Below are 106,967 nucleotides of genomic sequence, written 5' to 3'. Positions count from 1 at the left end.
CTTCTCCACCTGGACCCCATACTGGGACTGTCACCATCTGAGGTGGCCTACAAAAATCCCCTCACACCAGCATCTGGGGCCATGGCAGCTGGCTGCACAGTCAGCATCTTGAGTTCGCTGTCCTGAAAATCCTCTTGGTGATTTTTGTGAGCTGGGCTCAGAGGACCTCAATCTATCTTTTAACTATGCAATGCGAAAAAAAACATTACTTTGTAAATAGGATTAGTAATAGAATCATAGAATGCTTTGGGTTGGAAGGGACCTTTAAAGGTCATCTAGTCCAACCCCCCTGCAAGGAGCAGGGACATTTCCAACCAGACCAGGTTGCTCAGAGCCCCCTCCAACCTGGCCTTGAATGTTTCCAGGGATGGGGCATCCACTACCTCTCTGGGAAACCTGTTCCAGTGTTCCACCACCCTCAGTGTAAAAAATTTCTTCCAGACGTCCAGTCTGAATCTACCTCCTTCTGTTTTAAAACCATTACCCCTTGTCCTGTCACAACAGGCCCTACTGAAGAGTTTCTCCCCATCTTTCCTGTAAGCCCCCTTTAGGTACTGGAACGCTGCTATCAGGTCTCCCCGAAGCCTTCTCTTCTACAGGCTGAACAGCCCCAACTCTCTCAGCCTGTCCTCACAGGAGAGGTGCTCCAGTCCTCTCAGCATCTTTGTGGCCCTCCTTCGGACTCCCTTCAACAGGTCCATGTCCTTCTTACGTTGGGGGCTGCAGAGCTGGACATGGTACCCCAGGTGGAGTGTCACAAGAGCCTAGTAGCGGGACAGAATAATCTCCTTCGACTTGCTGGCCACACTCCTCTTGATGCAGCCCAGGATGCAGTTGGCTTTCTGGTCTGCCAGGGTGCATTGCCAGCTCATGTTGAGCTTCTTGTCCACCAGCACTCCCAAGTCCTTCTCCTCAGGGCTGCTCTCAATCCATTCTCCACCCAGCCTGTATTTGTGCCTGGGATTGCCACGACCCGTGTACAGGACCTTGCACTTGGCCTGGTTGAACTTCATGAGGTTTGCATGGGCCCACCTCTCCATCCCGTCAATGTCCCTCTGGATGGCATCCCTCCCCTCCAGCGTGTCGAACACAGAAGTTCCGAATGGTCCCATCAATTCATGGGACTGGTCAGAGAACAGCGAACTGCAGCCGTTACTAGTGAACAGATGTATTTTGTGCTCTATATACTACCTATTAAACCCCCGTATTACCTAGGAGTAGCCATTTCTAACTATGTAGCACATTGTGTTAGCTGTAATAAGGAGAGGCTGAAAAATAAATATCGGGAAAGTCAAGTGGCTTCAAGGACACCAGGGACACCAGGAATAAGAGGTACTCATGCAACTGGGGCTATGGGCAGTGCTAGGAACAGGTATTGCCTGAACATAAGCCTGGTCATATTGAAGGGTTCCAGTTAAATTGCACTGAGCCTTTTGAGGTCAATCAATAGATATGATTAAAGATAGCATCCTGCTGACATTTTCGCCAAAATTTTTTACATTGTGAAACATGACAGAAAAGCTAATGTGGTTTGAGTAGACATCAGAAAGCCACAATGGAATTACAGCTCCACAGCACAAATTTATCCAGGCATGTGTGTGTGAGGGTTGTGGGGGAACAGGGTGATACAATATAACATCCCAAATACCTCTGTTTCCCACTTTGTCCCAAAATATCTTAAAATACCAGCAGCTTTCCCATTGCTGTCTTGCTTTTTCTACAGGAGACTTCTCGATAGATGAGTGGCAGAAGAGATGCTGTTATTTATAAATCACTGTAAACATTTATAAAGTGCCAATCGCACATCCTAACTCAGCATGACTTGAGATTTTATACCCGTAATGCTGTCTATTTTTAACTTGCGCACTTAAGACATCACACCGTAAATGTGTGGATGCACCACCGGGTTCTCACGCGTCTGCCCACAGTTGCTGCTGCCAGCAAAGAGGTGGTGGGACAAGGTGGGCCTGTCCTCTCGCCCCTCTGGTGTACAGCCCTCTGTGCTGGCTCCAGGCCATCTTCGTTGGCAGGGTGAATTAAAATGCCAGTTCTGCTAGTGGAGCGATCCGAACTGGTGGAGGATACCAGCAGAGCCGCTGCCCAGGTTTATCAGTCAGCTCCTAAATCTTTATTTTGATCATAGCTTCAAGTTAAACAGGCATAAACTACTTGTGAAATGACTGAATTGCATTTAGATTTGTCTAGGGCCAGTTTTAACCTCACCATTTTGAAAAAGTCTAGCTAAATAGAATACTTGTGTATGTACATTACTAGAGTTGGACACACTACAGATTATACAGCAGGGAACACTTTTTTTTTTTTTTCCAAACAGTTGTATTTCTGATCATGTAGCATGTCGGTGTAGCTTTTTTATTACAACAGCTGAATATATGCTGGTGTTACCTGTGATTTGCCAAACCTACTGAACCACGTATCTTCTCAGAAGCAGGGCTCATACATCCCACCTCTCCTTTCCTCTCTCTCCACATACACTTTCAGACCCATCCCTAAGTCCAAATCTTCCTCCACGTGGCTTTCAAAGCCCATGTTCTGGTTTTAAGGCTCCACTCTCCCCTTGTCCTGCCGGCATGACTCATCACCTGTCACTCCTGTGCACCGCCTGGGCTCTGCTAATTCCACTTCTCATTTGCCGTTAATCCCTCTCCAGCGACTCATTGCCCATCCTGCCCCCTGCAAGTGCAAACGCCCTCCCTCAGCCTGCGCACAGCGTAACTTTCCTGCTCAATTCCTATCCCATAAAACATAAACCAACCTTCTTTACTCATAAACCAAAACTTAATCTGAGAGTATTCTCCTTTTTTTTTTCTTTTTTTTTTTTTTTGGTCTGTATTTTGTCTTTTTATGCTGGATAGCTCTGTAAAGAAAATCATCAGTAAAGGGATATGTAAAAAACAGAAAAAAAAATGGATGTAGCTGTAAAAGGGAAGGAAGGCTTCTATTTCTTTTAGCACTGAAACTGTGTAGAACACATAGAGTAACATTAATTTTCCACTTGGAGGGAACTGCAAATTCCTCAGAGCTGTAAATACATCGACTCTGTACATACTGCTCCAGGGCTCCAGTGGAGTACTGGCGCTGTCCACCACAGCACAAGAAATAGCTGTCACAGCAGCAGTGTCGTGTGCTGGGTGATGGAGGTACCTCAAACTGCTCCGAGGGTGCTGGCATGGGCACCGTATCACGGATTTACTGTGTGAGTTACGTTTTTGTCATGGGCTTTCTCTAGGCACAGACACAGCAGGCACTTGCCCCTAGCAGCGGTTTCTTGGGAGCAGCGACGCAGCTGCGGTTCTGCTGCCCACTTTGCCTGTGCCGGAGCCCTGGGGAGCGAGGGCTGCTCTGCATCACAGGGTGGAGTCAGATGTGCAGGACAGTGTTGCTGAGAAGGAGAAGCTGACTGTTCAAGCAGTAGCGATCACCATCCCACTCCCTCAGTGGGTGCGTGAACAACCAGCCCAAACCCTGCCGGGTTGCCCAGCTCTACTTTTGCTCTCCTTCCCAGGGTAGAACCGGGCCAGCCCCAACCTCTCACCCTTGGGTCTGGCTAAGTTTGATGTTGTTTGTGCTGTCTAGAAGCTTGGAGTTTACCCTCAGTTTACCCTGCTTCTCATTCACAGGCAGTTTGGCTATCTCAATATCCCAACTGAGACTAGTTTGGACACCTCTGTATCAGGTTTAACAACAAACACTTGAACCATCAGGGAATCTTCTGTCACACATCTTTTCCAGCACAAGCAGGGTAAAACATTTGCTCCATACAAACATGTTTCATCCCATTCACATCAATTTCCCGCATGTTTGTGGCTTAAGGCGCTAATTCTCAGAAGGAAAAGCAGGTGGAAAAAGCAGCTGCTATCTTGTGCAACATGTTGGTGAATGTGGCATTGCAGAGACTGTGCTGGGCAGCTGGGTTCTCTTGTTCCCTCACAGAAAAGGCATTAGGATTGCTCATATCACCGCTCTCTGCTTCAGACTCTGAAGCTGAAGCTTAAGTTCAGAGAGGCAGAAGATGGAGGCAGGCAGGGAGGTCTGGAGATGCATGCCTAAAGGGAGAGAAGGAAAACAGAATCAGTAGTAGAGTGGACATGCAAAAAGGAGCACCTGAGAAGACTGTAAAGCAATAATTTTGAAATACTGGGAGACACAGAGGTGAGCAGACTGAGTGTCTTCATGTACTGCTACCAGAATGTGAATTCTGTCCCTTTTGGGTCAGACTACGAGTAAGATCTAAAATTTATCACTTGGCTTCATGGCACTTCTCATCCAGAGCTGAAAGAGGTGTCAAGAAGTGAGTGAGCACACTGTGATACAGACAAATGAAGTTAAAATGTTCTTGGTAACTTTCAATGACCAACCAAAAAACACTCAGGAAAACATTTGAACGGGCCAGGTTGCTACAGTTTGTAGAACTGGAAAGGTTAATTTTCTACCCAAAGATTTTTGTTGTTGTGTGTGTAAGTGCCTGCTGAAGCAGCTGCACAAGAATGAAGTCATATTATTTGTGATTAAAGATTTTGGGGGCAAATTCTGCTCTGAGCTACAAGAACATAAATTTTAAGTAATTCCAGTGAAATTTGTCATCATCTTATTATACCAAAACTCCATAGGCTCCCTTAGTTGTTTCCTTTTCTTTGATCTGCATACAGAGGCTTGACTTTAATGCACCAAAAATTTCAATGCATTGAGATCCAGCTACCTGTCTTGTTATTTGTGTTGAGTTTGTTCCCTGCTGCAGAGAATAAGACTCTGAGATGCTCAGAACAATGTGACTGTTGGGATGTCTTTTTACTCCAAGAGATGTGGGTTGACCCCAGGCTAGCTGAGATTAGTCTAAACTACAAGATCTTCCAGTTGACAGAGTCTATTGCTTCCTCCTCAAAACAGTGGGACCACGTGGAGGAAGAGGACAGAGGCAACCTACTTTTGCACTTGTTCCTTTAGTAATGTTGCCAACTTAGTAAACCTTAGAAGGTAAACTCTAGAAGGATTCTGTTCCCATTCTTTTTAGCCAGCACTGGCTGAAATGTGTAATAAGAAATCACTTCCCTGCTGTTTTCTTGACCTGGCTGAAATACTTTTGTGCCTCAGTCTCAGCTGACATTGGTTCAAGAACCGCTGTCATCCCCTGCCGTCACTTCATCTTCTGAACTTCACACCTGATGTTGGGAAGAATCAGATGAACTCTTAGACATTTCATCTGAGTCCACTCTTTATCCTACCAACCTGAACAATTTTCTTATTTCTAAGGATTTGCTTAGATGAAAAGAATCAGTTTGTAAAGTTTCATAAATGGTAAGAATGAACCACTGTCCTCTGACTTCACCCATACACAGAGGTCTCAGGATTTCCCTGAACTTTGACATCAAAGCCAATAGCTGTGTTTGAGCTAGAGCAAATCTTCTGGAAAAACATAGATTTTGAAACTTTTAGTGATGGGAAATCCGTTACAAGTCTTGCTGTGTTGTTCCATGGTTATGTTTACCCTTGCTGTAAAAAAAAAAAAAAGGCTTTTATGGCTCTGAATTTTTCTAGCTTCATCTTCTAGCAACTCGATCTTATAGCTTTATACACAATGCTAAAAGGTCATTATTACTACATGTCTGTTCCTTTACAGTCTGTGCTTATGCTATCACACACTTGAGAGTGGCCCTTAAGTATCAGGTGATTAAATCATCTTAAGAGTTGCTGGGCTCTTCTTTGAGCCCTTTCCAAATTCTCAATATCTTTTTGAATTGTGGACAAGAAGAACCCAGGGTTCTCCAGCTCTACCAGACATCAGGAGACATACACGGAGCTCAGCCAACTTTGTTAGCCTTGTTTATTATGTCTATATTTCAACCTGTAGAGATCACGTTAGCATTTTAATAATTTTGGCTCTTGCTGAGATGATGCCTGAGATCTCTTTAGGTTCCAGATTAGACTCCACATCTTCTCATACCGCTGCCTGCAAATATTCTTCACTCCCGCATGTCATCTTATTTTTGAATGTGCAGAAACATGCACTATTTTCTTGCACCAGGCTTACAGGCAGGTACTGGAGTAACTTCCCTATGGATGGTGGAGGAATCTTTCCCCCTGAAGAGCAGATTAGGCAAAAATTGGTCAGAACAGCTGGTCCTACCTTGGAAATGGGGAGGGATGGAGTGACCTTGAGGTCCTCACCTGCCCCATTGACAATCTAACTAAATCAACCCCTTGATTTTTTTCTCTCCCCTTTTCATCAATGCCATATTTTGTGTCATTGGCAAAATTCTCAGTAACAAGTTCATAGTTTATTCTGCGTCACTGTTAAAAACATAGTTAAATACTGCAAGGCCAAGAAATGATCTCTTTGGGCCCTCATTAAAAACCCATCTGGCTGATAAAATTTTCCTCATTTATGGTGACATTTTCAGACCTAGGAACTAGTCAGTTTTTAATCAATTTAGAATAATACAAATTCAATACAGCTTACATTAATTTCCTAATTAAAATGTCAGGTAGCGTGTAGCTGAATACCTCTGAGAAGTCTGTAATATCAAATCCATTTCCTTTACCAGCTAAACTTTTAATTCAGTTTTAATTTCAACAGATATTTTTGTGGACTGGTGGTACTTACATTATCCTTCCTTAATTCTTTAGCGACGATGACCTGTGTAAACTTTTCCACTGGTTTACCTGAAATTGCTTTTAGCTATGAAAGATCTCTACTTATACTGCCCATTCCATGTATCTCTTTACAAATGCTAGTATAATATTAGCCGTCTTCCCCTTTAATGTTCCCAGCCTTCCAAAAGTTGTTGAAACAATGTACGAGGGTCAGAGAGCTCCTTGATGCTCACATTTAAAATTCTTGAAAGGTGTCAGGATGTGATGATTAAAAAATGTCTTCAGTTCAAATTTGCTTTTTAATATCATCTTCGGTTATTGTTAAATTAGAAAATATATTATTATCTTACAGTACAAGTAATGTATCATTTCACTTTTTTTTTTGAGATACTTTTTGAAGTATCTGCTTTTGCTTTATTATTCACAATTCTCTCATTTCCACCTGGTAGTGATACAAATCATTGTTTGAATTACTTTAATTTCTGGGATGCTCAACTCTTTCTTACTGTTAATTCTGCTGGCTATGGATTTGTTCTCCTTTTGTTTCCATTATGATTTTTTTTTCCTAAAATCTCTATTTCTTTTTTGTGTCTTGTGTTTTATAAAATATCTTTTCATTCATACCCTTTCTGAGTCTGTCTGTTCTCTGTTAACCAGAATAACCGCTGTTCTCAGTTGGATAGTGGTTTTTTAAGCATTTCCTAGAATGTTTTGAGAAGTTCCTAATTATTATTCCATTTTCTATTTATTTTCTTTCTTTTCAGCTGATTTAACTTTTAACAATTTTCAGCTTTGAGAGACTGGATCACTTAGGGTTTTTTTTTTAAATTACCAAGCACAAGTTTAGCTATCTGAACTATATTCTGGTCACACATCACAAATGCAATCAAATCACAATACCTTGCACTTAGCAATCTCTCTAATTTAGTGATAGATTTCTCTACCAGTCAAGACTGAATCTAACACATATTCTTTTCATGTTAGATGCTGAAATTTTGGGACTAGGGAAGCCATCCTTGGTAAGCTGAACTTTTCACGAGAAATCATTGACCTGACAGGATATCCTTCCTGACACTTCCTGAAAGTACATTTAAACACCAGTCTGTAGAGAGGTTTTTCACTTGGCCATGTTATCAATGAAGAACAGGTATGAAGAGATCAGCATGTTTTGGAAATATAAGAGTGGAGTCATCTTAATATGCTAAATTCAGTTCTTGTGGGCCTTTTTCCATTTGAAACTCAGCTTAACAGTTCCATCTACAGAAGTTTGGTGCAAAATAGAAACAAAAAACTTTTGTCATTATAATGTTAAGGGGTGGTCATATGGAATCATTACCTTAGTCACCTGTGAACTCCTGAATACTTCTCACCATGTTTTATCTTCATAAACCAGCCACAGTGCAGCAGTGATCCCTAAAAAGCCCTTGTGTGTTGTGTTTATTTAGAAGGTATGGTTATTTGGATCCTCACACGCTTATGTGGTTTCTTCATATTCTTGCTGTAGAAAGGGGAAAATAATGGCCACAATAGGCCAGTTCACATTTTGGGTTTTTTTTTCCCCCTTTTTTCATGGACTTACTACCTCGTTAACACATCTCAAAAAAGAGACTGTAAAGATGTGTTTCACTTTCTGAAAAAGTCTTGGAATGTCATTTGAAACTCTCTTCACTAAATGGTGTCCTTGGCCTTCCCTCAGACGAAAACATGAAAAGATGTTCACAATTAATGTTGATGGCAAACATCTTAATAATGTTTTATTTTAAAACACTCCCGTGGTTTAAATAAAGACTGTATATATGCCTTCCAAGGGAAAAAAAAAGAGACATCTTTATAAACTAGACTATTTAAAAATCAAAATATAATGAGAAGAGAAAAAACCTCAGTGATGTTTGACAGACATGAACATTGTACTGATAAGCACAGCTTATTTGTTCAGTGTTGGCACTAAAGCAAGATGCAGTGAGTAGAAGGGAAAATGCCATTTGTATTAGAAAACTCACAGTATTTTAATTAAAAACTTGATTTATATGGATCAGATTTATCTGTATGTTCACTGTCTGGCAGAAGTAAAAAGACCCTTATAAACTTATAGTTGCTTCAAGCAATAGGGGTCAAGCAATACATCATTTTACCATGTGTTTGCTTTAAAACACGTTGGGGACCGACTGAGTATTTTGCCTAGGGGTTCCAAGGAGAAAACCATTGCGCTCCAATCCCCTCCTTACAAATACGCTAATAGCAGTTGTCTTGGAGATCATGAAGTTATTACTACTCCGTAGGACCAGCAGTGATGGTCTGTTTGGAGGGCTGTGCCTTTCGAAGGGAGATGCTTTTGGTAATTTATGCCCTGATCTAAAGTTGACTGCAGTTCATGGGAACTACCACCATTTTCAATAAGTTATAGATCAAGCAGTTACCGAGCAAGGACTGCAAGACGAAGCATGTGATAAATTCACTCCCCTGGGAATCACCTGGCACCAAACACCAGGCCTCACATTTAATCAAGTTATCAGAGAAGCTGAATTACATGAAAATCTGTTTTACTGAGTATCAGTTCAGTGATTATTTGTTAGACATCCAAAATATACAGATCTTAAAGAATATTTTTATACCTACAAACATTTTTAACCCACTCAGTGCCTAAGACAAAATACTTTGAAATAGGGCATTAGTCTTACAGCTTCTAGTCTTACCATTAAAAAATCCCAACTAAATAGGGGGACAAGAAGCTGTTATTCTATGGAGGAAAAGAGATAAACATTTAAAGGTGAGCCCCTAAAATATACCTCTAGGTATATCACTTAGGACAAAAACATATTTATTCCTTAAAGTCATAAAGCAGCTACTTATTTTCTAGAATCTTACCACATTTGCATTACAGGGATATAGAGGGGTGCATATACTGTTGCCTTTTTATGATATCTCTCCATCTTTTTCCTCCTTCCAGTCCATATTCCAGAAAAATGTCCTTATTCCTTCCACAGGGACATCTGCCCAACTGAGTGTAAAATTAACCTTTTTTGTTGTTGTTTTGTGGCTTCCGAAGTTCTGCTTCCCTCCATCACAAGACTTAAAGGCACCATATTCTACAAACTAACACATTTAGATTCAGTGAAACCCTATGTTACTGCACACTAATGTAATAATGAGAAATGTAATTAAAGTCCCTACTATAATAACATCTTATCGGAATGCACAATGAAGATAAACTTGCTTATTCCAGAGACAGAGGGCTTATTGCATAGGAAGTAGTTTGTTCTGATGGATTCTTTGATCTACAACCGGTATCTTTGTTAACTGGAGGGGTGGGGAAGGGCTTGGTATATATTGCCACATTTTCCTTCAGCTGCCAAGGGAAGAATAATTAAAAATAAAGGGGACTTCAGGATCAAAGGAACGGAAGAAGTTACACTGCCTAGTGAACAGGCTGAGGGAAAAAGTTTTTGAAAAGATCTTCATTAGTAAATATTTAGAAGGCACAGATGCTGAATAAACACCTCATTTAGCTACAGACTTCAGCAGAACAATTACTGTACAAAAAAAAAAAAATCAAAAGACTCAAAAGGAAAATAAAACTAGGTTGGTGGCAAGTATGTAAACTGTATATAGAAATACCACAACTATGCAGAAGGTATCAGGTTTTCTTCAGAAAGGGCAAGAAATTACTCTGACTCATCTCTCCATATTTTGTACACAAATGAGACTGGATGGCAACTGAAAGCCTCAGAGACATTTCAGATGTCAGTCCCTGGGAAACGGGTGAGATCGTTTCAGCATACTGGGCCTTGGCACTGTGTATCTCAAACTGGGACGTTCAGCTAGCCCCAGTCTCTTCCAAAGGAGACACTAACAAGCACAGGGAAATAAAGAAGAAAAGGAGTGAGTTCTTTTTTTTTTTCTGTTTAAGGCTTGCCAAAGCTAGAGCACAGCATTAACAGTTTATTCCAAATACTTAAACACTCAGTGCATGGGTCCGTGTTTGCAGAGTCCAAGTGGAAATGACTCAGCATGCAAAAAAGAAAAAGAGCAGGCTGCCCTGTTGTAATTCCCATAATTAAAATATTCTGCCTAAATGTATTACATCTCCCCACACACATCAAAGGCTTGTGTTTCCTCAAACTCTCAATTTACATTTAGGGAAGCCATAGTTCTTCAGCTCTTATGGGAGAGAAAATATGATGTGGCCTGGGCATCTCAGTCTTGGTGTGGATAACAAATCACAACGCTGTGTAAAATACCAGGTCCCAGGCAAAGATGCCTTATATTTAGAATATACTGCAGCAGTGCCACAACTCAGTTACCCTTTGCTGTGCTAAGGGCTGTGTGTCTAACTGGGTTTGCATGTTAGCCTGTATCGACACGTGCCTGCAACACGGCATCTAGGTCCGCTAATGGCCTGGACCACTGGCAGTGCAGCTGTGTAGGAAAACTAGATTGCAGGCGTTAAGGAATCAGCACAGGAGTTTATGTCCTAGCCGGCAGATTTTAAAGGCTTCCTGGGGGTGAGTGTTTTTTGGTTTACTTGGTTTTTGGAAGTTGTATGGACAAGTCCTGGGAAGTGGAGAGCTGCCTAGAAGGGTGGCACTTCTGATATGAATGGGGCGAGGGCATGCAGTGCTGCTCTTGGTATTTGGGTAGGGCTACCCTCTTCTCCTGCAAAGTTAGATAAAATCAGTGAAGACTTTTTTCACCACCATGTGTGAGGTATTTGTTGTCTTGCCTAGCAGCCTGCAAATGGTGGAGAATCATAGAATCATAGAATCATAGAATGGTTAGGGTTGGAAGGGACATTCAAAGGTCATCTAGTCCAACCCCCCTGCAAGGAGCAGGGACATCCCCAACTAGATCAGGTTGCTCAGAGCCTCATCCAACCTGGCCTTGAACGTTTCCAGGGATGGGGCCTCCACCACCTTTCTGGGCAACCTGTTCCAGTGTTCTATAACTCGCATCGTAAAAATTTTTTTCCTAATTTCCAATCTAAATCTACCCCCCACTATTTTAAAATCATTACTCCTTGTCTTATTGCAACAGGCCCTACTAAACAGCGTCTGCAGGTTGAGAGGTTGCAGTTTAGGGAAGTAAGGCCTCAGAGATCCTGATGTGGGAAGAGCAGCAGCAGCTGTGGGTTTTGGTCCAGTAATGAGAGTTATAGTCATTGCAGAGATCCACCAAAAGCTATGAGAGGCCAGCAGTAATTCTTGTCTGGGCTGCTTGCACTATGACTACCAGGTAGTGCGGTGGGTGCAGGCTTGTGGGGGTTTGCTGGGAGGAGAGATGTATGGGGAAGATGAGGGGCAGGCAATTAGTGCTTGTTGTACCCTCTTGTATTAAATCTGGGAGGCCAACTGATGTGAGCAAAGAGACCGACCAAAAGACTTAGAAGAAAATCTGGATGCTACTTTCCCCTTTATGGCCCAGTTAGGCCTAGACTGGGGTGGCACCAGGTTGAGGAAAAGAGTGAGGGTAGGGGCCAGGATGTGGTGGTGATAAGCCCCATCTCCAGATGTCAGGTCTTCACCTTGACTTAGGGGGCTGTGTTCTGGCTGACTATGTGATGGGCAGTGTCAGGAGTATTCTGGGGGTGGAAGCCACTCCGTGAGCTGGAGCCTGTCACCTGCCCCAAAATTAATTAATTAATTAATTAATTAATTAATTAAAATTAATTAATTTCAAAATTAATTATGCCTTAATGAAGAGCTGGGGAATGGATCTCATTTCCACAACATGGCTGTATAATCCTCTCCTGGTAAAGCTTTGATGGCGGTTGTAACAGTTCTCCCTGCCTGCCTCAGCCCCTCAGCTGAAAGTTGTTGAGCCTAAGAGTCAGTGCTTGGTCACAGCAGGGTGATTCTCACAGTGTAAGGTAGGCAGTTACGCTCTTTGTAATGGACAGGACTGTGTGCTCCCACAGTGGGGTCAGTGTGTGTGCAGCTCCGTGATGGTCTTCAGCTGATCAAGGCAGGGCTGCTATCAGTAGGGACTATCCCACCTTCCCTGGCTGTGTCTTGTCCCTTCTCTTGTACAGGCATTTATAATTGGGTCTCCATGTGGGGAGTTTGATGGATTAAAGGTCCAGCTGAAAACGAAGCATGCTGCAGATGTGTTACCATTCAGCTGGACAACATGCTGGCATAGGTGTGATTGTGTAGTAGTGACATGAAGGGAGAGATGAGCATGACTCATGGCTCATCATATGGCACTTCAGGACATGGTTTAGTAGGCACGGTGGCATTAGGTTGACAGTTGGACTTTATGATCTTGGAGGTCTCTTCCAACCTTAAGATTCTATGATTCTATGACAGAAAAGAAGGTCAAGACCACACCTTACAGCAGTAGAGGAACCTTATATCAGCTTAGTGACATGGCTATCTCTCCATGGTATGGGGGCTACATATGCATGTATGTATGGCAATTCCTGGTTTTGTTTCTACATGTGTGGGAGCAAAGCCATTCACAGTCAGCCGCTAGAAAAAAACATGATATATTTGAAATGTGCGCTTCAAGAGGCACTTGACTCAGGGCTTCACAAGAGACTTAGAATCATAGAATCATAGAATGGTTTGAGTTGGAAGGGAACTTCAAAGGTCATCTAGTACAACCCCCCTGCAAGGAGCAGGGACATCCCTGACTAGATCAGGTTGCTCAGAGCCTCATCCAGCCTGGCCTTGAACGTTTCCAGGGATAGGGCTTCCATCACCTCTCTGGGCAACCTGTTCCAGTGTTCTACAACCCTCACTGTAAAAAACATTTTCCTAATATCCAATCTAAATCTACCCCCCTCTATTTTAAAACCATTACTCCTTGTCCTATTGCAACAGGCCCTACTAAACAGCCTCTCTCCATCTTTCTTATAGGCCCCCTTGAGGTACTGGAAGACCACTATCAGGTCTCCCCAGAGCCTTCTCTTCTCCAGGCTGAACAGCCCCAACTCTCTCAGCCTGTCCTCATAGGAGAGGTGCTCCAGCCCTTTTATCATCTTTGTGGCCCTCCTCTGGACCCTCTCCAACTGGTCCATGTCCTTCTTGTGTTGGGGGCTCCAGAACTGGACACAGTACTCCAGGTGAGGTCTCACCAGGGCAGAGTAGAGGGGGAGAATCACCTCCCTCGACCTGCTGGCCACGCTTCTCTTGCTGCAACCCAGGATGCGGTTGGCCTTCTGAGCCGCAAGGGCGCATTGCCGGCTCATGTTGAGCTTCTCGTCCACCAGCACTCCCAAGTCCAAAGTCCCAAGACTTCTTTGTAGGAGAGCAAGCACCAGAACATCTTCTGACGAAGGTAGGAAGTAGAGAATATGTTATCACAGCAACATAATGGTTACAGCAAAATGGAGCAGAGGGGGCCTGAGTGCTCCTTAGCTTAAAGGAATTTAATCTGTGGTACCTCCTTTCTGAAATAGCCGCTGAGCTATGGAAAGGTCTAGCATGAGGTCACTGAACTCTTGTTGAAATTGGGCTGCTGTTCAGCAAACAGTGCAAGACTCTTCAGGAGGCAGACTAAGTGGAGAGGTACACAGCCTCCTTTTTCACAGAGGAATGTGTCTGAGAATGGGAAGTCTTGGTTCTTGTCCATGTGCTGGGAAATGTTTCACAACAGTTGCCTGACGAGCCATAGAATAAAATGCCTCCACAGCACTGGAAACAAGATAGAGGACTCCTTTCCCAAGGGGATATTAAAACTTCTAATTGGAAAAGATTTAAACTTTTCTTTGGACATATTTTGTCAGCAATGATTTTATTACTCAGTGGCTATTAATCATGTGCCTTACTGTGGCATTCATATTTCAAGCCATTAGCCTTTTATTTTCTGGCAAAAATGTAGTAGATCTGAAAGAGTGACTGTTCCCTGCTGTTGAGAAAGCCATGGCATCATAAAACTTGAGAAGCCTTGCACTAATGTAATCAATCTACTAAAATGACATCTATATTTGAAATACTGTGTGCATGTATAATGCCTCACAATAGAAAACAAAAAACTGGTAGCACTACCATGTCGTGGCTCTGTTCTGGCATTTGATGAGTTTCTTGTGTGAAACTTCTATGCTGCAAACCCTTCTTCTACATGAAGATTTGTTCCCTCTGACTCAGTGGTGCTTATCAAGCACAACTGGTGTGTTGCCACATAACATCTTGATGTCAGGTTTGTATCTTAGCAAAATGACAAATGTATCTTCTTTTTTTTTTTTTTAAAAAAAAAAAGCATTATCTCTCAGATATGAAAGATAATGTTTGCCACTGACTTTATATCCAGTGAATGTTTCCTGTAAGCTTTTTTTCTGTGTTAAGCAAAGCTCTGGGAAATGTGAGCCAATTTATTTTGAAGTTCTTTAGTGTCTTACTGTCTTCGAAGGCAACAGCCATCCTAGGTGCACTGCTCACTTTGATCTGTCCTCTTATTTGAGAATGAAGAATTGATCTATACAGGACACAGTCCCATTTAGAATGACTGTATGGGATTCAACTGTGAGTTAATATAAAAACAGATTAAATTTGGGGAGAAATGTTGACAAGTCTGCAGCAGAAACATGGAAAAAATGAACCTTTTGCAGAGCTAGGAATGTGAGTTTCTTAAGAAACTTTTAGGGTCCTTGGAAATTATCATCTAGGCACTGTTGAGAATAGCAGTCTACATGATTGCTGACTTTTCCTAATTCTTAAATATCTGACTGAGCGCAGTAGTGGCTTTACGAATGATGATTCTCCAGATGTTTTCCCCAAACATCTTGCTTGGTGTAAAAATAAAAGCTCTTGCACAGTGCTCAAACTTGTGCAACTATATTATGCGTTAGATTTGCACTTAGTAGTAAAGGTACTATTCTCCCCAAAGCAATCACTGTGCATAATAACACTTCTTTAAAGCAGTTGTGTTGACTGCACACCTACAGAGCTGCATGCATAATGCATAGGAGGAAAGGAGCTAAAGCCTCAGGATTTGTAGTGCAGCCTGCAGGCAGGGTAGTTGGGGTCCTAGAAAAATCAATAAAATAACTTCATACTCCCCCGTCAATGTTTTTTTTTTTATTCACAGTGAGGAGCTTTTATTCTAACATATTAACATCTTTTGCCCTACCAGTGGAAAATTCAGTAGGGGTTTTTTGAGGGTAAATAAATTATCATGCCCATCTTCCAGATTAGGGCTAAACTGATGTACTGTATAATCTTGAGTAAATGAGAAGTAGCCTGGAATAGAAAGAATACTTCATTATTTTACAACCCAGAGAAATCAGTACATGTAAAATTAGATTCCCTTCAACATGCAGGTCTGTTCAAGCCACTCCTGAAATTCCTTCGTGATGGGGGAGGGTACATGCAGCAGGATCAACCTTCCCTCACCACTTTCTCCAAAACTGTTTCAGTATCGGAGGCAGAGCATCCATGGTTGCAGGGAATGGAGTGCGCCTTGCACAGGATTTTCCTTCCTTCAGTTTTCTCAGTGTAAGATGCGACCACATCCTCTCTCCTTTGAATGACTGTTCAGGTGTAACTAATTTCTAGGGTACCTAAGCAGTGATCCTGTATTTGGGCTTTTATCATATCCTCTTCTATTGTCAGGAGAAGGCAATGCCCAGGATATGAAGTTAGCTCTTCCTTGGTTAGCATCAGGCTTAGGAAGGCACTGATCACACATGTAGGTAAAAGGGTGAGTTAAATCTCCACTCTGCAGTATTTCTGTAGTGTCTGACAAATCACAGCATTCCTTACTCCTTGTTTACAATCAAAGATGAATGGCTCTTGTAAGTTGTCTAGCTCTATGTATTACTTTTGGTAAACAGTCTTTCCCAATAGGTAATTCATTTGATAAGTGCACTGTAAAGGTCCAGATTTTTTTTTTTTGCCCTGGGATGACTTGCACTATATGCAGATATGGGTGTGGGTGTAAAAATTTCAGAAGTATCATGGAAGTTGAGGCAATACATGAAAACATCAATAGTGCACATAGAAGTTGCTTAATTCTAATATATTCTTGTGCAGTCAACCGTTCTTTTTTTTTTCTAGCTTTCTAGCAAATACTGGAATTAAATTGTTTGCTGTCTCATTTATGAGAATAATTGGTCCTTTTTGTAGTCCCATTGTGGTACTCCTGCAGAAAACTGGTTATTTCTCTTCTGTTTCTGTTCCTATGAAGCGTTTTATTGAGAAAATAAATTGTCAAGAATAGTAAAATTCGACATAACATCAGAAAACATTTTTGTGAGACCAGAATTTTATTATTTGATTAAAAACCAGTAAAGGTTGCTCTAACCTCATCTGTGCTTAAGCTCCCATTGTCACGAAACCTACCAGGCAGAATCTAGCCAGACTTGTAGAACTACCAAAGAGCTGATACAGTTGACAGCTGAGCTGACACCATTTCCAAAACTTACGACTTAGCTTAAAGACTGGAAGATGGCCATGGATATGGTTTTGGTTTTTTGATTTTTGACAACAAGACACGAATGTTATCAGCAGTTCTGTTGTTGAGCCCTTGAATGGCATCAGGCCTAGTGAGGCAAAAAGATTTAGAAATTCCTTGTGGTTTTGACCCAGTTCCTGGTTTGACAGCAGATGATGGAGGGTATGCAGCAGGGTAGTTTACGACAGCCTGTGCAACTGTCATGTGGCTACAGGGTGAAGCCTGTCCTTGATATAATTAACTTTCTCTACTCTACTCTACAAAGATAGGAAGATGAAGATTTGTCCCACATGTGGAAGGCTGCTTTCCAGAGACCATGCAAAGTGAATTTGCCAAAACTGTTTGCAGAACTCAATGATTCTTCATCATCCTGTGGTTCAAACAGCTCTTCTGATCTCCAGTCCAAAAGCTGAGACTCAGTATTTCCCTCTGTTTTGTAACAGGATCTTTATACAGCTTCAGAATAACCCCAGATGAAACATTAGAACATGGCAAAAAACAAATGGGAGTTCCAGAGTTAATGTCACCTCATTCTTAAAGAATATTGTATAGAACATGCTAGCAACAAAGGTTTGGATTCAGCCTGGATATTGAAGTTCACTCTGCCAAAACAACAAGCTGCTGAAATTTCAAAGGAGGACAGTGATCTCAACAGCAGAACACAAAGACCTAAGGAAGGCAGAGCCTGACTGATGCAAAGGCACGTGCCTCAGAGGGAGTTAAGGTCATGTAGGTAAGAAGGATCACCTGTGGCTAAGCCATTTTGGGAGGATGTTTGTCTGGTCTGCAGCTGTTCCTTGAATACTAAGTGTACCTGTAGAAAGAGATTGTGAGTATGAGTAAGTTATTTATATAATTTGCTGCTTGCATGGGAGTGCTGGGAAGTGTGATAGAGTAAATGTAGACAAAGGATAACTGCCCACAAGAAAGCTTGTGTCTGAATACTGCTCACAGATGATAGACTGTGTCCTTAGAAAAGGTATGAGAATTAGGCGGCCTTAATGCAATACCTGGGAGCTGCAGGAAGTCCGAAGAGGAGTACTCCCTGCTAGTGTGGCTCTCCTCAAAAGAAGCTGGAAGCATTTCCCCTGGGCCTGCTGAACTGCTGTAACAGTGCTGACTTCGCAGTTGGCCAGCACGCCCAGCTGATCCACGCCCTGTGCCGCTGCAGCTTGCTTGCTGCCGTTTGCCTTGAGTAAGTCGGCTTATTTTTAATAACTGCAGTCATGCATTGACAGTGCATTGAAAAGCTACTGCTGAGCAGGCTGCTGGTCTGAAATGGGCTAGAGAGTTTAATTTCTTTCTTTTAAAATGAGTGTCCTACATTTGTCAGGTATGGAGTGCTATTACCAGTGGATTCCACCTCTAGTAAGAGCTCATCTCCTTCTGCAGAAACAGAGACATGGAGCACGTTGCTTTAGCAAAACATGATCTACCCTTTGCACTAATATGCATGTAACTAAGGCTGTGCGTGTGCATGTGTGTAGCACAAGAATCTGGCAGATATATGGACAACTTACAGACTGATTCACTGTTACCTGCAAAAGTGTACTGGTACTTGGAAGACTGCACCAAGCAACCGGGACTGCAAAAGTTTGGGGTTTTTTTTTGTTTTATTTTTTTTACATCAGGGAATTATCTAATTATGCAGTTAGGGCAGTTGAACAGATCTATGGACAGTATAAAGAAAAATGGATTAAAAAATATCCAGGAAAATGGAGGCTAGTTAGCTCTTTAATTTCTGATGGATCTATTAAATGAAATAATATTCTAGTGCACCACTCTCAGCTATGATCTCACAACTATTACTTAAGCTTGGTCATCTAAAAATACCATCTTTTTTTTTCCAGTAAGAAACGAAGATTTGTCTGTAGCTTCTCCCCTGAGCCTAGATGACCCCTTGGGCTAGCGTGCTCGAGACTCCCTTATGTGTTGTTGGCTAACGCAATAGGCACGACATAGTAGCATCTAATTCTTAACCTCTGAATCCCTATCCCAAAGAGGTAGATAACTTATGGTTGAGCTGGCAGGGTGCAGCCTTCACCAACGCTGGAGCACTGCTTTAATTCATGCCCCTTGAGCTGTAACAGACGTGCCATTCCATCCCTAAGAAACATACATGGCTCATAAATAAGGTTAGATATTATTTTAAGTAATAAACATTGAGATGCAGAAACTTCATTGCAGCCTTCTGTCTTTGCCTGTCTCTTCATTTTGACTATTTTTAGTTTGCAGTCAGCATTATGACTCTGAACCCAAGGAACACTTGGACAATAGGTACATAAATAATTATGGATTGGTCTCCAGAGCCTTCAACATTAACAGCGAATTCAAGTTAAATACTGGCTGGGACTGTTCAATGGCTTGGAGATGTTGCTGTGCTTATACATATTAATCTAATTTCATTTTCTGTGGTGAAAAACTAACCTGGACTCTTCTGCATTGGGAGTGGTGGAAGGGTCTGCACAGCAGCTTGGAGAGCTGTAAATTGATGTATTACTGAATACAACTCCGCAGAATGAACTGCAGCTGTCTTCCATAGTCTTGGGCTGCTTACGCTTCATAGTAGAGATCTCTGAGTGCTTTATCTAGGGCCTCAGGTCTTGTCTAGGCTTAAAAAAGGAGGAATTTAAATTCACATTTCCTACCTTAGAGAAGTGTCCTAGCCTCCAGGTGACAAGTCATTCTTTAAGCTTGTGGGGAGTTCACAGCTGTCAAAAGGGGAAGTCCTTTTTTTTTTTTTGTTACGGTACCCTGTGCCTGCTGAACAACTCTGAGTCATTTTAAATCACTGAAATGGCAGAAAACTACCTCAGAAGAAAAGAAAGGAAAAACCCCAAACAAGTGGAAGATGGCATCCTGCCATTCTAGCGAGCTGAACTGGCTTGAGGGAGACTCCAAGCATATAGTAGAGTCCAAGAGGGAGACTCCAGTATAGGTGTAGAAGGAGCAGGAACGCTCTTCTTCATGGCTTTGCGCAACTAAACCAGCACAGCTGCTTCTGAAATGGTACCCAGGAGAATCTTCCACCGATTCTGAGATTGCTGTGCAACAGTTGAGATATGTTGGGCCTGAAGGACCACAGAGGAGATTAGGGCTCTCAAGAAATCTATCAGTTGATATTCTAAGTAAGTATAGTAAATATATAGTAAATAGACAGTAAATAGCCCAAAAAGAAGGGCTGAAACGCAGGTCTTTCTCACTCTTAGTTAAGTGCCATGATAAACGAGGCAGAGTTATGTTTCACTACTGGGCTTTAAGTGGAACAGCTTAAATAGAAAGCAGTTAGAGAACACCTCATGGGACACGGGCTTAATTTCCCTCCGGTGTGGGAATCTACTCTTGGTCTCCTATTTCTTAGATATAGATTTGAATTGGTAGACTAGTAAGCAGGCTCCTGCTCTGATTAGGGAAAGCTTAGACCTGTTTTCTGAAAGGCTTCTACTCCTTCCTATCCTAAGAAAAGGGTTCTGGGCTGTGCAATGAGCAGACAGAGATTTCCCTGCATGCTGAACAGGCTGATGTTAGACAGCTCTGACTAAAGCCAGCAGGTTGGCCTAGTGTAGTATCTCATGCAGGTAAAATGTGCCTCGTTCAGGATTCCAATAGCCTTAATGTAGACACCTGGGAACCTGATGCTTAACTTCTGAAGTCACATATTGGGTCTGATCCAAAGCCTCTGTCACCTGATGTGATCTTCATGGGAAAATCAAGATACATGATTCCAAACTTCCCATTGGTTCAGATAGCTACACAGAAAAATAAGGGTAATAAATTAAATAAACTTGGAAATAAACTAAACTGAGTAATGAGCAAGTATCTATGAATTTATGGATTTAACAAGAACAGCTAACGCTTCCTTTTAAAGTAAAAGCTTGTGGAAGATCAAGATGTGAATGACTGTTAGGATATATATTTCATACAAAGACAGGGCATCTCTGATCTCTGACAGCTACAGATTTCTATTAGATGTGTTCTTAACTTTTAAAGGATCTGATTTCTAGCAATTCTAAATGAGTTATGTTTCCCATCACTCTTGTCTCTGACATTTCCATAAATCTTTTAAGTTAGTGTAAAATGTTTTGGTGTCAGATACTGCTGCTTGTACAATTAATGCTGTAATTTGGGGTCTCTGCTGTGTGGTCATCTCTTATTTAAGTAATTCATAGCTGCTTTTCAGAATATCTCATTATCCTTCACATTTGCCTAATAGTTTTCAGGGCATACTTGTCATTGTGCTTCCTTTTTTCTGCATTCAGTAAATATTTGGATGGAGTGAATGTTTACCTACACATTCATATAGGGCTTAAGACACAACTGGACTTAAGACCTCTGACCCAAAACCGAAATTTGTCAGTGTTCAAAATCTTTGCTCTGCTGTGGCCTGACCTGAAAACATGTAAAAGCCATGGACTTGAAAATCTTTCTCAGGTGTACTAAATTTCACCAGGGACAGGCTCTTACACACTTTAATTTTGATAGTGAAAAGCCACTTTTTGCTAATCTTTTATTTGCTCCTTGGTGGGATCCACAAAGCAGGCACACCTTTGCTTAAGACCATGATGTTTACATGTACCTATTCTTGTGGAGGACGTGGCTTAGTGAGCCCCTTCAGCTTCCCCTTCCCCCATTAGCAACAGTTCTTTTTTCCATCCTTAACTGATCTGTCTCCTTCCCCATTCCCTTGTTCCAGTCTCTTTGCCAAGTCCATTGCTGTTCCATCCTCATTCCTCATACAGTCTCAGTACTTCCCATTTTCCATTTCACTCTCTGGCTTTCCAACTCAGCCCCAGATCAAGTTTCTTTCCTGTTTTGCCCCATTCTCCTTCTCTCCCAGTTTACTCCTTTTGTTTTTTCATCCCAGTTCAGCTTTAATCCCCACTGCAATGGAACATGTCAGGCTCACCTACATAAGTAAACTATACTGTGCCAGGTGTTCCACAGCTGCCTGTCCCTGCTCTCAAAATGTTTTTGGGCACAGTGTGGCAGCCTGTGCAGGTCAAGGACTACCTCCAACAGACAGTTTAGATGTAGCAAGCCTGCTTTGAAAGGAAGGTGAGAAGGGAGATGTAGGCATATGGATGTGCCCAGTGCCATGTCTATCAACGTTAGAGCTAGAGAGCAGACTCTGGACTAAGAAAACATGTAGTGACCTTTACCCACGGTTCAAATCCACTGAAAGTATAACAGAATTCCCTGCCAACAAGTTCTGGCATCCAGCCCCATAAAGCTCAAAACCAGTAAATCTTGCCTTACTTCTGCATCTCTGAGGTGGAAGATACCAAATATTTTGTTGGACTGACATATGCACAGTTGCTAACAGAGACTGCTCAATAAACAGAGTTACTGGAGAGTTTATCTCCAAAGTTTTGAATAACTTTTGTAGAAAATGCACACACTAATTAAAAAATAAATTGTATATTTAGCACTCCCCTTCCAAGCTTTGGCATCCAATTCAAAAGCAGATTTTTTTTTTTAAAGATGTCACCAGATGTTTACTTATCATGTAGAAAATAATGCATGACCTAAGTGTCCTCATTTGAAAAAGGCGAACTATTTTGGTTAAAATTTAAAGGAAGTTCAATTTTAAGGTAAGATAGAAGGAAAATTTTAGGAATCTGCTTTTGACAACTGGTTGGCAACTTTAATTAATTATAGGCAGAGCTATTATTGTCCAGGTTTGATCAGGGAAATTCACTTTACAAAGCTGAAAAGCTGGTATTTTCTTCAAGCAATGGCAACAAGGAGTCATGTGATTGATTCTGCAGAAGTGATAGAGATGTATGTGGACTAGGCAAGAGAATAAAGCCTACAAAATCAAACTGAAGACACTTTTTGATAATTTATTCCAACACTTCAATTTATAGAAAACTGAGGTAACCCTAACAGAAGCAGAACTCAATATTGCGGAAGGAAAAAGAAAAATCACCAGTGAAATAAAATTTGAAAGTACAATCATATACCATTCATTCTTTAAATCTGTTCAAATTTGTACATGTTTCCAAAAGAAAGATTGGCGTAGTCTGTCAGCAATCCACAACTCTTTTGAAAGCACTATTGAAACCTGTGTACTGTAACAGAGTATGACATTGCTAAGGAAGACTCAAGACCCCTCCCTCCCTCTCTGATCTCATTTGAAGCATGAGAACTTCAAATCAGATTGCTAATGCACAAGCCCCCAATGTACATTTGGTCTCATTTTTATATGCTCTGAATTAGCTTTCCATACCCTTTTCACTACAGACCTGTAGATGCCCAGGACTCCAGGCCTTGAGCATGCAGTATTAATTAGTACATATGAACAAAACACATTTATAAAAGACAATGTTTTAAAACTAAATGTGCCTTCTCTTGGACCTTCTACAGTCTGGAGACGATCTGCAGTTTGGTCTCAGACAAATTATTTCAGCTTCAGACAAAAACATCTGGAATGTCAAGAGACTACTCAAAGTTCCTAGAACAGCCTTATGAACATTACTGTTATAACTCAGTAAAACCCATTAATGTTTCCCATAACACTGAACCTAAATATGCACCAGCGTGAACCATGATTGATAATTCCAAGTTGCAATATGGCCACGTGTTTCCAGATACTACAGAAACAAATGGTTGTCGTCATTCACAACACAATATTGCACAACGCAGAACAGAGTGCCTCTTTTTAATATGTATAAGGAACTCTCAAATGTATGATGAGACAAAAGCAGATATATTTATTTGAGTGAATTTATAAGACATGTTAAAGCTACTATTTTATAAAATAAAAACCTGATTGCCAGGTAAGAAAACCTTTTTGGAAATGCTTTCTCTTTTCAAAATGTTGTACAAATTCCCTGCTGACAATCTTATAAAATACATACATGCTGCAAAAATGAAACACAGACAGGAGCAATGGAGAATTACCTCAGCTTTCATCACCACTTCACTTGATTGAAACCGTTCTCATGTTCCATTAAGTATAATAATATACTTGGGAAATGTAAATAACCTAATTACATTTTCTTGTTTCAAGTTGCCAGGCACCAGTCATATATCGCAGTCGTATAAAAAGGAGATCCCTGCCCATCTGCAGCCAGCTCCAAAAGGGAACTAACTTAGAACCTGTGATTAATGAAGAAGGAAATCAGAAGGACACTGTTAGAAAAAATGAGCATTGGCAAGACACGCATTTAAGTAGCCATGAACCTCCGCATTCTCAGCACATTCAGCCCTACGACTTAGACTTTAACATTAATAAAAATTTATATTGCAAAAGTTATTGCTATATAGTAATTACATTATACTATAGGTGGGAGATTCTAGTTTGCAAGCAGCACAGTAATTCCATGTGTGCCACAGAATCAAACCTTCAAACCTCGTGGTTTGAAGCAGCTCTCCTCCGCCTCCTCACCATTGTGAGGTCCCACCATCTTGCTGTGGTCCCAAAATGGCAGCACCGCCCGTGGTGGGCACAGTGATGGAACCAGCACTAATTAAACACCCCAAAAAGCTCCAAACTTGCTGAAGCAGCCATATAGCGATGAGGTGATGGGATAGCTCAGCCAACTCCAGCCTGATTCCCTGCAAGTATGCCGGCAATTTTCTAATGGTCTGAGACTCACAAGTTTTACAAGGTATTTGAGACAGGAGTTGGTGGCCGTTTTACTTTAATATGAAAGGACAGGGAAGTGGCACGAGGTTTGTCTTCTCTGCAACAAGGCTTTGTTCAAGTAAATAGGAACCTGAACACCAATAATTAAGCAAATGATTTCTTAGCAACTTTGGAGAAGAGGACCACCACATTGTCTTACAGCAATAATGTGAATGTGCCAATCTTCAGGCAAGGTAAGGAACACACACTACGAAACTAAGCCCTCTTCTATCTCTGCTAACATTTCTGTTAGGTGCAATATACACGTGGAACCGTATTGAAAGAAAACATTTATTTTCTAGTAAAGCTGGCTTCGGATGTTCTCTACCTGCACCCTTCATCACCATTGCAGTTCATTATACTTTCTGTTGTTGTGTGAGGAGAAGAGATTCAGATTAAAAAAAAGAAAAAAAAACATGAAAAGGAAAAGAAAAAGGAACTGCATTTGATGGGAGGAAGGAAGTGAGCAGAAGCAAGCAGTACCTTTTAAGCTGGCTTTGCTATGAAGAAGTATGTATGGAGCTATACTTTCCAGTAACCCAGTAACAGAGACCTCCCTACAGGTCTGAAAGAACCTTGTATCTTAAGAAGAGAGGGTGGCCTTAATAGGTGGGCTGAGAATTTTGTAAGGCAAGACACAGTGAAATGCAGTTGAATCAATAGATGATGATGGTCAGACTTCCTGTATAGTGTTTTACAACTGCAATATTTTTATTAACACATTATGGCAAGAGGATGTGCCGAAGCAGTGCTTTGTCCTGGGAGTATAACTACCTACTTTTGTCTCCAGTCGGAGTTTCTCTCCCTTGCTACCCCTTCACCTACTTGTCCTGCACCATACCATGGCAGAAGGCTGGCAAGGACATGACATTCAGAATTTCTATGGAAAGAAGATTGTGTGTTATCAAAACTAGGCAAAACATGGAAAGACCCTCAGCCATTTTATTCTGGATTGACATGTAAGGAATCTTACAGGAACATAAACAATTTCCCTACCTTCAATTTCAGTCCAGTTGACAGCAACTTCTGCTACAGGTATTCTCAAGCGCTGAGCTATATAAAGAAGTTCCACATCAAACGCCCTGAAGAAGAACAGAAAATAGCAAATACAGTCACGCTTATTTCCAGAAGAAAGATGATGCCACTGTTAATTAAATCCCTAGCCTGATTTAAGGAGATTGGTGTTCAGTTACGAAGCTGATACCAATTCTCTACAGGTCAGATGCACATGAAAGGCAAATTGATTTCCCTGACTGAACAGCTCAGAACATAGCCAAATATACAGACAATACTTCACTGCATCCTGTTTTTGAAGGTACAGGTCATGCGGTGTTCAAGTCACTGCTCACTTTTCATTCTGCCACAATCATGAGTTAAACATTTTTAAAGACCAAGCAGTCAAACGTTGCAGTGTCAATCTACATCTCTAGTAGTTTTCATCAAAGGGGACAATTATCTGCTATGGCTTTACGTCGATCTGATGGTTTCTCCTTGTACTTTCTAAGTTAAGAATAAAGGCAGCAGCACAGAAGTGAGAAATTATTTATGTTGCTGTGCATAACAGAACCTGAACAAGAGTTGTACTTTACCTGGTGATCATTTAATGTATAACACAAAAACTCTCTCTAGAGACCTGTCTTTTTGGCTGGCAGAATTGTTTGCCGGTTGTGCAGCAAAATGAATTGGGGAAGTGATCCTGCTCTAAGTCAGTTGCCCCTCCCTGCCCCATTTGTCCAAAATATGCTTTAGTCCTCTCAGTTCTGTGCAGAGAATTGTTTGTGGGTTTCACTCTTGCAACTGCATGCTCAAGTAGACCTTCTGGATCTGAGGCAGTGAGGCTTTTGATACTAGAAAAATGTTTTGGCAACTACAGCTTGTAATGCTCGGATAGAAATCAGCATACAAAACTACCAGTAGCTACTATTGACAAGGGCGAATGCAAATCACAATTATGAAGACTCTGGTGATTTTGGTTAAATTTCTTAGATTTGTTGGTTGCTGGGTCTCTTTCTCCCTTTGTAGTCTTCAAATGCCAGTAAGGGCGTTCTTGTTCCTTACATGAGTTCTAGTAATGGTAATTTAAGCTAAACAGCCCCTCCCAGTAAAAAGCTTTTTAAAAATACTAGTCTCTATTGGAAAAAACTGTCAGTGGCCATCCACATCTGATTTCTACTAGGTTCAATATGTATTCAAACACAGAGGGGTTTTTTTTGCAGAGAACTAAACCTCGAAGGTTAAGGAATTGGAAATGTTTTAGCCGAGCTGTTGGCAAGGTTTCTGGTTTGAAGTCATTGGAACAGATCTCCCAAACCAGCTTACAGAGGTCTTGAAAATGTGGCTGTGAGCCAGTCAAGTACAATTCAACACTAGTCCACATTTTGTCTCAATAACTTCGTAAGTTTAGAATCTCCTTAAATCCTCATTGCTAAGTTCAAGAAAATTTTCTTCTGAAATGAAAAGAAAAATCTTTTGCCACTGGAGAACATGTATGCAATAAACAAATAACATTATTTGTTCATGCTTCAAGGGTTACTTGAATCTGAGTCATTGGTAATCCCATTTAACACTACAGAAAGGGTAGAAAGGGACAGACAGGTGATCAAGAGCAGGCAAAAAGACATACTTTAGCAGGCTGCTAGCCAAATTCAGATGTTACTTCCTTCTAATTCAAGCCACTCTCTCCTTTTAAGCAGTGCAGTGCATTTCTGCAAAACCGTTAATGACTGCAACAACAGAAGTCCACTTTGAAATGTGCACTTAGGTATGACACATAGATGTAGGTTCCCACTGAAGTGCAGACCACAGCACGCTGGCTTGCTGCTGAAATCATTACCAAACATGCACCAACCTGAACTTGCACTGTACGCCTATGTTACGGGAGAGCTACTGATATCGCTCTGGACAGCATTAAAACATACAATGGCAGCACAAACAGAGGTTATCTACAGAGACTACAGTTACTGTGTATAAAGAATTTAGAGCCACTTGCTAAATCTGATTTTGATTAAGACACAGACTTTTTGTCACAAAAAAAGTTACTGGAATAAGTAGAGCTTTTTTTTTACCTCAGTGAACTGAATCTGCTCCAAGCAGCCTTGCCATTTCACTGTTTTCTTTAAATGAGGGTTGAATATTATTTTATTAATTAAGCCATGATATTTTCTACCGAAGTGGTATTATTTAATTTTTTTGCTGACATTTTACATTTGTAAGCCAAAAAACCCATGTATCCACCTTTGAATGTTTATGAGTCATGTGCATTAAGACTAAATCTAATTTTGTAATACTTACTACTTAACTGACTAAAAATCTTAAGAGACACAGAATAATTGTCTGATGAATTATACTATATGAGCTGCTCTAAAAATACTAGTACATAAAGTATTAGCCTAGTGAACTAATAGTTATTTGCAACAATTCCTATGGACAACCCATTAGTGGAATTTCAGCGTATACATCACAGTACAACAACCTTAAATAGTTTGGTGAACTACAGCACTCAAGAAAAAGATTAAAAGCCCAGGAATTAGTCAGGTTGAACACTAATACTGTTACATGTGGTTGCCATTTGTATAACAGTGAAAATATCCTGAAATTAAAAAAACCCTATTCAAAGTTGGAAGGAGAATGACTTCTGTAGTATATTGCTGGGATACCCTTTTTTCTTCCCCTGTTCCCCACCACCTTTCAGTACACCTCATACGCATACCAGAACAGTCAATTGGGGAATACAGATCACAGTGTATTCAATACACTGACAGTATTACAGCCATACTGCTGATCACCAGATCCAGACGGTACAGAAGAACCATACAGAGGTTTCCACAGTCAGGATTTAAGCGTGGGTAGGTTAACTGGAGCCTACCCTAGAGAAGATCAAAGCAACACCAGTGGATGAGTTGGTGAGTGCAATACATGTGTTTTTACACAAAGACATTTGTGACTAGTTAACACGTGACAGAACCGCTCTTAGAAATAGCAGTGAATTATTCACACCACGTACTTCACTGGATCCTGCTGCAGAGTGAAAGTAGGTGCCTCTGGGGAGGTGGGACACAGCTCAGAATATCTAAGTTTGGCTCTAGCCTGATGAATTCAGGCTCCAACCTAAGTACCCAAATTTAGACACCCAAAAATATATGGTACAAACAATTTCCCCATCTATTTCTAATAGTAGCTCCATTATGTGTTAATTAACACAAAGTATAAAATACAAAAATAGAAAAACTTCTCCATGTGGCTGTGTTTATACTAAGGAGTTAAGTTTGGTTAAGGAGTTAACTTTTGGTTAAGTTACAATTTAAGATGATGCTGGCTAAAATTCAGTTGAACACCAAAGTTGGTAGGTGTTTAATTGCATTCAGCCCTTTTAAACGGAATCCTTAAAATGTTTCAGCTTATAAAATATCTATCCTGCAAAATTATTCTGTATTTTAAAATTGCACTAGGAGTCTTTTTTTGCTGGTCCAGTATTAAGTGTTTCAAATACCAAACTTAAGCATTCAGTTATACTGTTTTAATTGGAATTTAGGACTTTTCTACATCCAATAAATGTTGTTCCAGTAAACTCTTAATGGGCAGAGAAAATTTTCAATGGCCAAAGAGGTCTAAGAATGAAATAGGATGTCAAGGGGGTTAGACTGCCAGTACTGCTCCAGCTGTACTGGGGCTTTTGAAAGTCTGTTTACATGTCTGCCAGGAGCAGGATTTTTTCACAAGACAAACCAGACATATTTGTAACAGCAAAATATTTTTGTGTTGATTAGAAATTCATAAACAATTCTACTTGTGCACAAAACCAGGAAAAAACAATTCATTCCACTGCTCATGTCGGTCTACAATGCCAAAGGAGGGGAAAAAAAAAATCCCTGTAGCAATATGAATGCTTGCTTTTCTGTAATTTATAGACAGAGGCTCACATTTAGAGTTTAGTGACAAAATGGAGAAACAAACATTAATTTTTTATAAGGAGTTTTCGAGATTTAAATGTGAAACAGTATGGCTTGTCCAGTGCACTGGGCAAATTTATAGACAAAAGTAATAGCAACAATTTGATTTAATCAGTGTCTGCTGAGTTGTGTATTATCATTGTATATTGCCACTTTATAAAAGCATGTCAATCAAGCCTGGACTAGAACTATGTCTTGAATTTCCCCTCAATTTATCAATATTCCAGGGATGATAGTAAATGCTGCTATGTCTAGTTCTCCTAGTTAAGGAAAGACATTTTCTGCCTGGAAGAAAAGTAATGTTTTTTTTTTTTTTTTTTAGCCAGAATAAATCAATGACAAAATTTAGGATAGGAAAATTCTGCCAGTGAGACCATTTAATTTTCCAGTTTTCTTGCTGTGCATTAAAATTTAATACGAACAGTTACATTTCTCAGGTCAAGACTGTAGATGCAGAACTAGAGCTTCTTTTGCATCTGAAAGTGAGTAATTCCAACTGTCTCTATTATGTTTTTAAAATATCCCTTTTAATTTTCTTTTAAGTTTTAATTTAAAAAATGTGCTCCATCCATTTCTGAAAAATAGATTAGTGGTGTAATCAGATTCAGAACCTAAAATGCAAAGCATATGCTCTCTGTTCAAAAGGTTGCTCTCATTTCAAACTAATGTCAAAACTTGGCTATTTAGAAAGTAAATTTCAAGAATGTTTGGTTTATATTTGTATATATGCAGCCCACTCCAAAGAACAGTTAAAAAAGTCAACAAGAACACTCACAAAAAAAAAGCTAGTTTAGGACGTAAGCATGATTTCTTAATATCAAAGATAGAAACAGTTTCCAGTCTCTATTAAATTTCAAACACTTTCTAAACTTTAGATTACCAAAATATCCTAGGAAGTATCTTGGTCTTTCTTTAAAAAGTTACATGATCCTTATTAGCATAACGATAAAACAGTATTTTTCCTTGTGTATTTCCCTTTGCTTTTAAGATTTCCTAAATATAAGCATCTACAAAGCAAATTCAGCACAGCAAGAAGAAAACTGTGATCTCAGTTTTCTAGTATTCTGAACATTAAAGAGCTGACATTCAATTTGATGTCAACGGGAACAGAAAGAGCACAAAGAAACCATAAAAAGTGAAGGTCTAAGCAATTACTTTTTCATTCTTATTGCAGCTGATATTGGGCTATTTCCTTGTGATTAAATTAGTATTGAAACTGTCAAAGATGCACATAAGATCATATAAAGGAAGATCTTGATGTTCTCCCCTTCCTTTTCCTATGAAAGGTGAATATGGAAACTCAAGACTCCAGTTTATTGGTGGTGTTGGTGAAACACTGAAAATACCATATGCATTTATTTTTGATGTCTCTGAAAGCTATTTAAGTTCGGAAACTTTGAAATCTTTCAGCTTGTCTAACCCAGCACCAGCATAGCTACGTTGTTTACATTGACATGTCTATTACCAGCGTGTAAGATGTACGGCTTCCCAGAAAGAGACTGTGCTCCTAACCCTTCCTCTTTGAGTGAGGTATGTTATCAATCTGCTGAGAGACATAGAAATAACACCTATATCATTTCTTCAATACCCGTTGCTCTGCCTTTGGAGCAGTATTGACAATACTCAGCACTTCAAGGCAGTCTCCTACTGCCCAGTGCTAATTCAGCACTCTCTCCTGTATGCAAAGACACTACTGGATTCCTTTAACTGAAGGGAAGAATTCTCTGGGCTTTTTGTCTACAGAAACAATGGGTACTGCCTATACAGCCCAGAAAGCGAGCTGCCTTTGACACAATATTGCTTCAGTAGTTTTTCTTGTAACCCACTACTTTCAGGATTTACCAAATGGTTTATACAATTGTTGTGGTTTTGTTTAGTGAATAAATGAATAGTTTTCCCCAAGTCAAGTCTGTTTTGCCTGTAACGGTAACTTTAAGGATTTTATCCCTGTCCTCATCTCAAACCTCGAGCTGTTTTTTCTTATATTATCTCCCTCTATTCTCTCAGAGGGTGGGGGGAGTGAGAGAGAGACTGCGTAGTCTGGTCCCGATCGGGGCAGAACTATGACAACAATTCAGGCATCAGCAACCTGACACGTTTTTCCCTACAGATTACTATGCTCCGAATCCAATTTACCCTGCTGAACTTTACTCATCTCCAGTAGAGACAGCTCCTTCTGTACAAACTGTTTGGAGTCCCTTTATAGTCAAAGGCAGGAAAGAGGCACTTGTCAGCTGTGCTTCATCTGCCATATTTTAGAGGCCTATAATCGAATGAAATTAATTATACCCTTAAATTGTTTCTTCTTCTATTGTCTAAGAAGGGAGGCTAGATGACAAGTAGATGTGGTGAAGTAAATCCTGTCCATTGAGTGTGCGTATTTACTTTCTAACTCAGCAGTAAGCTTAACAGTTCAGGGCAGGAACTTAATATTAGATAGCTGATTTTACAGCCATTTTATATTAACATAATGAGTAAATATGTTATGTATTAATGTTTAGTCTAAATATGTATTATGTCCTCACATAATAATTCACTTAACACTATAGCACCTCAAAAAATTTGAGCCTGACACCACTTGAGCAGACAAGACAGATGAGGCTTACGCAAAAACTGAATTATGTTCATTCTCTTCAACAGCTCACCACACGCTCCAGTTCAGCAGCGGGGGAGCTCTCGAACCTTGACTAGGGTGGTGGCTCTCAGACAGCTTTTATCCTATTAAATGCTGCTTGTTTGTTGACTATTCTCCAGCACTCTCCTCCGTTACTAGAATATCTGAGCACTGACCATATGACCATACCGGAACTGAATCCTTCTTTCAATACCTAACAGAGCTGCACTTCATTAACGGGATTTTAAGATTTAAAAAGAATCAAATAATTTCTTCAGATGTCAAACAGCCCCAATGCAGTGATGGAGAGGTGGCAAACAACCCAGATTTCTGAGCCTCTTGTCCACTATCAAGACAGTGGTTTCTCTGCAACCCCTTGCTGATGGTCTCAGTATGAATGAGTTGTTCTGTGACAGTTAAGGACTGCCCATTGTTCCAGGTCAGGAGAAATATCATACTGACTACTGTTTGTTCCTCTTACATCTTTATACTCATGATATGTACAGAACCTCCATTGCACAATGTCTAACCAGTTTTTATTTTCCTTTTTACACACATGCTATGCAATGGAAAGATATATTTATTTAAAATAACAAGTTTCCATTACTGGGCTATTTCACATTCTTACATTATTGCATACAAAGGAATCCAATGCATGGCTCTATGGGATAAATGTTTGATGTCCCTATGTAATTTCCAACAATTATCCCAACTGTCCATACAACACAGACATTTCACTTACAACTACTGTTTCCTTCAATGCACCCACTTTCCCCACATACTTATACTCCTCCATCTCGCAGTTTATTTCCAGATCTCATAAACATTAACTGGGAAGGGGACAGTACTTTGTGTTGTGCACTGACATGTTATCCTCTAGTTATATGTGCTAAACGGCGTGCTGTGAAGATGACAAGTAACTTCGCAGTCCTTCTTGTAGTTTTTTATTTCAGCAGTGGCAATAATCTGAGTTTCTCTCCTCTGTGGGGTTTTAAGTTTCCACAAGACTTGCCAAAGCTTTCGATCTTCAAATATCTACTGTTCTGTCAAATTTGGTTTGAATTAGCCAATAAGTATGATAACGAAGGCAAGGAAGCACAGAGACTGCTGAAGGACACGAGGATAAAACCAGACAATATATTTCTGCCTGATTTGGCAGAAAATTAAACCAAATAAAAAAAAACCAAACCAAACCTACTGCTGTTTTAGGCAAATTTGTGACTTGGAAGTATCTGAGGAGCTGTTTATTGGAAGGATTTGAGTTATTAATTTCTTGACAAACAAAACAAACATTCTTCATCACTAACCAGTACATTTCAGATAAATAAATAAAAAAAAATCATGGGATGAGTTTATAGATTACTGTAAATAAAAGAGCAAGAATAGAAGGCTAATTTTATAGCAGCACATATAAGCACAATGAATTAACACACCAAGACATGAAGATCTGGTGTGTTCCACAGCAGCAATATAATTACTATAAAATAAGCTAGCAATATCCTTTTTTCGTTGCCTCTATTCCTGGATAACGGGGTATAACACAATTATTTTTACTCTTTCATTCCTTTGTTGCTAGAGAATCTGAGTGGCAGAAGGCAGCTTGCTAAGATTCTTGTAATAAAAAAAATTAACACTTTACTTAATATGTCTGACCAGTAAGTGCAACTATATTCAAAATTTTCAGTTTAAAATACAATGGGATTAAAGACTGCATTTTTACAGATTAAACTGATTTATCTTCATTAATTTATTTCAGTATTTCTTCTTGAAATACTTAATTTATAAAGTGCAGTTAAACAGGGTAATTTTGAGACGTGCACTTCTGGGTCTCTCATATGCGTTTAACCATGTCTTTACAAAATTCCTGTATATGAAATTTACGTAATTTTATAGATCAAGTTCGGTTTTAAAGATAGCAGTACAATCATACTTCTCGCTCAGCTACAGCTTTCTTTAGGGCAATAAGCAAACCATTCAGCTATGAAAGTGATTTTCCAAACTGCTCACAACTCCAGATTCAATTCAACTGAAGCTCTGCATTCTGCACCAGATTTGTGTGCCCAAACGCTACCTTTGCAATCCCACTCTGGAGGAGCAATATAGCTCAACTATCACTGCCAAAGCTCAACCCAGAACTAGACATATTGGAATTGACTAGGACTGCAGGATTACATTAATTTTTGTATGGGAACACTGCTTAGTAATTGTGTTCTCTGACAGCAAGCAGTAGCCCATGACAGATGTTCTTGCATGAAGACAATAGTTTGATAAGATTTGATTGTACTTAATTAAGCCATCCTTTTTAGCAACAGCTGTGGTATAGGAAATTTACTAAAATTACAGTATTTGTTGGAAACAGTGTTTGAGTCCCATAACAGTAGGCACGACTGTATCATTCTCCTAAGAGAACTGTCCTAGCTAAATTATAATGAGATAGACCTCTAAAGTAATTCAAAGACTATGCATCATTTTCTACTCTCTTAAATTAATGAGATCTATCACTAGTCCTCTCATTAAATATTCTAGCAAGAAAGTAAGCAAAGAGCAAGCATTTCCTTTAACTTTGAGCCTTCAGCAATTACGAACATCTTACCAGATAAGGATTTTAGGTAAAACATTTTGGTTAAGCAGCACTGAACTGTGAGGCTGTAATGTATAAAAATAGATTGATAAAAGTTTTGAATAGGATTAATAACTCTTAACTTTCCTTATCATAATAAGAGCTTCTTTCTCCATTTCTTACTCTGCTTGCATGGCTCCTATCTGTAAAAGGAGAGAGGACTCTCAGAAATAGGGAGTGAATTACAACACAAACAAAGAGTCTGTCTTTGGAATTTATTTTAGATGTGAAGAGTGAGAAGTTATTCGGATTTTCTTCCTGTTTGCTCCCCTCTCCTAATCAATTACCAGTTGCTCTGACAAGGTAAAACCAAAATGTCCTACTTAGTATTACATAACTCTTTCTATATCACATGCCAAAGTAAAATGCACTTGCAAGGAGCCAATTGTTGCCACCCAAAATCTCAGCAATGTAGTCTTAAAATCCTTCTTGCAATTTATGTTGGATGCTATTTTAAAATCAAAACTCAGTAAGTCCATCTGTTCCCCTTTTCCCTATCATCACAAGAAGAAAAAATAAAATTAAACACTCAACTATTTCCAAAAGTATATCTTAATAATGAAATAGAATTCCTAGCAATTACCATTATATTTTAGCACAACAAGAAACCTAAATTGCCATGCAAACAGTACTATAGTTGGTTAAATTGAGCAGCTAGGATTTATACACAGACATCACACACTTCATAGTAGCTGCAATACTGAAATTACTTTTTCAAAATCATGTTAAATTAGGAAAAAAATGAACAATAAAAAAAAAGAAATAATTTACCAGCGTTCTATATGAAGACTTGAGAAAGTCTGTGAGGCAGCTTCTCTGGTTAAAAGTTTAAATCCGCACTGTGTGTCCCTGATCTCTTTGACACAGAGAAACCATACAAGGAAGTGGAACCCATACATAAGAAGAGTTCGAAAGTAAGAGCGCTGTGGACAAAAGGGAAGACGTTAGATGCTTTCATTTAAGTGATGAGTGAAGTGTTTGAACAGAGCTGGCTTACAGGACAATAATCCTGTTTTGTGACAGCTTTCAAAGTTTGTAAACTGTTTTTGTCTTGCACTGGAATGAAAACAGAAGTTTTCAATTGCTACAGTGAAAATTACAGCTGAAAAGGAAAAATCTGCCAGTCAAGAGCATGGTTAGTATGCTGGCCTAGGATATGACAAGTCCAAATTATTTTCTTTGCTTTCCCTAATTCAGAACAGAGTGAAAAGCTGCTCTAAATTTCATTCTGGATAATACCTTATTAAACGGAGCAGGAACCTGCACCTGGATTTCAATTCATGAGTGGGACAGCCATAGTATCTTCTGCATAATTCCCTGGGAATTCATCCAGGAAAACAGTGAAGGAGGAGGGGGATGGCATGCTACATGCTCTACTCCACTGGACACTTAGAAGCTGTTTTTTTCCCCTCTGTCTAGTCTTCTTTTTCTCCTAAAAACTGGTTGAACAGACCCAATAAATTCAAAAGTTACCAGGACAAACAATGGAGAATCAGCTACTCTTAAGAATACATACTAAAAACTAAACAGGCCCCAGCTGCTACTCTGACACATTTTTTAAAATTTTCTATTATTAAAAAAAAAAAAACAAAAAACAACCACCACAACTGGGAGCATCTCTTGTTGTTTGCCACCCACTTCTTTCGTTTAAGATCGAATGATCTCCAGAGCTTGCATGTACCATGTTAAGGCACTTAAGGGAATGCAATAAGAGAATGCACTTTTTTTGCAGTATGTGACGGACCAAGTAAAAATAGGACTAAAGTAATAGCTGCTGTGCAAGATAATACTTCATTCTGTATTTCCAGAAATGTTAAACAGTCACTTCTTTTGCTTTCACAAATATATCCTATGCTCCTGGTAAATGTTCTCCCAGCTTACTGTTTGGTTACAATTTTGTTCTTGACATAATAATCAAACGAATAAGTTTGTCCATGGAACCTGGAGGCTGGACTCTGGGTTTGCAGAGGTCCCTCCTAGTCTTTTATTCAAGACAGCTCCTAAACAACTAGAACGCTGATCCACAAACTGCTTCTGAACTCACTGCTGGTCTTAAGCTCAATTTAGGTGATTGTATCTAAAACTGCAAGCCAAATAACATGCAAAATCTTCAGGAGCCAACAATTTAACTGGTAAGCATTTCCAGGTGATAAGAAATGCCTTTAAAGCTAATAATTTCAAATCTCACTTGAAAAATTAGAAGATGCTCAGCTTATTATGTAATAATCTTTGGCTTAAGGAAATGCAAATTCCTAACTTGTGCCTCTCAAAAAAGTGCTGTAGCCTGAGGTCAATGGTGGATCTGGTGTAGATTCTTTGGCACTTTTGGTGAAGGTGAGCCACTGCGTGATCAAGAACACAAGGCTGCTAGTCCCAAAAGGGAAGCTTTAAGAGGCTGCATGACTGTCAGTCAGTGAAACTGCGCTTAATTCACAAAGAGGAGTTCCTGGGTTATGTTAATCACTCCCAAGACTATTCATTCTTGTCATACTATGGATTCAGTAAAGTACATTAACAATTCTGGAGGCAAAATGGAATTCTTGATGTCTTGAGCCTGAATTTAAGGGTGAAATTTTGGTCTTAATAAGTCCCAGAGGGCTGCTTATCACAGCTTTCTTCTACTGGTTTAGATGCCACTAAGCCCAGAGAGAAATCCCAACCTATCAAAGATTGTTCTGCAACTTTTTTTTAATATCTATTGCACTACACCACAGTGTCTTCCCAATGTGGTAAAGGCAGTCTTTCCTTTCCAGTCTAGGGACAGCTGGGTGATGAAATGGGCAACATATTTCAAATAGAGCAGCACTACCTAGCCAGTTGGTGACTCCTTTATCAAAAAGTCAGAAATATGGGGAAAAACAGGAAGCAAAGGATGGACACATCCTAAACATTCTACTTTTGCGCTAAAAGATAAAGCCCTATTGCAATTCCTCCCCATGTAGCAAGACCTTCAAAGACGAAAAGAAATATGAATGCATAGAAGAAAGCTTGTCTATGTTCAGTACCTGACCACACAATGAAGCATTTTTTCCAGGCTTAAATTTATCAGCTACATGGTCTCCATGTAGTAGTAACGTTTCCAGGATACACTAGCTGCACAGCTAACAAATAACTGCAAATGGTATATTCTGTACTACAAGCGTGCAAGTACCATGCCAAAGATTTATCCTAATTTCTGAAAATGATGAAGGCTTTGGATTTTTTTTTTTGTGAGGATGCTAACATACACACAGCAGAATTTACAAGAACTCTTTCCAGTGAAGCATTCCAATACTACCTGATAAACCAGAAATAAAAATTAAACATCTACCAAGGGCTGGACATTACCAGTGTAACTTCTTTTGAACTTTTGTAACTATTTTAGTAGTTGTGTATATATTTTAGAATAATTTCAAGTATTAAACATAGCATAAACAAAGCTTACTCTTGAGAACATTCAACATGATGAGCACATCCAATGATGCTGAAAAAATTAGTCCACCAATGTCTGTTGCAATACAAGTTCCATGCCTGTGCTTTGTCAACTACTGTCTGCCAAGACATCAGAAAACCAAATGCAAGATAAGACTGTGCGCGTATGCATCACTGTTTATTCCACAAGAGCCACACACAGAACAGTACTATCTGTGTGTTCAAAATTCAAAAAATTTACTATGAGTAATACAGAAAAATTACAGTACTTTCCCACGAATTGAGATACTCTTCAAACAGTTTGCTGCTAATTATCCCTAACTCATTTTAAACAGGTCTCAAGATCTGCAGATCAAGCTCTTGCACTGGAAGAGAATCAATAAAGATGAACTCATCACTTGCCTTTCACTCCAGCCCCAGTCCTGGGTACTAGCTACCAATTCAGCTAGGGATCAGAAGTTCTGTTTGTAAGATGTTCTCAGCTAGGAAAATTAAATCCATAAATTGGCACACTAATTGAAACCAGTTCGAAGTGCCTGAAATCTAGAACATATCCTTTGCATATGATGGAGGATATGCTACACTTACTACAAGCTTTTCCTATTTTTTAGTTTCCGTTCTTTAACAAATAATGATTACTTAACAGTAAAATCTGTAATGCAGAATCAAATGATGGAAGTATTTGAGTACTAGTACACAGCAGAAAAGGGAAACAAACCTTTGCTATTGAGTCCTTCTCCAGATGAGCTCTAGAACCACAGGAAATAGCCATTTGGTTCTGCACAGGAATATAAATTGAAGAGTTATTACTTAAACTGACATATTCTGGATCAGTGGAATCTTCTGTTGAGAGCTATATAATAAAAACTTCAAAACAGTATACTCTTCTACTTCCTTTAGATACGCTCTTTCTACTGCTAGATTACGAGGCTAAAATCAGTCTTTCCTACAACTTACAGATCATCTAAAATTTATTACATTTTGCATACGGTGCATACAAAGTGTTGCAATTTATCCGGGTCTGGTTTAGCTTACATTATTCCTCTGAGGTATGCCTACAGTAAAATGTGTTAAACAGCACTGAGAAGCATTCAGCATTCCTAGACACTTAATGATATAATGTATATTTTCCATAAATATTGCATATAGAAAGGATAACAGAATAAAGTACTTATTTCACTAATGTAGCTGCAAACAAATAAAATGCCATGGCACCAGCCATAAATACAATCTCAAATTAGATCAAAACAGAAGAGTTAAAATTATTCTCACGCTACTGCTCCTCACGTGAAATCTCTCAAATTTGCTACAGCTGACTGATGCTGGAGAACCAGCAGCTGCTGCTGCCGCCTTCGCAGCAGAAAGCGCCAGAGAAACACTGCCGCCCCGTGGCTCCCGCACTTGCGGTCCTGCACTCTTCACACAGGCGCGTCCCTCGCAGCTCCTCCTGGAAGGCTGCACATCACTTCTGGCACTTCGGGAAACTAGCTACAAGCACCTCACCGTTCTGCATTTAAGCAGAAAATAAAATAAACCTCAGTTCTTTCAAGTCAAGCATGCAAAAGAGAATGACTATCCAGGGAGGAGGTCTTGTTCCACAGGTTTTTGAATTTGTATTTACAATAAAAGTTCTTGCAAATATTGTTGTTTAAGCTAACAACTTTGAGAAAAGAGAACCTCTAAGAAATAGGGTGAAATTAAGATGCATCCTTAAAGGTATATAGGATGACATTAGATAAAAAGAAAATACAAATCAGTTAACAAAGTAAAAATTGTTTTTTAACTGAGTAGGCAGCACATGGTATTTATATAGAGTAGAACAACTTCAAAGGAAGAATGGTAAATAGAACATTATGTACTACATTGAAATAGGCACAGTGAATGCAAAGGAGGTAAGAACTCGTGGAAGCTACCTCCTGACAGCCCTTTCTTGCAGCTCCTAAGCTTACACCTAGGTCTTCAGACTCACACCTAGATCTTCAATTGGATTTCAGAGAACTCAAGTCAAAGAGAGTTATAAAAATCAATCTGTATGCACGCACATTAAACTGAAACCATGTTAATTTATACTCACAGGCCACGGCTGAAGATTTTTTAGACCTTCTTCTACTTTTTCAATATCCTCAAATTTTGTAGCTCCATCTGCATCAGCCATCAGAATTTTTTTCCCCCGAGAACTAAAAACACCCTGCAATTAAAACAGTCAAAAATCATCATCTTCAGAATCAATATTTGTCATAAGCCAGCCACAAGACACTGCAAAAACCTAATGTAGTAACTAGAACAGTGGTACCCAAAGATTCAACACAACAGGTGAGAATATTCTGCTACTAACAACAATTTATCAGTTGATACTGTAATAACACCAAGAGACTTCACACACTAAGTAGTGTCCCACAGTCACAGACAATGCACAAACACGAGAAGTTAACAATCCAGAGAAGTTTACAAACTAAAAGCTCTACAAACCAAAATCCTGAGAGACAACAAGTTGCTACAATCAGCTCTACAGAGGAGCACACAGAAGCAGTGATTAGCAGCTGCCACTGCACTGGACAGCTATTTTGTGTCATCTGACCTACGGAAAGGAGGATGCAGTGCTATTTTTCCTAATGCTGTTTCAAGAGAAATTAAGAGAATTCAAGAGATAATTTAGTTTTGAGAAATAAGTCTTAAGTCACAGTATCACTGCAAAACATTTGTGATGCACCAGGTGTGACAGCTTGTTTTGCTATATCCTTGGTCAGAGATATCTGACAATTTTTGCAGGGGTACAGACAGGAAAACACTTAGCAGTGGGTCTGCCAAACAGTGTCATAACCAAGCATGTGAGACTTTGGAAAAACTTGTCAAGGAAGTAGTAGTACACATACCCACTCCACACTCTGCAGTGCAAAACTGTACAGAGAATAACTCTCCATCTCTTGGAATAACTTAAAAGTTATATCCCTCCACACTTTGTAATTTCATGTTCTCTCCATTTGCTACAGTTATTCATGTATCATGCAAAAATTAAATTGACATACTAAAGATAGAGCTTAAAATACTGATACAGTCACTGATAACCCATAAATGATGACACCTTTTTACACAGAAGATGTCATTCCTCTCAAGAAAAAAATAGTCCTTCTAAATGTGCATAGATCATTTATTTGTAGAACACGATTATTTTATCATAATATCTACGTGCAAATTAATATGTGAAAACATAAATTGTGCTGGTTCTACTATCAAGGTAAGAGCAATGGGCTTGAGTAAACACAAACTGTGTTGGATGAGGGTTTGTTCACCAGTCATTTTTAAAACCACAACTATGACTTGGAAAGCAACATTTGCAAATTTAGATGTATCTTCTCTACAAAAGCCTTACGTTAATCTGTAGAGGTTTTTTTGTTTGGTTGCTTTTTTAAATGCAAACCTATTTCTAAGTGGAACTAACGGGAACATGAAACTAAAGTCTAACTTTTTTTTTTCCTTTTGAATTATCATATTAAAAATGTCTTTGTTATTGATCTTCCTGGAAAGAAAACACTGTTTCCAAGGTCTAAAATAAGCTCATTTTGAAAAGAGTTTTTGCCTTAATTCACAGAACCTATACTCAGTTTTCTCATAATAATTTTGTTAATGTATTGAACTCAAAATGTCAATCAGTATAGCTCTATCTTCTGCGTATTTGGGCACAGGTAGTTCAGACAGAGAAGGAGATAAAAGTATCAATTACCATCCTGACTGCTCCTCCTTTCCCTCGATTTTTTACTAAAGAAAGCACTCGCACTTTGTCGCTTCCATATTTCTTGCAGTACGTCATTGCAACCTGATAGACACACAAAGAAACAGCATAAAACAAAACCAGGAATCAAGGTAGAAGTCTACATTTGCTCACCATTTAAAAAAACCAAACTTAATAGCACAGAGCTATAACCACTTCAGTCAGCACAAATAAATTGTCAGTGTTTGCTGGAGTCTGTTTGGGAAAATAAAAACCAGTTTACAGTTAACACAGGAAGACTGAAGAAGCTAGTCATGTTCAATAAGAACAGGATATGCCCCCAAGCAATTCTATACCCATTTCACCCATGTCCAAAAAACTCAATACTAATGTAATACTATCATACTATTACAGACCTTTTATACCAACAGTTAACCAAAGAAAAATGATTTTCTACTACTGCTATCTATTTCATACTCATCTTGCTGCTATCTGTGGTTTTAAACAAAAATTCACAGTGATAAAAAAATCCCATGTGTACATTTTGTTCTATGCTGTGGGGAAGAGAAAGCCTGAGTTTTCTCCTCTGATTTTTTCTAAAGGTTATCTCAAGTCCTTGTAAGTCCAGAGGCCCATGGCCGCAGTGTGCTCAGTTACAAAAGTTGCTAGAAGGAATGTAAAGCAGTCAAAAAATAGATATGAGCAATCCTTAATGGACAAGCTTAAGGGAAGTAAATGAAAAAGCAGCATTCATTTTAATAGCTAACACAAACATTTTCCAAGCAGTAGTAAAAAAACCCCTCAAGTTGGCCAGCCTTCCCTTCCAGTGACATAAATCAAAGCCGAAGCAGAAGAATGCAGAACTATTTTGAAAATACTACTGCTGGCATGGGGATTTTAAAACGACCAATGCCATGAAGGGAATGGGAAAGAGCTGCACAACATGTCAGTTGTTCTGTCAATCACAGAATAAATCAGCTATTTTAAAAGGCTTTTGGGCTTCCTCAAGTTCATACCCACATCACTATGGACATGTAGAATATTTCACAAGAAATTTCTTGAATTTAAGATTAGAATTTTTAGAATCTCAGATGCAGAAAAATGGCTGTCACAACTGCCAATCAAGAATGTAATTGCAAAAGAATTAAATGTGTAAGCATGTGTGTATGCAACACCCACAATGCATATAGAACAATGACAGAAAATATTCAGAAACATGAATATTAATTGCCAACTACTTCAAGTAGTTGCAAAACATTGTTACATTCCACAAATGCAGTAAAAAAAATCCATACCTCTCATCACTTGGTAAGACACATCTTTTTCTTACCTTTGTTGTTTGATCTTTACTACCATCATCAACGACTATTACTTCATAAGTGAATGAAGGATCTCGTTTCTTGAAAACAAAACCAGAAATAATGCATTTAATCCAATTTCTCAAGTGGGCAGTAGGTCTTTCAAACATCAGCATTCTTTTCTCCCTAGCAGTTTTTAACTCATTTACAGCTGCCAGCAGACATCAATACGACAGAGCAAATTTGTTAAGATGGCATAATTAAAGAATTTTGCCGTATTTGATGAGTGTTAGGTTACATGGGCTTGTCATAGTTTTCCTCAGCTACCATCTAGAATTCAAAAATCAATTCAGTTGTAAAAGATGAAAGCTCAGAACACCACCACTGCTAAGAAAACCCAAACAAAACAAAACCCACAAACCTTCACAATGGGCTTCTTATCCAGGGAACAAATCCTAATGAACAGATGCTTGTTGGAACAAACCAGAATTTAGCTTAGAAAGCTACATGTATGGTTAATCCTTAATCTCTGTCTTGGAGAGATATCATGCATACAAAGATTTTTCATCATATAGTAGTATATTAAATTTTTACTTAATTTAAAAATACCTTCCAGCATTCAATCTAAAAATAACTGATAAGACAGAAGCTTTACTTCTAAGTGGCTAAGTACACCAAAATAACAAAGTGAATAGATCACTAACTTATTATACATAACACAGAAAAATACTGAATTTTAAATGTAAAATGAAAATACCTGTCTTTTTTCTAGATAATCCAAAGCTTCATCCATCATAAGAGGTACTAGAGAAAGGCAGAAGAGGTCAGGTTAGTAGATTGTAACAGGCAAAGCACCAAAAGCACCTGCACAAGCAAGCTGAAAACAACCACAAAGCACAGCTTAGGAAACAGCCTCTTTCATACAACACTACCTTCAGTAAACAAGCTCAGCACCTGCAACTCTAAGTCCTGCCCTTTCTGAATGCAAAAAGAACACTGAAGAAAAGCACACATGGAAGACAGGCTAAAAGCATTTCTTCTGAAGGTAAGAACCAACTTTCCATTTTGAGATATGTAATTCTCTACACAATCTTAAAGGAAAAAAAAAAAAAATTCCCCACGACTGACCCTGCAAACCAGCACTCACTATCTATTTAAGCAAGCTGACAGAGAAGGCAACAAGCAAAATTCCTAACACTTGTCAGTAACATGCCTTCTCTTACTGCTGGCCATGAGGCTTCAGCCAACGAAAGGGCATTACTTCTGCAGCTGATTTATCTGCAGGTTAGAAAGATATTAAACCTTATGGTTGACTTTGCAGTATATCTTCATTTTTGAGCACATCTCAGTGTCGTAGTTTAGCCTCAGCTGGGCCAGACTATGCAGTCTCTCTCTCACCCCCTCCACGCTCTGAGGGAGTAGGGAGAGATAATACAGGAAAACGGCTCGAGGTTTGAGATAAGGACAGGGAGAAATCCTTAAAGTTACTGTCATGGGCAAAACAGACTTGACTTGGGGAAAACTATTCATTTATTACTAAAAACAGCAGGATAATGAGACAGAGAACGAGGTAACCTCCTCTCACCTCTCCCTCTTCCTGAGCTTAACATTATCTCTACTACCTTCCCCCCACCCCGAGTGGCACAGGGGGGAAGAGGGAATGGGGGTCGTGGTCAGTTCATCACGCGTTGTTTCTTGCCATTGCTTCATCGTCCGGGGAAAAACTCCTCGCATTCCTCCCCTGCTCCAGCGTGGGGTCCCACCCCTACGCCACAGTCCTTTGTGAAACTGCTCCAGCGTGGGTCATCTCTTCCACGGGGTGCAGTCCCTCCAGAACGGCTGCCCCAGTGGGCCCTCCATGGGCCACAGCTGCCTTCAGGCATCCACTTCCCCCAATGCAGGGTCCTTCACGGGCTGCAGGTAGATCTCTGCTCCTCTGTGGACCTCCATGGGCTGCAGGGGGACAACCTGCTCCACCATGGTCATCACCACAGGCTGCAGGGGAGTCTCTGCCAGGAGCCGCATTACTCCTCCCCCTCCTTCTTCACTGACCTTGGCATCTGCAGCTGTTCCTCTCACAAGAAAAATTCTTCACAACAGGCTGGCAGGCGCCTCTCAGGTTTTCTTCACTACTCATCTCCTCTCCACTTCTTACAGCTGGGCCGGGCCGAGTTGGGCCCAGTCGGCTGCCCCGCGGGAGGCCAGAGGGTGAGGCCTACAAGGCCCACAAGGCTCGCGCCTCCCCCTCTGCGCCTCTGCCCCTGCTCAGCTTCTTCACATCTTCTCTTCTTTTTTTCTGTTTCCCCCTTCTTAAATACACTATCTCAGAGGCGTTATCACGGGACATTCTGCTACCAATCGGCTCAGCCTTGGCCAGCAGGGGGTCCGTCCTAGGCCCAGCCGAGTCCACTGAACAAAGGGGAGCGACTTCTAGCAGTTTCCTACAGAAGCTACCACCTTAGGCCCCCCTCACTAAACAAAACCACAACACTCAGGTTATTATTCTATCTCCCAAGTAAGAGATGACTAAACGAAAATCACATGACACATTAAGACCTTGCCTACTGAAAACAGGTGTATGAGAACCAGGACTGAGGAATGTGCTGGACTTGAGAAAGGGCCAGGCCTACCTCGTGTCTAGATACACTTTGTTTGTCAACATCTCTCTTAACGGAATCCCAAACAGCTCAGGATTTTCACTCACCAAGAAACAGAATGACAATACGAGCTACCATGTCAACTCCAAACACAGCTTTAGAGCTCGATTATTTCTATCGCATCTGAAAGCGTTCACTTTTTAGCGTCAGGAAGTTAGACATATGGCCAAGTCAAACAGAAACGAAAGAGACTGTCCTTTTTTTTTTCTGCTTGTCTGAAGCTGCTGCTGTTGCTTACAGAGTGGGAAGCTCTCAAAAATTTTAAAAATCGTTTTCTACTTCTTGCCTTACAGCATTTTCAGGGGCAGTGAACAGCCATTCTGATGGACTTCATTAATATAAAGAGGATTCTTACAAGTGCCCCCTGCTATTTTTAGCAGCAGAAACCAAGTTACATAGTGTCTTAATTTTGAAATTCAATGTACTTGGACTGTTTTCTGGAAACTGTGTCCAAAATCAGATACATAATCTGGCCTGCCAGAATCTATGGCTAACATAAACAGACCTCTGCGTTATTAGAGTAACAACAGACAGACTTTCTTCTTTTTCTCAAAACAATAAAAATCTTACACCGGTCTTCCTCATTGTATGAAGGCACAACAACAGAGAGTTCCCTTGTAGCGGGATCACGTATACTTGGTACAGGCTCTTTCCTGCCTTCTGCATTTATGAAGAATTTCTCTTCTTCATGTTGGTGAAGGGTTGGCATTTTTATGGCTGTTACGTGAGCAATCACACAAACCTGTGACGAAAAAGAAATGAAAATGATCATTAAGCATTCTATTAAAGGTTTACCTAGCTGTTGAACATGCTACAGGGGGCAACCAACTATATTTCAGGAATGAGACGGGTCAGCGGTGCATTACTTCATCCACTGGCCAAATCACACAGGACCAAAACCTTTTCCTACCATTTAATGACTCCATTTCACCTACTCTGACCGCTGTCAGCATCATCAGCTTGTCGCTGTTTTCAACTGCGGAGCACGCAGACGCCTCCAAACTTGTGGTCCAAAGCCCCGCTGCCCCTTCACCAAGGAATCTCGACCACACAAGCTGGTGCTGAAACCGGTGGCACTACTGGTGACCAGCCAGTCACGAGTGCTTGCAAAAGCGAGGCTCTGATCTTTTCTTAAGCACGGATAAAATAAATCTACACAGCTTGGTTTCTGGAGCGCTCTTACTTGGGAACACCGCATATGTGGGGCTGGGCAGCAGAACTTCCCAGGTGTGGAACTTTTCGGATCTGCATGGCATTTCAGTCACTCGGAAACACCCAGGACTCCCACTCCCAAGCGCCTACCGCCAAAGGGCCTTACCGGGATATGAAGGCGAAACGCCCCCTTTCCTTCCCGTTTACACGACGCCCCACGCCACGCCTTGCGAAAACACACTCCCCCCACGAACCCCCTCACATGCACAGCCCCGCCAGCTGCCGCAGAAAGGCAGCCGGGCTCCCACGGGGCCGCTGCAGCCCGCCTGGCCCCTGGCCCCCCGCCAGGCCCGGGGCCACCAACCGCCCCCGCCCCACGCAAGTGGGGTTGGGGAGAGGGCAACCCCCACGCCCCGCTCCGGCCCTGGAGGCCCCCCCCCAAGGCCCGCGGCTCTCACCAGGCCGAGGAGGAGGAGGAGGAAGATGAGAGCGGCCAGGGCCGCCAGCGCCACCGCGGCTCCGGGCAGGGGCAGCGCCATAGCCCGCGGCCGGCGCGGGGGAGCGGCGCCCTATCGCGCACGGACAGCGACGCGGAAGCCAGCGCCTCGCCGCCCGCTCGCCGCCAAGAGCGGCCGCCCCGCACGGACTCCGCCGCTGGGAGCCGATGGCGCCCCCTGGCGGCAGAGGCCCGCTGGTGCCGCCGCTGTAGGCACGGCCGCGAACAGGCTGCCGGGGGAGGCTTCCGGGCGGCGGGGTCACCGAGCGGCAGCGCTTCCGGGGTGGCAGCGGCGCCGCCATGGCGACGGCTTTCAAGTAAGTGACGGGCCTGGCGGCAGTGATTCCTCGCTTGCGCGGAGCTGGGGCCTTCCGCCCGCTCTTCGTCCCCTGTAGGCAGGCGAGCGCCCCTGTACCCGCTCCTGAGAGCCGAGGCAGGGCCGCCCCGGCGCCGCTGGGGCCTTTCCCGCCTTACAGCCGTGGCCCTGCGCCGGGAGGGGCCAGAGGGCTGCGGTTTGTTCGGGTCCGGCAGCCGCTGGGTCGCGGGTGTGTGTCGCGGTTTTTTTCCGTGGAGCTGGGCACTCCGGAACGGGCCGCCTCATGGCCACGGCGCTGGGCACCTGGGATGCCGGCTGCGCTCCGGCTCATCCCGAAACAGGGAGGATGGGGGCAGGCCGAGGGAGCTGCAGGCCCGCGATGTGCGAAGAGAGGCTGAGCGAGCTGGGTTTGTCCAGGCTTAAAAAGACAGAGATCTAAGCGCAGAGATCGGTGAGGCCTTGAGCGACCTAGTAAGGCGGGGGGTGGAGAAGATGGAAGAAGTAGAGCGTGGGTACAGGTTGAAACATGATTCTGAGTAGATACCTGGGGGGAGGGTGATCATCGTGAAGGGCGTTCAGCCAGGGAGGCTGTGGTGTCTCCATCCTCGGAGATGGTCGGTGCACTTGGACAAGGCCCCGAGTGATCTGGTAGCTCTTTGTGGACCTGATTTGGGTGAGGGGTTGGACCCAGTGCTCTCCAGAGGCCCTGCCAGCGTGAACCATCCCATGGTTTGGGAGGCGTTGGAAGTGGAGGAAGGGAAGAAGAAAGAGTTTAGAGAAGCATTACAAGGAGCTTAGAAAAGTAGAATCCGAGAATGGTTTGGGTTGGAAGGCACCTTCAAAGATCATCTAGTCCAACCCTTATGCCATGGACAGGGATGTCTTTTGTGCAGTCAGGTGGCTCGAAGCCCCATCCAGCCTGACCTTGAGCACCTCCAATGATGGAGCTTCCACAACTTCTCTGGGTAACCTTTTCCGATGTCCTTGCTCCTTCCAGATTTACGGCTTAAACATGTGAAACAAGGTTTAGCAAGTGCTCTTACGTGCATTGGAAGAGAACGGACCATGTCTTGGGGTTAAAAAGCAGTAGTACAGGACCAACATGTGGGCAACCAACAGGTTATTTCATGCTTGCCATCCTGAGTTATATACCTCTATATGTTAGTTTGCATTTGGAAAACTTGCGTTTTCCAGTTATCTTTTTTTTTTCCCAGAAGTGCTTATTTTAACAAAACTGAGAAGGCTTTGTTGAAATATTAATGACACTTTTATGAGTATTTTTTACTTTAATGTTCTGTGCTTAGAATACTAATACACAAATGCTGTTAGTAGCATATAAAATTAACACTAAGTATTAATTATTTATCAACTGAAGCACTGCATGAAGCATATTTCCTAATTTTACATTTTCTTAAAGATTCTAAGAAAAACTGTAACATTTCAAGACTGTGAAGTTATTTTAAACCATTTTGTACATCCGAATGCAGTCCTTGAACTAACAAATATTTCAGATGCTGTAATAAAATCACCCTTTCTGCATTTCTTCAGAAACATTCTACACCCTTGTCTCAATAAACACTCCTTTTAAATTAGAACATTATTGAGGTGAAAGCTAGTAGCTTGTGTTAGGTATACGTGCAGGCAGGTTCCTTGTAAAGAAGCGTTTTGGAAATGAATGTACAAAACCGTCTTAGGTCAATTTAGAGTTTCTTCATCTTTTTGTAACCATATTGCAAATCAGCTTTTCTGGTCATCTTGATTCTCAAATTACTTCTTGTTGTAGGTTTGTACTTACTTATCTCTTTTGCTGTCTCTTACCTGCTTGGGAGCTTGCATGTGAACGTCTCTTTCTGTTTGTTTTAGAACAGTGGAACCATTGGAATATTACAGAAGATTTTTGGTGAGTAAGACACGATCTGCATATATAAATTGCTTGTAATCAATTTTTTCTTGCTTGCTTCTGCTTTTCTAACCTGAAACTACAAGGGAAAAACAAACAATTCCGTGAGCAGGGGAAAAATGGTGCTCTTCAGAACATAGTTTTCCTTCCATCTGTGGCATTGATCCTGCAGCAGGTTGTGTCCCTGTTCACTGGATGAGTAAATGCTTCTGTTGGCCTCAAAAGGAATGGGAGTTAAATTTGACCAAGATGGTGATGCAGGTTTCCATTTAGTACAAAATTATGTCAGGTGCTATTGAAAATAAATAATAGAGAACATTGCTGCTAACCATCCTCACCGTAACTGTAAAGGAAAACTACTGACTTTTTCATATATTAAATTGGTCTTCCATTACTAAGGTCTTATCAACTTAGAAATGGGTCCAGTATTGTTGCAGTCAGTTTTGGTTCTTGTCATTAAAACAAAAATCTTTACTTCTGTGAAGGTTGAAATTATGAGTAATAATAATTCAGATCTAACATGCTGCTGAACTGGTGCTGTTTGTAACTTAAGATTCAGGTATTGTACAGCTTCTGACTGACAGTATTTGTTGAGGGTGGTTTTTTGCGGGGGTAGTGTTTTGTGTTTTTTTTTTTTTTTTTTTTTTCTCTTTAGTTCATTCTAACATTAATTTTAAAAGCTCTACTAGGTGGGGGAGGGGAAGGGCAATGGCCCACAAAATCTAAACAATGCAGATAGGTAGAAACTCACTTTAAGATATCAGTGAGTATTCATTCTTGGATGATATTCTGAATCTAGTCTGTAGTATTCACTCTTGAGACAATTAATCTATTGTGATATTTGTTTTCTAAATAAATTGTAATAAATTTTAAAAATTAGGGTTTTTGTGGGCCTACAACTAACTATGTATCAGTTGATAAAAAAAACTGGCTGGAATGTCATAGAGCTTTCCCTAGCATTTTTGTAACTGCATATTTCTGCTATAAAAAGGAGAACATGGTTTTGTATGAACTCGTATAGCATAAATGTTGGTGTGTTAATTTAATAAAATATATTTTCCAATTTGAACTTTGTAATTTTTGTTTAGAAAGAGAACTGTCGACCCGATGGAAGAGAGTTAGGTGAATTCCGGGCAACCACTGTCAACATAGGCAAGTTCTTATTTGGAATAATAATAATGGGGGAGGTATTATTGATTTCAGATTATAATAGTGACCCTAATGACTTAATAATTGGTTTTATTGGTGCTTGTATTTTGAAACAAGAAGGAGAAAGGATTTTTATCTACAGTTACAACAAGCATTAAAGAGAATGCATGGTACAATAATATATTTGGGCATTGTTATTCAGTCCTGTTCCTGGGCTGGCGTGCACAGTGTAATTATTCAGTTCTGCTCCTGGGCTGGTATGCACAGCACAATTTAGGTGGTCGTGGAAGCTTGTCTCTTTCTGAGATCAGCAGCATATGTTGTAGATGCTGAAGGCAGTGTCTAGGCATATACTGACCGGCACCAAATTGATACCCTAGCATCTTGAAAGAGGCAGTAACTCCTGGCTTCTGCTTTATTCTAAGCTTTCAGAGCAACTTTCTCAAGCAGAGACAAGATATCTCTTATGCAGTGAGCAGCAGCACCTTGCTTGCCTTTCTTACACCTCATAATCTCTAAAAGCAAAATACAGGTTAGCGTACCACCATGGAGTAGTTGCTGATTACTGCTCAAACTTGACACTCCAGGTCTCTTCCATTGTGCAATTAGCTCTTGCTGTAAGTCAGCCAGAAGGAGGGTGTATGGTAACCATCTATGATTTCTCGTTTAAAAAAACTACACCAAGGATCGTGTCCAGTCCTGTTCAACGTCTTCATTAATGATCTGGATGATGGGTCAGAGTGTACCCTCAGCAATTTTGCTGATGACACCAAACTGGGAGGAGTGGCTGATATGCCAGGGAGTCATGCTGCCATCCAGAGGGACCTCAACAGGTTGAAGAAATGGGCTGACAGGAACCTCATGAAGTTCAACAAGGAGAAGTGCAAAGTCTTGCACCTGGGGAGGAACAACCAGGGGCCACCCAGCTGAAAAGCAGCTTGTCAGAAAAGGACCAAGATGTCCTGGTGGACACAAGCTTGAACATGAGCCAGCAACGTGCTCTTGCTGCAAAGGCCAATGTTATCCTGGGCAGCATTAGGAGAAGTGTTGCCAGCAGGTCGAGGGAGATGATCCTTCCCTTCTGCTCAGCACTAATGAGACCACAGCTGGAGTACTGTGTCCAGTGCTGGGCTCGCCAGTACAAGAGAGGCATGGACATACTGGAGAGAGTTCAATGAAGGGCCACGAGGATGATGAAAGGACTAGATTACCTCTCCTGTGAGGAAAGTCTGAGAGAGCTGGGACTGTTCAGCCTTCAGAGAAGGCTGAGGGGGGAATCTTATTAATGTATGCAATTACCTCAAGGGAGCGTGTAAAGCAGACAGAGTCAGACTCTTCATTTGTGCCCATTGACAGAACATGAGGCAATGAGCACAAGCTGAGACACAGGAGGTTGCCTGTGAACATAAGGAAACACTTTTTTACTGTGAGAGTGACCAGGCACTGGAATAGGTTGTCCAGAGAAGTTGTGGAGTCTCCATCCTTGGAGATACTCAGAAGCTGGCTGGGTGTTCTCCTGGGCAACTGTCTATAGGTGGCCCTGATTGATCAGGGGGTTTGGACCAGATGGCCTACCTCCAGCAATCCCTTCCAACCTCAACCATTCTGTGTGACTGACTGTTTAATAGAGAGGTTCAGTTCCCACTCTGGATCCACTGAGGCTTTGCTTAGCCTGTGTTTAGTATAAAATGATGGAAAGTAAACACTTTGTGAAGGTGGATGTTAATTAAGGCCCTTTGAATTAAAAAATAGATGTTATTGAACAGCACTTTCTCTCTTCAGGTTCGATTACGACTGCAGATGGTTCTGCCCTGGTGAAGTTAGGAAATACTACGGTGATTTGTGGAATTAAAGCGGTATGGTTGGGTTTTATTTTAACTTAGCTGTTGGCTGAACAGAGTTACAATAATATGCCAGTCAGATACGATTACAGGCTTTCACCTGAGTTAACTTTCACATCTGAAAGTTAATACATAATTTAATTGTCTAATCCTGCCTATATAATCTGAGAACACATATTTTTGTGGTCTATATTGTGTATGGGGAAAGATATATAAAAAAATAAAGTCTTTGTTATTTCTAGATAAAAGCTGTATAATTGAAGAGTTACTGAGTATTGCTCAGTAAGTGCATTGCTCTTTAGTTGGCTGGACTATTAAGTGCCTTCTAGCCTCAGTTTTACTGCTGGCCTGCCATGAACTATGAGACAAATCACTGCACATCCTTGTATTGAGCTTTCCCATAGGAAAAATACAGACAGGGACTGATGAAAAATGGCTCTTGAAAATCTCATAATAATAATAGCTGGCAAGAAAATGACCATTTCTATATAGAATAGCTGGAAACTCTTTTTGTAGAAAATTCAGATCTTCATTTTTTTGTTTTTTTTTTTTTTTTTTTCCTCCAGGAACTTGCTGCACCCACAGTAGATTCTGCTAATAAGGGATATATTGGTAAGCTTTTCAATATGGATCTCCCTGAGATCTTGTATTGCTTCAGCTAAAAGGCTGTAATGATGGGACAGATTGCGAGTGTTGTGAAGACTTCTTAAAAGAATGAATTTGGATAAAATTGTATTACTTTCCTTATAATCAGTTTCCAAATTGGTGTATAGGAAGTGGTAATTCAGGAATTTCAGAATTCCCCCTGCTCTGCTTATGAGTTTTCCATGCAGAGCTACCATCTTGGTAGCTGGTTCCAGGCTAGGCTGAAAGCAAACCTGCAACAGAGGGAAATATCTATGTTAAGAGGGGGAAGGTAGTTTGTCTGTAAAAGATTGTGGCATGCAGCGTTGTGCAAAGGCACATTAACTTTTGTATTGAAGTCCTAGTAGGCAAAAAGTGTAACTCTTAAAACCAGTGAACTCCTAAAACCTGTTTATTTTTTCAGAGAAATGCAGAAGTCCCAGGGGTACATCCTCACTCCAGTTTGGATTTTCTTTTGAAATAAAATAATTTTGTGGAACCGAGAGCTTAGACTAAATTCCCTTTTTATAAGGCATCTCCAAAGTATGTTGTTTTCGGTGAACTTGAGTGTGCCTAGATTTTTTTCAAAAATGTTTATGCACGTTTTTGCTTCGAGTAAAGCACCAGGTTTTAATGGTTGATGAAAAGCAGATAGCATACCAGTAAAGCCAGGCAGTGGAATTAAAATGCTGTTGCTTCTTGATCTACTTAAGAATGCTTAACATTTAAAGAGGAGTTTGTGTGGGGTTATGATAGCAGGATTACAAACAGAAAAGGCTAGTTAGGAGTATGTGCTTCTCTATGGAATCTATAGTTTCTGAGTACAGAGTACTACATGTTCTTCAATACAAACTCATGCATAACTTTATTTTTGAGGGGAGAAGTAGGAAGGCTTGATTGAAAAATTACTGGTCTTGCCTTTGATTTGAAGTACATAAAAGGGTATTAAGAGTGTGCATTGTTTATTTCTGTTTTTAATATCCTATTTCCTGCTCTCCTCAGTTTATGACTAATGACTCTTGCTACCTAGTTCCAAACGTAGAACTGCCATCCCTCTGTTCAACAAAGTTTCGCTCTGGACCACCTGGTGAAGAGGCTCAGGCAGCAAGCCAGTTCATTGCAGATGTGATTGAAAAGTAAGAATCATCTTAATGCATTTAGAACACAAACAACTCTGCAAGACAATTTCCTGTTTCCTAGTTTACACTCTCATTTTACTTTAGTTCACAGATAATAGCGAAAGAAGATCTGTGTATTGCCGACGGCAAGGTAAGTTGTATCTCAAAATGAAGAGGTACGTACTAGCAAGATCACAGTGTTGAGACGTTAAGGTATTTGGGGTTCTAGGTTGTTTTGGTTTTGTTTTTGCTTTTTAGTCTTAATAGCTTGGTTTACATCTGAAGTGTAAAAATTTTATCATAGAAATAAATACTTTTGTTTATGTGGCCAGCATTTTCTTAGATATTGCACCATTTGCTTAGCTGCTGTAATATCTCACATGTGCCAACCTTTTTTGATAGCTTGCTTGGGTGTTATATTGTGATATCATATGCCTGGACTATGATGGAAACATTTTGGATGCCAGTGTGTTTGCTTTGTTAGCAGCATTAAAAAATGGTAAGTCTTCTCTAGAGCGAGAGATGCACTCTGATAAGCGTTGCTTGGAGAAATATGTTAGTTTTGAATCACTATGAATATGCAACTAACTGGTTCACAGTTCCTTAAGACCTTTTTTCCTATCATTAGAATGCTAAGTTACTAAAACGCAAAGACAAAGTGGAAATGATGGCATGGATGCCATAGATGTGTAACACCTGGGGAGTAAGATCTTTTTGTATGCGTATTATTCCTCGCTTATAAAACTAACAGCTGTTCTGCCGTGTGTTCTTCTTTGTCAGAGATCTCAAGTCTTTCAGCAGTGGCCATGAACAACTTTAATGTCTAGATCAGGATCTTACCTCATTAATTTATTTTGTGTAGACAGGATACATTGGTGGGGGCTTTGCTTATTTGTCACAACAGAGTATTCCTAGCTTAATGCATTATAGTTTGAAAAAACTGTTTTCATGCATGCAGCATATGGATTGGTTATTCACAGGAACGTGGGCTGTAAGTGCACATAGGAGGCAGTGTAAAGGGAAGCTTACAGCAATGCCTCCTTTTCTAACTGTGAATTGCTTGCCTTTGGATGCCTATAGCTACTTTGCTCTTGATTTTCCTGTTTCCAACACTGTATGGGTTGTCAGAGCAAGAGTTATGTGAAGATCAGATTGCACTGTTTCTATGGATATATAAAATTCATAAGATGAGACTATATTCCTGGTTTTTATATGTCCAGTAGGATTTTTGGGGAAAAGTACTTTTTGTTAAATATGAATATGAAGTATTGTAATTGTCTGGCATTTTGGAAGCAGAAAATGCTTCTGTGGAAGGAATGTTACCTTGAGGAGAAAAATTAAATACTTCCTTGAATGGGTAGTTCTAAGCAAAATACTTTTCCTCGAATTCAAGATTTTTTTTGGTACAGACTACCAGTAATGTAGCCAAAACTCTATTCTGATCGATTTTGTGTGGCTTAAAAGAACAGCTTAAATATTTCAGTAGTCTTGGACATCTCTAGGCCTACTAAAACCAACAATGTTTAATATTGTACTATTGTAATTTTTTTTAATCTCTTCAGTACAATTGCCATCAGTTACTATAAATGAAGAAACTGGTTTATCAGAAGTTAATTTAAAAGAGAAGAATCCTTTGATTATCAGAAAGCATCCGGTTGCCACATCATTTGCTATATTTGATGAGTAAGTTCGTAACTGTTTTGTACTTACGGAAACAACTGTGTATGTAAAAGTAGTGAAAGACAGGATGCTACCAATGATGTTTCTGCATTTCTTATGCACTTCTGCTAGTGAAGAGCATGCAGTTGCAGGCAGTACTGATTCACTTGATCTTAAATTCGTGGCTTCTTGTGTTGAATTGACCTGTAGTTCTGTGGTATGAATGAGTATGCAGCACAAAACGAAGTCTGGCCAACTTCTTGCTGTGACTTAAAGCAGAATTGGTTCCCAACCTAAAAGATATGCTTAAAAATACAGGAATAGGTATTGTTTTATGTTTTTGCAGTATTTTTGAGACAAAAGAATGTCACCAATGAACTTAATGTTTTAGAAGCCTGTGTAAATAATGGATATAAAAGATCGCGGGTTTTCAACAGCTTACACCAGGGATTTAGTCAACAGAGAAAGTAAGAAGCAATGGTCCTGTTAGAACAACAGAACTTCTGGATAACTGAAAACATAGTAAGCCAAGATGAGGTATGACCAGCACTCTTAAGTCATTTTTCATATAGGTAAAGAATCTGATTACGAGAATTAAAAATAATCACATCTGATAACTTGGCTCCTCGCCTGAAATTTACTGGCTTCTTCATTAGTCCAAATATGTCAAGTGCTGTTGTTCATAAGAAATGCAGTTATTCATGGTGGTATCCATTTGAAAAGTAGAAAATGACAAATAATATGATGCTCACTCTACTATGAATCTGAATTAAGATTTAGGTATATTTAGAGACGTCATGGGTTTGTGGCACATTAGTCTGTATTTGCAGAAATGATTAACAAGTCCTTTCCTTCAAATATGAAATGGGGTGGGAGGAACACTAAACTCAAATGCTGCCCAACTGATTACCAAAATGAATCAAAGCAGAAAGTTATCAGTACTTTAGAGTGCTTAAGTGCTTTAATAACAGTTCCTGTGAGTCTGAAGTTTGTTGACTGAAATTGAGAGTTTGGATAGCATGATAGGCAGACAGTTGTCAGTAGGGTATTATTTACACGTAAATCACATATACTTACCAAAAGACAAAAAAGTTGTCTTTGGAAGAAAGCTTTCAGTGACAGCTTGTTGGGCTTTTTTCCCTTTGCTGAAACAGACTATTGCATCAAACAGGTCACTTAAGTCTCCCTTTAGCTCCTAAAACTAAATATTGAGTGTGTGCCTGTGTTGTGTGGTTTGGGGTGTTTTGTTTTTTGTGTGGTTTTTTTTTTTTAATTCTTGTTTATTAGTTTTTCTACAACTGACACAGCCCTTCAAATAATGTGATTTACGTACTCTGGCTTCCAGAGACATTTTTCTTTTGCATAAAAGCCCTCCTGCAATAAATAAAACTTTTGGGTTGCTGGTTAGTGTGGCCATGGGCGAGGAACACTGGTGCAGAGCACTGTGCAGCTCCACAGCTGGCTCCTGTGGAGTCAGCCTGTAGATAAATAAGGAGTCTGATGCATCAAACTCCCGATGTGTGCTGGCTCCCTGTGTCACGCAAAGGACTGATGCTGCACACTGCATGCGGGGAGAATTAAGAAAGCAGTATTTTTGAGTAGTATAGCTACACACTGGTGTTTTCATTACACTATTGCTATTAAATGGCAATCTGAAACTATTAATAAAGGTTTAAATTATGCAGAAGACCTTTTTTTTTAATTATGCATTGCATATGAGTTCAAATTAAAAAATTCTATTACCTTTCCATCTCTTTTGTGTAATCAGCCTCTGTGGCCTGGGACTTTCCCCCCAAACTTGTCATAAACATCACTCAGCATAGGTGTACTCCAGCTGCTAAATTGAGTTTGATTACATCAACTCTAAATTCTAGTTTAACAGTGTAAAGTGAAGCTTCATGAAAACTTCAGCTGAACTATTTTCTGTGATGACACCTGGTCTTCAGCCAACTGTTTATAACGGTAGTGATTTAAAAAAAAAAAATTTTTTTAAAGAAACTAAGGCTGAATGGTGGTTGTTCAGCTTTTTTAAGTTCAAGTTTTTCTTGTTGTGCAAAGTTGGCTTATAGGTCCTCTTTTTTTTTCCCCATTAGTTTGCTCTATTTTTAAATTGTTGAATGGTTCAAAAATAACAGTATTTAATCTCTTCTAATGATCTGCACCATGTGATATATGGCAGATTATTTTAGCTGCTTCAAGGAACCCAGCAGTAAATCAATTTAACTTCTCCCAGTCTGAGTGGTGTTGAGAGTTCTGTAACAAGAAACTGAGAACTACCTTGGTGAATTTACCATTGGAAATGAATTTTGCCTTAAGGTTTAGTAGAGATTAGTAGAGCCTACACCTAAAACCAATCCCATTTTCTTTGCATAACTATGAAATAAGAGACTACATATTGCAAATATGGCATTTTCCTGCAATAAGTGGGTGTCACAAATCTGTGAAACTCCGGCATAAAGCTGTATTTTCAACAGCTAGTATTTTAACAGACGTATGCACTTGAGTATGTGGAACCTCTCACTTCATTTTTGGTTTTTTTTTTTTCTTTTTTTTAAATGGGTGCATTTTGGTAAGAAAACAAACAAACAATTCCACTTACAAGTATTTTGTAAGACTACAGTAAAAATTACTAAGTTTTGTGTACTTTACAATAATGTTAATGGAGCAAAATACACTAACGTGTCTGTATATGTTTTTCTTTCACAAGCACATTACTCATTGTTGACCCAACTGCTGAAGAGGAAGACTTAGCAACTGGAACAGTAACTATTGTAACTGATGATGAAGGCAGACTGTGTTCTGTCCATAAACCAGGTACTTCCAAATTTATTACGCAGGAACATATTGAGCTTATAATCTTTTCTTGACCTAGAGGTTACATACCTGCTTTTCTTTGTTACATACCTGCTTTTCTTTGTAAAATGTGGATGCTTTATGATAACAGGCTGTTGGCCTGAGTACTTCTAAAATTACTTCCTCTTGAAATTCATTTTGAAAAAGGTGCCATGCCTGAAGTTGTAGGTTCCCATGATGGTTGTATATCCCTTCCAGCTGAAATAGTCTAGTCTAAGTTCGAAAAAGACGTCACAGCTTGACCGACACACAGCAAAGGACAGATTTTGAGCACTTCTCCTGTTATATCTCTAGTTAGGTTGGTTTTTTTTTGCTAGAGCTGAAGAAGCTGCATGCTCCCCAGGTGAAACCTGTTGGTCATGAGAATTACTGTATTACCTTAGTCTCCTTTTGAAAGCACATTAGAGATATTTAACTGAAGTATAAGTAGAAAATCAAATTGTTCCCTTTCATTTTTAGGTGGAAGTCCTCTTACAGGAGCCAAGCTTCAGGACTGTATCACCAGAGCAATCACAAGACACAAAGAAGTAAAGAAGCTGATAGACAAAGTCATAAAAAGTATAAAGCCCAAGTGAACAAAAGGAGTGATCTTTTAAAAAATGGATTTGTAAAAATTGTATTTGTTACAGTGTTCACAAACTTTTTATACTAAATAAACAAATACCAATACTACATTTACAAAGTTCATTTTTTTTTCTAAAATGTTTTTCACCCTTATACTATGTACAATGCTGCTGAGTGGTAAAAAATACAAGATAAAACATTCTGTTAAAAAATTAAGCGACTTAAGGAAACCAGACCCTAGCTGCTTTATAGATGCAATCTCATTAAGTTCTGTAGGGTTGGCTTCCAAAACCAGTTCATTTATTTCAGTGTAACATCAAAAGTTCATTTCCCCACCTGTAATCTAAAAACACTGATTTGTTTTTAAGATTTCCCCTTTTAAATCTGGAAAAAAAAAAAAATCCCCCTTGAATCAATTCTTTTAACAGCGAGGGAAGCAAGTCTCAGGATTTTGGAGGGGCCAGTGTGCCTCTTTTCCTTTTACTTTTTGAGTGGCTGCCTGAATGCTGTTGATGATGCAGGTGAGCTGCTTGTGCTGCTGCTGCCGCCGCTGCCATAGCCATTTGATGCTGCAAGAATCGCAACTGCTGCCGTGAAGGAGAAGGGAGAGAAAAAGCTTGTTAGTGTTTGCTATATGTCTCATGTCAGGAAGAATGAGAGGAAGGTGAAGGGGAAAAAAAAAATGAGGAAGCACCAGGTTGACAAAAGGAATACACCATGTACTGGGCAGTGAGTACAGTCAAGCAGCACCAGTGGCACAGAAGCCTGCTGAGGGCATATCTAACATTTCAGATGTGTACTTGGACAGCTTCGTTTCTTTGCCCTTTCTCTCCATTGCAGTAACTGCAGTAACTCAGCAACTTCAGTGAGTGTTTGCGTTACACAGTATGTTATTAACATAATCATAAAGAGGAGACTGTGTGCCAAAAAAAAAATCTTTTCACAAAGCATCTAATGACAGAATGCTGAAGGAATGCTTTGCTAGAGCTGTTGCTTCCATGTACTGACTGTAGCAGTGCTACACTTGAACTTCCAGGTGCTCACATTCATGCTCTTGTGAAATCTACTGGCACCTGGGAGAGCTTATTTAGATATGTGCCACAAGCACTCCTTGAATGTTAGCAAATCAGGAAGGTGAATGGCTTAAATGAGTAAAAATAAATTCAGTGCTTCAAGCTGAGAGAACCACAGATTTTAAATTTTTTACGATACAGTTTGCCAAATTCTTGTTTCTTTCATTTGTGAGACCATAAAGACTGTAGTGTAAAAAAAAAAAGGGGCGGGGAGGGGCAAGATTTTTGGTTTTGGAGCTGAGAATTGTATTTCTAATTTTTTTTTTTTTTTTTTTTTAAACACAGTCAGAGTGAAGTTGCTGGATTACTTGTATCTGTTTCTGCTGCTGCTGCAAGGCTTGTTGCTGTTGCAAGGCAGAAGAGAGCTGGAGTCTCTGCTGAGGAAGGCTTTGCCCGGGTCTGTTCACAGCAGAGCCAAGCTGAGACAACACTAAGGAAGGAGAAGGGGAAAGCAGGCAGGTCAAAGAGGTCACATCAAGTTTGTCAGGGTTCGGGGGAAGGAAGACATAGGAATAAAGTGCAACAGAAAAGGGGGATCAATAGAATTAGTTTCAGAGTCAAATTTGAAACAGTGCAGAATAAAGTATATGTGATATACATACTCAGTTAGAACATAATTAGACTGTGAAGTGCTTGTGGAGACACAAAGAGGTTTCTCGTAAAACACAGTTAAAGAAACATTCCTCAATGAAGTCTGGCATGGAAGTTCCCTGTATTTTCTTTTTTATCAAATATGACTTATTTTCATGTGATATTATCAATTTACTACACTTAACTGCCAAACAAAGCAGAAAAGTGCGTGCTCTGAGAGTCCAGTATTTCTTGTATAATTCATGTGCTGATAATAAATAGTAAATTGTTCTGATCTAACAGAAGACTTCTTTAAGACCAAACTTCATTTCAGTGTGAATTTATCCACATACACACTTAACTACAAAAGGAGGCTCAGCAAGCACATACCTGTGGCTTGAGGTTGCATAAAATTCCCTACTCCAGTCAGGTTAATTACAGCAGCTTGTTGGGCAGATAATGCCTGATCTTGATTCGATGGACCCTGGTCAGACCCCTAGCAAAAATGAAAAGCTTGATCCTTATTATCAAACTTTGGTATCAATGAATTAAGTAAATAAAGCCAGTGTGAAGGCACTTTTGAAGTGACATTTAAAACCGTTTAATTTTACATCTTCCAGTGCGTGTAGATACCGGCTATAATGTGTTCACTGTTAAAGTAGAACAAACAGATGTTGAATGCCCCAAACCAGCTCTGTTTTGGCAGAAATGATATTATGCTTGCTACCCAGCAGAAGTCCCATGTAGTTGTCAACTCTCCTCAGTCAGCCAAGACTACACTTTACGGTGGTAATCTTAGGACATTTCCTGTCCCACTCCCAACCCCAAAGTCTTCACGTAACACCCGAAACCATCCATGTGCAAAGGTCCTAATCAATCAAAATGTGAAAAGTCTGAAACTTGCAGTCATATGTTCATATTGTGCCACATAGTCCTTAATTTCATTAAAAATACAAACCCTGGTTTTAAAATTTTATTTTCAGAACAGAGTAGTTCTCACAGTAATCACTCAGTTGGAATTAGTCTGATCTAGTGTCCACTGAAGTCAAAGGGTACTGAATCATGACCCTTTCTAGAACTTGAATTATGCATTGATTCATAAAGTGGGTAAATGAAGTATTACATATGCAATTTAAGCAAACTGTATGGGTTATCAGTTAGAGAAAAAAAACCACCACAACTTTTGAGCTGGTGCATTTCTAAGAGTTGCAGTGCTTCTTTAGAACAACCATATGCAATGATGCCACTAAGATCTAGATAAACTTGCCCAAAAGACTGCACATTAAGAAGATGTCATAATCTTGACGAAGACGACTAAGACAAAGTCATACAACCAACATTTGGGGAAAAACCCTAAGTGTGAGACAAGAACGTATATATTCTGCTGGCAGCACAGAAAATTGTTGGTCTTTTCAGCTCAAGTTTTTACACTAAGCACTTGGATTACAGCACTGTGAACACACACATTCTTGTCCTTGGTGAAAGCTACAGAATCCAATATTCATAATAGCTCATTTTAGCTCATGACCCTAGCCCTACTCTATAATGTGTGGTAAAAGAAAAGTTCCTTAGGGCAAGTTAACCAATGTAGAGATTGATTTCCTCCAGAAGAAATTTCTGTAACAAGAAGGACTAGGCTTACATCACCCTTTTTGTAAATGCTCTTTAAGTTCAATGTCTAGAAAATAAAATCCAATAGTACAAGCTTGCATGATTTTTTTTTTTTAAGTAATCCAACTAGTAAATGATATTTGAATTCTGAGAATAAATCTGAAAGTCTCCCATTAAAGTGTCCCAGAACAAGGCCTGTGGCACAGGACACTATACACCATAAAAACATTTGAAAGAGGCATCTTATTTAGGAACAGTCTACTGTAGCACAAGCAAAATTATTATGACAAACTGAGTATCCAGCAGAGACTACTTGGTAAATAGAAGTCTTGCGTGTCAGGGAAGATACAACAGCAGAGCAGCTAGTTCCCTCAAATTGCTGCATTAGTGCTGGTAAGATTTCTACATACAGGTAGAACCAGCCACTCAAAACTTGTCATTTTGCAAACAGACAAGATTGGTCTCTACTAAGACTTTAGACTTCTTCACCAATTAAAAGCCCTTAGCACTAATCACAGGCAGCAGTAGAGCGAGTTTCTTTAAGATTACAGGTTTAAAGCTGAACTGATACTTTCTCTGGTGCAAAGAGAACAATTCTGTTGAACTACAGCACTGAAGATCATAAGCCAGCTCACAGCAGTGTACATAAGAAGACGTTTTAGTGTCTCTATAGTAATCCTGATCGTGTTTCTTCTCTGTTCATCGGATGATATATCTGCTAGTTATGATAAACAGGACAACACTAAGCTGATTTTACACCACTCATACAGTGGGCTGGCTCTCTTCATGGTAGAGCTAGACAACGCTTAGCCAGTTGTTCTGTTATAGCTCATCTCTTCAGGGTATAAATAAAGGAGTATAACCCAGCTCCAGACATGGCAACAAAGCCACTGCAGCCTCTGCAGTTTGAGAACGTTCTGGAGAAAGACTTTACTCTCTTTCCCCTTCAGATCTGTCATGTAAAGGCTCATTTACTTGTGGAGATGGGAGAACAGGAGAAACTGTTTCATCCATGCATCCCATGGCAGCTTGTTAGCACACACCTGTTCTCCCTGACTACAGGCTGCTGAGATTGTTGCTGTGGAGAAAACTGTGACAGCTGCTGTTGGTGGTGGAGTGGGTTAAAAATAAGTGAACCACCTGGAAGCTGCTGGAGATTAAAAACAAAAGGCATAATTCAAACTAGGATGCATACAACATTGATAATGACATACTCCTTGAAGGTTTGTTTTCATTTTGAGTTTTTTTTTCTTTTAAAAAATCCTTTAAAATGAATCAGTTTACAATTGCTGTTGTTCGTGAAAAAGCCTAATGGTCAGAAAACAAACCTGCATTAAATTATAGCACAACATTTCCACAGGAAAATACATTTTTATTATTACAATTAAAATAGTAGATATTGTATTGATACCAGAAATGTAAAGGCTAGTCTTCAAAAGTACTGTATATTATTTTCACTTTCAGAATATTTCATGGACTTTTAATCGATGCTTCCAATCAACAAGCTGCAAGGTCTGGTGCAAAAAAAGTTTAACAGTCTTGATTCCTCTCCCTCACCCCAGCTTTAATTGCACTGATTACAGCCAAATTATTCTTGGCTCATGTGAATGGCAGAGATAGCTTGAAAGGATGTACTTCAATGTGGAATAGAATCACACAAATACAAGCATTTTATTTTACAGAAGAGCTCTACTCTGGCAAAACTGCCTCCTGTGCCTGCCTATTTCCATGTTTCTGGAGTGTGTACAGGAGTGGGAGGAGGAAGTAGCAAAGCTACAGCTGATCATTTACAGCTATTAATTTTTTGAAGCATGGTGCAACACTTGTGGAATACTGAAGCTGCAATTCTGTACCTGTAACTTGCAGCTGACTTAGAGATCCAGGAAGTTCACTCAGTTCCACAAATGCTCCTGTTCTGCTTCTAAATGGAGCTCTGACATAATAAACAACTTTTGCTCATGTTTGTGTTTGTATTTGTATGTATGCTTAGTGGACATTTACAGACCTTCTAAACTCTGTATCTTGCATGAACTTCTATTTCCAATACCAGAAACTCTTTAAAGCTATTACTGCACCTGCCTGTGCATGTTAAGCTTGGCTTTTTGGCATCATATGTGTAACCCCTGAGTGATTCTACTGTACTGTTCAAATATTAAAAACTTTAGTTTAAAGAATGATTTGCAATAAAAGCTTAGGCAAATCCTGAAAATATAAGATTGTATTTTAGGATTAATCTTTTGAATTCAAATGTCAGCATTTCTAGATTGTTACTGAAAACTAGCTGCTTTGATGTGAGCTAAGAGTATACCACCTGGTATCTTTATGGAAGCAGCTTTTTCTCTTGTTCTAAGTGTTTTAAATTACCAATTAAAATTTGCAGTAAATGGTTTGTCTGATCAACTGGCTTCAAAGATCTATGGGGGGCAATGCAGTAAGTAGCACTAAACACATCTCAAGAAAGTGAAGAAGATATCATTATTATTGTGTCCAAGTATATTAATTACCTGTAGAAGATTTAAGGGCCGAAGATTTGATGCATTTTTCAAACCAAAGGGGCTGCCTGTTGAAGAAAACATCTTTTTATTAGTAGGAAGTCTTTACTTAATTATATATGTGTATTGCAATTAATACACCTTTCCACTGGGATAATTTCTAAACATCTGGAAGCTGGAAAACTGGAGAGTTTAAATTTTATATTTAATAAAATGCTGCATTTTCTGTAATGTTGATAAGTTCACAGCTATCCAGATTCAAAGTCAGAGAGCTGACTAAATGGAAAGAAATCTGTATCGTTGCTAAACACTGTACCCCATAACCTATAACCTGTTACTGCATTTACACAAAGGTAAATGTGGAGAATATCATAGCAGTTATTCTTCAGTGATTCTTCTTCTGGCTTTAAAGTTTTACTGTTTGTACAGTAAATCCAGAGGGCTCAATGAAGTAACAGGCTCTCAGTTTCTCAATCATTAACAGAAAACAATCCCACTCAAAAGCTTAGCAACTGCCCGCCCCCACCAAGGGCTTCTGGCAACATGTATCAGACTTGCAGAGCTTTTGCCATTATTCCACGTAGTACTCTTCAAAGCCATATTAAAAAAAGATGTATATGTAGTAAGCTATGAGTTGGGTATAGAACAGATACAAACGCTCCACTAAAAAAAGCGGCTGTCAGACAGAATTCCCCAGAGATCTGCCACAGACCTAGCTCAGCTCACTACTCCCATCTGTTATGTGGGTGACACCATGTCAAACTCTGTGATGCTAAATGGCAAAGGTTGATAGTGCTTGAAAGGCCAGAATTAGAATTAAAAGTGATCCTACTGAATTCAAGAAAGGGTCCGAAAATCAATAACATTGAATTAAAAAAAAAGACAAATGAACAAGTACCAAATTGTGAGTAACTAGCTTTCTGTCTGTACAGCAAGAAAGGACGTGAGAAGTTACAGCAAGTCACAGACATATCCAAATCATCCATATCACAAACTACAGAACACACAAAAGAAAAGAACCTCTTCATAGTTTACATTTATAAAACTCACTGTCACAAGATGCTACAGATGTCAAAAATATAAATGGGTTCAAAAAGCAATTAGATAAATCCACAGACTAGAAGTCTAGCATGGGATATTAAGCTCAAAGATCCACATGGATAGCCTTCAGCTGAGACAGTCTCAAAGCTGCAGGTTGCCAGCAGAGGTATGGTTGTACACAAGGGATGTTTCACTTCACACATTTGCCTGGTCTTAAACTCTCTCCTAAGTATCCTCTAATGGCGACTGTCAGAAACAGAATATAAACTGGACAGATTTTTGGTCTAAACCAGTAAAGCCATTCTTACGTTAATGTAATGCTGTTGCAAAAAATACAAATAAAAAATAGGCAGACCTCATTTGGGGAAATGTTAACAGGAATGTTGTGAAAGAGATGAGATGCATTTATTCTGCTGTGCTCCACAGTGGTAAATCAGCCAAGCTCAGGCTTGTGTCCAGTTTTGGTTATCACTTTTTAAGAAGGATGTAAGCAAATTGGACAGTCTAGAAGAGAGTGACAGGATTATGAAAGGTTTGAAAAATACAACCTATCAGAAAGAGAAGACAAATGTGGGACATGACAGCATGTTTGATACTTAGAAGGTAAAGAGAAACAGTGAACAACTATTTTTCATGTCTGCAAGGAACAGGAGAAAAAATAATTTCATTCGTAATAAAGGAGATGCATTACAATTCGAAGGAAATATTTTGTACAGACAATGAACTACTCCAAACACCTACCAAGGAAGACTGCAATCTTCTTTAGAGAAGGTATTTAAAGCCAGTTTAGAAAGCATTGGTTCAGTATGGTTTAGACAGATTTGACTCTGCTTAGCATAAGGGATGGATATCTTGAAGTCTCTTCTATACTTCTGTTTCCATAATCATACATTAGGGTCTTTTTTTGTCTTTATTACTTTTTCAGAAAAAATAAACTAAGAATTTAAATGCTGCTTTAGTGAATATTGAGGCATACAGATTTATATAGTCATACTTGAAGCCAGTAAGGATTTAATTAATTGTCCTACTAGAATAAAGTAGTATCAGTTACAGAATAAAATGCCCTACACATTTAAAAAGTGAAGCCTCTTTCTAAGTTCAGTCATGCCTTTTTTCTGGCAGTCATCATTATCAGCACTGCACTTGAATTTGGAGTTTATCTCAAACTTCCTACCAAGCATACCAAACAATCCAGGTTTAGGGTATGTTTCCCCAGCCTAGCTCCTCAAAAACAATTTCAAACAATCATAAACAGCCTACATGTTCAATAGAAAAATACATACGTTGTTCCTGAGCTCCAGCCACCAAATACACAATCTAGTCACACAATGGCCACTTCTGTCCATTGTTCTCACCATATGTTTTCACGCTGTCCTTATCTGAAGGGCGGCTTTTCAACTTATTCACACTAACCTGCTTGAGAGGCAGACTGCATTGCAGCGGGCAGCGCACTTGGTACCAGACCTCCTGATGGTAAAATGCCACTCAGATTTATACCTGCAGGGGCTATGGCACCAGTGTTGCACCCCAACATAGGGTTTGAACCACTCATCAGTGTCTGTGCTCCACTGTAGAAGAAAGACAACATATCAAACCCAACAGGTACAAGTAAATCTGAGTAACTAAATATTTGCCCTCTGTCTCATAATGAGTAAATAAATTGTTTGCTGTAAATGGGTTTATGGATAAAGCATCAAGGCAGCCTAAAAAAGTCATTATGCCTAGGGTATAAAAAAATACGTAAATCTTTATTCTCTGCATATAATTTTTTTTTCCTTTGGTATAATCTATGGAAAATAAAACACAAGTGGTTCTTTTATGCCAGACATACTGAAAGATCAACAGTCTATAAAATGGTTGTACTATCATAACAAAAAGTTAAGGAACAGGTTTGTGTTCTCTTTTTGCACTATAAAACAAAAAATCTCTAATTAATCAACAGTAATCAACTGCTGAACACCTTGGATGAGTAGTTCAAGTGTCTGATACTTGCATTGAAGCATACTGTGTCTTACACTGACCATCTTATATTGATCACAATTTCATTTAGCTTAAAAAGTAGCTCAGGTTATACCATACAATCTATTTGTGATAGCAGCATTTATTATTTTTTTAAACCACAAAATGAGTTTTAAGGATCAAAGAATGTTTAACTTCAATGTTTGATTAAATTGTTAGAAAACAGATTTGCTGTTTTCTTCTACAGCCTTTAATTCATAGGCACTTGAATATCAAATCTCTTTCCACTTTTCATTTAGAGTGGTCTGCATATGGTATTCCACCTCCTCTCTGATTAACAAAAAAAGTTTTCAAACGTAAAGAGCGAAACCTCAGAAACCACTTTAAACTGAGGTTAAGCCTCGTGAAATCCAAACATATGCATAAAAAAATCTGAAAGCACAATTTTCTTAATAGACCTTTTCAATGTTCTGATAGTAGGTGTCTTATATTTGAGAAATACAAATAGTTTCTAGTGGCTCTTCGCTCCATATTTACAAATGGAATGATCTTTTTGTATTGCAGATCCTGGAAAAACATCTATCCTAACGATACTGGACGGTTCTGTACTACTCCCACCCTCCCCACCCCACCACCCAACCCACGGCAAATTAAGAAACCATCATAACAAAGAACTTACCACACAGAGCCCACTACATTGATGAAGTTAAGTCCTGCAGGGTTTGCCATGACCTGGGTGGAAGTTGTTCCTGTAGTAATGGATGTTACCATGGTGGAAAGAGGAATGGTCATTACAGGCAGTGCCTGGCTCAGAGACATCTGCTGCTGAGCAAATGGGGTTAACAAAGTGGGCTGAGGGGTGAAGCCTGAATCTTGGGGAGTAGGGGTGGCAGAAGGGGTAATAGGAGTTGAGCTCTGAGCATCAGGAGGGTGTGGGGTCGATGAAGGGGTGTTGGTTGGAGTAGGAGTAGATGGTTTAGGAGTTCCAGACCCTGCTCATTGAGAAAAATAAAAAGTGCTAGTTTGTTATAAAAGGCCAGTCCCTTTTGTATAATAAGGTTAATGGAATCTCATTTAGCACTTAAAACTTGCTGCATTTTTTTTAGACTGCAGGTGTTAATTTCTACACGACATGAGTGTTGTAGCACGCACTCATTGTTAAGGATGCAGTATAATGACACAGAAAACCCATTCTCCGTGCTTAATTTCTTAAGCCATACACTGATTTGTATCCTCCATTAAGTCCTTCCATAATTTATCATACATTGAGTCATAACTCCATTCAGAAATACTTAAATTAAACAATTTTTTAGTGATCATTTTAACCTCACTAATGTTTTTGTCCTCAAGTGTTAAACATACAGTCTATATGCACTGCCTGCACAATAGCATTGTGTTAAAAACGTATCATGGAAAACAACAGATTCAACAAAGAACATATATATGATCTAAATTTCATCAGATAGTTAAACTCCCATTTGCCAAATTCTGACTCAGTAAAAATAATTTTTAAGTATTTAAGGATAATACTGCATCTTTAAAAGTTACTATGTAATTCCTTCTGCTTAAATGTAGCATGTGTAGCTATATTTGTTGTGGATGCAGTAAGCAGAGTTTACCAATAGAAAAACAAAACAAAAAACTCAAAAAGCTTGAGGTGTTTTTTTGTTTTTCATTCTTTTTAGCTTTCATGTCCTGCAGAAAGAAAATAAATAAATGTGAATGTCCAGCTGTTGTGACCAGAGCCTTAAAGTAACAACTGTGCGTAGTACACTTACACAATTCATAGCACTAACATAAAAACAGTGCAAATATTAGAAGAAAAATTTTACAGGTTTTCTTTTTTTTTTCTTTGTGCAAAACAAGAAGGCAGAAAAGTTACACCTTTTGAGCTATTAAGATTTTAAATTGTTTAATGCAAAAAGGATATTATAATACTGTGCAGGATACTGGAATGGGCAGTATACAATTATTCATAAAAAATGAAAAACTGCAGCTAAGACTTCTCTTTGTACAAGTCTGTTCACGAAATGTCTCAAGACGCATACATATTTAAAAAAATGTTTAAGATCTACAGCTATGATTACAGTGATCCTGTCAGCGTTAATGAAAATACTTAAACTAGGATGTCACTTATTATTGAAATTTATATTTTAACACCTGAGAATATGGTGCTACCATCATCAGCATCACCATCACACTTGCAATCAGCAATGATTTGTAAAACAGTGTAGGAGTGTTTTAAAAAATCATCTTATAGTTTATTGTATCATCACCTTGGGACTGATCAGATTATATACATACATAGAGATACAACTGCACCAGCTCCTATAACATTTAAAAAATCAGATGCTTAAATTATGTAAAGGCAAACTGATCTAACATACTGTTTTTACACTGGAGGAAAAAAATCTACACTTTGGAATTTTATCTCAAAACATCATCTACCAGCCTTTCATAAAAGAGATCATACTAATTGCATAAAATGTATTAAAACGTATACACAGAGGGTGCATACATATATACAGAAAAAACAAACACAGTTACAATAAACATAAAATACATACAGTGAACAAGAGACCTGCCTAAAGCTGCACAACTTATACAATTTAGGTACACTGTACACTTAAGTTTCACCATTCCACAGGTTAGAAAGTTTATCTCAGGAAGCATTTATGCAAAAGCCTAAGATTTAATGGAGAATTTAGGTCGTGACTCACTTTGTGAAGAGCTCGCAGGCGACATGGCAGCTGGAGAGAGCATGCTAACTTGATTAAGATCCATAGATTGTTTCCGAGAAAGACCAGGAGGCTTGGAAGGAGGAGGAGGAGTTGGGGATTTTAGATGGCCACTTGACTGTTGTGGACTGAAAATATTACCTGAAAAAGCATAATTAAAATACATTATTGTTCTTTGATTATACATTAACTTGAATATTTGTTAGGATACAATTTTATGAACAATATAATCAGAAATCAACAAAATCATCCTCTTTTAACAGATAAGGTATTAATTTTTTAAATTAAATCTTTACTAAAGGGATATTGTGTCATTTTACAACAGGCAGAACACACAAAAAGGAGATGCTCCAAGTCAATAAATAATTACCTGAAGAGCTACTTCCTGAACTTGAAGGTAATTTGATGGGAGGAGGACGGTGTTTTACACCTTTCCCCAATACTGAAGACTGAACAGAGCCTGATATACTTTCTGGCTGCTAGGAGGAAAGAGAAATTAACACTACCACAGCAACAATGTGAGCTTCCACATATTTGACAGAAAAGACAATTCAATTAATCTGTATAAGACTTCTCAAAACCGTAACAAAATTACCTTCAAACATTTCAGAATTTTATTTATTTTAAAAACATAAACCATGATCAACTCTCTTTAGATAAAATGCTTAATGTCAATAAGCAGCTTGAAAGTGCTGGTGAAATTTAAACTGAGCAAAAAATAATAAAATAAAAATAATTAAAGAGTTTCACTTTTCTCTGCAGTTCTGAAATCCTTCTTAGTAATTTTCTCAAATGCAAGAGTCACAGACGCACTTTAAGTAAAAGGACAGTTCAGTCTTACTTGAAAAATTACATCATTTCATTCATTCACCATCTGTATATATTTGCCATTTTCCAACCAATATGGATTCAGAGAACGGGATCAGATTTCCTGATTCTGAGAGCCGGAATTTAAATACATTCAGGAAAATCCTAAATCTGCAGAAATCAATACACATTTTCCCATTGACTTGAGTGGGATGAGAACTTCACTAATCTTCTTAGAGGAAAGGTGCTCTCTTTTTTGTCTCTTCTTATAACCTACTTAACAGGTTCTTTGAACATAAATTAACTCCAGCTAATCAGGTCTGTAGTTCTCAGTCACTCACAACAGACCCTAAATCCATAAATTCCAATAGCTGACACTGTGAAAAGACTCAACAGTGAAACATATTTACAGTCACAGTCTATATATTTTTATCTATAAAGCAGGTATCCCATAAATGAAAGTAATGTCTAAACAAACATACAGTCCATGAACCGCTGAAACTAGAAAATTAGGCTCTCAATATAGTGAACAGAATATTTCAGTGCTGGAGTCTAAATTAGATGTGCATGGGCATTGGTGCAATCAACCTTTTTGGAGAGCTTAGCTTCCACTGATGCTCAGTAGCAAGAGACACTCCCTCTACATGTTTCTAATTGCTTGCTTATAAAAATTAATCTTTTGAGGAAAATTATGAGGATTACTGTTCTCTTCTACTATTAAAAACTGCTTTCTTAATTCCAAAAATAAAGAATAATGCCCAATTCAAAAGGGGACTAGATCACTAAACACAGTAACTTAAGTAAGTCCAGCTTTTGATGGGGGATTGGACAGCCAGATAAAATGAGTCCCAGAAGTACCTTCCGATCCTAAGATATTCTATGATTTTTAAAAATACACACACACACACACACACACACACGTGAATGCATATGTCTGTATGTGTATTCATTTTTTTTTCCTGCAACTGCTGGCTTCTGTATACTGCTGTTCTGGCTGACACCAAGAACTACCTCTTTCAGAGCAATGTTGTCTGCAGTTTAAAAGTACATATTTAGGGGAAAGATATAACAAAGGAAACAGCCCAACAGATACAAAATTCATTTACTAGTTGGAGCCTAAATACAACTTACCACTAGAGTACTGAATCTGACCATGAAAGCCAGAAGAATTAAGTAAAATACAAAGTAATGCCAACAGGCATGAGAATTTGGGAATGCAGAAATTTTTACTGGGTGTATAGATACAAACACAGGCATTTAAAGGTTTTGATGTTGATGTTTGTTGGTTTTTTTTTTTTTTTTGGAAGTTTTCCCCTTCAAACTAAAGAGAAAATAATTTCAATAATTTCTAAAGGTAAGATAAAAGATGTTCAGCTACTACTTCTGCTTCTATGTTTACTGACCTGTAAAATAAAACAGCTGCATTTTACTATACTGCTCTGTGAAAGATTCATCTGAACAAGGGAAAATGCTACTACAAAACCTTGGAGCAAGCTACACTATACACAGCTAAAAAAAAAAAAAGATAAAAGACAACATTGGAACAGTGAAAACAAAAGCGAGTTCCTCTAACTTTTCCAATATACACACTCTGAATGATTATGACAATAAAGCATTTAAGAATTCGTTCAGAATGAAATTTTCAGATTATTTTACTTTTAAATGTGGACAGCAAAAATTATTCTAATAATTCAATAACCAAGTGCAAATAAAAGAAATATATGTCTCTATAAACTCACTTCCATTTCCTTCCCTGGAGAAAGATGACTAAGGTTGATTGATCCACCTGAATTATGAAACATTTTCACCGGACATTTAGCTTCATTTTGTACTAACTCCTGATACTGGTTCACCACTCTGAAACAAAAAATCAGGACATAAAAATATTAACAACTTTGAACTTCTAAAGTATATGTAATCACATAATTGTAGATACTATAGCCATATATTATATATTTTATACATAAGGGTATATTATTTAAGTATATATCTACATAAAATAGAGATGCATGTATATAAAATATATCTATATCTCCATATATCTGTCTTTCCACTTTATGTTCCTGGGCTCTTTTCCTAGATTTATTCCTTTTTAACTTTTCTTTAAAATATTGTTGTTTTTTTTCTAATGCAAAATAGTTTGTTTATGTAACAAGCTTAAGAAAGACTCCCTTGGAGGAATATGCAAGTCAGTAGTTAGAACAGTTCCCTTCCCAAAAGCAATTGCAGTTCTTTGGGATGTCAGTCAGTGGGGATCCCATTCCCTCCACATGAGTCCAGAATCTTTTATCAAACTGTGTCCTCTGCTTATGCTCCCTGTGGAACAGTCAGTCCTCCTTTAACGTGACATCTATGTCAGATAAGGACTCTGAAAGAAAGGGCTGAACTAGGAAGTCCATACTGAATGTACATCCAAGAATCAGTTATCACAGCAGAAGTGATCAAACTTTCTACCTTGAACACCAGGACAGCCAGGCTAAGCAGCAGTGATGTATCCAGGAATTTAAAGCATCAATAGCATCAAGTGAACAAGCTGAAAATACTGTTCAACCAAATCAAATAATATATCTCTACTAATTTGAGAGAACTAAGTTGAGGGAATACTGTTTCATGAACATGCGCAGAATATAAAATGTGAACTTGCAGACTTGAAAATCAGGTTGAAGACCTGTCAGTTGTCGCTTATACTCTGGCAGACAACATCAATGAAGAACCGCTGGAATATTTCCATTAGCTTACACCTAAATGCAATGAACCACGCTGTATTGTGGTGTAGCACTGATTCACTATGCTGCTACATGACTAACGCAGGCATAAGCAAGGGCCTGAAGATACATGTCAGAGGAAAGGGTGCAGTGCACTTTTCTCAGCAATTAGGTTTTAGACTGCCTTAAAATCAGTGGAATTGGAGTAATAAAATGCCATTGTCCGAGTTCTGGCTAGGATAGAGTTCATTGTCACCTGAGCTGGGAGGGGAGCTGGAGCTGGTGGCACCTGTGGCTGGGGCACCCAGCTGGGATAGTTTACTAATTAGCCAGCAGCTGGGATAAGTTTACCCAAACTGGCCAAAGGCCTGTTCCATCCCATGTGCCATCATGCTCAGTATAGAAGTGAAGACAGTGCTGGGAGGAGCCTCCTGCTGCTTGGGAGGCAGCTGGGCATCAGGATCCCTGGTGAGCTGTAAATTACATGCTGAAGTATTTTCTGTTTTGTTTCATTCTGTTGATCTCTTAAACTTTTTTTTTTTTACCTCAACCCATGAGTTTTGCCTTCTTTTCTTTACCAATTCTCTGCCCAGTCCCACTGGAGGGTTCGGGGAGTGAGTGAGAAACTGTGTAGCTTGGTGCCAAGTGGGGCTAAACTATGACAGCCATATACTCAAAAAAAAGTGGTCCTGCCATCCTTCCTTCTCTACTGTTTCTTCTTGTCCTAATCCCTGAAACTCAACTACTTATCCTGATAGAAGGATACATGCAACCCAGTGGCAAACATGATCCAGAATTCAATCCCAGTCAAAACTAGACCCCTCCATTATTGTTGTTTTCATTTTCAGCCAGCCCATCCCCCAGTGCAGCTTACAGTACAAAGAGCAAAAGCCTCTATCATCACAAAGGAGTCAGGAAAGAATATAAGCAAAGTTTCTTAATCAAAACTATCAACTAAACCAAAGAACATTATTATTGATTTTTGACGAAATCAAGGACTCATCTCCCTGCCAGACACATAAGAAGAGAGTAGGAAGGTAAGAGCTATGTTATGTACATCACCTCAAGGTCTCCTATAAAGGCACAAAATCACAACTGGCTTTGACAGAGATTGCTTTTTAAAGGTTCTGTGCTCACATGCACAAAGAAACACAGGTATCTAATGTGATGCACACTGACACAAACATCTAAAGAAATACTTATTTTGCTGCCTCAGTTACCCCAGAATTGCTACTCCTAACCACTCTACAACTGAAATACAATGAAAAATTGTTTTGTTACTTTTGTTACTTTGTTACTTTGTTACTTTTGTTACTTTTGTTACTCTAAGAAAACAGAATTAAGTAATGCACAACACATAAAAATAAGTTCTGTAAATATGAAGTTCTAAATTACACTTAAAGTTCAAGTGAACAACTTCAATGATTGCTAAGTTACACACAAAATGTCAAGATGAAATTCCTGCTAAGTGCTCTCAGAATTTTATTATTACCTGTGTAATCAAGAATAATTGTGCAAATAACTGTAACAACGTGCTTGAAATTTAGGTAGTGAGACAAGCTCTATTCACATATTTGCTTTCCTCTATTCCTTCTTGCTTGCTTAATATAGAAACTGCACACTATATCCTACTTCTTGTTATGATAATTAACTCCTCTTATTTTCCTTATCTGTGCTGCATCTGTTTCCGTAACCATAACATTAGCAACCATAATGGCTAAAAGGAACAAACTTCATTAGTTGGCAAGAAGCTAAATGGTTGTACATACTACATTAATTTACCTTTCAGCATCCGTCTTCGAACCAATAAGGAACCTGAAATATAAAATGTATGACACATTTTCCGTCATGAATTGGACTAAAAGAATATGTTTTTAAAATCACAAAACTTGGAATGAATGTCAATGCTGCCCTTTTTTCAGACCTGCTGAAAATACAAGAGATACTGTAACCATTTAATGGACTGAATATTACTTAGTACTTGAAATACAAACTTGGCTTCATAACTATATCTACAATATACATACATGGTCTAATACGGTCTCCTGTAAGAGTAAATGACCTACAAAGCAAAAGGCAGAACATGGAAGTGTTGTATTTTATACTTTCAAAAAAACTGAAGTGAGTAACTGCTACAGAATTGCTAGTGAAAATGACCTACAAATCAACATATCAGTACGCTCACACCGTAATATAAACGTAAGCATCCTGTGGGTATGTCAAAACCAGCCCTATCGGTAATATTCAACAAACATTCAGTTCTATTGTTTGATTTCACTTACACAAATTCTGATTCCTCACAATTTTCCAGAACTCCTAGATAAGCATTTCTCTTTTATGGAATACTTATGTGTTGCAAACTTATTACTTCAGTGACTTTTTTTTTGTAAACACTACCGACCTTTTCTGCTTCTCTAGCTCAAACCCCACCATGGTTTTATTTAACAGCAGAACAACAAAACTGTCTTCTGCACCTTCCACTTCATATGACATAGCTTGATAATGAGCAAGTATCCAAGTTTTATTGAACTTCAACTCGTAATGTCTTAAAAAAATAATGGACTAGAGTAATGATTTAAAAAAAACTTGAGGCATCTAACACCAATGAATCCTTTTAATTCCCAGCCTTATTACACAACTGTAAGCTAGCCCTGCCTGTTCTCAGAAGATCAGTACTAAGTATGCATGCTGATTTTGACTGGGATAGAGTTAGTTTTCTTCATAGTAGCTAGTAGCTAGTACGGGGCTATATTTTGGATTTATCAACACCGTTTAGAGATGTTTTCATCATTGCTGAGCAGTGCTTACACAGGGTAAAGGCCTTTTCTGCTTCTCACACTGCCCTGCCAATGAGTAGGCCGGGTGTGCAAAAGAAGCTGGGAGAGGACACAGCTGGGACAGCTGACCCCAGCTGACCAAAGGGTTATCCCAGACCGTATGACATCATGCTCAGCAATAAGAAGTCAGGGGAAGACAAAGGAAGGGGGGACATTTTGAGTGATGGCGTTTGTCTTCCCAAGTAACTGTTACGCATGATGGAGTCCTGCTTTCCTGACACCTGCCTGCTGATGGGAAGTAGTGAATGAGGTTTATGATGCACTAGAACAGGTTGCCCAAGGAAGTGTCTGAGTCACCATCCCTGGAGGTATTGAAAAGACGTGCAAATGTGACACTTAGGGACAAGGTTTAGTTGTAGACTTGGTAGTATTAGGTTAATGGTTGAACTCTGCAATCTTAAAGATCTTTTCCAACCTAAATGACTCTAAGATTCTATGAATTCCTGATTTTGCTTTGCGTGGGTGGGCAGCTTTTGCTTTACTTCTTAAACTGTCTTTATCTCAACCCACGAGTTTTCTCAGTGTTACCCTTCCAATTCTCTCTGCCAGCCCACTGAGGGAAAGGAGTGAGTGAGCACTGTGTGGTGCTTAGTTCCCTGCTGGGGTTAAACCACAACAGTATGGAAATAAGCAGTAAACAGAGAGAAAACATCCTGAGTATTAAGATGATCTTAATAAAAAATAAGATAGGAATTACATACTAGACAATAAAAATAACTTTCATTAACAGAACTAAAGTTTGCTCAAGGTCACTGTTGCTTGCCTTACTGAAATTTATATGGTCTACTTTGCTGCGCAGGTTCCTCCATACAAACAATCTGGTACACACTACAAAAAGAGCCAAGAATAGAGAATCTTTGTAGATCCATAACCAACAATAGCAGATTCAAAACAGTTCAAAATGATGAAGTTTCTTAGGTGCTCATGTTTTTTTTAATAATTTTTTTTAGCTTAAATTTCTCTGCATAAGGGTAAATATAATATAATCAAGTATTAATTTTTTCACAGCATCAGGTAAATTTTGACAGCAATCAAAATTACGAGTAACACAGAAAAGAGCGCTAACAATGTCTCACAGTGTCTCCACAATTTGGTTGGCCTGGTTGTTTTTGGTTTGTTTTTTTTTTTTTTACAATGTATCTTTAATATAAATGAACATGCAGAGTTAACATAAAAGTATATTTAAGATATGATGGTCGAACACATTTTGTTTTGGGTTTTGTTAAAGTCATTTTAGGTTCATTACCTGAATTTTTCAAACAAAACACTTAAGTCAGATTTCTAGCTCTGTGGTATTTTTACAACTGAAAATTATAAGTAGAATCATAGAATCATAGATCCTATGTAATCTAATGTGTTCTAAGTAATGTTTGTCTTCCTTCATCTATGAGATCACAGCACAGTTTAAAAGAACATGTAACTTACTGTGATGGAGTTAATACGTTGTCATTTTCCTCATCACCTTTGAGAGTCTGAATTTTACCATAGTACAAGGGATTGCCAAGAGACTGAAAAATGGTCAGTTTTGTTTTTTGAAGCTGATTACCAACTTCACATTCAAATACATAATCATCTTTTATTTCCTAAAAAGACAAAAGAAAATAACCAAATAAGTCTTAAACGATAACAGAAACAGCTAGTAAAATATGCCAGTTCTACACAATAGTATAAGAAACACTAAGAAAGGTAAGTAGCACTCTATAGGAAGGTGTGCATTATCTAAAATGAAAGTGATTTGAGAATAAGTTATCTAAACGGATGAGAGGAAAAAGCTTATCATCTCTTAAAAATACAAAAATACTGCAAACCCTAAACAATCATGTTAGATATGGGAAGAAGATTGGGTAAACATATATAGAGACAGTTTTATATAAATTATGACAATGCAAATAAAGTGTTCTGGACAAAATGCTGGAGATTAACATTAAGTTCTAGAAGAAAGTATTACATTTTACTAATGTGAAACTATAAAGACATCACGACAGATGCTGTCAATAAAGATAGTATCTTGCCTCCGAAATTATGTTTAACTATTACTTACTTATCAAATTATGTAATTTGTGCCAAAAATCTTAAGGTTCAACTTAAACGTTGCAGAAAGAGCTTACAAAGGGGTATTTAATATTACTCAATCTCTTTTCAAATTTAACATTTTGATTTTAACAGAAGCTCTTTTCCATCAATTTTTTGGTATCCAAGTAAAGAAAACAATTTGTTGAGCAGAGTACTGCTCCCTGTAAATTATTATACTTTCTTCACTATATAGCAATGTTCTGGTTTTGTTTAGTGATGGGGGGCCTAAGGTGGTAGCTTCTGTAGGAAACTGCTAGGAGTTGCTCCCCTTTGTTTAGTGGACTCGGCCGGGCCTAGGGCGGACCTGCTGCTGGCCAAGGCCGAGCCAATTGGTAGCAGAATGTCCCTTGATAACACCTCTGCGATAACGTATTTAAGAAGGGGAAAACAGAAAAAAAAAGAGAGGAGAGAAGATGTGAAGCAGCTGAGCGGGGGGCAGAGAGGGGGAGGCGCGAGCCTCATGGGCCTTGCAGGCCTCACCCTCTGGCCTCCCACTGGGCAGCCGACTGGGCCCAACTAGGCCCGGCCTGGCTGCAAGAAGTGGAGAGGAGATGAGAAGTGAATAAGATGTAAAAAGGATCCTGAGAGACGTCTGCCAGCCTGTTGTGAGGAACGGCTGCAGACGCCAAGGTCAGTTCAGAAGGAGGGGGAGGAGTAACATGGCTCCTGGCCAAGATTCCTCTGCAACTCGTGGTGACGACCATGGTGGAGCGGGTTGTCCCCCTGCAGCCCATGGAGGTCCACGGAGGGGCAGAGATCCACCTGCAGCCCATGGAGGACCCCACACCGGAGCAGGTGGAGGCCTGAAGGAGGCTGTGGCCCGTGGAGGGCCCGCTGGAACAGCTGTTCTAGAGGGACTGCACCCCGTGGAAGAGATGACCCACGCCGGAGCAGTTTCACGAAGGACTGTGGCCACCCGTGGGAGGGACCCCACGCTGGAGCAGAGGAGGAATGCGAGGAGTTCTTCCCCCGACGATGATACAGCGGCGTAAAACAACGCGTGATGAACTGACCGCGACCCCCATTCCCTTTTCCCCCCCTGTGCCGCTCGGGAGGGGAAGGCAGTAGAGGTAATGTTAAGCTTGGGAAGAGGGAGGGGTGGGGGGAGGTTATCTTGTTCCCTGTCTCATTCTCCTGCTAATTTTAGAAATAAATGAATAGTTTTCCCCAAGTCGAGTCTGTTTTGCCCGTGACGGTAACTTTAAGGATTTCTCCCCATCCTTATCTCAAACTTTGAGCCGTTTTTCTTATATCATCTCCTCCTATTCTCTCGGAGGGTGGGGGGAGCGAGAGACAGACTGCATAGTCTGGTCCTGATCGGGGCTGAACTACAACAAGCAACAGCACATGTTACTTGGGAGATTAAAGTTGCTTTTCCTTGTCTTTCTGGAAAACCTGAGGAAATTACAAGACTGATCACATGCATGCTGTGCTGTATGAAGTTACAAGTATCTGCAGTAAGCCTTCTGTGTCCATATAACACATGGAAGATTAACTAAACTGGGGCAGGGAAGATCATTCCCACATTACTTTGATTTTATTGAAATAAGAGGCATTTTAACTAGAGACAGAAGTTTGCCTAAAGGTCTAAACTACTCACATGTGCTGGCCAGACAGTTGGCTGCGAGTCATCAGGCTTGATAGACTTTTCCACTTTGGCATATTTTTCCACCTTAAAGAAAACAGAGATGTCAGAAAAGAACAAACAATAGCCATACTGGGCTAGAGTTAAAGTCGATCTAGCACAGCTTCTTGTTTAAGAGTGGCTACCATGATAATCTTAAAAAGTGAGTACAAGAAACACACAAGGATAGCTTGATGCTCTGTACAGCGTCCCCGCTTTCCGTTTATGCATTAAGAAAAAGTGAATTGGAAGACCTTCAGAACTTTACATTTATTCTATTACACCATATTTGCTATGTTAAAGTTAACAAAAGTGTGAAATACAGTTAAGGCTAGGGACTGAAATCTCCACCTGCTATGTGTGACGGTTAAGAAATGCCACAATACCAGTGACTCCTAAAGGCTCTGATCAGGTAAAGTACAACACAATTGAAGTGCAAAGGGAGAGAAGGTTCGCACAAATCCACAGCACCATTTCACATGTCATCTGTGCTCTTGCCAGCCCTATGAAGTCCAAAGCTACAATCTTGTCTAGCTTACTGAGTCCATTCTGTATGCTAACAGTATGTGTTTTGACAGCACCAGAAACTGAGAATGTGAATGTCTCTGAGAGAAGAATGCACACAAAGTGATCAGAAAAATTCACAGCTAGAATTCCCTGTATGAACAATTCAATGAACTATTGAAGATATTATGTCCCATAGTATAACATGTTAAAAAAGACTAATTTCTACTAAGTGACTCATTTAAAAATAATTTTCTTATGTAATTTCTATTTTTTAATATTATCAGACAACTTCAAATAGACATCTGTGCATTGAGTCCACAGATGAACAATACTAAAGGTCTATTCACGCTGTTTATCTTATCCAAACTATCATGTTACAATTGCAATGTATTCCAGTGTGGTTTAGCTTGTGTTTATAACTCACAATACAGAAAAGTAATTTTAAATGTTAAAGTCACTCCCACTTTTCAAAGGTAATTCTTTGATACTGGATACTCTTCTAGTCACTTCTTCATACAATACAATGTTCAAAACAATTGCTAGTGGTAACAACTCGACTTACATCTACTTCAGAAGGTACAGTCAAGTAGCAAGGGTTCTGTTTCCACATATCTACGCACTGGAAGATGAAAAAGCAGTATTAATACATTAAATGTTTTTAATAAATAGAAATACACCCACTTATATCTTGGAACACTTACATTTCCAGCTTTAGAAATTTTGAGGTCATACTGCTGCACTCCTTTCCTCTCCTTTCTTTTCTGTAAGTAGTCAAGTAGTCTGAGCTGCGGTGGAGTTGAATAATGAGCTACTTCCTGCTGTCTGTTCAGAGATGACCTTGAGTACCTTTTGAAGCACCTACAGTAAAATGACAGATAAGCTTGTAAAACCATCAAAATTATATTCCTCACTGCCTTGTACAAAAACAAAAATATGCAAGGAAATGCTACTTACACCGAGACTAGAAGACAGGTTTTGAAATGTTAATTTAAAACTGCTATTCTGGATCACATTGTAAAACTCAAACTCTTGATTTAATATTTTTTAAAAATACTACTATTCTGTTCATGTGTTTCAGTACTAAGAAAAGGGTTATTTTTGAAATGCGTAATTGAAGTACACTGTTAAAATGAGTAACTAACTGAAAAGTTGCCAAGCTTAAAATATTTGTATATTATCATAGACTTCAGTTCTGTCAACAGATGTGTACTGTCTATCTAAGTATAAACACAGTAACTACCCCCATTCTTCGTCTCATGCCAAACTAATTGGTACATTAATGCTGTTCTGGACATATATTTAACACTTTTGCCAATTTTACTAGTGGAATGTTTGTTGACTATTAAACTCTTGTTTTAAGGACAGCCTGATCAATTTCACTATTTATACTTTTTTAGACATTACCACTGGCTGTACATTGGCCTAGTATTTCAGTGCAAATCTAATTTTAAATATTTCAGTAATTCTAACAGATCACTAGTACTTTTTCATTCTACAGAGTGAATGCAACTCTTAGCAAAACAAATGTAAACCATTTCAAGCTTCTGTGGAAAAAAGTGAACCACCATGTGCAAAAACGAAACAATTTCAACCTTTTGTATATAGTGCATTCCACATTACTTTTAAATTTTCTGAGATTCTAACATGCTTACACTTCTGTTTAGCTTAAAGGCCAAGCATATAAATAATAACCTTGATTTCCTCATTTAGGGTTGAACTTGCACAGAGCTTTTAAAGAATCAGAGATCAATATGCCACAGATCCATTTCTACATTTTACATTAGTGAGCTGCCATCTGACTCATCTTACATCTAAATCATACAAAAAAGGACAAAATCAAAACTGCAATAACATATTATGTTAAGGAAAATATACACGTTATTTTGATACACAAAAATAGGCACATTACAGTATCTGCTACTAATTGAAATATAGTACAAAATTGAACACTTCAGAATAAGATACAATTTCTTGACTGCTTATATTCCTAATTTTTAAGTAGATACTACTTTGAGCACTGCATATTAGAAGCAAAATTATCATGTAAAGCATTGCTTATGTTTTTCTTCAGACCACTACATAAAGTTTGAAAGAAAGTCTCAACACACTTCACACTGAAAACTACCGTTTCATGGGGCGAGTATTCATCTTCTGCTTGTTGTACAGGAGTCTGTTTGTAGTACAGGTCACTGCTATTGAAGGGTCAAGACACAAAGGCTCTGCTGTAGCCAAAATAAGTTGGCTCTCAAGTAGGAGTTTGTCCTCCTGTAATATAGACAGCAATTAATAAATGCAAAAATATGACTTTAACACTAATGAAGCTGATATATACCTATGCATATATGCATATTATCTTAAAGAAAATTGAAAAAAAAATTATGTGGATAGCCAGTAAAAGAAAATATTCAACAGTTAAGTATCACTAACCATTATTATGAATTACAGACCTTTGAGTGGGGTTTCTAATAGGAAAGGAAATCCTCACAAAAAGTAGGGGGGTGTTCTAGCTTCTTGTTTGTGGGTTTTTTAATTTGTTTCTTTTAAATAGAGCAGTAGTAGCAATGAAATCCATTTCCTGTCAGTGATTTATACTGACGGACTGGCAATCGGTGCCATAAAGATGATCTACCTAGGACTTTAGATTACAAGTTGAAATGGATTTGAGCATGACTGTGGCTCTGAAATACAAATGAGCACACCGTGGTATCAGCATTTAACTAATTATAACTGTACAACCATAGTTTCTTAGGATTCTCTTTACTGTAACAGCATCAATAGCAAAGTGATGCTAGAGAAGCAACTGTGTCATTAGACTCCAACTGCTGTTCTAGGGCTGTAGGCTGAAGATGAACAAAGCAAGGTAAACTAGGCAGAATAACTCCAATACTGCCATTCTGTATTACCAAAAATTAAGGTCTGATTCCACAAAACATCTATCAACTCGTATTGTTTTCTGTGGCATCTTAGGGGAAGATGCTATTAGCAAGTTAATTTGACCATTCTCTGGAGCATATAGCACGCAACACCAAGCACATCACCAACAGCTTGAATTAATTAAAAAAAAAAAAAAAAAAGTTTTACAGATCAGATTATTAAACTATTGCTGTAAATACACTTATTAAACTAAGTGTATTTACAGCATCACTGTAAAGTTTAAAAAAAGTGCTTACTCACCTGTGTCCATTTGTGGTTGTCACTTGTTATAGAATGTACATCACAAATTAAAGTCTGAGCAGAAAGATAGAATGGTAATTAGCTTTCAACTAAGTAATAAGATTTCTTAACTTATGTTCAGTAATAGTTCATATCCAGACTAGGAACTACTGTAACAGTGAGGAATGACTTAAAACACTTCTCACCTGCATTGTAGGACGCAAAAGAATGTGCTTGCTTTGGTACGTTGGAGATTTCATGTTACCAGACTGCCTATAGTCACGTATTTCTGCTATGACACATCCACAATGAAAAATATTAACCTAGTTGAAAAAAACAAAAAAACCCAACCTGTAAATAAACAAATATTCACCCATCTACCTCAGGCTTTGCCTCCAAAAATAAGTTAGTTATATAATATTCAGTGATACTATGAATAAAACTAATCACTAATTTTGTCAAGACCAGTGGTCTTTACTACACACCTAGACAGACCTAACATACAAGCTTCAAATGTGGTGTTTTCATATGCCAGCAATGTAGTTTTAAGAAATTCCCATGTCAAATATCTCATCATGACAAAGGGCATTTTGCTAGAGCACAGGGTCAAAGTTGTTTGGCAGCCTTAACTATAAAAAACTCTTCCACTTCCATACAGTTTTCCCAGTATTTATGATTTTTTTTCCCCTTATATATCACTAAAATATTTATTTGGGGCATTAAGTACTATAGTTCCAACTGCACAGGTGTTTTAAGTCCTGCACAGGTGTTTTAATGCTATGTGAAGCATTAAAAAAAAAATTAAAAAAATCAAGGTCTCTGGGTACAAAACATAAGTTTTTTGAAAATAAACTTTCAAACCTGAGATTTTTCTAAAAGATCAACCAAAATAGGTGGTAGCTCCTCTGCATCCAAATATTCAAGCAGCTCTCCTTCCTCGTAAGGCAGTCGAATGGTCTCAGAATCTGAATTTAAACAAAACATATTACTTTTCTTTTGCCTTTCAAGTTTAAATTTTAAGAACATGAAATCTAAAACAAGCCTGCACAGGAAAAAGTAGGATCAGTAGAAACCTATTCAAATAGGCAATTTTTTTTTTCATAGTATTAATTTTTACATCTATTTCTGTTCCCAGAGCTTGATTTTGCTATTACTGAGCCAAAAGGCAATGTGCCTTTATAGCTCAATGGGATGAAATTTTTACTTCCACTTGATATAGTGTATGCTCTTATTGCACATCACAGTATCGGTGGCATGAAGATGCGACTTAACTGGAACACAGATGTGTTCAAACCTAGATTTAGGAAGCAGTGAAAGAATAATTTCACAAAAGGAATCTGAAGAGAGAGAAACTCAGATAAGGAACTCAGGAAGAAAAGAAAACAGATAGGAAATTAACGGAAAATAAGAAAATGGAAGACTCATAGCTACTGATTTACACTGTTACAGACTGTTCACAAGCACCTCAGCATTATGCAAATTTTTTGTTCAGGTACAGGTTTTTTTTATTATGTTAGAAGAGAAACAATTAAATGTAAGCAACAACACATTCTAACTATTTATAGAGCATTCTGAATATTTTTAAAAATTAAATAGCAAAAATATTACCTGAACCATTTTTTCCCCTGAGCATAAGTGAATAACCCTCATTTCCTGGATAGAGGTTCACTACCAGACATGACAACGTCTCCTGCATAACCAGCTTCTCAAGTAAATTCACATTTCGTTTCAGCTTCTGCTTTAAAAGTAAACATTGCTCATGAACATAATACTATCAAGTAATTAGTAGCAACAAAAACAATTGCTAGAGTATGAGTACTATTTAGATTAATGTTGAAGTATACATCTAAACAAGCCCAGCTAAATTTAATTTGACTGTATTCAAAGTATTTTGCATTATTACACATACTTATACACACTTTTTAAAAAAACATCTATTTAAATTAAAAAAACCCTTGAATTAAGTCCATAGACAACAGTTATGAAGAATGACCCTATGCTACAATGTTGTAAATCTATATGCATTATTCTTTTTATCATTTCTATGAGCATCATTTACACACTATGCATTGTCTGGTAACAACAAGATATTTACTACTTTCAAGTATTCCTAACAGAAGCAAACATTTCTTTCCAGGATTAAAGTACTGAATTACAGCATTTGGAAGCTTTCTTAATTGCATTGGCTTGCCTGCATTTGCTGAAATCTAATCCAGCAGCTGCAGCGAGTATTCCCTTATTGAACTGTAAGAACAATCTCTTCCACATATAACAGATTTTTAAAATTAATTGGTATGTTTCGAAGTCCTCATGTACATCCTAAAAATGTAAACATTTAAAAAAAGCCCTCTTCAAACTTAAACCAATGAATTCTAAACCTCAGATAACTTTACACCTTCTAATTGGAGGCTAGATTTCATAGCTGAATACCAGCCATCCATTGAAAGTTAACCCTAGTGCTCTGCTAAGCTTGCCCAACTACTCATTTCACATACACCCACCTAAGCAGGAGTGGGCTGTCTCCTTCTGAACAATTTTATATTTCCAGAGATATTGGGAAGACAGAAATCAGAATCATTCCTTACAGGGGAACAAAGTAAGAGAAAAGGAGCAAAACCAAACCCCCCAGATCCCACAGCAATATAATCCAACAGATAATTTTAAAAAGTAAGTGGAGAAAAAGTAGGAAAATCTTTTCCATCTCCTGCTATGTACTTTTGAAACTAGTGCCCAAAATTAACTCTTATCCATGCATCATGAATGAAGATGACTACACCTTACTGGCTTTTACAATTTAGAAATTGTGGAAACCAATACAAAGAAAAGGACAAAATAGCTCATAAATCCTGGAGGATTAGTGGGGAAAGAACGGGAAGAACAGGGGAGAATGGGGAAAATATGTCACAGCAACAATAGAGGTAGAGACTGCTTAAGAAAGCCAGTTCCTTATATAGGACTCTGGAGATGCAGCCTGTTATGCAAAACCTTTTCCAGTTAAAACTCCCATTAACCTCCCCTAATATCTATCCCAAACAGAAGACTGTACTTGCACTAGTTGAATTTTCAGACACATCACTGAGTAGAGGATACAGCTACTGGGCTTTCACTTAGACACAATATGAAGTAGCCTGAGGTACAGTAAATGTCATTTGATAGCAAAGTCAGCACTCAACTACTCTGACATCTTTTCTCATAAGAACTGAGATACTGTCATCTTTCAACAGAAAAGTTTTTGTATTTTTTCCCCAGTGTTAGAAAGATTAATACCTTCATGTATATTTATGTAATGATATTAGGAGGACAAAAAGGAATATGAGAATTCTCTAAGAGCTGATTTTAAAAAGGATCATCAGGTTATGTAAGAGAGGTTAGGAAGAAATGAATTATTTATACTAAAGTTATATTTAGAAATAAAAAAGAAAGCACCCCACTCCCCCCAGTAATTAAATTTCTCTGTCATTGGGACACAATCAATACTGCTTCTAGAAGCTGTTACTAACAATACTGTTAACATTTCTAATTCGACTTTACTATTTTCATGAGCTGAAGAAAAAGTATCATTCAGTTGATGGCATTATTCCATTCAAAGTCCAGGCACTGAATAAATTATACTAACTAGTAACCACTCATAGAATTTCTAAATAAACAATTCCCCGCCTCTGCCCCCCCCCAAATTTGTCCATGCATGCAAGAAATAGCCAAAAGATTTATTTTTATGGAAGGCTTCTGGTCCTTAGCCACCTCATAAGTAAAATATATAATGGTAATTAAATTGTAAATGTAATTAAATTGAGTTAATTACATCACTCTCTTAATCTAAATTTATTCAGTAAATGACTGAATAAATGTTAGTTTTATTTTTTAATTTCTAGGTTTTGTTCAATAATAGTTGGCCAGTTATGGCTTGGGTTTTTTTTTGCTTGTTTCATTTTTTTGGAGGTTAGGATGTTGAGGGGAGAAGACTAGGTAAAGGAAAGAGGAGAGGACAATCACACAGGCCTAAGAACATTTTGGACACTGTGTTCATATGACTTGAACTTCTTACAACATATTCTAAGTACATTTTAAAATACAAAGCCTCTCCAAGACTTTAGCGCAAATTAGCATTTTAAGTACAAGCATTTCAATAAGCAGGTAAAGTTATGTTTCACTGAGCATGAACATTTTTTATAATTTAAAAAAAAATCAGCTTTCTCCTTTGAGCTGGGTATTAGAGATACTAGCTCAGACCTGATATTAACCATTTGCTCAGGACTTGTCTGGAAAGATTTTAAAGACCAAGGAGTGGCCTGAGGTATATTACAGTTCTTAAGTGTTCACTGCAGTGTATCACAAGAGTTTAGATACCAAGCCACCAGGCCAGTTACACTGCTCTGTTACATCAGCTAGAACTCCTAACCCTCTCTGACTTCATCCACAGAAAAGCGGCACGCCTCCCTCATGAACATGCACCGCAGTGACTGCGTGACGGTTGGGAAGCAGAACAGAGAAGGCACAGGTGCTTCCTTTCATTTCCAGTGACTGCTGATTATCACTGAATGACGAATAGTGACCACTCCTGCCTAACACGACCAAAGTAGTGATTTTATGCTGTTTGTTACTTCTCCATCCTTGGCTATGAGCAAAATGTTAATGTTCATACCTACTCCTCCAACGATGCACTGGTGTTACACAAAATTACGATTTTATATTTATCATGACTGCTTTTCTTGTCCCTCACTGTAGCATCTTAAATCAATTTTCCCACTTACTTTTATGACTGAAAAGTTGGCAAAAAAACTTAAAATAAATAGATCACCTCCATAAAAAAAACCCCTTGTAGATATTTACTGTATCTCTGTGAAATGGAAAACTAGAACAACCACCTCAGGTTCTCCCCTTGACTCTGGACACATTTTGTTAATCCCAGCACCACTTTCCAAACACATAGAAGATGCACCTTGGAAGGCACAATTTTGTCTCAATTTCCACAGAACTATTAACTATTTGAAAGTTAACTTCATGAACAATACTAAGCATTGCTCTTTCAGAAATCTGCTGCTCAAATATCTTGTTACTCTTTCACTACTGATGTTTTAATCCTTTCAATCTGTAATTTGTTTAACACCTTACTCATGTTTGTGATCTGAATCAGCATCATATGCTAAATGAAACCAACTACATCAGGATCACCAAAAAGAATTACAGGTGCTCAATAACTAATACCTCATTCCCATTTGTCTTCTCATAGGTTTTTACTTCCTTAAGAAGTAGCAATGCAGCAGATTCCACACTTGTTCTCATTCCTTTTGATACTCAGAGCTTAGCAAAGTAGCTTGTGCCTTTTACACCTTAGATTTATTGTTGTCAAGCCTGTTTGAGCTTCTTTGTTAACATTATGAGAGAATTTCACAAAACATTTTAGCAGTTCATCAGTTATCCAAGAAATAAATCTGAATTTACAACAAAGCACAGATTCTAAAAAATTCTCCATATTTTAACCCGTGGCAGTCATACTAAGCAATTGATTCTGCAAGTGATACTGAGACAATGCATGTGGCATTGACGCTGGCCCTGAACTTGACCACAACTGACTGCAGTGACGCAGGATTAAGTCAGACCGAACAGGTCACTCAAGTGAGTCTAGGCCTTACTGTTCATATTAGATCACTCAGTTATTTATTAGTAGTTATCTAATAAACTTCTTAGATACACCTCTGCGTTCTAGACCACTCTTTTGAAATTCTCTCTTTTCACATATATAAAAGCATCTCAAGAGCACAATCTTACACAATCTCTACAATCCCCTGCTAGCACTCCACCTTATTACCTTTAAAAAAAGATTTAGGGTTACCAGGTAGCCATTGGCTCTCCCATCACCTTGTTTTTAATTCAAACTGAATTAAGATGATGCTATTAAATTACACAGTTTTGTCCACAAAAGTCATAATACTCGTTTCTCCTGCAGTGCTAGCCTTAGGTAACTACTACAGTAACCAGATTTATTCTTTCTTTAACAAAGGCGTTAAATGAAATTAAAAAAAAGTATTTTCTGAACTTGCCTGCTCAGACAGGCTTCTCAGCAATTTCCACTTACCTTTATCTCAGGCTCTTTTTCACATTCTTCTATATATAAATCATAGAGTTTTTGAAATACAGATTTTCTGAAATTAAAAAAGCTTAAAATGTAACCAAAATTAAATAAAAAAAAATATTATTTAAAAGCTAAATACTGAAACTCTTACTACCTTCCACTGGATAAATATTTTCTTTTGGGAGGTCTCTGACGGGCACTTTCAATGATATACTAGAAGAGAAAAGTAAACAAAAAGCCAACATATGTATTACAAAAATTCTAGCTATCATGCAACTTTAGTTCATTTCCAGACAGTGTTCTATGGATACAGAAAGTAATGAACGGTTATGGTACACGACTGTTTCAAAAGTGTACTAAACATGATCTGGTGTATGTTACAAGTCATTAACAAGGACACACCTCAATTTAGCCGTGAAACACAGCATTTGACGGCCATGTGTCCTGGTTTCGGCAGGGATAGAGTTAATAAGAAGGCCAACCGCATCCTGGGTTGCATCAAGAGGAGCGTGGCCAGCAGGTCAAGGGAGGTGATTCTCCCCCCTCTACTCTGCCCTGCTGAGACCCCACCTGGAGTACTGTGTCCAGTTCTGGAGCCCCCAACACAAGAAGGACATGGACCAGTTGGAGAAGGTCCAGAGGAGGGCCACGAAGATGATAAAAGGGCTGGAGCACCTCTCTTATGAGGACAGGCTGAGAGAGTTGGGGCTGTTCAGCCTGGAGAAGAGGAGGCTCCGGGGAGACCTGATAGCAGTCTTCCAGTACCTCAAGGGGGCCTACAGGAAAGATGGGGAAAGGCTGTTTAGTAGGGCCTGTTGTGATAGGACGAGAGGTAATGGTTTTAAAATAGAGGGGGGTAGATTTAGATTGGAAATTAGGAAAACATTTTTTACGATGGGAGTTATAGAACACTGGAACAGGTTGCCCAAAAAGGTGGTGGAGGCCCCATCCCTGGAAACGTTCAAGGCCAGGCTGGATGAGGCTCTGAGCAACCTGATCTAGTCAGGGATGTCCCTGCTCCTTGCAGGGGGGTTGGATTATATGACCTTTGAAGGTCCCTTCCAACCCTAACCATTCTATGATTCTATGATAATTTTACTCTCAGCAGCTAGTGTGTTTTGGATTTTGGATGTGAAGAATGTTGTTGTTAATAAGACCAAGGACACTTTCTGGCTTTCCAAGTCTTGCTAATATGCAGATGCAGGAAGTTGGGAGAAAGACAGACAGAATAATTGACTCAAACTGGCCAGAGAGTATTCCAAGCCACAAACATCATGCTCAGTATATAAGTGGATTTTGCCCATTGTGGGGGGCATCTTCTTCCACCTCCCTCTTGCTTGCTGGCATTGTTCCCTCTGCCTTGCTGGCTCGCTTTTGCTCCTTTGCTTGGTGCTTGGTTTTGTTACCTTGATCACTGCTCAGGATGGGCTGTATCGGTCATTGGGACATCAGGTGGTGAGAAATTGTGCACTGTTCATTTTGTATACATTAATATCCTTATATTTTGTTATTATTGTAGTTTTCCTTTGCTATTCTAGGAAACTGTCTTTATCTCAATCCACGAGTTTTCCTTTCTTCCCAATTTCTCTCCCCTATCTCATTGAGAACGGGGAGGGTGAGCAAGAGAAGTTATGTGGTGACTCAGGCTCAACCACTACCGTCTTTTTGGTACCCAGTGTGGGGATCGAGGAATTTGGGACAAGGATATTAACTGGGAGCAGAAACAGGCAAAAAAAGGACTGAACTCAATAAAAAAGCAAAATGATTATGCAGAATTTATGTTCTAGTTGTGATGAAGGGACAAGTGGTGAACTGTGTGTAAATTTTCCACTTTTGTTCCCTATTGTGAGGATAGTATTTTGATTTTGGTGTGGGAAATTCCTTTTTTTTTGTTGCTTGTTTGTTGATGCATGTGTATTTTAATTATAATTCTTAAATACGTAATTCACAGAGGCAAGGGGTGGAATGTCCTAGTTTTATTTTGGGGGGGGAGGGCTACACTGGCAACTTCTGTAAGAAGGTGATAGAAGTTGTTTCCCCTTTGTCCAACGGACTCAGCCGGGCCTAGGGGGGACCCGCTGCTGGCCAGGGCTGAGCCAACTGGTAGCAGAATGGTCCCTGATAACGCCTCTGCGATAACGTGTTTAAGAAGGGAAAAAACAGGAAAAAAAAATTGTGAAGAAGTAGAGGCAGAGAGGGGGAGGCATGAGCCTTGTGGGCCTTGCGGCCCTCACCCTCTGGCCTTCTGCCGCGTGGCCGTCTGGGCCAAACTCAGACCAGCCCGGCTGCAATAAGTGAAGGGAGATGAGATGTGAAGAGAACCTGAGAGGCGTCTGCCTGAGCCAGTTGTGAAGAATTTCCTGTGAGAGGAACGGCTGCAGACGCCAAGGTCAGTGAAGGAAGAGGAGGAGGAGCAATGCTGTTCCTGGCTGAGATTCCCCTGCAGCCTGTGGTGCAGCCCATGGTGAGGCAGGCTGTCCCCCTGCAGCCCATGGAGGCCCACAGAGGAGCAGAGATCCACCTGCAGCCTGTGGAGGACCCCGTGCTGGGGCAGGTGGATGCCTGAAGGTGGCTGTGGCCTGTGGAGTGCCTGCGCTGGGGCAGCTGTTCTGGAGGGACTGCACCCCGTGGAAAAATGACCCATGCCAGAGCAGTTCACGAAGGACTGTGGCCCATAGGAGGGACCCCACACTGGAGCAGGGGAGGAACGTGATGAGTTCTTCCCCCGAGGAGGTAGGAGTGGTGCAAAGTGACATGTGATCAACTGACTGTAAACCCCCATTCCCTCTTTCTCCCTGTGCCACTCCGGGGGTGAAAGAGGTAGAGAATGTTAAGCCCAGGAAGAAGAAGGGGTGGGAGGAGGTTTTAATAATAAACAAATAGTTTTCCCCAGGGGGTTGGACTAGATGACCTTTGAAGGTCCCTTCCAACCCTAACCATTCTATGATTCTATGATTCTAAGTTGAGTCTGTTTTGCCCGTAATGGTAACTTTATGAATCTCTCCCTGTCCTTATGTAAAACCTCGAGCCTTTTTTCTTGTATTATCTCTCCCTGTTCCCTTGAAGGGTGGGTGAAGTAGGAGAGAGACTTCATAGTCTAGTCCTGAGCAAGGCTAAACTGCGACACTATGGCATGGGTTGCATGCAAAGTCTTGATTTTGCACTCATGTTTTGTAATTACAGTAGTAAGTAACACTACTGTACTTAGTTAACTATGGTAGCAGTTAACATGCTAAGATACAATCAAATTCATGTGTACTGGCTCAACAATATCGACAAATCAAGTACTCCTTAACAGAGGGCTGGAGCACCTCTCCTATGAGGACAAGCTGAGAGAGTTGTGACTGTTCAGTCTGGACAAGAGGAGGTTCTGGGGAGACCTTATAGTGGCCTTTCAGTATCTAAAAGGGGCCTACAGGAAAGACGAGGAGAAACTCTTTAGCAGGGCCTGTTGTGATAGGACGAGGGGTTACGGTTTTAAAATAGATTAGACATCAGGAAAATTTTTTTTTACAACAAGGGTGGTGGAACAAGAACAGGTTGCCCAGAGAGGAGGTGGATGCCCCATCCCTGGAAACATTCAAGGCCAGGTTGGACAGGTCTCTGAGCAACCTGATCTGGTTGGAGATGTCCCTGCTCCTTGCAGGGAGGTTGGACTAGATGACCTTTGAAGGTCCTTTCCAACCCTAACTATTCTATAATCCTATAACCAACTTCAGGAAGTTTTATTTTCCCCTTCTTTCTTACAGTTACATTAGTTCTCTCTATAGAGCTGTGTCTTATAAATACTGCTCATGTACATTAAATATTTGAATTAAAAAAGAAGAATGAAGATATCATCCTACATTAAAAATGTAGCTTATATTCTAAACAAGGTTTATCCAAGTATCTATTGTTTGCCTGAAGTATGTTCATTAACAGCTTATTCAGAATTTAATTAAGATAGGTTCTCCAACAGAAACAATAGGGTTCAGGGTAACCATTCTATCAGATAACACCATGAAAAGAAAACACATGTGAAGGCACCTGTCTCTTTGTTCTACCTAGGCTACTCTTAAAAACACAAACAGGATTTTGCCATATATTTCTGCCAGCTGATTCTGGATCACCACTGTACAGCTCTGCTTATTTCAGAGCACACAGATTTGCTGGTTTAAAAAGGGAAAACCAAAGTTCTGCATAGCCTGTCACCACTGCACCTGACCATATTCTCAGTACAAGGGGTAAGAGACAAATACGCAACATAGCAATTCTAGTGAGAATTCTTCAAAACCAGTGTTACATGTAAGGGTGATTATTTTTACATACACATTTACATAACATGCTCCTCCACTGCTTTTCAGAAGAAATATAAAAATACAATGGCTATTTTTCAACCAATATATTACGTGCAAACAAATAATGTAGCTACTCCTTACCTCTGCACGATCCAATGCCAGTTCTAAAGCTTGTTGCTGCAATAATTACAAAATTTTTTTCAGAATGCATATTAACAGTTTAAACATCCTTATACATAAAAAACACTACAAAAACTCTATTACTACTGATATGAATTTGTAGTTAGAAGACGGGCTCAAACATTTTTGGCACATACTAAACTTAGAAGCTGAAACCTCATGTAACTGCATCAACAGCAATTAATCCCATTATCAAGTGTCTACACTTGCAAGGTTTTGACTAAATTATGAAGTCTTAGAACAATGAAAGGCAATTAGAATTAAAAGTAGCAATAGAAATGATACCTAACAAAATAAAAAATATTAACCAATTAGATATGACAAGCAGAAAATCTAGGCTACGCTATTAAAAAAAATAGAGAGATGTGTTTTGGAGAATTTTCCACTCTTCAGTAAAGCTTAGAAACACTTATAATACATACTCCTCCCCACATACATATCTGTGTTGTTTCCTCAGTTTAACCCATCCCTATCAGCTGTCCGTGAAAGCAAATACCTTTACTCAAACCTCAAGGAACAGAAGTCATATGAGCCACTTTCAATACACGGCAGTACTAGTTATTTCATACGTTAGAATAGAATTCAGGGGAGAAAAGCATACAACAGTAACAACAAAGAAATACACAGCAAAAATACTCAGGCTTTTTACCATACACCTACAGTGTCTCCAATACAAAATTTCTAAACTCTTCTTGGAAAAAAACAAAGAAACAAACATACACTTGACAGGCTATTACTCATTAGAACCTGCCTCTGCAGAACATTAACATTTTAAAATGTTGAGTTGTTTATATGATTATGTCAAATACTCATGCTTTCTGTATAGGTCTAGTGGATAACTGCATGATTTCAGACATTCAGCTGACTGGTTGACAATAGGTAAAAATCCATGGCAATATTGTCACCTGTGAACAGAAGAATACTATTTGAAGATAGGATTTACACTTTGTACTCAACTGGCTAACACTAATCATGAGTGAAAACATAGCACTAGCTTTACATTATAATTCCTACGATGCAATGAACAGTAACTAAGTGTTTAGAAATATTTACATGTTATTAAGAAAGACACTCCTGAAAAAATAAATAATAGAACTCAGGAGTGACAAGCAAAATGTTCTTTTTTAAGAACATGAGAAACCTTAATGGCATTCTCCTTATCAGCCAGACAGCTAGCAGACTAGAGTGAAAAGATCTGAAAATATATTACCTGAATCATCACTTACCATTGTAGTTGAAGCCAGGTGACCAAATGGCAAAAGAAGTGCTTAAGAGGTTTGGTGCAGTAGGCAAAGAATCATATTTTATGGTCACACTTGGGGTACTGGAAAAAAAAAAAAAAAACAAACAAGGAGAAAAAAATATCACTAAGAATCTAAATAAGCATTTTATTTAAATACATTTCCAGTGGTTAATTGTACTTAAATTTTATTTGCATAGTATCCTTTCTGCCAGAAACAGAAACAAAAAAGTTCCACTCAGTGTAAGCGCAGAGGTTCCAATTCTAATGATTACTACTACTTTGCACAATCATTCTACATTAATTGTATTAAATAATAAAGTATAAGCATATAATAAGCATATAATTGAAATTACATAGCCAAGTACTTTCCTCTATTGCAGCAGTCTTACCTAGATACCCCAAACATTGCATCCACAGATGCACAGAAGGCTAGAATATTTAATGACAAGCAACCAGAACATTTAGTATACTCTATTAGATTTTGGGGTTTTTTTGCTTTATGAAAGTATTATTGCATAGACAACAATTTCACTAGCAGTGCCTTCTAGCACTGTTTTGAGATGTTAGCTTAATACTAACTCACAGTAGGCTGTCAATTACTAAGTGAATAAAATTTGCACAACACTAGCATTTTCCTTAGGTGTCCTTGCCCTCAGATACTACGTCCCTACGCTGTTTCATTTTTAAATTTAGATAGACAGGTGTATAACAAAAACCCTAGCTCAAAACTCTCAGTCTTTAGATCCTGTCCTTACTATCATTCCCAATAAGGACATGTGAAAATTCAAGTTAATTCTGCATTCACATTGAAACACTACAGTGCCTCACTATACTTGAAATGTTCATTTAAGAAATTTCACAACACAATTTCAATTTGTGGAAATATTTCTGTTGCAGCAACAGTTCACATCAGCCATGCCTTTGGCAAACACCTTCCTAGATCTCAGGAGACATAAGCCTGCTACCTCACATCTCCCTCAACCTTACTCAGCTATTTCAGCATGGAAGCAATTTCAAAAGAAAAAAAACCCCAGCACATACAGCTCAGAGCTCCCCGCAAGGCTGAAATCTGCTGGCTTCTAACAGATGGCGAGGCGGTGGGCGAAAACCAGCCTGCACGAGATGGCCCTGGGGAGAGTTCATCCGTGCCATCCTACAGGCCAGCTGCCTTCCGAGCGGCCTCTCCGCCCCCGTCCCGGCTCACGCTGGAGCCAGATCCCAGGAGAGGAGAACGGAGAGAGTGCCCGGCCCGACTGGGAACCAGGCGCAGGTGCAAGTGGGAGCTCGATCCGCCCAGGCCCTGCTGTTGGCCGGCCAGGCGGGCATTCGGGCCAACCGCACCTCCGCACCCGCCGGTGCTGCCGCCGTCTCCGCGGACACGGGCCTACCTGCGAGGGCGGAGAGCCACTGGACGCAGCTGCCAGCCGGAAACAGCCGGGCGGGGCCAAACCGCAAGGCCACAGGCCAGGCCCCCAGCTCCCGCGGCCCACCCGGCCTCGCCTGGCCTGCCAGGGCGCAGGAGGCGGCCGCCACCCACCCACTCGCCCGCCCGCCCGCCCCCTCCCCGGCTGGGGAGCCCTATGACGCCGAGCGCCGTTACCTGCCGGCCTCCCACGGGGCCCTGCCCCCCGCACAGCAGGCCCCGCCGCCCGCTCATCCGCCCCCGCCTCAGCCCACCGCGGCGCCGCCGGCCGCTTCCGCCCCGCCGCTTCCGGGTCAGTCCCGGAAGGGGCGGGAGCAGTCGCCACGGCGACGAGGTGGGTTAGGTTGAGGGAGGGAAGCGACTCTCGGCGTCGCCATAGAGACGGGAGGGAGGGCTCCTAAGCCCCGCCCCTTCGCGGGCGGCCCGCGGGCCCGGCTGGCTGCGGGGGTGGCCGTTGGGCGCTGAGGGGCGGTGGCGGGCGGGGGCCATGAGCCAAAGCCGGGAGGTCCGTGGGGTTTAGTGGTAGTAAAGTGCCTGGGCACCTCTGCAGGCCAAAGGCTTAAGGCCGTGGTGAAGATCTGAAGAGGTTTCCTAGTGTCTCAGGGGTGCTGTAAGGGTACTGGAAGATATTTTTTGATGCGTGACTGCCCGGGCAGCAGCGCGTTGCGGAAACTTGTTTTCTCTGGGGGCAGAGAGGAGAGGTTGGGTGGTGTGACAGCAATTCAAGGATAGAGAGGGATTACCTGGAAAAGGTGTGGTGGGCACATGGCTGGGCAAGCCTTGCTTAATATACGCTCAATGCCTGAGTGTAAATTTCACTCAGTCATAATGCTCTGGATTTTCATAATTCCTGTTTGAGGTATACAGGAATTACTCTAAACAATGATACCAGCAGAAATGGCTTCTCAGACCCAGGCAGTAGCCTGTGCAATGCTTGAGGGCCTACAACTTTCCCACAGTGCTGCCGCCAAGTTACATCTAGACTGGAGAATCTCCACAATCTGCCTGTTTGTGTGTGGGTTTTGGGTGGGCTGACGCCACACTGTGAGGGGTGAGAAACAGCGTATTTCTATTACTTCAGTGTGAACCTCTGTTTACAAAGGCATTTCAGTGTTGGATTTGGAAGTGTGCTTTCTTCTCAAAAGAGGAGCTAGATGTCTTTGGATCACAGGCAGCCTGCATATTCTCTCTATATATTGTCTCTTTAACCCCTTATCAGAAGCAAGTTAATATATATTCCATATTGTATGCGGATGGATAAATGATGAACATACTGCCAACTTTTGCACAGTGATAAAGCGTGTTGTATTTATTGTGTTTTGAACATTTGCCATTGTATGTTCTAAGTCTATATGGTCATTTTATCTTCTATATTTTGCTGAAAATTAGTCTTTTCACTGCAGACAATTTGTCACTGGAGCTAACACTAAAAATCACATGTATGACTAATACATCTCAAATCATTAAAGCTAGAGTTATAAAGCATCTATGTAAATAAAAAATATTTCTTCATAGTTCTATTAAAAATATGTAGCAAGAATCACTTGGGAAATTCTATCCATGTTCTTATCCTCCTGGAAAGATTGTAGGATTTGTGATGATGGTTTTGGGACAGGAAAGATTGGTGATGGAGATAAAAAACCTGCAATACATTTCTAGCATTTGTTATATTTGCTTAGAATAGGAGACTTTAAATTTAGAGTTTTTTTTTTTTTTCTGAGTTCAGTGGATAACTCTGGAGCACAGGACATACTTTCCAGGTCATTTAGCCATTCTTTGTGCTAGGTGAACATCATCACCACCCTCTTCCATTCTGAGGCATTCTGAGCATCAGGCTGACATAATTTGAAATATGAAATCTTTTTGCACTTGAATGACTCCAGTGGGCTTCATGGTGAAGCCTGCCCTCCCCAATTTCTCATACTTTTGGAGATCTTAGACTAGGATTTCCTATAGCAAGTCATATTTTCTTGATTTTAGTTAGCTTAATCCATTCATATTTTGTTGTGGTTTTGTTTAGTGAGGGGGGCCTAAGGTGGCAGCTTCTGTAGGAAACTGCTAGAAGTTGCTCCCCTTTGTTCAGTGGTCTCGGCCGGGCCTAGGGCGGACCCGCTGCTGGCCAAGGCCGAGCCGATTGGTAGCAGAATGTCCCGTGATAACGCCTCTGTGATAACGTATTTAAGAAGGGGACAACAAAAAAAAAAAAAAGAGGAGAGAAGATGTGAAGAAGCTGAGCAGGGGGGCAGAGGCGCAGAGGGGGAGGCGCAGGCCTCATGGACCTTGCAGGCCTCACCCTCTGGCCTCTTGCCAGGCAGCCGACTGGGCCCGACTCGGTCCAGCCCAGCTGCAAGAAGTGGAAAGGAGATGAGAAGTGAATAAGATGTAAAAAGGATCCTGAGAGACATCTACCAGCCTGTTGTGAGGAACGGCTGCAGACGCCAAGGTCAGTTCAGAAGTGAGGGGGAGGAGTAATGCTGCTCCTGGCCAAGATTCCCCTGCAGCCTGTGGTGATGGCCATGGTGGAGCAGGTTGTCCCCCTGCAGCCCATGGAGGTCCACGGAGGAACAGAGATCCACTTGGAGCCCGTGAAGGACCCCGTACCAGGGGAGGTGGATGCCTGAAGGCAGCTGTGGCCCGTGGAGGGCCCGCTGGGGCAGCTGTTCTGGAGGGACTGCACCCTGTGGAAGAAATGACCCATGCCGGAGCAGTTCCACGAAGGACTGTGGCCTGTGGGAGGGACCCCATGATGGAGCAGGGGAGGAATGTGAGGAGTTCTTCTCCCGACCATGAAGCAGCGGTGTGAAGCAACGTATGATGAACTGACCGTTCCCTCTTCCCCCCTGTGCCGCTCGGAGGGGGAAGGTAGTAGAGAGAATGTTAAGCTTGGGAAGAGGGAGGGGTGGATGGAGGTTATCTTGTTCTCTGTCTCATTATCCTGCTGTTTGTAATAATAAATGAATAGTTTTCCCCAAGTCGAGTCTGTTTTGCCCGTGACGGTAACTTTAAGGATTTCTCCCTGTCCTTATCTCAAACCTCGAGCCGTTTTTCCTTATATTTTCTCTCCCTGTTCTCTCAGAGGGTGGGGGGAGCGAGAGAGAGACTGCGTAGTCTGGTCCTGATCGGGGCTGAACTATGACATATTTGCATTCCCTCTGTGTTCCTCATGTGGAAAAGCCCAAAGATTTTGAACCCTGGTGTTCAAAGCTAGAACTGCGGAAGTGATCTGGGAATCTACTAACTTCTCCACTGAGAAAACTGGAAAATCCGTCCTGAGGGTTGGTAGTCCATCTATGCTGGCCTACAATTTGTTCCATCTGTCTTTCAGTTTGTTCATCTTCCCTTTATCCATAATGTGTCATGTAAAAAGGCATCTTTTAAAACTAATTACTAATTAGTTTTTTTGATTACTAATCCACCTACAAATGCAGAACATTTGATGATAGATGCTGTCCAAGAAATTATGCTATGAGTTGTCTTGCAGTTTACTGACTAAATTTAATTGAAAGTTCTTGCTACCAAACAATGACTGGTTGGGGTTGGCAGGGACCCTTAAAAGTCATCTAGTCCAACCCGCTTGCAAGGAGCAGGGACATCTCCAACCAGATCAGGTTGCTCAGAGCATCATCCAACCTGGCCTTGAATGTTTCCAGGGATGGGGCATCCACCACCTCTCTGAGCAACCTGTTCCAGTGTTCCAGCACCTTAATTGTAAAAAAATTCTTCCTTATATCTAGTCTGAATCTATCGCCTTCTAGTTTAATACTATTACCCGTTGTCCTGTCACAACAGGGCCTGCTAAAAGGTCTGTCTTTCTTATAGGCCATCTTTCTTATAGGCCCCCTTTAGGTACTGGAAGGCAGCTATAAAGTCTCTCTGGAGCCTGCTCTTCTCTGGCCTGAACAACCCCAGCTCTCTCAACCTGTCTTCGTAGAAGAGATGCTCGAGACCTCTGATCATCTTTGTGGCCCTCCTCTGGACTTGCTCCAAAAGGTCCACATCCTTCTGAGGGCTCCCGAGCTGAACACAGTACTCCAGGTGGGGTCTCACCAGGGCAGAGTAGAGGGGGAGAATCACCTCCCTTGACCTGCTGACCATGCTTCTTTGGATGCAGCTGAGGATGTGGTTGGCCTTCTGGGCTGCAAGTGCGCATTGCTGGCTCATGATGAGCTTCTCATCCACCAGCACTCCCAAATCCTTCTCCTCAGGGCTGCTCTCAATCCATTCTCCACCCAGCCTGTATTTGTGCCTGGGATTGCCACAACCCATGTGTAGGACCTTGCACTTGGCCTCGTTGAACTTCATGAAGTTTGCACGGACCCACCTCTCCATCCTTTCAAGATACCCCTGGATGGCATCCCTCCCCTCCAGTGTGCTGACTGCACCACACAGCTTGGTATCGTTGATGAAGTTGCTGAAGGTGCACTCAGTCCCACTGTCCATGTCCCTGATAAAGATGTTCAACAGGGCTGGTTTCAATACTGACCCTTGAGGAATGCCACTTGTCACCAATCTCCACTTGAACATCGAGCCATTAACCACAACTCTTTGAGTGCAGCCATTCAGCCAATTCCTTATCCACGGAGTGGTCTGTCCCTCAAATCCCTGTCTTTCCAGTTTAGAGACAAGGATGTCATGTGGGACAATGTCGAATGCTTTGGACAAGTCCAGGTAGATGGTCTTTTCTTATCCACTAATGCTGTAACCCTATCATAGAAGGCCACTAAATTTGTCGGGCGTGATTTGCCCGTAATGAAGCCATGTTGGCTGTCACCAATCACCTCCCTATTTTCCATATGCTTTAGCTTAGTTTCCAGGAGGATCTGGTCCATCATCTCGCCAGGCAGAGATGTGAGACTGACTGGCCTGTAGTTCCCCAGGTCTTCCTTGTTTCCCTTTTTAGAAATGGGAGTTAAGTTCCTTTTCCAGTCAATTCTCTTTATCCGTCAGAACTGGGAATGCTGACAGTAAGCATTCAATGCTATTTCTCCCATCCCTTCTGTGCTTTAATTAAACTCTCAATTTTTTTCATATATATGTTTTTGTATTTCTTTTCTCAGGAACCTGGTAACTGAGAACAGCCCCAACACAATGTTTCAGGCTCGGCCATTTCAAATGCATGGGAATTGTGGACCCAGGTTTGTCTCTAGCTTTGCTTTACTGTTTACCCTTTGCTTTACTATATGTGTTTCACTTCATTTGCTGATTGTCAAACAGTAAAAATGCAGGCCAGAAAGGACAGTGCAAGAATTTTCAGAGACAAGTGTTATGATAGGACTGTGAGTTTTTTAGCTTCAGAAATTTGTGTGTAGGTGATAAGTCAGTCTCATTGATAATCTATTTAAATTGGATTATTCTTTAAGAATAATAAACCTTCATTAATAATATCTGTCTGTCTGTAAGCAGATTTGCATGATTAATGTGTTTGATGCATTCATGGGAACAGAGTATCAGAATTCTGTAGCCATAGTGATACACTTGTCCCAATACGAAATTACAAAGCTGTTTTTGATTTTCCCTGTGCTGTTTCAAAATTAAATGGCACTCAAGCATATGAATCTGAGTCAGATATATATGCTTAGGCTGAGACAGTGATTCAAGTATGGTCCCTCTTATTTGAGTACAGATGAAAACAGAAATGACAGCATGCTATGAGTAGGAAGATCTTTGTTCAAGTCCGACAGACTGTGGGCATGTGAATGAAACTGAGGGCAAAGAGCCATGAACTCCTGAATTCTAACTCAGTTATGTCATTGACTTTGTGTGGGCAGTTATTAATCCCTGTGGCTAACATTTCCTACCCTGGGTATGTACATCCATATTTAGGACTTAAAGGATTTTCAGGCATGCTGAAGACCCAGAGCTTCTATTTATTTTTAAGGTCAGATACACCTTGTCAAGGACAACTATCCATTCTTTTGTAGCCAGATATTTCTAATTTGACTGTTTAAATAGAATTTTCATCTCTGGTAAATAGAGATGAACAACATTCTTATTCAATTTATGTTCATTTATTATGTGAACATTTGTTTTTCCTTCATGAAAGCACACATAGAAGGTCACAGAGAAACCCTTATTTTATTTTCAGGCAGTAGAGGTCAAGAAAACATGAAATACTCTGGAGTAAATGCTTTGAAGTTACTTGAGGTAGGATTCAGTACATAATGAAGACACATAAAGCAACTATAAGTGAGCTAGGAACAGAGGTCTTTGTTGTATTCAGTAAAGCCTAGAAATCATTTCAGCTCACTCTAAAGTAGATATCTTGGGTAAGCTTCAGTATCTAGTCCCTTTTGTGATGCCTCTAGGGTTTCTTAGACACTTTTTAAGGACCAGCAAATATCACACAGAACTTGAGGGAGATCTGTATTCTTCAGCTGGAGAGGATGCCTAACAGGGTCTAAAATGGTACTACACCCCTGTCTTTAGCCTGTGGCTGGACAACTGAGTCCCTCTCTTGGGCTTCCTGGCTGCATTGATGAGCTCCTCTGACTATGGGAGCATTAACGCATGCAGACACCTAAAATTAGGTGTCTCCATCTCAAACTGAGTCTCTCTGCGAGAACTCCTCTGCCTCATTTCTGGAATGCTCAGCCAGAGACACCTTAAAAACAGCCTTGATTTTCAGAATGTTCTGACTTATACTCAATGATTCAGGCATCTTTGTTGGGTTTCTTGTGTGACAGATAAAGAAATTGATTTATAATTGCAAATTATTTATGATTTATATCAGAAAAATATCACAGTTGAAGCTGGTCCAACCACATGTGGTATTTTGAATTTTCTCTTCTGAGGGCAGTTGCAATAAGGCTACCTGAAGCTGGACTACCATGTCTACATTACAAGACATTATGAAGCCTTAGTAGGATGAAAAGGACATTCACATCACAGATGCATGGGACACCTGGAGACAACCTCTATTCCACAGGCCATTTCAACTTCTTCAACATCTCCATCTTGCTCTACCCTGAACTTATTTGCCCCTCTGACACTTTACTTCCCAGTCCTACGTAAAAGATTGTCTCACTCCCACCAGCATCTCACAGACACAAAGGAGGAACAGAATGGGCAACCTGGCCCAAAATGTTTAATTACCATCCCTTCTTCATTGCTTCCGCCTTGCTTGAACTTCGCAGCTCCTGCTGGGCACAGCACAAACTGGTCAATAGGAGATGAAGCGGGTAAAGACTTGCTGCGATTCCTGTACACAGAAATGTGGAGATTGGAGACTGAATTTAGGAGCTAACATACTCCTCAGGATAGCAAATCAGGTGAGAAGATTTAAGCTGATGATAAATCTGAAATGTCATGGGCCACAGAGAGTAAGCCAGAGACTGAGATTATTAGGAGTGATTTTTGGATGCACTATTTCTGTTTCCTTGAGAAGGAGAGGGAGAAGGAAGTGAGAACTGGGGTGATGAACAATGATCCTGATGATCTGGAGGCAGGCAGAGGAGGCTATACAGTCCAGGTTATGCTTTATATAGAAAGGCCATCTGGCTGGTCTTCCTCCTGCCCTGTGCTTACACAGAAACCATTATGAGAACTCCAAAGCATGCTCTTAGTAATTACTGTTGTGACAGGATTCTGGAATGATGCTAGGTCAACCTGTTGCTTGTGTTTGGAGTTGAGAGAGCTGTCATTCTCTTTCCAAAAGCCAGGGAACCTGTGATTGGAGGAGTTTGGCACTGGAGGGCACTTCAAGGAGAACTAGGGCAATACAGCTGAAGACTTAAGTCTGAGTCTATGATGCCAAGCTTCTGTAATGGACTACAGCATGCTAGCATGTAAAGGGAGCATTACCTTTAAACCATCTCTTACGTTTTGAGTATTTTAGGGGAGAGAATTTGTCCAGTACTGGTTGGTACAACACGACAGATCATAGCAGTCAACTTGGCTTTACTGAACAGTGAGGTTGCCATGGCAAACCGTACTGGAACAATAAAATGGGGCCCTCTGATTAAGGCAATGATGTCTGAATGCAAGAATCTCAACATAACAAAATTTAGGACAGCCTTGGGAATTCCTAGAAATTTTTGACAAATTACTATTCATTTGGCAAAAAATATATATACTTAGATTATGAACAAAGCTAATGTGGATATTAATTAATCCATAATAATGATAGAAAAATGATGTTTTCTTCTCCTTCAAAGATTAAAAAAATGCATCTTTTATTGAGCTGCTTCTGTAATAAATAAAGAAAGAAATGTACTATTTCTACATAATTGATTTTTGGATGAGCTGCTTTGGCTGAGTTTTCCAGAATTCATAAGCAACAGATTTGCTGGTCTTCTCCTGTGGTACTCAGAGTCTGGAAAACATATCTGCATTTTGAATATATACAGATGATGTGAAAGTGCAACACATTTTGTGACTCTTTGGAACAGATATCTTTGTTTCATTTTCAAATTTTTTTTTTTATTCCAATAATGATGCTTTTGTTATATTCTGTCTGTCTAGTTTGTTTTGATTCCCTTTTTCTTAGTTCAAGGTAAATCAGAACAACATTATTTGTATTAATGTAGGTACATAATGTAACTAAGACAATCAAGTGTATGAGTGCTTTCCTTAGCACTTCTTTCATGGAGACTGTAGGATATATAGGGATATAGGTGTAGGATATATAGGGAGAAGCATAGCAGAGTAACTATGGCTACCCTGTTAAGACTGTCTATACATCATTTACCCTGTGTCAGGAATTTGAAAGGGACAGCCCTCATTCCCATCACATTGTGTCTTTCTTTGGCCTTCTGGATGAAGACAGCTAAATTTAATGTTATATCTGACATAGTTTCTGCAGTCTTCATATGGAAACCTCACATATTTCATTGGAAAATCATTGCAACAATCTTCTCAGAGTTCTGGATTTAATTTTCACTGTGAGACAAAAATAACAGGAAACCTAAGATCCTTAATGTTTGAAGTCTGGAATGTATATGGAAGTGTTAAGTTTTTACTCACGTAATAGGGGTTCATAAGTCTTTGCAGCAATCAGGTATTCTTAGATTACAAAAAAATTGCAA

At 39.7% G+C, this 106,967-nt stretch overlaps 3 protein-coding genes across 17 annotated transcripts; 1 reads left to right on the top strand and 2 right to left on the bottom strand.

The window, feature by feature from the left end:
• Nucleotides 1-22,828: 22,828 nt before the first annotated feature.
• ALG5 (ALG5 dolichyl-phosphate beta-glucosyltransferase) lies at nt 22,829-47,671 on the bottom strand. Of its 4 annotated transcripts, XM_086771956.1 has the most exons (10): nt 47,497-47,671; nt 46,457-46,628; nt 43,987-44,033; nt 43,262-43,330; nt 41,944-42,036; nt 40,297-40,410; nt 38,941-39,000; nt 35,583-35,734; nt 25,625-25,710; nt 22,829-24,099 (listed from the first exon to the last, which is right to left on the bottom strand). In XM_086771956.1, exons 1-10 carry the CDS (start codon nt 47,575-47,577, stop codon nt 23,987-23,989), a joined length of 987 nt encoding a protein of 328 aa, XP_086628082.1. In that variant the 5' UTR covers nt 47,578-47,671; the 3' UTR covers nt 22,829-23,986. The 4 variants fall into 4 exon arrangements, with proteins under 4 accessions (XP_086628082.1, XP_086628084.1, XP_086628086.1 ...); XM_086771958.1 differs by lacking the exon at nt 41,944-42,036; XM_086771960.1 differs by lacking the exon at nt 47,497-47,671 and having other exon boundaries at nt 46,459-46,591.
• Nucleotides 47,672-47,794: 123 nt separating this feature from the next.
• EXOSC8 (exosome component 8) lies at nt 47,795-59,668 on the top strand. 2 transcript variants are annotated; one of them, XM_086771954.1, is made up of 11 exons: nt 47,795-47,851; nt 49,714-49,750; nt 50,839-50,902; nt 52,682-52,755; nt 53,307-53,352; nt 54,395-54,500; nt 54,588-54,633; nt 54,885-54,981; nt 56,045-56,165; nt 58,849-58,955; nt 59,454-59,668. In XM_086771954.1, the coding sequence occupies exons 1-11, from the start codon at nt 47,835-47,837 to the stop codon at nt 59,567-59,569; spliced, it is 831 nt and encodes a 276-aa protein (XP_086628080.1). In that variant the 5' UTR covers nt 47,795-47,834; the 3' UTR covers nt 59,570-59,668. The 2 variants fall into 2 exon arrangements, with proteins under 2 accessions (XP_086628080.1, XP_086628081.1); XM_086771955.1 differs by lacking the exon at nt 47,795-47,851 and adding an exon at nt 48,848-48,969.
• Nucleotides 59,595-98,222, bottom strand: SUPT20H (SPT20 homolog, SAGA complex component). Of its 11 annotated transcripts, none has more exons than XM_086771952.1 (24): nt 98,122-98,222; nt 96,505-96,602; nt 96,088-96,183; nt 95,240-95,275; nt 90,976-91,034; nt 90,825-90,891; nt 86,357-86,483; nt 85,610-85,713; nt 84,955-85,071; nt 84,770-84,823; nt 83,721-83,860; nt 82,297-82,453; nt 82,158-82,214; nt 81,065-81,136; nt 78,817-78,974; nt 76,337-76,369; nt 73,589-73,706; nt 71,413-71,521; nt 71,025-71,183; nt 68,984-69,296; nt 67,759-67,913; nt 65,317-65,372; nt 61,592-61,697; nt 59,595-60,145 (listed from the first exon to the last, which is right to left on the bottom strand). In XM_086771952.1, exons 7-24 carry the CDS (start codon nt 86,442-86,444, stop codon nt 60,039-60,041), a joined length of 2,103 nt encoding a protein of 700 aa, XP_086628078.1. In that variant the 5' UTR covers nt 86,445-86,483; nt 90,825-90,891; nt 90,976-91,034; nt 95,240-95,275; nt 96,088-96,183; nt 96,505-96,602; nt 98,122-98,222; the 3' UTR covers nt 59,595-60,038. The 11 variants fall into 11 exon arrangements, with proteins under 11 accessions (XP_086628078.1, XP_086628073.1, XP_086628074.1 ...); XM_086771947.1 differs by having other exon boundaries at nt 86,357-86,486; nt 96,103-96,183; XM_086771948.1 differs by lacking the exon at nt 96,088-96,183 and having other exon boundaries at nt 86,357-86,486.
• Between the last annotated feature and the right edge of the window lie 8,745 nt (nt 98,223-106,967).

The sequence above is a fragment of the Chlamydotis macqueenii genome, chromosome 1, assembly GCF_036417535.1.
Source record: "Chlamydotis macqueenii isolate bChlMac1 chromosome 1, bChlMac1.mat, whole genome shotgun sequence".
Taxonomy (NCBI): Eukaryota; Metazoa; Chordata; class Aves; order Otidiformes; family Otididae; genus Chlamydotis; species Chlamydotis macqueenii.
This window is presented reverse-complemented; position numbering and strand designations above follow the sequence as displayed.

Bases quoted from the DNA above. Each gene is read 5' to 3' on its own strand.
- ALG5 (XM_086771956.1), bottom strand. From the start codon at position 47,577: ATGGCGCTGCCCCTGCCCGGAGCCGCGGTGGCGCTGGCGGCCCTGGCC. The intron at 43,331-43,986 runs GTATTTTCATTT...TTTGTTTTCAAG, and splicing joins ATTATCTAGAAAAAAGACAG to AAACGAGATCCTTCATTCAC. The intron at 39,001-40,296 runs GTGAGTATAAAT...ATTCCTGTGCAG, and splicing joins AAAATCTTCAGCCGTGGCCT to AACCAAATGGCTATTTCCTG.
- EXOSC8 (XM_086771954.1), top strand. The intron at 56,166-58,848 runs GTAAGTTCGTAA...TTCTTTCACAAG, and splicing joins TCATTTGCTATATTTGATGA to CACATTACTCATTGTTGACC. The intron at 58,956-59,453 runs GTACTTCCAAAT...TTTCATTTTTAG, and splicing joins GTGTTCTGTCCATAAACCAG to GTGGAAGTCCTCTTACAGGA.
- SUPT20H (XM_086771943.1), bottom strand. From the start codon at position 95,996: ATGTTTGTTTCTTTGTTTTTTTCCAAGAAGAGTTTAGAAATTTTGTAT. The intron at 84,824-84,954 runs GTGAGAAGTGTT...CTTTCTGCTCAG, and splicing joins TTTTGCGTCCTACAATGCAG to ACTTTAATTTGTGATGTACA. The intron at 71,184-71,412 runs GTAATTATTTAT...ATGCTTTTTCAG, and splicing joins TTCAGGAAGTAGCTCTTCAG to GTAATATTTTCAGTCCACAA.